The sequence below is a fragment of the Pelobates fuscus genome, chromosome 6 (genome assembly GCF_036172605.1).
Source record: "Pelobates fuscus isolate aPelFus1 chromosome 6, aPelFus1.pri, whole genome shotgun sequence".
Taxonomy (NCBI): Eukaryota; Metazoa; Chordata; class Amphibia; order Anura; family Pelobatidae; genus Pelobates; species Pelobates fuscus.
This window is the reverse complement of record NC_086322.1, coordinates 196,405,143-196,549,321: the sequence shown is the minus strand read 5'-3', so window position 1 is coordinate 196,549,321 and position 144,179 is coordinate 196,405,143.

Genomic DNA, 144,179 nt, shown 5'->3' with positions numbered 1-144,179 from the left:
TCTCTGCTGCTCCATGCCTTAGTTGCTTCTTTGGGGTGCTACAAAGACTAGGCAGTATCATTGGTCAGGGCAACAACTCCACTTCTTTAACTGGTATCTTGCTTCTACCATAAAACCTAGATGGTATGACACTAGTTGTGGTAGAAGAAGCTGCAGAGGCAGTGGAAGCAGCAGCAGATGTCAATGTGGAACAGGTGGACTTTTTTGGAGGGGGATCAGGAAAAAAATCTCTTTGTACATGAGGGATGCTGCTTTTGAATGTAACTCATAGTCCCTACCATGCTGCTCTCTTTGGTTCTCATTGTTTGCTGTTTTGTTACAGGTAAATTGGTAGAGTTGTGGTGGTGGCGGCAACAGGGGAGGTGGTGGCACTAGTAGGGGAGGTGGAAAGAGGTAAGGAAGAGGTAGTAAGACTTTCAGAGGCCCTGGCACTACTGCATATTCTACCTTCTGGAACATTGCTGAAGTTTTATATTTTTTTGGTTTGTTTTTAAATATATATATATATATATATATATATATATATATATAATATATATATATATATATATATATATATATATATATATACACACATATACACACTCAAAAATATATGACTGTGTTGCAAAATGGGTTGATGGCAGCTACCTGGTGGATTTGCTACCAGCTAGCTATGTGCAGTGGTACTACTGTAACTTTATTGCTTGATGAGAATGTCCCAGACTTATCCTCAACTCAAGGTTGATGTGTAAACTGTAAGTATATCACTGTATGACATAGGTGACCTTAATATACAGCAAGTAAAGTACTGTAACCCTGTTTTATTCAACCGTGAATAAAATTTGATGTTGCTATTAGTGATGTACCGAACTGTTCGCTGGTGAATAGTTCCCGGCGAACATAGTGTGTTCGCGTTCGCCACGGCGGGCGAAAACATGCGCGGTTCGATCTGCCCCCTTTTCGTCAGACACATTCCAGCAAATTAGCAGCAGACCCTCCCTTCCAGACCCTCCCACCTCCTGTACAGCATCCATTTTAGATTAATTCTGAAGCTGCATTCTTAGATAGAGGAGGGAAAGTGTAGCTGCTGCTCATTTGATAGGGAAATTGATAGCTAGGCTAGGGTATTCAGTGTCCACTATAGTCCTGAAGGACTCATCTGATCTCTGCTGTAAGGATAGCGCCCCAAAAAGCCCTATTTAGGGCTAGAATATCAGTCTGCTTTTTTTTTTTCCTGTGTAAATAATTGCAGTTGCCTGCCTGCCAGTTTCTGTGTCAGGCTCACAGTGGATACTGTGCCCACTTGCCCAGTGCCACCACTCATATCTGGTGTCACAATAGCTTAAGCTTGCATTTAAAAACATTTTTTTTTTCACTGTAATAGATTGAATAGCAGTTAGTTGTCTGCAAGCGTCTGGGTGTCAGGCCTTCAGCGTGTACTCTGCCACCATCGGCCAGTGTACTTTGCCACTCATATCTGGTGTCTCTATAGCGTGCCTTTAAAAAGAAAAAAAAGTTTTTCACTGTAAGCTAATAGCAGTCAGTGTCCTTAAAGCGGGTGTCAGGCCTTCAGCGTGTACTCTGCCAACCTCTGCAAGTGCACATTGCCACTCATATCTGGTGTCACTATAGCGTGCATTTAAAACCAAAAAACTTTTTCCACTTTTATAAATTGAATAGCAGTTAGTTGTCTTCAAGCGGGTGTCAGGCCTACAGCGTGTACTCTGCCAACCTCTGCCAGTGCACATTGCCACTCATATCTGGTCTCACAGTAGCTTGCACGCATAGTACCACTAATCCCCCCAAAAAAATGACAGGCAGAGGCAGGCCACCCCGCAGGGGCCGTCGTGGTCATTGTGCTGTGATTCCCTTTTGCCCTTTAATAATGCCCAGTTTTCAGACGCCACGTACCCTGAACTTGAAAAGTTCTGAGGACATAGTTGACTGGCTAACATAGGACACCCAATCTTCTACAGCTTCCGCTCGGAACCTTGACGCACCATCCTCCTCCAGCTTAGCTTCGGGCACCTCTCAAGATACCACTCACCCGCCTGCCGCCACCACCAACACTAGCACCACAGCCGCTTCACTTGGTATGTCAAAGGAGTTATTTACACATCTGTTTGAAGAAATGAGTGATGCGCAACCATTATTGCCAGAGGATGTAGATAACAGGGATATGTCTCAGGCAGGCAGCATTACACACATGGACGTACGGTGTGATGATGATGATGATGTTGTACCCGCTGTTGCTTCCTTTGCTGAGTTGTCAGATACAAGTGAAGCAGTTGATGATGACGATGAGTCCATGGATGTCATGTGGGTGCCCGCTCGGCAAGAAGAAGAACAGGGCGAAAGTTCAGATGGGGAGACAGAGAGGAGGAGGAGGAGACGAGTTGGAAGCAGGGGGAGGTCGTCGCAAGGAGCTAGTGGCACAGTCAGACAGCATGCATCGGCACCTGGCGTCAGCCCGACAGCACGCCAATCAACGCATGCTGTGTCCACCACCAGAATGCCGTCATTGCAGAGCTCAGCAGTGTGGCATTTTTTTTGTGTGTCTGCCTCTGACAACAGCGATGCCATTTGCAACCTGTGCCAAAAGAAACTGAGTCGTGGGAAGTCCAACACCCACCTAGGTACAACTGCTTTGCGTAGGCATATGATCGCACATCACAAACGCCTATGGGATCAACACATGAGTACAAGCAGCACACAAACTCAAAGCCGCCATCCTCCCCCTGGTCCAGCATCTTCAGAAACGTCAACCACTGCAGTCCTCCTTGCCCCCTCTCAACCATCCGCCACTCCGTCTATCGCCTTGAGCAGTTCCCGCTCATCTGCCCACAGTCAGTAGTGATGTCGCGAACACGAAATTTTCGGTTCGCGAACGGCGAGCGGGAACTTCCGCAAACATTTTGCGAACCGGCGAACCGAGCGAACCGCCATTGACTTCAATGGGCAGGCGAATTTTAAATCCCACTCTTTCTGGCCACAAAAGTGATGGAAAAGTGATGGAAAAGTCAAGGGGACTAACACCTGGACTGTGGCATGCCGGAGGGGGATCCATGGCAAAACTCCCATGGAAAATTACACAGTTGATGCAGAGTCTGGTTTTAATCCGTAAAGGGCAGAAATCACTTAACATTCCTAAATCACAATGGATATGGATTGACACCTGACATATGACATATTGACACTTTGACATATGGATTGACACCTGTCCTCAGAGACCCTGATACACACTGACACAGAGCAGAATAGGGACTGTTCCCCTGACATAGGGTCACTTGGCAGATATGGATTGACACCTATCCTAAGGATCCCTGATACACACTGACACAGAGCAGAATAGGGACTGTTCCCCCTACATAGGGTCACTTGGCAGATATGGATTGACACCTATCCTAAGGATCCCTGATACACACTGACACAGAGCAGAATAGGGACCGTTCCCCCTAAATAGGGTCACTGGGCAGATATAGATTGACACCTGTCCTCAGAGACCTAATTGTGTAATAATGGTAATACTATTACCTATTATAACCCTATTCTGCTCTGTCTCCTGACAACCTGTTCAGCCACACCAACGGGTTGTGATCTGTGATTAAGTTAAACAGTTGTCCATACAAGTAAGGTTGCAGCTTTTTGAGGGCCCACACCACAACCAGGCACTCATTTTCAATGGCAGTGTATCTACTTCCCTGGGCAAAAGTTTCTGGCTTAGATAAGCCCCGGGTTGCTCGCCGCCATCTGCTCCGACTTGGCTCAGTACTGCTCCCAATCCAAACATAGAAGCGTCTGTATGGACGAGTAAGTGTTTAGTTGGATCAGGAGCAGAAAGTACAGGTGATTTAATGAGCGCCGTCTTGAGCTGTTGGAAGGCCTGTTCACATCTTGTTGAGGTTTTTACGTGTTAGATCCGTGAGAGATCCGTGAGAGGTTTAGCTAGGGTGCTGTAATTAGCTACGAATTTCCTGTAGTACCCTGTGGTACCCAGGAATGCGAGGACCTGGGTTTTAGTGCTGGGGGTTGGCCACTTGGCCTCTTTTTTAGCGGGTTCTGGTTTCTGTAGCAGGCTCCCGACTCTGTGCCCTAAGTATTTAACTTCTACCATTCCTATATGGCACTTACTCGGCTTTAGGGTCAGTCCGGCCTCCCTAATCCGGTCTAGTACGGCTCCTATGTGGGTCAGGTGTTCGGACCAGGAGCAGCTAAAAATGGCTATATCATCCAAGTAGGCACAGGCATACTCCTGAAACCCATCCAGTAGCCGATCTACCATCCTCTGAAAGTTAGCCGGGGCATTCTTCATCCCGAATGGCATGACCTTAAACTGATACAGTCCAAACGGGGTGACAAATGCCGACTTGTGGATGGCATCCTCGGCTAATGGAATTTGCCAGTACCCCTTGAACAGATCTATTGTGGTGAGGTACTGGCCTCTGGCCATTTTGTCTAGGAGCTCGTCTTTCCGGGGCATAGGGTAGGCGTCTGAGGCTGTTTTATCGTTTAGCCTCCGGTAGGCTACACAGAAACGGGTCGTGCCATCCCGTTTCGGTACTAGTACTACCGGGGAGGCCCAGGGGCTGTCAGAGTGTTCTATCATCCCTAACTGCATCATTTCCTCAATTTCTTTCCGCATATTTTCTTTAACTGCTTCGGGTATGCGATAGGCGGTTTGGCGAAGGGCGGTCTGGTCTAGGGTTTCAACTTTGTGAGTGGTTAACGGAGTGTACCCAGGTAGGTTGGAAAACGTGGCCCCCTTGTCCAGGATTAGTCTTTGGACCTGGGTTCGCTCCTGGGGGTCTAACCGTTCTCCTAACTGTACTTCTCCCAGGTCTCTGGACCTCTTGGTCACAAACCTGCTCTACCACCTTATATGGGCCCTGCCAGGAAGCCTGCAGCTTGTCCTTGTGGACAGTGTCAATCCATATCTGCCAAGTGACCCTATGTAGGGGGAACAGTCCCTATTCTGCTCTGTCAGTGTGTATCAGGGTCCCTGAGGACAGGTGTCAATCCATACCTGCCAAGTGACTATGTAGAAGAAACAGTCCCTATTCTGCCTTGTATCAGTGTGTATCAGGGTCTCTGAGGACAGGTGTCAATCCATATCTGCCAAGTGACCCTATGTAGGGAGAACAGTCCCTATTCTGCCCTGTGTCAGTGTGTATCAGGGTCCCTGAGGGCAGGTGTCAATCCATATCTGCCAAGTGACCCTATGTAGGGGGAACAGTCCCTATTCTGCTATGTGTCAGTGTGTATCAGGGTCCCTGAGGACAGGTGTCAATCCAAATCTGCCAAGTGACCCCATGTAGGGGGAACAGTCCCTATTCTGCTCTGTGTCAGTGTGTATCAGGGTCCCTGAGGACAGGTGTCAATCCATATCTGCCAAGTGACCCTATGTAGGGGGAAGAGTCCCTATTCTGCTCTGTGTCAGTGTGTGGCTCAAAGAGCGATCACATGGCCCCCTATAGCTGGCTATGGATCTGCCAGCAGGGGGACTGTCTAAAATATTAGACAGTCCCCCTGCTGGTAGGTAGTGCAAAAAAAATATTAAAATGTTACAAAATAAATTAAATGCCTATATATATATATATATATATATATATATATATATATAATATGTATATATACATATATATATGTAACGTCATACGTAATATATTTTAATATTAATATTAGTATATATATTAGTATTAAAATACACTTAGAATGGGGGGCGTGGCCTGACAGCTCAATCGGACAGTCGCATGTGCTGTTAGCTCCTCCATTAACCGACCCTCCACAGCTAATAATTCGAGCTTATTCAGCCCAAACCAGACAACCACCACCTACAACAGGTACCACTCAAACATGGCAACAAAATCTGCCAAGAAAACTAAGCAGAGGCAATCCCTGCTACAAGTACAAGCGCTGGCAATGCCGCGCCCGCAGGCCCAAGATGGCGCCGACCTGCAACGCTCGCCAGCGGCCTACTCTGATGCCAGCGACCTCACCTCAGCCTCGGAACCGACGATAGCTCCGACTACGGACCTTTCGGTCCACAAAATGCTGCAAGCCATGCAGACCTCGCTACAAGCTGATCTGTCTAAAATGGCGAGAGATATCAGGACCGATATCCAAGCGCTTGGGGATCGAACATCACGCCTAGAAGAAAAAGCAGAGGAAATCATCTCCGCTCACAACACCCTGGCGGATGCCTATGCAGACATGCAAGCACAGCTAGTTCGCCTGACAGAAAAAGTTGCTGATCACGAAGATAGAGACCGGCGCAGCAATATCCGCATCCGAGGCATCTCAGAGGAGGTACTCCCCCAAGACCTCCAAGCCTACGCCATCGGCCTTTTCCAACATCTGGTCCCCGATCTCGCCCAGTCAGACTTCCTCATTGACCGGATCCACAGGCTGCCAAAACCGAAAGCCCTGCCAGCATCAACACCCAGAGATGCAATTGCCAAAATGCACTACTACACAACCAAAGAAAAGATTATGAGAGCATCCAGACAATCACAAAACCTACCGGAGAAATTCAAAGGGGTCCAATTATATACTGACCTTTCTGCATCTACTCTCCTGAAAAGGAAAGAACTCTCCCTGATATCAAGAGCCCTGCGCGAAGCAAATGTGCTCTACAGATGGGGCTTCCCAGCTAGGCTGATTGTCAGACGCAATGGAACTGACAGGCACATCACCAACGAAGAAGACGGCAAAAAGATCCTCGCCGAATGGGACATTGCACTACCGCGCCAATACCCACAGGAAGCGCGCAAAGAGCAACGCAGGCCCCCACAGAAGGTCCAAAACGACTGGAACACAGTCGCTGCAGATAAGTGACACTGTACACTCCCATACCTGTTACCACAATAACGGGCATGATAGCCCAACTTTCTTTCTCTTTTACGAGAACCACCTTTAGTTCCTCCTTTTTACATGTTTTATGTTTAGCAAAATGTTTGTTTAAAGCAAGTACCTACTTAAGATCTATTCTGCAGCGCTCCCAACCGCCTTCTAGGTCTCGCCGTGGTGCCGGGGCTCCGGTTACTATAGCGTCGCTAACGAGGCTATCGCCCACACGTCCAGAGCAATTAGGCTGCGGCCAAAGATCATTATCCCTAGACCCTGTGTATCTAATCGCGACTAGCGATCACCCTACCCCATGATACAAACAAACACAAATAACGAAATAGCATTTGTAAATAATAAAAAATACACTTAGAATGACGTTACATATATAATATGTATATATATATATATATATATATATATTATATATAATAGATCTACATATATTATATATATATACGTATAATTACAATAATAAATAAATAAAAATTAAATAAATAATTGAAACAAAATTTCAAATAAATTATATATTCATATGTAATTTCATTCTAACTGTATTTTGTTATTAATATATATATATATATATATATATATATATATATGAGAAACAGAATACACTTAGAATGACATTATATATATATATATATATATATATATATATATATATATATATATATATATATATATAAAATACAAATAACCGCAAATATATATATATATAGAGATAAATACATATAATTACATAAAAGATTACATTAGTATACACGTAGAATTTATATACCTATAAATGCATATCTATTAAAATTCTACGTGTATATTTAAGTAATTTTTTAACATAATTATGTCATTTGATTAACTAAAATTTGATTGAAATGCCTGTCAACCCAGGGAGAAAGTGCAGAGAATTTCATTCGCAAGCACTATATTTGACCCTGTAACTCTCCAAGACACCATAAAACCTGTATATAGGGGGTACTGTTTTACTCGGGAGACTTCGCTGAACTCAAATATTAGTGTTTAAAACTGGTAAATTGTATTACAACGATGATATTTTAAGTAAAAGTGAAGTTTTTTGCATTTTTTACAAACAAACGGCACTTTTATGGACTATATTATTGTTGTAATATGTTTTACTGTTTTAAAACACTAATATTTGTGTTTAGTGAAATCTCCCGAGAATAACAGTACCCCCCATGTATAGGTTTTATGGTGTTTTGGAAAGTTAGAGAGTCACATATAAGGCTTGCCTTTCATTTTTTTGACATTGAAATTTGCCAGATTAGTTATGTTGCCTTTGAGACCGTATGGTAGCCCAGGAATAAGAATTACCCCCATGATGGCATACCATTTGCAAAAGTAGACAACCCAAGGTATTGCAAATGGGGTATGTCCAGTCTTTCTTAGTAGCCACTTAGTCACAAACACTGGCCAAATATTAGTTTTTTTGCTTTTTTCACACAAAAACAAATATGAACGCTAACTTTGGCCAGTGTTTGTGACCAAGTGACTACTAAAAAAAAGTAAACATACCCCACGTTCAATACCTTGGGTTGTACCAAAGGTGGGGTACATTGACGTTGTGGCAGGCTTATGCAATGTATGATCATATAATGTAACTTAATCCCCATTATTTTTTGCCTAGATAAGGTGTTTTTTTTAAAAAAAAACCTTTTAAAAACTAATAAAATCTGTCAACATTGAAGTTGCTGTTTAGTAGATAGGAGAGTGCGCTGGATCTTGTGTGTTGTTTATTATATATATATATATATATATATATATATATATAAAAATGAAAAATTACAGTCTATGAGTCTAATCTATATTGTATCACTTCACCATTCACCTTACCCTAGTCTCACAAAAGGATCAAGAACCCACTCCCACACAGGCAATGTAATGTTAAAAACAATAATACACTATCTCTCTCCAGTCCACTATCCGCAGGTCTGTCTCTCTCAACAACCAAAATCAAAATGTCTGAACGAATGCTGCTGCTAATGTGTAATGTTTGGAAGTGGGATGTCTTTTTTTTTTTTTTTTTTTTTTTTTTTAAACTTCTCCTTTTTTTAACACTGTATTTCTCAGGTCACTGTTCTCTCAGCCAATAATCATCTTTGTTTTTCTTTATTTTGGTCAAGAGAGACAGTCCCCACACTGTCAGATAAATGATTGATGACTTCCTTTACTGTCTGTCTTAGTCAATTTTGTGTCTAACAAATAAACTAACTAAAACTACTACAAAACCTCAAAACAAAATACTCTATAAACTAGTGATATTTATTTGTTTCCACTGTGTATTTAAATAAATTATAAATCTATAAAAAAAACAGTAACATGATATCTGTTAAAATAAAATGGATTCTCTGTCTGTCCCAGTGTCTCGTCTACATGTTGTAGAATATATGCCTGAATAAAACATGTTCTTTATTCAACTGTGAATACAATTTGATGTTGCAATATGACTTCAACGTGTAAATTATTTTACAAAATGAAATCAGGTAAAAAAAATGTTCATAAATTCAAATAAATAATATTTAGACACGGACAGACAATAATTAATAATTATTTTTATTTTAACAGATATCGTTATGGTTTTTTTAATAGATATAATTTATTTAGTTACACAGTGGAACCACTATCACTAGTTCATAGAGTATTTTGAGGATTTGTAGTGTATAATTAATTATTGGTGGGTATTGGATAACAGGATATTTTGAGAGATTTCCTTGACAAGTTAGTCGTTTTCATGTATCTGTACTGATGGGATGAGGGGCTGCAGTGCATTTATAATTGTGGGAAAAATAATCACATTATTATTTCATTCTCACTCCGTAATATATTCTATATATTTATATACTGTATTCATTGTATTGTATATAAATACATAAATATTGTATATATACTGAGTGAGACTGAGAATGAAATAATATTATTATAGACTTTTTATGTTTATATACAATGTGTTATGTAATGTATCTATCTGCACACAGTGCAGATAGATATGCCATTATTTAGTATCTTACAGGTACTTCTGACCTGTGTTTAGATTTAGTGTGTTTCCCCTCCGTGTTGTGGGGGGTTAATTCTCCTGCAGCACGGAGTCACAACTTGAACCAACAGTTAAAGGGAAACTCCAGTGCCAGAAAAACGATCCGTTTTTCTGGCACTGGAGGGTCCCTCTCCCTCCCACCCCCCAATCCCCGGTTACTGAAGGGGTGAAAACCCCTTCAGTCACTTACCTGGGACAGCGGCGATGTCCCTCGCCGCTGTTTCCACCTCCGCGACGCTCCTCCTTGTGATTACGTCGGCCGGTGGGCGAGACTAATCTCGCCCACCGGCCGAGGAGACCTAATGCGCATGCGCGGAAATGCCGCGCATGCACATTACGTCTCCCCATAGGAAAGCATTGAAAAATCATTTCAATGCTTTCCTAGGGGGTTTTGAGCAACACTGGAGGTCCTCACACAGCGTGAGGACGTCCAGCGACGCTCTAGCACAGGAAACCTGTGCTAGAAACTAGGAAGTGACCTCTAGTGGCTGTCTAGTAGACAGCCACTAGAGGTGGAGTTAGCCCTGCAATGTAATTATTGCAGTTTATGAAAAACTGCAATAATTACACTTGCAGGGTTAAGGGTGATGGGAGTTGGCACCCAGACCACTCCAATGAGCAGAAGTGGTCTGGGTGCCTGGAGTGTCCCTTTAAGCCTCATGGTGCAGGGAAAGCTAGCCTAAAAAAATACCCGGGATCTCCCTGCAATCAAAGACTTGATGGAGTCCTGCTGGTGTAAAGTCTCCCAGTGCAGGGAGACCTAATAGCCGCCAGTGTGGGGAGATTTAACCCATGCAGGGAGACTCTTACAAGCACAGGTTGTCACTTGTGCTTGTAAGTGTGAATAGGTTAAATCTCAGACTGCAGGGAGATCCTGGGGTTTTAATTTCTTCTCCGTGCTGTGGGGGTTAATTTTCCCACAGCATGGAGCCCAATTAAATAAACAAAATGAAATGAAAAGGTAATGCATTCGGCAATTTCCCTTTTGGTTCGTTTCTCTTTTCGTATGCAGCACTTTCGTTTACGTTTCTGTAAGCGAATACGAAAACCCCCACATTTTTGGATGAAAACACGTCCATTTCAAAAACAAATGTACATGTCTAATGAAATTATCTATCCATATCATCAGTATTTCTCATCGTTATACTGCTTGGTGTTTACACAGTTTCCTGCTTGATTTCGTTGGAACCCATTTTCACTTAAATAGTAATATAGCATTCTATTACAATTTCTGCCTGACTGCTTTAAGCCATTTAATGACTTGTTCTGAGAGTGTATTTTTCCATTCTATTTGGACTTGACCTCAAAACGTTCATGTTGTTCTGCTTGCATTTCACAATCATTTGAAGCTTTTAAGTAGGCTGTTTTTACATCCATTTGATGAAGAAGTGAGTCATATTGTGATGTTAGTTGCATTAAAATTTGTACCAATGTAATGTTTGCATTTGGAGAAAAACTCTTTGTAACCAATTCTCTTGATTTGATTATAACTGTATCAACATATCTGACCTTGTACGTTTCAAATTCATCAATTTTGTTCTTTATTGCATACACCCATTCACCCATACCACAAGTTTACCTTCTGGTAAAGTGGTCAAAGTAAATGTGTAATTTACTCTTAGTGAATAAATTTCCTTTTTCATAGCATTGAGCCAGAACCATGAGCTTGTGGTATCCCCAAAGGTTTGGGGCACCTCAAACACCTTGTAACAAAACTCAATGTTTGTAAATACATGTTTATTACTTTTGAAATTAGAATCATAGTCTTCCAAGTGCTGGAGTGGGTCTATGCTTTCTAGTGTAATGTATTCCATGATTATTAATTGTCTGACCATTGTCCTCACTGCTTAAGGTTTGCACTTCAAACATGTGGATCTCTTAAGGTCATTCTGTTTTAGTATGATTTTTTTTGGTACAGGTGCTGTATTGACCTCTCTCTATGGCAATCCTCTAACCATATAATAGGTCACTTTGAGAATGTCTCTAAACAATATCCTTTGTAATACATTTCACAAACAAGTATTTGAGAACTTTGCTGTTGTCTTTATAATATAGATAAGAAGGGCTGTTTATGTTTTGTTATATCCAACAAAGATAGCTCTCTCACATTTTCTGTCATATTCATATGCAATACATATAATCCAAAAATCTAAAATATCAAAGAGGTTAGGCCTTTTTTCCCATTAACCGATAATATGGAGTTTGTACTAGATGGTTGTTAAATCACCTGTTTTGAATCTGAGCAGCAGTCATTACTGAGTATGTTCAACATTGTCTTTTAATTTACTTTTGATCAACAGACATCTTGCCATTTCAACTAGTAATTCCCATTGTCTCTCAGCAGTTCCATTTTGATAGGATGAGTAAGTTGCCAAGATCTCATGTCTTATACCTTGCTTGTTTAGTTGTGATCGAAAACTTGCAGCCACAAACTCAGTACTATTGACAGATATACACTTTATTGTTGGCAATAAACTTTTCAGTGGTATCACTTGTTTTTCAGTATGTATAAAAACACTGCTCCAGAGCAATCATTGTGTTTGTGAAACCATATTTCACTTATGGTTATATACTACTTGCAAAATCAGTGTGCATCAGTTCTAGTGTTGCTGCGGCTCATGCATTGGACTCTGTTTCTACTCTGAACACATTTTCTTTGTGTGAACTTCACAGTTTAGATAAGACATATCAATGTTATTCCTAATCATCATTCTGTAGCTTTGAAATGTCATTGTAATTACAATGACCTAGAATTGTGTGCCAAGTTTGAATATCCTTACATCCATGACAACTATCATCGTTTTGAACAAGCTTATTTAAATAGTAAGGTGTATTGTATGTTTGAATTATAATTGTGGTGCTGTTTTTCTAGATGATCTAATTCCTGCCAAGTTTGAAGTTAACCCATTATTTATTGCTACCTCCACAGTAATAATGTCTAGAGGGTGTGAAGGTATATACAGTGCTTTCTTTAGGGTTGTTAAAACTCAGTTTCCTTTACTGTCAAGTAGGAAAACCTCCACATCACCTCTACTCAGTGCCACACCTGCTGTTTTTTTTCCTCTCTGAAAGCTCCATTAAATGCTTTTCTGGTTTATCAAAATGGGCTTGATGTTTGTATTTATATGGGATGTTCCCCCTCTGTCGACCATTAGATGTTTTAGTATTAACTTACCTAGCTGTCATATATAATTCTAAAACATATCTTTGTTTCCATCTTTGTTTGGTGGGCTACTACAATAGTTACATCACAGTGACTGTTTACCTCTGGGCCCTTATCCACACTGTGCACACATTGGCCACAATTGTAACAAGCAATATTAGTATATATTTGTGAATACAATTAGGTCTGCAGAGTGCATGTAGGGGAAATTGGGTCTGTAGTGTATGTGTAAGGGGGAAATAAGGACTGTAGTGTATATGTGCAGGGGATAGTGTGCTTATGGGCATGAGAGGGGCTGTTGTATTTGTATTGAGGGTGAAAAATGAATTGTACTGTGGGGAATAGGGGCTGTTGTGGGTAGGATAGGTGTGGTGATAGTGACTATAGTAGGGTGGATAAGGGCTATATTGGGGGGATGTAGTGGGAATTAGAGCCTATAGTAAAGGAGATACAGGATGTGGAGTGGGATAGGGGCCGTAGTGAGGGGAGAAGTAGCTATAGGGGAGATATAGGCTGTGGTGGGGTTGATACTAGCTGTAGAGTGGGAGAAAATGTCTATAGTGGTTTGGATAGTGGAAAAAGTGGAAAAGCAGTGGTTGAAGTGGCGGATAAGTCTGATAATGGTAGTATATGGGTTTAAGTTGTGAGGAATACAGGCTGAGTTTGTATTGGGAGAAAAAAAAACTGAAGTTTCTTCTCCCTTTCCTGAGAATTAACTTGGGGAAGAGAGGGGGAAATTCTGATCTCTGGTGGTCCATTAGCATATGTTGCTGTCTGCACCCTCTGCAGTAACAAGCAGCAAGTCTCTGATGCACTAGATCAAGGCCAGTGAGAAACATCTTTAATCTCCTCACTGTAGTGCTGCCCCTCCCCTGCCTGCTGCCCCTGAATTAGCCACCCAGTTTACTATACTTCCCAACTCTGGGGTCCTAAAAATCACAATTTTAGTGGAAGAAAGATAAGGTGGTAGTTCAGTTGGCACCTATACTTTCATTCTCATCAATTTTAATCAGTCAGCTGTTGCCTGTAATTTGTTCCCTTCACTATGCATGTTAAAATGCAAATAATATGAATATATGTCTATGCACTGTTAACATGCACTCTGAGCCATCAAATTGCTCAAATCAGAGGCTTTTCTATGAGAAGTGGAATCAGGAGGGTGTGATCCTTGTCTGCAGGTAGCACGGTCCTCTAGGGTAAACAACAGGCACAGTCCTTTTAATTGCATATACTCCAGGCACTTTATTTGTAAATTCACACAGGAGACAGCAATAAATGAAAACATAAATATAACACATATCCCTATAAACAAAAACCTAGCACGTCTGAGCACTAACTAACATTAAGTTCCCTATCTCTCAGGGGTTAAACTAGAACAAAATTATTGGTTTCACCAACCTAGTGTCTTTGTCAGCTCTCGGCACTCCAGTGCTCCAAGCCAGCCTTGACTGCTTCCCTTTCTGCACTCCCAGTGCTCCAAGCCAGCCTTGACTGATTCCCTTTCTGCACCCCCAGTGCTCCAAGCCAGCCTTGACTGCTTCCCTTTCTGCACTCCCAGTGCTCCAAGCCAGCCTTGACTGCTTCCCTTTCTGCACCCCCAGTGCTCCAAGCCAGCCTTGACTGCTTCCCTTTCTGCACTGCCAGTGCTCCAAGCCAGCCTTGACTGCTTTCCTTTTGCACTCCCAGTGCACAGTCTCCTTGACTCTCTCACTGGAGAGAACAGCCTCTCTCCTACCTGCTTCCTGGGAGGAAGCCAGCAATCCCTCCTTTTACCTGCCTAGCAGGGAGGGGTTTATTCACACTGCAACAGCTGATTATCTGCAGCTGAGCAGTGGGTTGGAGACAGTCCAAAAAACCCTGGCCTGGATCTATGTCTCCCCAAAAAAACACTAAACTGTGGAGTAGAGCATTGGCTCCACCCTTCTCTCCCCCAGGGGTCCATAACTAAACATAGCTTTGTGTTGTGCAACACACAAACTACATATCCTCCCCCTGGGGTTAAATGGCCTCTCTGCCTTCACTTTATCACAAGGGGTATGGAAAAACAGCATCGGGAGATTCACCAGATGCTGGATTTTTATTGTAGTAAAACCTTTTATTTTCAGAGTTTACAGCGCTTTAGGGCATATTTAATCAGAAAGGTGCACCCTCTCAAAAAGAAACCCTTTAAAGCCTCTACTTTGTATTGTTTCTTGTTTCAAACACGTTACACAGACATGATCATAAGGTAGAGCTCAGGTCTATTATTTGAAGAAGTCTTTTTTATGATGACTAAGTATTTGCCACCTATGGTTAGTTTTTCATATCTTTTACTAGTTACAAAGACTCAGGCTCTGCGGTGAGCAAGGCCTTACATATGTTTATTTCATTTTATGCTTTGCATATATTCCATGATAGGCTAAATACATGTTTTGTTTCACTGCAAGTTATGTAGTCATGTACACATGCATTGTGATGCCTGCAAATTATCATCCTAAGGAAAGATTTAAGACTACTGAAAGAAGTCTGATATCTGCCTCTATCAGCACATGGCTATATCACAGACTCAGGAGTATCCATGTTAAAGCACTCTTTCCAGCATATAACATATTTTGCTTTGATATATAATCCATAAAAAGTTTTTCACACCTATACTTTTAACCCCTTAAGGACCAAACTGGAATAAAAGGGGGATCATGACATGTCACACATGGCATGTGTCCTTAAGGGGTTAAAAAAAAAAAAAAAAAACTAAAAACAAGATTGAGCACAAACAATAGTACAAACAGGAAATAAAGGCACATATCCTATACATAACTAACCCACAGAGAAGGGTAAAACAAATTCAGATATGGTTAAAGAGATGACACAGGGAGGGAGCTCACAAATATAACACTAAATATTACATAATTTCAGAATATGAAAGTGATATAGTAATAATACAAATAATACATAGAGCTTCAATAAATAGTTTTTCTGTATAGATTGGTTACAACTATGTTCTCGGAAATCTAAATGCAATACATCCAAAAAATTGATTTTTATTCTATTCCAGGATATTGTTCTCAGTACAATTGTTTAAAATACATCAATTGATAGAATCAAATTTCTACAAATCATTATAAATAATATGTTCTTTAAAAGGTCACGAACATGTTGGCATATGTGGGTGCCACATTAACAGAGAAGTTAAATTAATCTGTAAGAAAAAACTATTTTGAAAAAGAAGTCTCAGGGAACTGACTCCCACAAGCCTGGATGTGTGGGAGAGCTTTTTTCTTCTCGGGGTGGGTTTACAAATTGCTTAGGTCCACATACTTTTTCATAAGAAAAATAATGACCATCCTTCACTGTGGAAAAAGCAATTCCCTGTCTCCCAACTGCACATGTAGAGGTAGCAGGCATACTCATGTTGCAAGATGCAGTAAGGCAGGCAAAACTACTACAATAAAAGCAATTGTAAGTCATTGTCAGTTGAAGCTGATGCAGCACTAGCCTGCCTGTACATTTGCACTTGATTGGTTAATGCTAATGGAAATGATGATGGTGGCACTGCAGGTGACATTGATAGTGATGGTATTGGTAGTGGTGGTGTGGTGATGGTAAAACTGAAAGTGGTTGAGCTACTTGTGCCAATAAGAGATAGCAGAGGCAGCTAGTGTCACAACTGTCTCAGTTGCTTGAGATATGGTTCTATAACAGGTATATATTGCCTTGGAGATAGTAGACAAGATGCAGCTGCAGAATTAAAATACTGGGCACCTGCCTGTTCTCTACAGACTCTCTTCTTCTAATTCCTATGTTTCACCATACTCATAATAGAGTAGCACCTGGGCCAGAGGTAAAAGTGTAATTTCTGCAGTGGTGTGGAAAACAAAATCCTCATCATCCGGTTCATCACTGCCACCACCATCAACAACAGACATTGGGAACACTTTTTGAGCATTCTATGTAAAGTTCTCACTAAAGAGTGGCTCTTATAACCCCCACGAAGTAGAATTTTTGACAGGAGGCTTCATATTTTGCATAATTTCTCTTTACTAGCTCCACAGCACCAAAGAAACACATAGAAAAAAAGAACCAATCACAAGAGAGTAGAATGTACATGAGGTATAATGACCTAATCACGCCCTCTTTCTTTGCTGCTCCATCAAGCAGACAGGTCAGAGTATTACTCTTCTCCATTACTTTGTTTCTATTGCCTCTTTTGAGGTTGTTTCTGTATTATATTTTTATATACTTTGATGTTTGTTCTTGCTGTGCTTCTGTACTATGTGCAGCTGTGTTTTTTCCATGTTATTTATTGTGTTTCTACCTACTTCTTGGTTTCTTCCCTCCTTGCTCTCACTTCTCTGGGTCTTGTGGGGCTTTTGGGTCTTACTGGGGTTGCATGTTAATGTTGAATTAGGCCATTTATATAAGCTGTTTAACCCCTTAAGGACACATGACATGTGTGACATGTCATGATTCCCGTTTATTCCAGAGGTTTGGTCCTTAAGGGGTTAAAGGGATTTCATCCATAACCTTGTATTAACTAATAGAGCATGGATTAGTGCTCTCTGTCAAGACTGTAGCCTGAACTCAAGGGATAAGCCCCATACTGTCTTTTTACTGCACTGTGCTACTGAATGGAGACATGATGTTGCAGCCTCTGTAAATTTCTGGAAAGGATTTCCAGGACACACTACTTAAGGACTTTCTCCCATAACCTTGAATTAACTGTTTGAGCACAGATTAGTGCTCTCTGTCAGGGCCAATGCCAGCACTTAAGGGTTCATGTGTGCTTCACTGTGCTGCTGAGTGGAGGCATGCTGTTGCAGCCTCTGTTTACTGGGTGAGCCCCAGTCTATTTTATTTGGCCACTGTTAAGATTACAACCCTCCAGGGGTTTCTGTGAGCATTGCCTGCTACTATAGCAGTCTGGTCTGTTTGCCCTGCATCCCGAAATTGCCTACTAATTTGTGCCTTCTATAGGAGTATCCCATATCATGATAAATCTACCGGTCTACTTTTTTGGATGAGCCCCAATTCTGTGTCAAACAATTTGTCACCATGGAAGATTCCCTTGCTAACCATGTGGATTTTCAGGTCATGAACGGTGGCTGCATTCATGGAGAAAACACTCTCAAATGTACTGACAGGAGGGCCGGTCCCCTCACAGGTATCAGCCACTACGGCCTGGGATGTCTCCGCTAAGGGGTCCCTCATCATAGAAAGCGCCACTGGATGGTGAAGACACTAGACCTCTATGGTCTAAGGACAAAGCCCCCACCAAACGCAGTACGCTGACTCCGGCACCTGCCCTGACCCCATGGTTAGACCCCTCCTCGTCTGAGGACTGAAACATTATCTGTCCATCATTGAACAAAGGCACGCAGAGGCATCGGGCCTTACGATGACTAGGGTTCAGAATCCACATATGGCTCCGCATTCGTGTACAGGTTTTTCTGGGTGAGCTCTAGGTAGCTGAGGGTGATGGTGCCTCGCACGCTACTGACCAAGAAGGCACGGAAGTGATCCTGGATCCTACTAGTGAATGGCTGTGTAACATACAACATCCAGCACCCACGTTCGAGAGACTGGTCCCCTCTTGAACACCTGGCCAACTTTATGCACCGGCGGCTTTGCAAGCCGCTAGATAAAGATGTCCATAACCACTTGCGGTCGGACTGCCCATGCCATTCCCTCCCACACAGAGTGGCACAGACACCTGTGTTTCATCAGCGGATGATGACCTTCATGGCTCTGGATGGCCGCAACACCGCAAGGGAGTCAGGAGAGGTTTCAGAGACACCCAAGACAAAATGCTAGACTCCATTGACCCCCTCTCAAGGGTAAAATACCTGACAATGCCAGCACCATCTGGGAATGGGCTCATGATATTTGTGAATGGGCTCAGAGATGTTTCAGTTTTGTCAGAAACACCAATGTTTGTTTCTCCTATGAGAAACGCATAGCAGTACTCCTCCGTATTGACGGATAGTTGGCAGATCTGGGCGCCAAAACATTGGGACCCCAGGCACACGGCACACTCTTTCCTCAGGGAGCTTATTTCACACGTTTATGTTCCTGCTTCCCTCATCAAGACCCAAACCTCCATGAGGAAAGTGTTACATGGTGACCTCCCTGGGGGTGTTCTACAGGACTGGTCGACAGTGGGGCCATGCCACCAACCTCGTTGGGCCATCTGACCCCTTGTAAGAAATTATGACCCTCTTACAATGATATTCTTTTAGGGAATCAGTGACATAAGACACAAACACAAGTGTATAATACAATGTATTGTTAATATTGATTTAGGATACTGTTACAGGTTTAAAAAGGATGTACATATTACACATTTTAACCATATCCAGTACATAATCAAAAGATACATAGTAAAAGGGCAATACTTAGACATTTAATTGAAGATCTTCCCCTTGCGCCTTAATATTTGGTAGTCTGGGACAGTCTCTCTCAGTTCACCATGGCTCCACTGTTTGCTGTGCTGTCCTCCCCAAGAGAGGAGCCCAACCTCCTTGCCTGTTGTTTTTTTAAAGACTGATTCTTGCAGCCCTTAACTACATGTCCCAGAATCCATTTTCCCTCCCAAAAGTGGTCTATCCCCAATGGTCCAGGAGAGTACCATCTTTACACAAGTCCTTTTATTTGATATCTTCCCCCAGCTATACTATAATGTTGTGTAAGAAGTGACCAGTTAGGGTTAGTTTTTGGGTAGGTTGGGAGCAGGCCTGGACTTCTGACCCCAGAGACAGGATGGCTTGGGAAAACATATACTTCCATGATTACACCTAGAAATTAATTACCCCAGGTCTCCTGATATCTGATCTCCTGATAACTAGTGTTGTCGCGAACCCGAAAATTTCGGTTCGCGAACGGCGAACGCGAACTTCCGCAAATGTTCGCGAACCGGCGGACTGCGCGAACCGCCATTGACTTCAATGGGCAGGCGAATTTTAAAACCAACAGGGACTCTTTCTGGCCACAACAGTGATGGAAAAGTTGTTTCAAGGGGACTAACACCTGGACTGTGGCATGCCGGAGGGGGATCCATGGCAAAACTCCCATGGAAAATTGCACAGTTGATGCAGAGTCTGCTTTTAATCCATAAAGGGCAGAAATAACCTAACATTGACACCTGTCCTCAAAGCCCTGCCCTGATACACACTGACACAGAGCAGAATATAGACTGTTCCCCGTCCTCAGAGACCATGATACACACTGACACAGAGCAGAATAGAGACTGTTACCCCTACATAGGGTCACTTGGCAGATATGGCGGGGTCGTGGGAGGGGGAGGATGACTTTCACCTCTTCCCCTGTTACATTCCCGTTGTGCTGTGACATCACCCTTATACGCTGTGTAAAGCATACTATTTAATTTGATCAGCATGGCCACTTGAGTTTTTATAGTTTTCACGCTGCTTGTAGTTTATATATGGTTCACAAAAATCAAACAAACGATAAAGTAAACATGTAAGGATTCAGAATATTCTTTCAAACCCTTACACATTGTGTGTACGTATTTTTTGTCTTAAGTTTGTGGCTTTAAAGAGGTTTACGTTGTTTCCATGATGTGCATAACATGTTCTTGTAAATGTTTGTTAAATTTTTCCTGGAATTGTAATTTTTGAATCTGAATAAAGATAGTCAAATCCCTGATACACACTGACACAGAGCAGAATAGGGACTGTTCCCCCTACAGAGGGTCACTTGGCAGATATGGATTGACACCTATCCTAATGATCCCTGATACACACTGACACAGAGCAGAATAGAGACTGTTCCCCTTACATAGGGTCACTTGGCAGATATGGATTGACACCTGTCCTCAAAACCCCTGATACACACTGACACAGAGCAGAATAGGGACTGTTCCTCCTACATAGGGTCACTTGGCAGATATGGATTGACACCTATCCTAATGATCCCTGATACACACTGACACAGAGCAGAATAGAGACTGTTCCCCCTACATAGGGTCACTTGGCAGATATGGATTGACACCTGTCCTCAAAACCCCAGATACACACTGACACAGAGCAGAATAGAGACTGTTCCCTGTCCACAGAGAAGATGATACACACTGACACAGAGCAGAATAGAGACTGTTCACCGTCCACAGAGACCATGATACACACTGACACAGAGCAGAATAGAGACTGTTCCCCGTCCACAGAGACCATGATACACACTGACACAGAGCAGAATAGAGACTGTTCCCTGTCCACAGAGACCATGATACACACTGACACAGACCAGAATAAGGACTGTTACCCCTACATAGGGTCACTTGGCAGGTATGGATTGACACCTGTCCTCAAAGCCCATGATACACACTGGGGGGAGCTACTGTCCTCCCCAACCCCTGCGCGGTGGGTGGGGGCCATAAATCACAATGGGGGGGCCTACTTTCTTCCCCCCCGGCCCCCATCCCTGCGCGGTGGGTGGGGGGCATAAATCACAATGGGACGGACCTACTGATAGGAGTGGAGTATTGTTCATATCAGTTTAATACCTTCCGCGTCTCCTATCAGAGGACATGTATATGGCAGCCATTTTAGGAACCGCACACCTGGGACCCGAGCAAGGTCACCTCTTTCAACAGGCGACATGATTTGGCCCTGTAAAACTATCCTGGATATTCTCTACAATTTCTATGGATATGGCATTGATTTATGTAACAGGGAGATGGAAGAAGATGCTTGGTCGGTCCTCTTACTTGAAATTTGGGGCACTGCGCGGGCAAGCTAATGTGCCACCAGATAGGAGTGGTGAGTTTAGTATTGTTCATATCAGTTTAATACCTTCCGCGTCTCCTATCAGTGGACGTGTAAATGGCAGAGATTTTTAATTGTTGAATCACCTCCCCTTTTTAGGCCAAGGTGGGAAGATGCTTAGACCACTGGTATATTGGTGCCATCTTGGAGGATTTTTTTGGGGCTTGGTTTTTGAAGCCACAGTGCTGCACCAGTGGGCCTAAAAATTAGGCATGTACACATGCCTGAAAAATTTGGTATTGTTGCAGCCGCTGCTGTAGCAGCGGCCAGAAAAATTGATGTTTGTTTCACAGGCAGAAAGTGCCCTAAAACATGGCGGCTTGAACCCTAGTTGGTGGCGGATAAATCACGCAAGTCAAACGTCATTCAGAGCTAAAATACAGCAGCGTGTGGACCATTTTTAGCCCAAGGCAGCTCATCTCATCAGGCCTTTTTTAATCGAATGTATCGCCCAGTGTCAGTCCCTTCGGGATCCATCCCTCATTCATCTTAATAAAGGTGAGGTAATCTAGACTTTTTTGACCTAGGCGACTTCTCTTCTCAGTGACAATACCTCCTGCTGCACTGACGGTCCTTTCTGACAGGACACTTGAAGCGGGGCAGGCCAGAAGTTCTATCGCAAATTGGGATAGCTCAGGCCACAGGTCAAGCCTGCACACCCAGTAGTCAAGGGGTTCATCGCTCCTCAGAGTGTCGATATCTGCAGTTAAGGCGAGGTAGTCTGCTACCTGTCGGTCGAGTCGCTCTCTGAGGGTGGATCCCGAAGGGCTGTGGCGATGCATAGGACTTAAAAAGGTCCGCATGTCCTCCATCAACAACACGTCTTTAAAGCGTCCTGTCCTTGCCGGCGTGGTCGTGGGAGGAGGAGGAGGAGGATGACTTCCACCTCTCCCCCTGTTAGATTCCCGTTGTGCTGTGACATCACCCTTATACGCTGTGTAAAGCATACTTTTTAATTTATTTTGCAAATGCTGCATCCTTTCCGACTTGTTGTAATTCGGTAACATTTCCGCCACTTTCTGCTTATACCGGGGGTCTAGTAGTGTGGACACCCAGTACAGGTCGTTCTCCTTAAGCCTTTTTATACGAGGGTCCCTCAACAGGCAGGACAGCATGAAAGACCCCATTTGCACAAGGTTGGATGCCGAGCTACTCATTTCCCGTTCCTCCTCCTCACTGATGTCATTGAAGGTATGTTCTTCCCCCCAGCCACGTACAACACCACAAGTACCAGATAGGTGACAACGAGCACCCTGGGATGCCTGCTGTGTTTGGTCTTGCTCCTCCTCCTCCTCCTCAAAGCTACAATCCTCCTCTGACTCCTCTTCCTCACAATCCTCTTCCAGCGTTGCCGCAGGTCCAGCAAGCGATGCTGATAAGGCTGTTTCTGGTGGTGATGGTGACCACAACTCTTCCTCTTCCTCTTCATGCTCATCTACAGCCTGATCCAGCACTCTTCGCAGGGCACACTCCAGGAAGAAAACAAATGGTATGCTGTCGCTGATGGTGCCTTCGTTGCGACTGACTAGGTTTGTCACCTCCTCAAAAGGACGCATGAGCCTACAGGCATTGCGCATGAGCGTCCAGTAACGTGGCAAAAAAATTCCCAGCTCCCCAGAGGCTGTCCTAGCACCCCGGTCATACAAATATTCATTAACAGCTTTTTCTTGTTGGAGCAGGCGGTCGAACATTAGGAGTGTTTAATTCCAACGTGTAGGGCTGTCGCAAATCAAGCGCCTCACTGGCATGTTGTTTCGCCGCTGGATATCGGCAAAGTGAGCCATGGCCGTGTAGGAACGCCTGAAATGGCCACACACCTTCCTGGCCTGCTTCAAGACGTCCTGTAAGCCTGTGTACTTATGCACAAAGCGTTGTACGATCAGATTACACACATGTGCCATGCACGGCACATGTGTCAACTTGCCCAACTTCAATGCCGCTATCAAATTTTTTCCGTTGTCACACACCACTTTGCCGATATCCAGTTGCTGCGGAGTCAGACAGTTTTCCACCTGTGCGTTCAGGGCGGACTGGAGTGCTTGTCCGGTGTGACTCTCTGCTTTCAAGCAAGTCAAACCCAAGACGGCGTGACACTGCCGTATCCGGGATGTGGAATAGTACCTGGGGAGCTGGGGGGGGTGCCGTTGATGTGGAGCAAGACGCAGCAGCACAAGAGGACTCAGCCGAGGAGGTTATGGAAGAGGATGGAGTAGGAGGAGTAGAGGAGGTGGCAGCAGGACTGCCTGCAATTCGTGGCGGTGTCACCAACTCCTCTGCAATGCCACGCATTCCTTGCTTGTCAGCCGTCAGCAGGTTTACCCAATGCGCAGTGTAGGTGATATACCTGCCCTGACCATGCTTTGCAGACCAGGTATCAGTGGTCAGATGGACCCTTGCCCCAACACTGTGTGCCAGACATGCCATGACTTCCTTTTGCACATCGAGTACAAGTTGGGGATTGCCTTTTGTGAAAAGAAATTCCGGCCGGGTACCTTCCACTGCGGTGTCCCAATAGCTACAAATTTTTTGAACGCCTCAGACTCAGCCAGATTGTATGGTAAAAGCTGGCGGGCTAATAGTTCGGACAAGCCAGCTGTCAGACGCTGGGCAAGGGGGTGACTTGGTGACATTGGCTTCTTACGCTCAAACATGTTCTTGACAGACACATGACTGTGGGCAGATGAGCGGGAACTGCTCAAGGTGGGAGACGGAGTGGCGGATGGTTGAGAGGGGGCAAGAAGGACAGCAGTGGTTGACGTGGCTGAAGATGCTAGACCAGGAGGAGGATGGCGACTTAGAGTAGGCGTGCTGCTTGTACTCATGTGTAGATCCCATAGGCGTTTGTGATGTGAGATCATGTGCCTACGCAAAGCAATTGTTCCTAGGTGGGTGTTGGACCTCCCACGACTCAGTTTCCTTTGGCACAGGTTGCAAATGGCATCGCTGTTGGAGGCAGACACACACAAAAAATGCCACACTGCTGAGCTCTGCAATGACGGCATTCTGGTGGTGGACACAGCATGCGTTGATTGGCGTGCTGTCGGGCTGACCCCGGGTGCCAATGCATGCTGTCTGACTGTGCCACTAGCTCCTTGCGACGACCCCCCCCCTGCTTCCAACTCGTCTCCTCCTCCACTCTGTCTCCCCATCTGAACTTTCGCCCTGTTCTTCTTCTTGCCGAGCGGGCACCCACGTGACATCCATGGACGCATCGTCATCATCAACCGCTTCGCTTGTATCTGACAACTCAGAAAAGGAAGCAGCAGCGGGTACAACATCATCATCATCACACCGTACCTCCATGTGTTTAATGCTGCCTGCCTGAGACATATCCCTGTCTACATCCTCTAGCAATAATGGTTGCGCATCACTCATTTCTTCAAACGGGTGTGTGAATAACTCCTCTGACATACCAAGTAAAGCGGCTGTGGTGCTAGTTTTGGTGGTGGCGGCAGGCGGGTGAGTGGTATCTTGAGAGGTGCCTGAAGCTAAGCTGGAGGAGGATGGTGCGTCAAGGTTCCGAGCAGAGGCTGTCCAAGATTGGGTGTCCTGTGTTAGCCAGTCAACTATGTCCTCAGAACTTTTCAAGTTCAGGGTACGTGGCTTCTGAAAACTGGGCATTATTCTAGGGCAAAAGGGAATCACAGCACCACGACCATGACGGCCCCTGCAGGGTGGACTGCCTCTGCCTGTCATTTTTTTGGGGATTAGTGGTACTATGCGTGCAAGCTACTGTGAGACCAGATATGATTGGCAATGTGAACTGTAACAGTTCTGCAGAGCACACACTGTAGGCCTGACACACCCGCTTGAAGACAAGTAACTGCTATTCAATCTATAACAGTGAAAAACAAATTTTCTTTGTAAAAGCACGCTATAGAGACACCAGATATGATTGGCAATGTGCACTTGAACAGTTCTGCAGAGCACACACTGTAGGCCTGACACACCCGCTTGAAGACAAGTAACTGCTATTCAATCTATAACAGTGAAAAATAAATTTTGGTTTTAAAAGCACGCTATAGAGACACCAGATATGATTGGTAGTGATGTACCGAACTGTCCACCGGCGAACAGTTCCCGGCGAACTTAGCGTGTTCACGTTCGCCGCGGCGGGCGTACACATGCGCAGTTAGATCCGCCCCCTATTCGTCATCATTGGGAAAACTTTGACCCTGTGCCTCTCGGGCACATTCCAGCCAATCAGCAGCACTCCCTCCCTTCCACACACTCCAACCTCCCTCCCAGCATCCATTTTCGATTCATTCTGAAGCTGCATGCTTAGTGAGAGGAGGGAAAGTTTAGCTGCTGCTGATTAGATAGGGAAATTGATAGCTAGGCTAGGGTATTCAGTGTCCACTACAATCCTGAAGGACTCACCTGATCTCTGCTGTAAGGACAGCACCCCAAAAAGCCCTTTTTAGGGCTATAACACCAGGCTGCTTTTTTTTTTTTTTTTCCTGTGTAATGTAATTGCAGGTGCCTGCCTGCCAGCTTCTGTGTGAGGTTCACATTGGATACTGTGCCTACTTGCCCAGTGCCACCACTCATATCTGTTTTAACAATAGGTTATCTTTACATTTAAAATAAATATTTTTTTTTCACTGTAATAGAAGAGCAGTTGCCTGCCTGCCAGCTTCTGTGTCAGGTTGGATGCCTTGCCCATTTGCACAGTCAGTGCCACCACTCATATCTGTTTTAACAATAGGTTAAGCTTTACATTTAAAATAAATATTTTTTTTTCACTGTAATAGAAGAGCAGTTAGTTGTCTGCAAGCGTCTGGGTGTCAGGCCTACTTCAGCGTGTGCTCTGCAGACCTGTGCCAGCGTGCTTTGACAGTTGCCAATCATATCTGGTGTCTCTTTAGCGTGCTTTTACAAAGAAAAAAGGTTTCTAGTGTAAGCTAATAGCAGCCAGTCAGTGTCCTTCAAGCGGCTCTGTCAGGCCTTCCTTCAGCGTGTGCTCTGCAGAACTGTTCCAGTGCACATTGCCAATCATATCTGGTGTCTCTATAGCGTGCTTTTAAAACCAAAATTTATTTTTCACTGTTATAGATTGAATAGCAGTTACTTGTCTTCAAGCGGCTCTGTCAGGCCTTCCTTCAGCGTGTGCTCTGCAGCACTGTTCCAGTGCACATTGCCAATCATATCTGGTGTCTCTATAGCGTGCTTTTAAAACCAAAATTTATTTTTCACTGTTATAGATTGAATAGCAGTTACTTGTCTTCAAGCGGGTGTGTCAGGCCTACAGTGTGTGCTCTGCAGAACTGTTACAGTTCACATTGCCAATCATATCTGGTCTCACAGTAGCTTGCACGCATAGTACCACTAATCCCCCAAAAAATGACAGGCAGAGGCAGGCCACCCCGCAGGGGTCGTCGTGGTGCTGTGATTCCCTTTTGCCCTAGAATAATGCCCAGTTTTCAGAAGCCACGTACCCTGAACTTGAAAAGTTCTGAGGACATAGTTGACTGGCTAACACAGGACACCCAATCTTGGACAGCCTCCGCTCGGAACCTTGACGCACCATCTTCCTCCAGCTTAGCTTCAGGCACCTCTCAAGATACCACTCACCCGCCTGCCGCCACCACCAAAACTAGCACCACAGCCGCTTTACTTGGTATGTCAGAGGAGTTATTCACACACCCGTTTGAAGAAATGAGTGATGCGCAACCATTATTGCTAGAGGATGTAGATAACAGGGATATGTCTCAGGCAGACAGCATTAAACACATGGAGGTACGGTGTGATGATGATGATGTTGTACCCACTGCTGCTTCCTTTTCTGAGTTGTCAGATACAAGCGAAGCGGTTGATGATGACGATGCGTCCATGGATGTCACGTGGGTGCCCGCTCGGCAAGATGAAGAACAGGGCGAAAGTTCAGATGGGGAGACAGAGAGGAGGAGGAGACGAGTTGGAAGCAGGGGGGGGGTCGTCGCAAGGAGCTAGTGGCACAGTCAGACAGCATGCATCGGCACCCGGGGTCAGCCCGACAGCACGCCAATCAACGCATGCTGTGTCCACCACCAGAATGCCGTCATTGCAGAGCTCAGCAGTGTGGCATTTTTTTTGTGTGTCTGCCTCTGACAACAGCGATGCCATTTGCAACCTGTGCCAAAGGAAACGGAGTCGTGGGAGGTCCAACACCCACCTAGGTACAACTGCTTTGCGTAGGCACATGATCTCACATCACAAACGCCTATGGGATCAACAAATGAGTACAAGCAGCACGCCTACTCAAAGCCGCCATCCTCCTCCTGGTCCAGCATCTTCAGCCACGTCAACCACTGCTGTCCTTCTTGCCCCCTCTCAACCGTCTCCCGCCTTGAGCAGTTCCCGCTCATCTGCCCACAGTCATGTGTCTGTCAAGGACATGTTTGAGCGTAAGAAGCCAATGTCACCAAGTCACCCCCTTGCCCAGCGTCTGACAGCTGGCTTGTCCGAACTATTAGCCCACCAGCTTTTACCATACAATCTGGTTGAGTGAGGCGTTCACAAAAGGCAATCCCCAACTTGTACTCGATTGTGCCAAAGGAAGTCATGGCATGTCTGGCACACAGTGTTGGGGCAAGGGTCCATCTGACCACTGATACCTGGTCTGCAAAGCATGGTCAGGGCAGGTATATCACCTACACTGCGCATTGGGTAAACCTGCTGACGGCTGACAAGCAAGGAATGCGTGGCATTGCAGAGGAGTTGGTGACACCGCCACGAATTGCAGGCAGTCCTGCTGCCACCTCCTCTACTCCTCCTACTCCATCCTCTTCCATAACCTCCTCGGCTGAGTCCTCTTGTGCCGCTGCTTCTTGCTCCACATCAACGGCACCCCCCCAGCTCCCCAGGTACTATTCCACATCCCGGATACGGCAGTGTCACGCCGTCTTGGGTTTGACTTGATTGAAAGCAGAGAGTCACACCGGACAAGCACTCCTGTCCGCCCTGAACGCACAGGTGGAAAAGTGGCTGACTCCGCAGCAACTGGATATCGGCAAAGTGGTGTGTGACAACGGAAAAAATTTGATAGCGGCATTGAAGTTGGGCAAGTTGACACATGTGCCGTGCATGGCACATGTGTGTAATCTGATCGTACAACGCTTTGTGCATAAGTACACAGGCTTACAGGACGTCCTGAAGCAGGCCAGGAAGGTGTGTGGCCATTTCAGGCGTTCCTACACGAACATGGCTCACTTTGCCGATATCCAGCAGCGAAACAACATGCCAGTGAGGCGCTTGATTTGCGACAGCCCTACACGTTGGAATTCAACACTCCTAATGTTCGACCGCCTGCTCCAACAAGAAAAAGCTGTTAATGAATATTTGTATGACCGGGGTGCTAGGACAGCCTCTGGGGAGCTGGGAATTTTTTTGCCACGTTACTGGACGCTCATGCGCAATGCCTGTAGGCTCATGCGTCCTTTTGAGGAGGTGACAAACCTAGTCAGTCGCAACGAAGGCACCATCAGCGACATCATACCATTTGTTTTCTTCCTGGAGCGTGCCCTACGAAGAGTGCTGGATCAGGCTGTAGATGAGCATGAAGAGGAAGAGTTGTGGTCACCATCACCACCAGAAACAGCCTTATCAGCATCGCTTGCTGGACCTGCGGCAACGCTGGAAGAGGATTGTGAGGAAGAGGAGTCAGAGGAGGATTGTAGCTTTGAGGAGGAGGAGGAGGAGCAAGACCAAACACAACAGGCATCCCAGGGTGCTCGTTGTCACCTATCTGGTACTTGTGGTGTTGTACGTGGCTGGGGGGAAGAACATACCTTCAATGACATCAGTGAGGAGGAGGAACGGGAAATGAGTAGCTCGGCATCCAACCTTGTGCAAATGGGGTCTTTCATGCTGTCCTGCCTGTTGAGGGACCCTCGTATAAAAAGGCTGAAGGAGAACGACCTGTACTGGATGTCCATGCTACTAGACCCCCGGTATAAGCAGAAAGTGGCGGAAATGTTACCGAATTACAACAAGTCGGAAAGGATGCAGCATTTGCAAAATAAATTAAAAAGTATGCTTTACACAGCGTATAAGGGTGATGTCACAGCACAACGGGAATCTAACAGGGGGAGAGGTGGAAGTCATCCTCCTCCTCCTCCTCCCACGACCACGCCGGCAAGGACAGGACGCTTTAAAGACGTGTTGTTGATGGAGGACATGCGGACCTTTTTAAGTCCTATGCATCGCCACAGCCCTTCGGGATCCACACTCAGAGAGCGACTCGACCGACAGGTAGCAGACTACCTCGCCTTAACTGCAGATATCGACACTCTGAGGAGCGATGAACCCCTTGACTACTGGGTGTGCAGGCTTGACCTGTGGCCTGAGCTATCCCAATTTGCGATAGAACTTCTGGCCTGCCCCGCTTCAAGTGTCCTGTCAGAAAGGACCTTCAGTGCAGCAGGAGGTATTGTCACTGAGAAGAGAAGTCGCCTAGGTCAAAAAAGTCTAGATTATCTCACCTTTATTAAGATGAATGAGGGATGGATCCCGAAGGGACTGACACTGTTATATACATTCGCTTAAAAAAGGCCTGATGAGATGAGCTTCCTTGGGCTAAAAATGGTCCACACGCTGCTGTATTTTAGCTCTGAATGACGTTTGACTTGCGTGACTTATCCGCCACCAACTAGGGTTCAAGCCGCCATGTTTTAGGGCACTTTCTGCCTGTGAAACTAACATCAATTTTTCTGGCCGCTGCTACAGCAGCGGCTGCAACAATACCAAATTTTTCAGGCATGTGTTCATGCCTAATTTTTAGGCCCACTGGTGCAGCACTGTGGCTTCAAAAACCAAACCAAAAAAAAATCCTCCAAGATGGCACCAATATACCAGTGGTCTAAGCATCTTCCCACCTTGGCCTAAAAGGGTAGGTGATTCAACAATTAAAAATCTCTGCCATTTACACGTCCACTGATAGGAGACGCGGAAGGTATTAAACTGATATGAACAATACTAAACTCACCACTCCTATCTGGTGGCACATTAGCTTGCCCGCGCAGTGCCCCAAATTTCAAGTAAGAGGACCGACCAAGCATCTTCTTCCATCTCCCTGTTACATAAATCAATGCCATATCCATAGAAATTGTAGAGAATATCCAGGATAGTTTTACAGGGCCAAATCATGTCGCCTGTTGAAAGAGGTGACCTTGCTCGGGTCCCAGGTGTGCGGTTCCTAAAATGGCTGCCATATACATGTCCTCTGATAGGAGACGCGGAAGGTATTAAACTGATATGAACAATACTAAACTCACCACTCCTATCTGGTGGCACATTAGCTTGCCCGCGCAGTGCCCCAAATTTCAAGTAAGAGGACCGACCAAGCATCTTCTTCCATCTCCCTGTTACATAAATCAATGCCATATCCATAGAAATTGTAGAGAATATCCAGGATAGTTTTACAGGGCCAAATCATGTCGCCTGTTGAAAGAGGTGACCTTGCTCGGGTCCCAGGTGTGCGGTTCCTAAAATGGCTGCCATATACACGTCCACTGATAGGAGATGCGGAAGGTATTAAACTGATATGAACATTTACTAAACTCACCACTCCGAGTGCTGTTATTTATTTAATTTTTTTGTGGTGAGGCTTTACAGGACAGAGTGCTTCTCCACGGGACATGTTAACTCACGGGCAGCTGGCTCATCAAGGAACCAGAGCAGCTTGAACGAGGTGACCTTGCTCGGGTCCCAGGTGTGCGGTTCCTAAAATGGCTGCCATATACACGTCCACTGATAGGAGACGCGGAAGGTATTAAACTGATATGAACAATACTCCACTCCTATCAGTAGGTCCGTCCCATTGTGATTTATGCCCCCCACCCACCGCGCAGGGATGGGGGCCGGGGGGGAGGAAAGTAGGCCCCCCATTGTGATTTATGGCCCCCACCCACCGCGCAGGGGTGGGGGCCGAGGGGGGGTTGACAGTAGGTCCCCCATTGTGATTTATGGCCCCCACCGCGCAGGGGTTGGGGAGGACAGTAGCTCCCCCCAGTGTGTATCATGGGCTTTGAGGACAGGTGTCAATCCATACCTGCCAAGTGACCCTATGTAGGGGTAACAGTCCCTATTCTGCTCTGTGTCAGTGTGTATCATGGTCTCTGTGGACGGGGAACAGTCTCTATTCTGCTCTGTGTCAGTGTGTATCATGGTCTCTGTGGACAGGGAACAGTCTCTATTCTGCTCTATGTCAGTGTGTATCAGGGGTTTTGAGGACAGGTGTCAATCCATATCTGCCAAGTGACCCTATGTAGGGGTAACAGTCCCTATTCTGCTCTGTGTCAGTGTGTATCATGGTCTCTGTGGACGGTGAACAGTCTCTATTCTGCTCTGTGTCCGTGTGTATCATGGTCTCTGTGGACGGTGAACAGTCTCTATTCTGCTCTGTGTCAGTGTGTATCATGGTCTCTGTGGACAGGGAACAGTCTCTATTCTGCTCTGTGTCAGTGTGTATCAGGGGTTTTGAGGACAGGTGTCAATCCATATCTGCCAAGTGACCCTATGTAGGGGGAACAGTCCCTATTCTGCTCTGTGTCAGTGTGTATCAGGGGTTTTGAGGACAGGTGTCAATCCATATCTGCCAAGTGACCCTATGTAGGGGGAACAGTCCCTATTCTGCTCTGTGTCAGTGTGTATCAGGGGTTTTGAGGACAGTTGTCAATCCATATCTGCCAAGTGACCCTATATAGGGGGAACAGTCCCTATTCTGCTCTGTGTCAGTGTGTATCAGGGGTTTTGAGGACAGGTGTCAATCCATATCTGCCAAGTGACCCTATGTAGGAGGAACAGTCCCTATTCTGCTCTGTGTCAGTGTGTATCAGGGGTTTTGTGGACAGGTGTCAATCCATATCTGCCAAGTGACCCTATGTAGGGGGAACAGTCCCTATTCTGCTCTGTGTCAGTGTGTATCAGGGGTTTTGAGGACAGGTGTCAATCCATATCTGCCAAGTGACCCTATGTAGGAGGAACAGTCCCTATTCTGCTCTGTGTCAGTGTGTATCAGGGGTTTTGAGGACAGGTGTCAATCCATATCTGCCAAGTGACCCTATGTAGGGGGAACAGTCCCTATTCTGCTCTGTGTCAGTGTGTATCAGGGGTTTTGAGGACAGGTGTCAATCCATATCTGCCAAGTGACCCTATGTAGGGGGAACAGTCTCTATTCTGCTCTGTGTCAGTGTGTATCAGGGATCATTAGGATAGGTGTCAATCCATATCTGCCAAGTGACCCTATGTAGGGGGAACAGTCCCTATTCTGCTCTGTCAGTGTGTATCAGGGATTTGACTATCTTTATTCAGATTGAAAAATTACAATTCCAGGAAAAATTTAACAAACATTTACAAGAACATGTTATGCACATCATAGAAACAACGTAAACCTCTTTAAAGCCACAAACTTAAGACAAAAAATACGTACACACAATGTGTAAGGGTTTGAAAGAATATTCTGAATCCTTACACGTTTACTTTATCGTTTGTTTGATTTTTGTGAACCATATATAAACTACAAGCAGCGTGAAAACTATAAAAACTCAAGTGGCCATGCTGATCAAATTAAATAGTATGCTTTACACAGCGTATAAGGGTGATATCACAGCACAACGGGAATCTAACAGGGGAAGAGGTGAAAGTCATCCTCCCCCTCCCACGACCCCGCCATATCTGCCAAGTGACCCTACGTAGGGGTAACAGTCTCTATTCTGCTCTGTGTCAGTGTGTATCATGGTCTCTGAGGACAGGGAACAGTCTCTATTCTGCTCTGTGTCAGTGTGTATCAGGGCAGGGCTTTGAGGACAGGTGTCAATGTTAGGTGATTTCTGCCCTTTATGGATTAAAAGCAGACTCTGCATCAACTGTGCAATTTTCCATGGGAGTTTTGCCATGGATCCCCCTCCGGCATGCCACAGTCCAGGTGATAGTCCCCTTGAAACAACTTTTCCATCACTTTTGTGGCCAGAAAGAGTCCCTGTTGGTTTTAAAATTCGCCTGCCCATTGAAGTCAATGGCGGTTCGCGCGGTTCGCGAACATTTGCGGAAGTTCGCGTTCGCCGTTCGCGAACCGAAAATTTCAGGTTCGCGACAACACTAATGATTGGCAATGTGCACTGGAACAGTTCTGCAGAGCACACGCTGAAGGAAGGACTGACAGAGCCGCTTGAAGGACACTGACTGGCTGCTATTAGCTTACACTAGAGTAGTACTATTCCTATCAGTTTAATCCCTGTTACGTCCCCTATCAGGGGACATGTATATGGCATCGATTTTAGGAACCGGGAGATGGAAAAAGATTCTTGATAAAAAAAATTGTGACTTTATTTGTCATAAACACAAAAATCATATGTTTAGTTATTTAGTTTTGTGTAGATTGGGTGCATATCCTGGCCATCATGTATACAAAAGTCCTGGGGTTAAGGGGTTTGTTGTATAATTCTTCACTCACCACTAACACTTCCAATTGGTATCCTTTTGAGAGAAATCCACTCTGCGTTGTGTATTAATAGTGAATGTAACATCCCTGTGTCACTTCTTCCAAGAACTAACATATATATTTATCCCCTTGTCCAGATAAATATATGGCTAGCACTACTAAGGTATAGAGGTGTCGCGAACATTAAACACGTGTATTGTCTTTGTGAAATTGTAAAACACAGACGAATGAAGCAGCAAACCTAACATATTTCACTGGAGTTAATTACCCTGTTTTATCCCAAGAAACTAGGTTTTAGTCTGTAATCTGTGAGGAAATCTGCTGTTCTGGGCCTAAATTCTTCCCTCAGCTGGGCGATTATCAACTATATTTTTGTACAGGAGGGAATTAATGCCACATACAGCCTAAGCTGCTTTGAAGTAGAAAAGCCTAAACAATTTTACAATGTAATTTCTATTAGTTCATTCATTTGACGATTGAACGAATAGCCTAAGTTCCTGTGTGAATTTCGGACAGTAGCGAATGCCCAAGTTAAACTAAACATTTTGCCATGCTATCTAGTATAGGCAGACAACATGTTCTACAAGGCGGCGCCCAGGATCTATGTCCGGGCAAGAAATCAACAGGTAAAATGGGGGACCTAGCAGCATTTGGAGGTGACTAAGTGGACAATTAGATGTAGTGGAGTCCGGAGGGGGTTATAAAAGAAAACAAAAAACACCTAATGCGGCCATGACAGTGCTGCTTTAATCTCACACTAAACTTAATGATCCAATGATCTCCCAAGCAGGGACATGAATAAAAGACACCTACATCACTTCTGGTCGTTTCCCTCAGTAGCTGTAGTCATAATGTCTGAAAGTATAGATTACTGCTCCTCATTTTTGCCCCTCTATTGGTCAGTTGTCACTTGATCTGTTACAAAATCAATATTTACTGGCTGTCCCCTATCAAACATCTAACATTGATTAACTTATTGCTACCCTTTATTGGAGAGGAGATGTAACCTACATTATTAGTTATACCTCATGGAAAAGTAAGCTGTTTATTTGTCCCACCAAAAAAAAAAAAACAGCCACACAATTTCACCTCCCTTTTTCTTGTGGCAGGGACAGCACTGTGAATCAAGAAACAAACTGTCAAAATGACAGTCAAAGGAACTATCATATTGGTTGTCCTGAAAATTTTTGGGTACTGAAAATCACCTGAGCCGAAAAGTGTCATGAACTAAATTTTAGACCATACTTTTTTTTTTTTCAAAATCCATCAAAGTGGTTTGAAAGAAATAAAATATTTTGTCCAGCAGAAGTTTGGTAAACACTGATAACATCAAATGTCACCATTATATCTCACTCACAATGTTTAATAATGCTAGCTAGTTAGTTGTTGAGCTCTCGTGGTTAATGTGAGTTACTTCCTTTAGTGTGATACAAGATAAATTGCCAGTAGTTCTAAAAATGATTCACTTATTTTAATGCAAAAAGCTAAAATTTCCACCTGGAATAATATTTCTATATGGTTTGTAATAATTCATCATTATTTGAAGCAACTTTTAGCATCCTTACATTACACCAGGAAAGCAAATTCATGATCAGATAAACAAAGTTGCATCCTGGAAGAGGGCCGTTGAAACATCAGGCCTAGAACCTCTTGATCAAACTTTGCAAATTCCCAGTTGTATTCAATGATCAGGCTTCTGAGTGAATATTATCTTAAATAATTTAACTGACATTTCTAACACTATTAAATTATTTATTGATTCCTTTGCCCACAACCCTGTGTATAAACAGGTTAGATTATACATTTATGAAAATAAAGAAAGGCTCACATTTAATAATATTTTTAAAATACAACAAATTACAACAGTATTAAAAAGTAAAACCCACCCTTGTAAATGCAAGTTCAGTAATTGGCTTAAAACTCCAACAGCGTCTTTACTCTGAAAGCCTGAGGATCAACAAAAGAAGAATTTACTACTAAGTTTTTTTGAGGGACAGGGAAGGTTTGCAGTTGAATTGTTTTAATACCAGTATTTGTTTGCAGATAATAATCAACTAAACCACACAAAAAAATTAAAAAAATTAAATGTGAATGTACAAGTGTAAAAAAGAAAATTGAGAAATGTTAAAGAGATGAAAAAGATTACAAACTTGACAATATTAGATGTTGGAATAAGAAAAACAAATCAGACAACTTAGCAAGACATAATACAATTCAGAAAAAAATTAACAGGTTCTTAGACTCTAAGAAAAGCATTTTATGAAAGAAACCCCAGTCTGCATACAAATGAGATTATGAATGAAAATATAATGTCACAATAATTTGGCTACAATTCTGAGCAACCACTAAGCCAAAATATATTTGTTGTCACAAGTTGGGTGGTTTTGAGGACATAGGGTCACTTGGCAGATATGGATTGACACCTGTCCTCAAAACCACCCAACTTGTGACAACAATATGTTTCAGAGATGTTCTCTCTGTAATGGCACAAGATGAGCAATAACCAGCTTGAGATCTGAGCGGGGACCCACCGAAGGGCAGGCTATTTTAACTGCTGCCTGTTCTCAGTATACTCTTGCGACCCATTTTTTTTCTCTCCACAAGTTGCACTGTAATAAAATAAATGGTGAAGCCCAATAACATTTTTCTGAAATTTTGGATGTAGCATTTCCTACTGTACTAGATTTAGAAAAACAATATGAGGAAACTCACCCTTATTAAGTTTTTCCATAAATAAAGTCCATATTTGATATAAGGACTTTTTCGAGATGCAATGTATTTGTGACCAAGGACTTTTCTGGCACTTTTGCCATGCATTCACTCCGCCACTAATTCTTCCCTTCTGTTTTAGTGCATCCATACATATTGTATATTTTAAAATTAGATATAGGGCTTTATGTTGATACCTTATATGTTTATCTAACACAATATTAAATTAGAAGAAAATATAAAAAAACAAATTGTAAAAAATAAAATAAAAACCTAACTCAAAATAGGTCCACAAATTAGTCCTGATAGTTAAAATGCACAGAATGTTTAGGATTTCAATTAATTTTTAGGAGTTAGAAAACAAATACTTTGAGTGAAATACTGTTCTAAAGCCAACACTTTGCAAAGTTTGACATGCTAAAATTACAACTTAAATAGTCATCACAGAATCCAAAACTGCAATACAAAAGTATATATTTGTAGAAAGTAGATGTCAGGCTTCCTGCCTGCTTACCTCCCGCTGGAGCTCTGGGTGCCACGATCTCTGCCTGTATTCTATTTGAGGGTGCAGTGTGTTTAAGTATTCACCTGAATGTACTACCGAATTTGGCGTTTTCCGAACCGAAAGCGAATTTGGTAGACAAATTTGGTGCATAAAAATGACATCAGAGGTCAGATTAAGAGGGTCAAGTACCTTCCACGAATAGTGGTTAATTCCAAATGGAAATTTACTAATCAGATGTAGGTGATGCCTATTTATATTTACCTCTCCCATTCCTTGTTGCCCTGTTGTGTTTTTTTTTATAGCCCAATAGCGCGTTCCTTCTGTTTTGTTGTTTGGTACCTTGACTGGCTTTTGTCTCTCATTTATCCTGCTCTCTAATCCTTGACCTCGGCTTGTTTAATCGTTATTCCTTACCTCTGTAATCCTCTGCCTTGGCTTGTATTCTGACTCTGCTTATTTGTATAAACCGGACATTCTAAGGACCGGTATTACAAATATTCTTGTTTGTGATTCTGTCTGTGTGTTCTGGTTCCCAGATGGTAGATCCCCCAGGCTATGTAATTGAGAACAATGTATACTTTCTCCCCTGATCCTACCCTAAATGCATGTCAGGGTACCTGAGGCCTCTACCTCTAAGGGAGGTAGAGACTTGGTGGTGTATCCGTCCAGGCGAGCTGTTTCCTCCGTTCCTCGCGGTTCATCCAGTCACTTAAACACCGGCCGCGAGGAATCCACGTCCTTTTCTAGCAGGACGCTCAATACGTGACGTCATGACGCTAGCACGAGTTATCTATCACTCAAGTGTCCGATATCCAATCGGTACTTGTCAGAGGCGTGATTTCCATCCAGAGCCAGGGTATTTAAGCTTACTCCTTACTTCAGCTCATTGCCCTGTCGTGGTTCTAGCTTGTCTAGTCACTCAGTGCTCTGGTATTCTAGTTTGCTCTTTTGGTTTTGACTCGGCTCGTTGTACTACCCTGTTTCTCTGTTATCCCTTGACCCGGCTTGTCTCTCGCTTATCTGTCTTCTCGTTCCCTCGACCTCGGCTTGTCTCTGACTATTCTTTACTCTCGGTACGTTAGTCCGGCCATTCTAAGGCCCGGTATACGTACCTTTCCACTCTTTGTACTCTGCGTGTTGGATCCCTGTCCCGATCCTGACAATGCAACCCTTAATCAAAACCCTAATCCAACCTTTAATCCAATCCATAATCCAACCTTTAATATGAAACCTTTTCCTATCATAATCCAACATATTATACGATCCATAATCCAACCCTAATCCTACTTATAATCTGACTGTAATTCAACCCTAATCCAGACCATAATATAACCCATAATCCTACATATGATCCTATTTATAATCATAGTCCTAATCCCAACCCCTAATCCCACCTCTCAAGGGATTCCCTCTGTTGATGTCAGTATGGAAAGATACATGGGCATCCTTGGCACCAGCAGGGATTTAAACCCTGCTGGTACCTTTACTGCATAGATGGTCTATGTGTTCCCTGGGCGTCAAAGTCTTATTACTGGCATGGGCCGTCATGTAGCCCTTAAGTGATTTAAGGGGAACCTGGACTTCTAGTTATTATTGTCTAGTGGTTAATTTAATTTCCCTTGATGAAAGACATTTTATGATCTCAGAATCCTTAGATAACCAGAAGAGTCAGATAACACAAGGATGTCAACTAATGCATTTTTAGAATTTGTTTCAAAACTAGATATGGTACAAAATCAAATAATCTTTTTTATTACTATTTATTTATTATATACTGTTTTTCTTTTATCTTTTTGATTGAAATATTTTATTTTATAAAAAAAATAAAAAGTGAAAAAATAAAGACAATTCAAAGAACATGTAGGTCTTAAATAAGATTAGTTTGGAATATGTCAGTAAGGAGAATCACAAATTGAACAGACACTATTATTATGAATAGTTTATCCTGCACCATAAATCATTATTCTACATATCATAAGCACTTCAGCATCTGAGGTTTGAGGGACTACATATATTCAACTTACACAAATATGTAGATAATAAAATGTTGAAGTAACAAGCCTTTGAGAAGCAAGGCAAGTAGGAAAACACATAGCTTTTGCATAGATTTTCTATAGATTTTATTTGAGGATTGTTGAAGAAAAAACATCTTAAATGAATACTCAATGTTTCTTCATTGTCTCTTTATTGTTTGTTATGTAAAACAAGCCCTGTCAAGGATAAATAGTTGGACCCACTCCTAGACATAACATGACTACGCCATTGCCCTCCCTGTAATTTATAAATCCAAAGTTGGCAAAAATTTATTTTTCTAGGGTAAAAGGGGACTGAGGGGAAATTCCTCATGAAACCAGTCACTCCTAGAGGAGACAGTTGGTAATGACTACTTTTGCAGCTATTATTAACCCCTTAAGGATGGCGGGCATGCTATGCCATCCTTGGAGACCCAGCTCTAAACACCGGCATGAGGCATAGTACGTCCCCGCTGTCCTATGCACTTACCTACTCGTATCCCAGGCAGTCCCCCTGCATCTGATCTGACCCCCCTGGGCCTATAGACCACAACAGGACACTACATAGCAGTTAGACTGTAAGTATAGGCAATTGTGTCAGCTTTGCACTGTGCCAGACAGGACACCAATTATATAAATAAAAGTCACAAAGATCACAGTTCATGTCACTTTTGGATGGATGATGGCCAGAATGACGTGAGTACAGTCTAGTAATAATAGTTCTACTCTTGGATGAAACAGTTAGACCTGAAATTCACATGGATGTGTCAGTTTGAGTGTGTGGTCCCTTACCTTGATGTTAATCCCTAGTCAGCTTAGAGTGAGATGTTGCAGGTGAGTCATTATTGGTAAATGCCTTTGTATTATGACACAGGTATCTGGAATGCTGATTGACTCCTGGCTTTGATGTGGGTATGTCAATAAAGAAATAAGAACTACCAGCATAAGACTTAGATGCAGATGTATAATTATTGGTTGCAGGCATTACAGAAGGGAGCCACACAGCCTCTATCTGTCTCTCTTAGAACATTGCTGTTGTAACTTGCAGCAACACTCTGAACCCCCAGGGCATGATACTTATGGTCTGTACCCTGTGGACAAGTAGACCAAAAAAACAGCACACTGGACTATCAAGCATCAGCATGCCCTCCTCCTTGAAAAGTAACAAGAAGGAGAGAGAGGTATGTTTTGTAATAATTACATAAAATAATAATTACAGCATGTATTTTACACATGATACACACACTATATTCCATATAAGCATACACACTATACCCCTATATATTTTGTATAGCCCTATACACACTACACCTTATGTACACAAACACACTATACCCTTATACACCCCTACACATCCTATAACAGCTCTATATGCACCATACATTCCCTTCACACATACTATACCCTCAAGACACACACTACACTTCTTATAGACACATGCACACTTTATATACATATATATATATATATATATATATACTTGTATTAGAGCACCTATACACATCTTCACTCCGGAGCCCCTATGCACATACTAAAACAGCACACAGTGCAACACTACCCCTTTATACACACACAATACACTACATACACACAAGCCCATCAGCAGATTATAAATACTGTAAATGCAACACCATAGGCAACATAGTCACACATGCACAGCACTCTTTACCAGTTCTGTCTTTTGTCATTTGGTATTCCACTATTTAATACCCCAGAGACCATTCACCAGAACATGCTACACATGCATGCCATTAAATTATCTTGCTCTGCAAAAAACAGACATAGAATATTTTCCCCATCTGAGAGCATGGATACAGTCATTTTGAGGGGCATGCTTTCCATTGGTGATCATTTAACACATCCCGTTCTACGCCCCATCAGTCTTATTGGGCTACTATGCCTTCAACTACATGAGCTGAAATTGTCTCCCAATCTAGCCCTGCCAACCTGTCCATTTTTTTAAACTTTCTGTAGATTATCTACATTCCTACATCAGTGCGGCTGAACCAGATGTATTTAAAGGCATAAAAGCAAATACAGCGAAAAGGACTTGAGAAGTATTTTAAAAACATTTACATGTTGTATACTTACACACATTTTCCTTTATATTAATCATATTTATTTAATAAAAAAAAGAAAGAAAAGGATATTGATACTTTAGAGAGAGTTCAGAGACGGGCTACTAAACTGGTTCATGGATTGCAGGATAAAACGTACAAGGATCTTAACATGTATAGCTTGGAGGAAAGACGAGACAGGGGGGATATGATAGAAACATTTAAATACATAAAGGGAATCAACACAGTAAAGGAGGAGACTATATTTAAAAGAAGAAAAACTACCACAACAAGAGGACATAGTCTTAAATTAGTGGGACAAAGGTTTAAAAATAATATCAGGAAGTATTACTTTACTGAGAGGATAGTGGATGCATGGAATAGCCTTCCAGCTGATGTGGTAGAGGTTAATACAGTAAAGGAGTTTAAGCATGCGTGGGATATGCATAAGGTTATCCTAACTATAAGATAAGGCCAGGGACTAATGAAAGTATGTTTTTAAAAAAAATTGGGCAGACTAGATGGGCTGAATGGTTCTTATCTGCCATCACATTCTATGTTTCTATGTTTTTATGATACAAATAATCACAACATCTAAAGTGTTTATGACTCAATGTATCTCCTGGAAATACATGTAGTGCAGTGGATAGTCACTATTCAAAAATAGAATACCAAATAGCTATAGACAGGTAAATATATATATGGTGACCAAATAATAAATGATAAATTGTTGCCTATTGAGATATGCTCCTATATAATGAAGGTATATAACAGGTCAGAGTATCATGTGCAAGTGTAGTTCAAAATTAGATATAAATGAGCTCTATTAAATCTGGCTCTGAGTAAAAAAGAACCATTACCTGGTTACCGATTTCCTGTTATAAACTGAGAAAATTCTCCTCACAAGGTATATCTCGTATTACCATTAGAGTACAAATGCTCTTACATAAACTAGTGTAACATCTTGTATTGGTATACATCCACCTAAATCCACCTCTAAGTATTACATTTCTATCACTGTAAAGCATTATAAAGCACCATTATGTTGACACTACAGACAAATGCTAATACTATGAAACATGGTAACTTTGGAAACTGTTATGCTGTCCAAAATTAAAGAAATATTAAAACTCTTCAATCTAGATGGAAGCCTTGTCTATACTTATACAGCTAAGTAAAATGTGAGGAGACAGTAGACAATGTTGTCTTGTCCTATATTGTAGTGGGAACCACAGAGAAAAGTCATGTTAAAAATAGTATCACCAACACTGATAAGTGATAATTAGAATTGTGCATTTGGACTTGGCTGAATTGTGATTGAGCCAGATATGGGCCATTCAGCTGTTCTCCGAAGCACATATGGACATATAACTGAGAAAATGACTTGGGTGATGACTGAATCTGTTTAATTCAGAATCTTAAGAAACAGAGAATCTTAAGAACATCACTATTTTCCAGTGTGTAGAAGAGTAAACAAGTGTCCAGGACCATTTTCTTTGCAGAACTCTAAGCACCTTAACATTAGATGTATGATTAAATGGTCCAAATGACCTACCACCCCTGAGGTTAGACCAACTTAGCAAACAAACAACCTCCAAGGATATCATCAAGATGAGGAAAAATTAAATAAATAATAATAATAATAATAATAATAAAAACAAATAAAAAAAAAAAAAAAATATATATATATATATATATATATATATATATATATATATATATATAATTTTAGGTTGAACAAGTAGCTTGGCCTGCAGGAGGTGTCTTCTTTTTCATACCCAGGGCTTAAAGAAGACCATCACAGGACATATATAATCCAATGGTCAAGCATGACACCCTACTAAAACAGCTGGTCTTGTGGATTCCAGAGAGAAAACAAAAAGAGGAAGGCAACTAAAAGTTGGTAAGAAGACAGAAATACTTACAGATACAGAGGTGAGGAAGATAAGAATGCTTTAGAAGTAAACAAATATTAACTTGCAAAGAGCACATCTGGGTCAAGAGTTAACCACTCTTCTTGTAAATGATCAACAGTCCCTGCCTCAATCCCCTACAGCAATCATGCAAGGGTATTTGGAGTCAGAATTAAATAAAATTGAAATATAATTTCTTAGCTGAGACTTTTTATTGTAGATTTTGGATAGGAAACAGAAACCCCTTATTGTTGCAGACCTGCATTATTTGAAAAGTGCCCATTGTTCAATCATTGTTTCATCATGAAGAACTATTGCCCTCTATGTGCCACCCCAGAATTACCATATATTGTATATGCACATTAAAATAGAATTTGAGGTTTAATGTTTTCCTTTTCTTAAAGTGGAGGAGACAAGTACCAAATAGAACTGTAGAGTAATGAATACAAAATTGTTGATGCCCCGATTGACAGTTACCATTGTCACCTCTTAAGTGGTGTATTAGTGCAGAGCTATAATAGCATTGTTTAGTCACATTCCACAGCCAAAGTCTTAAAGTACTTTGTTCTCTATCCATTAACAATGTTTCCTTGGCCATTTTTAAATGCCAGTCATGACATGCCCCCTACTGCTGATACTTATATATAGTGATGTCCCGAACAGTTCGCCGGGAACCGTTCACCGGCGAACATAGCGTGTTCGCGGTCGTGAACACGCGCGATGTTCGGTCCGCCCCCTATTCGTCATCATTGAGTAACTTTGACCCTGTACCTCACAGTCAGCAGACACATTCCAGCCAATCAGCAGCAGACCCTCCCTCCCAGACCCTCCCACCTCCATGACGAATAGGGGGCGGACCGAACATCGTGCGTGTTTGCGACCGCGAACATGCTATGTTCGCCGGCGAACGGTTCCCGGCGAACTGTTCGGGACATCACTACTTATATATTTTTTCAGGTAGTACTGAACAGCAGTATAAAATTTATGTGTTTTCTTAAGCATACCATCACTCCATGTTTCCAATAAGCATCATCCTTAGTTTATTTTTATCATAGTTTTAATAAAGGCAGCAAACTGTGCTTTAGAAGCATGCTGTCTGTCTTTTGCCAAGTACTTACTGTATGTTTAGTGGAAAATTATGTAATTGTCTTTTATTTTCTTTGCATCTGTCACATTTCTAAATTACATTATTTAATAAATGTTCACATAATCTGATAAAATAAGTGCGTTTTGATATTCCCTTGGTAAAGCCATAATTTTATCTGCACAGAAGTTATTTGTATGTTTCATCAATACATTGAATGATGACTATTTCAACGTTTACATATTATGCAATTATATTTTCCATCTCTTTCTAATATTGATAGCCTATCTACTAGACCACATACTAAATAAAATAATCATATTTATATAATAATAAAGAAATAATAGTAATATGTTTTGTTTGTTTTTATACAACAGTGGCCCATTATAATCAGCATGTAAAACGTAGTACATATTAATGCTATAAATGATACATAGAATTTAAATAAATAAATAGACATTTGTTTGATGTCTAAGCTATCTGACTTGCAACCAATGATTATTTGGTTTTATTTCCATGGTTATACACTAAACCTGGAATTGAGGTGAGGAGGGGGGTGGCAATGGAATTGCAAATTTAAAGCTACATTTAATGCTTGAAAAATAATCTCACTACCTTTGCACACAAATTTCTATCTCTTGTACACCTTTTGCTTTAGTAGATGATACTGGATATATAACCAGTAATTTAAAAAAAAAGTCTATAAAAAAATCTTACTATAAAAAAAAGTTACTGTCTCAGTAAGAAATTAAATGGATTTTTACCATTGGCATACTCTATCCTAGATGGCTTAATGTATCCTTTGAGTTAGCTCCTTTTCTGTAGTATTTTAGAACTTACATATTCACTTTTTATAATTTTTAAGTTGTGATGACCATATTTTATCTTTATTCTTTGTTTTTTTATTTTCTACTTTTAATATATTTTTATTTATTTATTTATTTATGTAATTTTCTTACCAGTAGGTAACCACTTCATTTGTATTATTATCATCACCATGTTTAGGCATGCTAGGTTCCTTTATAAAGATTTGTTGGATATTTGTGAATCACCATTTAGTTTACCCACTACTATTAACCCCTTCCCGACGCTAGCCGGAAATTGTCCGTCATGCTTGTCCTACCGTTAAGGACGCATGATGGAAAATTTCCGTAATTTACTAAAGTTAACCCCAGATCGCTGCGATTGCAGGGATAACGCTCCTCGATCTGCCTCGATATCCAAGGCAGACCGGGAGCACCAGATTGCACTGTCCCTGCAGCTGTGATTGCACTGACAGGCTGCCAGAGCGAGCACATGTACTGCAGGGAGTTTTGAACCACCTCTCTGCTCTTCCGTTGCCAGTGTGAAGTGCAGGGATGGATCAGCAGTGACAATATTTTCCCTGTAAAAAAAAAAAAATGTAAGTTAAAGCCCACCCCCACTTTACCCATTTAAAATAAAAATTAACCCATTCCCTGCCAATTGATCACTGACTACAGTGATCAATTTGCAGGGACTACATTTTAGTGTGATCTGATTTTTGTTTCAAACCCTGAGGGTTAACTTTTTTTTTTTTTTTTTTTTAACCCTCCTATTCAAATAATATATTTAGCTAGCTGGGGTGGGTGGAAGTTAATGGGAAAAGGGAAATTGTTGTGTTAGGCTGGCTATGGATTAACGTTAAGAAAAGTAAAAAAAAAAAAAGTTTAAAAAGTTAAAAAACAAAGTTAAAAAAAGTTTTAAGAACATTTAAAAAAAAAGTTTAAAAAATCCCACCCCCGTTCACCCAGTCCCAATAAAAATTAACCCATTCCCTGCCAGTTGATCACTGCCTACAGTGATCAAAATACAGATTACAGAATTCTACTGTGCTCAATTTTCTTTTAACCCCTGAGGGTTAACTTTTTAATTTTTTTTAACCCTCACTGGTAAATTTATTTTATTAATTAATGTAAATATTTTAAAATTATATATTTAGCTAGCTGGGGTGGCTGAAAGTTAGTGGGGAATTAGGAAATTTTGGGTTAGGCTAGCTAGTGGTTAACGTTAAAAACTGTTTTAAAAAAGCTTTAAAAAGTTAAAAAAGAAAGTTGAAAAAAAAGTTTTAATAACGTTTAAAAAGAAGTAAAAAACAAAATCCCACCTCCTTTACCCAGGCCAAATAAAAATGTACCTCTTCCCTGCCAGTTTATCACTGCCTACAGTGATCAAAATACAGATCACAGAATTCTACTGTGCTCAATTTTCTATTAACCCCTGGGGGTTAACTTTTTTTTTTTAACCCTCACTGTTACATTTATTTAACCCCTTAAGGACACATGACATGTGTGACATGTCATGATTCCCTTTTATTCCAGAAGTTTGGTCCTTAAGGGGTTAATTATTTAATTTAAATATTTTAAAATGACATATTTTGCTAGCTGGGGTGGGTGGGAGTTATGGGAATTTGGTGAATTTACTGTTAGTGCTGCTTACCGCTAGTTAGGAGTTAATGGTAAAAAAAAAAGTTTATAAAAATGTTATAAGTGTAAAAAAAGTTTAAAAAAGTAAAAAAATACAATAGAAAATGCTCATTACCACTACACCTGGAACAAACTAGCGAAAAAATTATCCCACGCTAAGGTTCAAAACATGCCTTTTGAAATACCCCATGGTGTATTCTTTAATAAATGGTATGCGTTTGTGGGGTACTTTGAATAACAAACCAGCTAAACTACTCCAAAATGGAACATGAACACACATAAAACTTCAAAATTAGAAACAAACTGAATGGCTGCATCTCAAATGTGCCCTTCAACATCCACATATACCTGGCAAAGGTACATACAGGGTTATTGTTGTACTTAAATGACATAGCTGAGCAATATATTTACAGCCATAGCACACATACGATTTGCAAAATATACTGTGCAAACTCACTTTGTGTGTCAAAAAGGCAGTAACAATGCCTGTTACCATTACTTTTGGTACAAGCTAAGGTTAAAAAAATACCCTGAAATGTCTTCTTTAAGAAAGTGTATGCCTTTATGGGGTAGTTGGAATATATAGCCTGCTAAAATATTTCATCATGGTACATGGATAGAGCGTAAAAATTCAAAGTTCGAAAAAAACTAACCGGAATGGTCTCAAATGTGCCCCTTCAATGTCCACATATACCTGGCAAAGGTATATACGAGGGTATTGCTGTACTCAGACGACATAGCTAAACAACATATGAAGTATTATACAACTGTAGTACACATGAGGTTTGCAAAATATAATGTTCAAACTCACTTTGTGTGTCAAAAGGGCAGAAAAAAATGCTTATTACCTCTACTTTTGGTACAAGCTAGTGGAAAAATGATCCCACACTAAGGTTCAAAATATGCCTTTTGAAATATCCTGGGATGTCTTCTTTAAGAAATGATATGTATTTATGGTGTAGTTGGAATATGCAGCCTGTTAAAATGCTCCAAAGTGGGACACGCAGGAATCAAAACCCTCAATGAAAATTCACAGAGAGTTAAAAACCTGAACTAGTCACATCTCTTTTACAGCACTGAAACTTAACAAAATAGTTTCTAAGTCATACAATGGGCATATTGTTTTACTCAGAAGATGTAACTGAGCATAATTTGGGGGATTTTATGACAGTGGCACATATCAAGTGTAAGAAATACTCAGCAAAAATGCAACATGTATATAAAAATGCAATCCCCCCCCACCACTCACATTGACATAAATTGGTGAAAAAATGGTGACAAGTTAATGCACAATATACACCATATACGATACCCTGGGTGTCTGCTTTATCAAATAGGAGCCCTTTGTGGGGTTATCTGAACAGTAAAATTGCTATAAAAGCCCAAAATGAGACATAGGCCCATAAAATCCATCTATTAAAATTCTAACTATAGAAACTGAAACAGTCTTGTCTCGTATATGGCATTGTAGCTTCACAGAATAGTGCCAAAGACATACAATGGGGGTATCGTTATACTCAGCAGGTGTAGCTGAACACAATAGGGGGTTCTGTGAAGGAACAGCACACACCTGCTTTACGAAATACACATTACAAAAACCTTGTTATATGTGTGTGACGAAAGTAACCTTGTCACTGACTTTTGGAGGGGCCTGCTGGCCCGCCTCTTGCCTCAGGTCTATGGGCCCTGTGTTCTATCATTATGCTATACCCCGTCAGATTTCTATACCCTCGTCACTTCCCGGGGAGGGGAATCAGCTGGATCTTGTGCTGCACATGCGTGCTAGCACTCCTGCTACTCCTCCACAGCCAGGTCCTGGAAGGTAAGTAAAACTAGTTTTACACTTTCATTATAGTTAGTGCATTCACTAAGCTTAGGAGATGGGACATTTATGGTTAATGTTAGGGTTCAAATTAGGGTTAGGATTAGGGACTTGTTCATATTTAGTGATATTTCACAATAGGGGAATATCACTAAATAGTGATTTCTCACACTTTATTTTAACCCTTACCCCAAGGGTTAGGGTAAGAATAGAGAGTGAGAGAGGTTAGAATCACTTACCTAACCCTAATTTGAACCCTCACTTAACCCTAAATGTCACGTGTGCCTAAGCTTAGTGAATGCACTAACTATAATGAAAGTGTAAAACTAGTTTTACTTACCTTCCAGGACCTGGCTGTGGAGTAGTAGCAGGAGTGTTAGCACGCATGTGCAGCACAGGATCCAGCTGATTCCCCTCCCCGGAAGTGACGAGGGTATAGAAATCTGACGGGGTATAGTACAATGATAGAACACATGCAATAAACCTTTCCCAGTGCACTTTAAAAGGCTCTGTTCATGTGAAGTATGTACTTTTGTACTCCATACAGAGAGACCGACTGTTAGCCCTAATTCTCTGGAACTGTTTTGGGCATGGGACCATGTGCACGGTGGGTCAAAACTATGACTTCCAGGAAATTCCTGAACCCCTGAACCGATCTGGATAATTTTATGGATATGTTGTTCACCCAGATCAGGGCTATCTGGGGATATGTATTTTGGGGTACTTATTGGACTTGTAAAAATGTGTGTTTTTTCTGCCATGGGATAATTAAGTTAATGCATTATCTGCCTTAATTATATCACAAGCAGAAGGGAGGGATCATGTACTGTATGTGGGAGTGTAATTCATTGTCACATTGGTTTCATTGGTTTATACACTTTGTATCCCTGTCCCCAACAAGGTCCACCTGGGCGTCACCCTTGTTGAGAAACCTGCATAAAAGGCCAGCTGTGGCTTCCATTAAACAGACTTACTTCACCCTCAATCTAGAGTCTTGTCTCTTATTGGGGTAAACTGCTATATCACTACAAGGGATTGCTATAATCACTATACTCCCTTGGATTTTCTGAGATCTTGTAAGTGCTATTCCTGCTTGACTCTCTGGAGGAAGAGAGGTTCACCCACTGGAGCCTGGATCCTTGTCGTAGGTCCAGGGTGGGTTGGAGACGGCGAGACCCCAACCAAGCTGCGGTGGTTGTGCGGTCTGCAGTGCTTATGTCTGGTGGAGTGCTTGGAGCCCTCAGTGAGCACTAGGAATCAAGACACACATAAATTAAATTATTTTGAATTACTTTTCGTAAGCTGGACATGTTATGCACACACTATTAATGCCAAAATGGCATTCTTTTATAGTTAATGAGAATTTTTTCTATGTGCATGTGAAATTGAATTAAAGCCCTTTTCACCCTCTAAATACGGTATATAATACATGTTGGTGCAATAAATGACAGAGAAGCAACTGCGTTTGAACACAAACAGCAAAAAATGCAAAAATGGCTTGTGTCCTTAAGGGTAACACAAGCTTGTGAAGCTGTGTCCTTAAGGGGTTAACTGAATGATTTATTTTTATCTTTGATGTGTTTGTAGAAGATAGCACATTTCTACTTTTTTATCATCCCCTATTTTTAATTATGATTATTTATTGTTTTGTAGAGAGGTAAAGTTTATATATATATATATATATATATATATATATATATATATATATATATATATATATATATAATATGGGTGGGACCAGACTGATATGCTTCAGATATATTCTCTCTGTAATGGCACAAGATGAGCTAAAACCAGCTTGAGTTCTGAGCGGGGACTCACCAAAGGGCAGGCTATTACAGTTGCTGTCCGTTCTCAGAATACTCTTGAGTAGAGATGTCGCGAACATAAAATTTTCCGTTCGCAAATGGCAAACGCGAATTTCTGCAAATGTTCGCGAACGGGCGAACCGGGCGAACTGCCAAAGACTTCACTAGGCAGGCGAATTTTAAAACCCACAGGGACTCTTTCTGGCCACAATAGTGATGGAAAAGTTATTTCAAGGGGACTAACACCTGGACTGTGGCATGCCGCACGGGGATCCATTGCAAAACTCCCATGGAAAATTACATAGTTGATGCAGAGTCTGGTTTTAATCAATAAAGGGCATAAATCACATAACATTCCTAAATTGTTTGGAATAACGTGCTTTAAAACATCAGGTATGATGTTGTATCAATCAGGTAGTGTAAGGGTTACGCCCGCTTCACAGTGACAGACCAAACTCCCCGTTTAACGCACCGCAAACAACAGCAAACAGTCCATTTGAAAAACTGCAAACTCCCCATTTGCACAAGGTTGGAATACAAGGCTGAATACACTAGCCTAGCTATCGATTTCCCTATTAAATCAGCAGCAGCTACACTGTCCCTCCTCTCACTAAGAATGCAGCTTCCGGGGGGCGGGGCCTAGCTGTCATGGAGGAAAGACGCACTTCGTGTGAACTCCCTCAATATCTCGCTTTAAGCAGCTATCAACAAGCGAATTTCACCCCAGAAGGGGATGACCCAGTAATGTTGCTCCTACCTGACAGACCCGACATGCTTAATAGCGGTCAGCAACTCGACAGAGTCTTACCTCCGCGTGGCAAGTGTGGCCTGGAGCTCACCGGGCGGGAGAGGCGGCCGATCTCCCGATCATGGGATGCCCAGGAGCAGCTACTTCCCGGCAGGAGCTCCGTTAACCCCCCTCGGACCGGTGGGGATCCCGATCCACCCCTGAGAGGCTGTCTGCAGCTAATGGACACACAGAGCACAGCCGCCCAGGCTGACATACTCATCTGCGACTCTCCCAATATGGCAGCAGCCGCGTGTCCTCCTGGTACCAGCAAAGCATGGCAGGATATTGAGTCTAAGCTGGACAGACTCTTTAATCAATTTTGGAAGCAAATAACAAGCAGGAAGCCCCAACAAGCTCCACCACAGCCCCAACAAGCTTTACCACAGCTAAGCGAAGCAGTCCCCATTAAAATCCACCAACGCAAAAGGCGTCGAAGACGGGACCGGAGGCACAAACAGAAATGCAGAGCCTGCCCCCCGTCAAGCACTTGCCTCCACCTTAAGCCACCACAATCCCGCACCGCCGGGACAGATCCGACCACCCGACAAAACAAGCTTCCACCACCTCAAGCCGCGAACCCGGCACTCATCCAGAGACTTGCCTTTGTTGTAACAGGTATCAGGGACTCCCAGAGTCTGCACATGGTGCCCCGAAGGGATCGGATGAGCACAAGCAGTAAACAGCAGCCTGCCAAGCATGTCCCACTATAGCCGATCCTCCACACCATGCCTTTGATCACATGAACTGCTCTCTACACATTAACTAATCGTAAAGTAGCAAGCGTTTAAACATGTCATTATTTCCCCTCCTAAAGAGTTTATTGTTGTAGTTCCTTACATGCCTTTACCTTAACCGTTCATATATTATGTTATACACTAGTCTCATCTCATGGGGCGACTCACACTTGATTTATAACTAGTGGTGGAGCTGCTAATATAAATACACAGTTGATAACGTGCAAGCTACACCCTAAACATGACAGCCATCTTTCACAACAATGTACTGCTATATACTCATACAGTAGCTCCCCCCAGTGTGTATCATGGGCTTTGAGGACAGGTGTCAATCCATACCTGCCAAGTGACCCTATGTAGGGGTAACAGTCCCTATTCTGCTCTGTGTCAGTGTGTATCATGGTCTCTGTGGACGGGGAACAGTCTCTATTCTGCTCTGTGTCAGTGTGTATCATGGTCTCTGTGGACAGGGAACAGTCTCTATTCTGCTCTGTGTCAGTGTGTATCGGGGGTTTTGAGGACAGGTGTCAATCCATATCTGCCAAGTGACCCTATGTAGGGGTAACAGTCCCTATTCTGCTCTGTGTCAGTGTGTATCATGTTCTCTGTGGACAGGGAACAGTCTCTATTCTGCTCTGTGTCAGTGTGTATCAGGGGTTTTGAGGACAGGTGTCAATCCATATCTGCCAAGTGACCCTATGTAGGGGTAACAGTCCCTATTCTGTTCTGTGTCAGTGTGTATCATGGTCTCTGTGGACGGTGAACAGTCTCTATACTGCTCTGTGTCAGTGTGTATCATGGTCTCTGTGGACAGGGAACAGTCTCTATTCTGCTCTATGTCAGTGTGTATCAGGGGTTTTGAGGACAGGTGTCAATCCATATCTGCCAAGTGACCCTATGTAGGGGTAACAGTCCCTATTCTGCTCTGTGTCAGTGTGTATCATGGTCTCTGTGGACGGTGAACAGTCTCTATTCTGCTCTGTGTCCGTGTGTATCATGGTCTCTGTGGACGGTGAACAGTCTCTATTCTGCTCTGTGTCAGTGTGTATCATGGTCTCTGTGGACAGGGAACAGTCTCTATTCTGCTCTGTGTCAGTGTGTATCAGGGGTTTTGAGGACAGGTGTCAATCCATATCTGCCAAGTGACCCTATGTAGGGGGAACAGTCCCTATTCTGCTCTGTGTCAGTGTGTATCAGGGGTTTTGAGGACAGGTGTCAATCCATATCTGCCAAGTGACCCTATGTAGGGGGAACAGTCCCTATTCTGCTCTGTGTCAGTGTGTATCAGGGGTTTTGAGGACAGTTGTCAATCCATATCTGCCAAGTGACCCTATATAGGGGGAACAGTCCCTATTCTGCTCTGTGTCAGTGTGTATCAGGGGTTTTGAGGACAGGTGTCAATCCATATCTGCCAAGTGACCCTATGTAGGAGGAACAGTCCCTATTCTGCTCTGTGTCAGTGTGTATCAGGGGTTTTGTGGACAGGTGTCAATCCATATCTGCCAAGTGACCCTATGTAGGGGGAACAGTCCCTATTCTGCTCTGTGTCAGTGTGTATCAGGGGTTTTGAGGACAGGTGTCAATCCATATCTGCCAAGTGACCCTATGTAGGAGGAACAGTCCCTATTCTGCTCTGTGTCAGTGTGTATCAGGGGTTTTGAGGACAGGTGTCAATCCATATCTGCCAAGTGACCCTATGTAGGGGGAACAGTCCCTATTCTGCTCTGTGTCAGTGTGTATCAGGGGTTTTGAGGACAGGTGTCAATCCATATCTGCCAAGTGACCCTATGTAGGGGGAACAGTCTCTATTCTGCTCTGTGTCAGTGTGTATCAGGGATCATTAGGATAGGTGTCAATCCATATCTGCCAAGTGACCCTATGTAGGGGGAACAGTCCCTATTCTGCTCTGTCAGTGTGTATCAGGGATTTGACTATCTTTATTCAGATTGAAAAATTACAATTCCAGGAAAAATTTAACAAACATTTACAAGAACATGTTATGCACATCATAGAAACAACGTAAACCTCTTTAAAGCCACAAACTTAAGACAAAAAATACGTACACACAATGTGTAAGGGTTTGAAAGAATATTCTGAATCCTTACACGTTTACTTTATCGTTTGTTTGATTTTTGTGAACCATATATAAACTACAAGCAGCGTGAAAACTATAAAAACTCAAGTGGCCATGCTGATCAAATTAAATAGTATGCTTTACACAGCGTATAAGGGTGATATCACAGCACAACGGGAATCTAACAGGGGAAGAGGTGAAAGTCATCCTCCCCCTCCCACGACCCATATCTGCCAAGTGACCCTACGTAGGGGTAACAGTCTCTATTCTGCTCTGTGTCAGTGTGTATCATGGTCTCTGAGGACAGGGAACAGTCTCTATTCTGCTCTGTGTCAGTGTGTATCAGGGCAGGGCTTTGAGGACAGGTGTCAATGTTAGGTGATTTCTGCCCTTTATGGATTAAAAGCAGACTCTGCATCAACTGTGCAATTTTCCATGGGAGTTTTGCCATGGATCCCCCTCCGGCATGCCACAGTCCAGGTGATAGTCCCCTTGAAACAACTTTTCCATCACTTTTGTGGCCAGAAAGAGTCCCTGTTGGTTTTAAAATTCGCCTGCCCATTGAAGTCAATGGCGGTTCGCGCGGTTCGCGAACATTTGCGGAAGTTCGCGTTCGCCGTTCGCGAACCGAAAATTTCAGGTTCGCGACAACACTAATGATTGGCAATGTGCACTGGAACAGTTCTGCAGAGCACACGCTGAAGGAAGGACTGACAGAGCCGCTTGAAGGACACTGACTGGCTGCTATTAGCTTACACTAGAGTAGTACTATTCCTATCAGTTTAATCCCTGTTACGTCCCCTATCAGGGGACATGTATATGGCATCGATTTTAGGAACCGGGAGATGGAAAAAGATTCTTGATAAAAAAAATTGTGACTTTATTTGTCATAAACACAAAAATCATATGTTTAGTTATTTAGTTTTGTGTAGATTGGGTGCATATCCTGGCCATCATGTATACAAAAGTCCTGGGGTTAAGGGGTTTGTTGTATAATTCTTCACTCACCACTAACACTTCCAATTGGTATCCTTTTGAGAGAAATCCACTCTGCGTTGTGTATTAATAGTGAATGTAACATCCCTGTGTCACTTCTTCCAAGAACTAACATATATATTTATCCCCTTGTCCAGATAAATATATGGCTAGCACTACTAAGGTATAGAGGTGTCGCGAACATTAAACACGTGTATTGTCTTTGTGAAATTGTAAAACACAGACGAATGAAGCAGCAAACCTAACATATTTCACTGGAGTTAATTACCCTGTTTTATCCCAAGAAACTAGGTTTTAGTCTGTAATCTGTGAGGAAATCTGCTGTTCTGGGCCTAAATCCTTCCCTCAGCTGGGCGATTATCAACTATATTTTTGTACAGGAGGGAATTAATGCCACATACAGCCTAAGCTGCTTTGAAGTAGAAAAGCCTAAACAATTTTACAATGTAATTTCTATTAGTTCATTCATTTGACGATTGAACGAATAGCCTAAGTTCCTGTGTGAATTTCGGACAGTAGCGAATGCCCAAGTTAAACTAAACATTTTGCCATGCTATCTAGTATAGGCAGACAACATGTTCTACAAGGCGGCGCCCAGGATCTATGTCCGGGCAAGAAATCAACAGGTAAAATGGGGGACCTAGCAGCATTTGGAGGTGACTAAGTGGACAATTAGATGTAGTGGAGGGGGTTATAAAAGAAAACAAAAAACACCTAATGCGGCCATGACAGTGCTGCTTTAATCTCACACTAAACTTAATGATCCAATGATCTCCCAAGCAGGGACATGAATAAAAGACACCTACATCACTTCTGGTCGTTTCCCTCAGTAGCTGTAGTCATAATGTCTGAAAGTATAGATTACTGCTCCTCATTTTTGCCCCTCTATTGGTCAGTTGTCACTTGATCTGTTACAAAATCAATATTTACTGGCTGTCCCCTATCAAACATCTAACATTGATTAACTTATTGCTACCCTTTATTGGAGAGGAGATGTAACCTACATTATTAGTTATACCTCATGGAAAAGTAAGCTGTTTATTTGTCCCACCAAAAAAAAAAAAACAGCCACACAATTTCACCTCCCTTTTTCTTGTGGCAGGGACAGCACTGTGAATCAAGAAACAAACTGTCAAAATGACAGTCAAAGGAACTATCATATTGGTTGTCCTGAAAATTTTTGGGTACTGAAAATCACCTGAGCCGAAAAGTGTCATGAACTAAATTTTAGACCATACTTTTTTTTTTTTCAAAATCCATCAAAGTGGTTTGAAAGAAATAAAATATTTTGTCCAGCAGAAGTTTGGTAAACACTGATAACATCAAATGTCACCATTATATCTCACTCACAATGTTTAATAATGCTAGCTAGTTAGTTGTTGAGCTCTCGTGGTTAATGTGAGTTACTTCCTTTAGTGTGATACAAGATAAATTGCCAGTAGTTCTAAAAATGATTCACTTATTTTAATGCAAAAAGCTAAAATTTCCACCTGGAATAATATTTCTATATGGTTTGTAATAATTCATCATTATTTGAAGCAACTTTTAGCATCCTTACATTACACCAGGAAAGCAAATTCATGATCAGATAAACAAAGTTGCATCCTGGAAGAGGGCCGTTGAAACATCAGGCCTAGAACCTCTTGATCAAACTTTGCAAATTCCCAGTTGTATTCAATGATCAGGCTTCTGAGTGAATATTATCTTAAATAATTTAACTGACATTTCTAACACTATTAAATTATTTATTGATTCCTTTGCCCACAACCCTGTGTATAAACAGGTTAGATTATACATTTATGAAAATAAAGAAAGGCTCACATTTAATAATATTTTTAAAATACAACAAATTACAACAGTATTAAAAAGTAAAACCCACCCTTGTAAATGCAAGTTCAGTAATTGGCTTAAAACTCCAACAGCGTCTTTACTCTGAAAGCCTGAGGATCAACAAAAGAAGAATTTACTACTAAGTTTTTTTGAGGGACAGGGAAGGTTTGCAGTTGAATTGTTTTAATACCAGTATTTGTTTGCAGATAATAATCAACTAAACCACACAAAAAAATTAAAAAAATTAAATGTGAATGTACAAGTGTAAAAAAGAAAATTGAGAAATGTTAAAGAGATGAAAAAGATTACAAACTTGACAATATTAGATGTTGGAATAAGAAAAACAAATCAGACAACTTAGCAAGACATAATACAATTCAGAAAAAAATTAACAGGTTCTTAGACTCTAAGAAAAGCATTTTATGAAAGAAACCCCAGTCTGCATACAAATGAGATTATGAATGAAAATATAATGTCACAATAATTTGGCTACAATTCTGAGCAACCACTAAGCCAAAATATATTTGTTGTCACAAGTTGGGTGGTTTTGAGGACATAGGGTCACTTGGCAGATATGGATTGACACCTGTCCTCAAAACCACCCAACTTGTGACAACAATATGTTTCAGAGATGTTCTCTCTGTAATGGCACAAGATGAGCAATAACCAGCTTGAGATCTGAGCGGGGACCCACCGAAGGGCAGGCTATTTTAACTGCTGCCTGTTCTCAGTATACTCTTGCGACCCATTTTTTTTCTCTCCACAAGTTGCACTGTAATAAAATAAATGGTGAAGCCCAATAACATTTTTCTGAAATTTTGGATGTAGCATTTCCTACTGTACTAGATTTAGAAAAACAATATGAGGAAACTCACCCTTATTAAGTTTTTCCATAAATAAAGTCCATATTTGATATAAGGACTTTTTCGAGATGCAATGTATTTGTGACCAAGGACTTTTCTGGCACTTTTGCCATGCATTCACTCCGCCACTAATTCTTCCCTTCTGTTTTAGTGCATCCATACATATTGTATATTTTAAAATTAGATATAGGGCTTTATGTTGATACCTTATATGTTTATCTAACACAATATTAAATTAGAAGAAAATATAAAAAAACAAATTGTAAAAAATAAAATAAAAACCTAACTCAAAATAGGTCCACAAATTAGTCCTGATAGTTAAAATGCACAGAATGTTTAGGATTTCAATTAATTTTTAGGAGTTAGAAAACAAATACTTTGAGTGAAATACTGTTCTAAAGCCAACACTTTGCAAAGTTTGACATGCTAAAATTACAACTTAAATAGTCATCACAGAATCCAAAACTGCAATACAAAAGTATATATTTGTAGAAAGTAGATGTCAGGCTTCCTGCCTGCTTACCTCCCGCTGGAGCTCTGGGTGCCACGATCTCTGCCTGTATTCTATTTGAGGGTGCAGTGTGTTTAAGTATTCACCTGAATGTACTACCGAATTTGGCGTTTTCCGAACCGAAAGCGAATTTGGTAGACAAATTTGGTGCATAAAAATGACATCAGAGGTCAGATTAAGAGGGTCAAGTACCTTCCACGAATAGTGGTTAATTCCAAATGGAAATTTACTAATCAGATGTAGGTGATGCCTATTTATATTTACCTCTCCCATTCCTTGTTGCCCTGTTGTGTTTTTTTTTATAGCCCAATAGCGCGTTCCTTCTGTTTTGTTGTTTGGTACCTTGACTGGCTTTTGTCTCTCATTTATCCTGCTCTCTAATCCTTGACCTCGGCTTGTTTAATCGTTATTCCTTACCTCTGTAATCCTCTGCCTTGGCTTGTATTCTGACTCTGCTTATTTGTATAAACCGGACATTCTAAGGACCGGTATTACAAATATTCTTGTTTGTGATTCTGTCTGTGTGTTCTGGTTCCCAGATGGTAGATCCCCCAGGCTATGTAATTGAGAACAATGTATACTTTCTCCCCTGATCCTACCCTAAATGCATGTCAGGGTACCTGAGGCCTCTACCTCTAAGGGAGGTAGAGACTTGGTGGTGTATCCGTCCAGGCGAGCTGTTTCCTCCGTTCCTCGCGGTTCATCCAGTCACTTAAACACCGGCCGCGAGGAATCCACGTCCTTTTCTAGCAGGACGCTCAATACGTGACGTCATGACGCTAGCACGAGTTATCTATCACTCAAGTGTCCGATATCCAATCGGTACTTGTCAGAGGCGTGATTTCCATCCAGAGCCAGGGTATTTAAGCTTACTCCTTACTTCAGCTCATTGCCCTGTCGTGGTTCTAGCTTGTCTAGTCACTCAGTGCTCTGGTATTCTAGTTTGCTCTTTTGGTTTTGACTCGGCTCGTTGTACTACCCTGTTTCTCTGTTATCCCTTGACCCGGCTTGTCTCTCGCTTATCTGTCTTCTCGTTCCCTCGACCTCGGCTTGTCTCTGACTATTCTTTACTCTCGGTACGTTAGTCCGGCCATTCTAAGGCCCGGTATACGTACCTTTCCACTCTTTGTACTCTGCGTGTTGGATCCCTGTCCCGATCCTGACAATGCAACCCTTAATCAAAACCCTAATCCAACCTTTAATCCAATCCATAATCCAACCTTTAATATGAAACCTTTTCCTATCATAATCCAACATATTATACGATCCATAATCCAACCCTAATCCTACTTATAATCTGACTGTAATTCAACCCTAATCCAGACCATAATATAACCCATAATCCTACATATGATCCTATTTATAATCATAGTCCTAATCCCAACCCCTAATCCCACCTCTCAAGGGATTCCCTCTGTTGATGTCAGTATGGAAAGATACATGGGCATCCTTGGCACCAGCAGGGATTTAAACCCTGCTGGTACCTTTACTGCATAGATGGTCTATGTGTTCCCTGGGCGTCAAAGTCTTATTACTGGCATGGGCCGTCATGTAGCCCTTAAGTGATTTAAGGGGAACCTGGACTTCTAGTTATTATTGTCTAGTGGTTAATTTAATTTCCCTTGATGAAAGACATTTTATGATCTCAGAATCCTTAGATAACCAGAAGAGTCAGATAACACAAGGATGTCAACTAATGCATTTTTAGAATTTGTTTCAAAACTAGATATGGTACAAAATCAAATAATCTTTTTTATTACTATTTATTTATTATATACTGTTTTTCTTTTATCTTTTTGATTGAAATATTTTATTTTATAAAAAAAATAAAAAGTGAAAAAATAAAGACAATTCAAAGAACATGTAGGTCTTAAATAAGATTAGTTTGGAATATGTCAGTAAGGAGAATCACAAATTGAACAGACACTATTATTATGAATAGTTTATCCTGCACCATAAATCATTATTCTACATATCATAAGCACTTCAGCATCTGAGGTTTGAGGGACTACATATATTCAACTTACACAAATATGTAGATAATAAAATGTTGAAGTAACAAGCCTTTGAGAAGCAAGGCAAGTAGGAAAACACATAGCTTTTGCATAGATTTTCTATAGATTTTATTTGAGGATTGTTGAAGAAAAAACATCTTAAATGAATACTCAATGTTTCTTCATTGTCTCTTTATTGTTTGTTATGTAAAACAAGCCCTGTCAAGGATAAATAGTTGGACCCACTCCTAGACATAACATGACTACGCCATTGCCCTCCCTGTAATTTATAAATCCAAAGTTGGCAAAAATTTATTTTTCTAGGGTAAAAGGGGACTGAGGGGAAATTCCTCATGAAACCAGTCACTCCTAGTGGAGACAGTTGGTAATGACTACTTTTGCAGCTATTATTAACCCCTTAAGGATGGCGGGCATGCTATGCCATCCTTGGAGACCCAGCTCTAAACACCGGCATGAGGCATAGTACGTCCCCGCTGTCCTATGCACTTACCTACTCGTATCCCAGGCAGTCCCCCTGCATCTGATCTGACCCCCCTGGGCCTATAGACCACAACAGGACACTACATAGCAGTTAGACTGTAAGTATAGGCAATTGTGTCAGCTTTGCACTGTGCCAGACAGGACACCAATTATATAAATAAAAGTCACAAAGATCACAGTTCATGTCACTTTTGGATGGATGATGGCCAGAATGACGTGAGTACAGTCTAGTAATAATAGTTCTACTCTTGGATGAAACAGTTAGACCTGAAATTCACATGGATGTGTCAGTTTGAGTGTGTGGTCCCTTACCTTGATGTTAATCCCTAGTCAGCTTAGAGTGAGATGTTGCAGGTGAGTCATTATTGGTAAATGCCTTTGTATTATGACACAGGTATCTGGAATGCTGATTGACTCCTGGCTTTGATGTGGGTATGTCAATAAAGAAATAAGAACTACCAGCATAAGACTTAGATGCAGATGTATAATTATTGGTTGCAGGCATTACAGAAGGGAGCCACACAGCCTCTATCTGTCTCTCTTAGAACATTGCTGTTGTAACTTGCAGCAACACTCTGAACCCCCAGGGCATGATACTTATGGTCTGTACCCTGTGGACAAGTAGACCAAAAAAACAGCACACTGGACTATCAAGCATCAGCATGCCCTCCTCCTTGAAAAGTAACAAGAAGGAGAGAGAGGTATGTTTTGTAATAATTACATAAAATAATAATTACAGCATGTATTTTACACATGATACACACACTATATTCCATATAAGCATACACACTATACCCCTATATATTTTGTATAGCCCTATACACACTACACCTTATGTACACAAACACACTATACCCTTATACACCCCTACACATCCTATAACAGCTCTATATGCACCATACATTCCCTTCACACATACTATACCCTCAAGACACACACTACACTTCTTATAGACACATGCACACTTTATATACATATATATATATATATATATATACTTGTATTAGAGCACCTATACACATCTTCACTCCGGAGCCCCTATGCACATACTAAAACAGCACACAGTGCAACACTACCCCTTTATACACACACAATACACTACATACACACAAGCCCATCAGCAGATTATAAATACTGTAAATGCAACACCATAGGCAACATAGTCACACATGCACAGCACTCTTTACCAGTTCTGTCTTTTGTCATTTGGTATTCCACTATTTAATACCCCAGAGACCATTCACCAGAACATGCTACACATGCATGCCATTAAATTATCTTGCTCTGCAAAAAACAGACATAGAATATTTTCCCCATCTGAGAGCATGGATACAGTCATTTTGAGGGGCATGCTTTCCATTGGTGATCATTTAACACATCCCGTTCTACGCCCCATCAGTCTTATTGGGCTACTATGCCTTCAACTACATGAGCTGAAATTGTCTCCCAATCTAGCCCTGCCAACCTGTCCATTTTTTTAAACTTTCTGTAGATTATCTACATTCCTACATCAGTGCGGCTGAACCAGATGTATTTAAAGGCATAAAAGCAAATACAGCGAAAAGGACTTGAGAAGTATTTTAAAAACATTTACATGTTGTATACTTACACACATTTTCCTTTATATTAATCATATTTATTTAATAAAAAAAAGAAAGAAAAGGATATTGATACTTTAGAGAGAGTTCAGAGACGGGCTACTAAACTGGTTCATGGATTGCAGGATAAAACGTACAAGGATCTTAACATGTATAGCTTGGAGGAAAGACGAGACAGGGGGGATATGATAGAAACATTTAAATACATAAAGGGAATCAACACAGTAAAGGAGGAGACTATATTTAAAAGAAGAAAAACTACCACAACAAGAGGACATAGTCTTAAATTAGTGGGACAAAGGTTTAAAAATAATATCAGGAAGTATTACTTTACTGAGAGGATAGTGGATGCATGGAATAGCCTTCCAGCTGATGTGGTAGAGGTTAATACAGTAAAGGAGTTTAAGCATGCGTGGGATATGCATAAGGTTATCCTAACTATAAGATAAGGCCAGGGACTAATGAAAGTATGTTTTTAAAAAAAATTGGGCAGACTAGATGGGCTGAATGGTTCTTATCTGCCATCACATTCTATGTTTCTATGTTTTTATGATACAAATAATCACAACATCTAAAGTGTTTATGACTCAATGTATCTCCTGGAAATACATGTAGTGCAGTGGATAGTCACTATTCAAAAATAGAATACCAAATAGCTATAGACAGGTAAATATATATATGGTGACCAAATAATAAATGATAAATTGTTGCCTATTGAGATATGCTCCTATATAATGAAGGTATATAACAGGTCAGAGTATCATGTGCAAGTGTAGTTCAAAATTAGATATAAATGAGCTCTATTAAATCTGGCTCTGAGTAAAAAAGAACCATTACCTGGTTACCGATTTCCTGTTATAAACTGAGAAAATTCTCCTCACAAGGTATATCTCGTATTACCATTAGAGTACAAATGCTCTTACATAAACTAGTGTAACATCTTGTATTGGTATACATCCACCTAAATCCACCTCTAAGTATTACATTTCTATCACTGTAAAGCATTATAAAGCACCATTATGTTGACACTACAGACAAATGCTAATACTATGAAACATGGTAACTTTGGAAACTGTTATGCTGTCCAAAATTAAAGAAATATTAAAACTCTTCAATCTAGATGGAAGCCTTGTCTATACTTATACAGCTAAGTAAAATGTGAGGAGACAGTAGACAATGTTGTCTTGTCCTATATTGTAGTGGGAACCACAGAGAAAAGTCATGTTAAAAATAGTATCACCAACACTGATAAGTGATAATTAGAATTGTGCATTTGGACTTGGCTGAATTGTGATTGAGCCAGATATGGGCCATTCAGCTGTTCTCCGAAGCACATATGGACATATAACTGAGAAAATGACTTGGGTGATGACTGAATCTGTTTAATTCAGAATCTTAAGAAACAGAGAATCTTAAGAACATCACTATTTTCCAGTGTGTAGAAGAGTAAACAAGTGTCCAGGACCATTTTCTTTGCAGAACTCTAAGCACCTTAACATTAGATGTATGATTAAATGGTCCAAATGACCTACCACCCCTGAGGTTAGACCAACTTAGCAAACAAACAACCTCCAAGAATATCATCAAGATGAGGAAAAATTAAATAAATAATAATAATAATAATAATAATAAAAAAAAATAATAAAAAAAAAAAAATATATATATATATATATATATATATATATATATAATTTTAGGTTGAACAAGTAGCTTGGCCTGCAGGAGGTGTCTTCTTTTTCATACCCAGGGCTTAAAGAAGACCATCACAGGACATATATAATCCAATGGTCAAGCATGACACCCTACTAAAACAGCTGGTCTTGTGGATTCCAGAGAGAAAACAAAAAGAGGAAGGCAACTAAAAGTTGGTAAGAAGACAGAAATACTTACAGATACAGAGGTGAGGAAGATAAGAATGCTTTAGAAGTAAACAAATATTAACTTGCAAAGAGCACATCTGGGTCAAGAGTTAACCACTCTTCTTGTAAATGATCAACAGTCCCTGCCTCAATCCCCTACAGCAATCATGCAAGGGTATTTGGAGTCAGAATTAAATAAAATTGAAATATAATTTCTTAGCTGAGACTTTTTATTGTAGATTTTGGATAGGAAACAGAAACCCCTTATTGTTGCAGACCTGCATTATTTGAAAAGTGCCCATTGTTCAATCATTGTTTCATCATGAAGAACTATTGCCCTCTATGTGCCACCCCAGAATTACCATATATTGTATATGCACATTAAAATAGAATTTGAGGTTTAATGTTTTCCTTTTCTTAAAGTGGAGGAGACAAGTACCAAATAGAACTGTAGAGTAATGAATACAAAATTGTTGATGCCCCGATTGACAGTTACCATTGTCACCTCTTAAGTGGTGTATTAGTGCAGAGCTATAATAGCATTGTTTAGTCACATTCCACAGCCAAAGTCTTAAAGTACTTTGTTCTCTATCCATTAACAATGTTTCCTTGGCCATTTTTAAATGCCAGTCATGACATGCCCCCTACTGCTGATACTTATATATAGTGATGTCCCGAACAGTTCGCCGGGAACCGTTCACCGGCGAACATAGCGTGTTCGCGGTCGTGAACACGCGCGATGTTCGGTCCGCCCCCTATTCGTCATCATTGAGTAACTTTGACCCTGTACCTCACAGTCAGCAGACACATTCCAGCCAATCAGCAGCAGACCCTCCCTCCCAGACCCTCCCACCTCCATGACGAATAGGGGGCGGACCGAACATCGTGCGTGTTTGCGACCGCGAACATGCTATGTTCGCCGGCGAACGGTTCCCGGCGAACTGTTCGGGACATCACTACTTATATATTTTTTCAGGTAGTACTGAACAGCAGTATAAAATTTATGTGTTTTCTTAAGCATACCATCACTCCATGTTTCCAATAAGCATCATCCTTAGTTTATTTTTATCATAGTTTTAATAAAGGCAGCAAACTGTGCTTTAGAAGCATGCTGTCTGTCTTTTGCCAAGTACTTACTGTATGTTTAGTGGAAAATTATGTAATTGTCTTTTATTTTCTTTGCATCTGTCACATTTCTAAATTACATTATTTAATAAATGTTCACATAATCTGATAAAATAAGTGCGTTTTGATATTCCCTTGGTAAAGCCATAATTTTATCTGCACAGAAGTTATTTGTATGTTTCATCAATACATTGAATGATGACTATTTCAACGTTTACATATTATGCAATTATATTTTCCATCTCTTTCTAATATTGATAGCCTATCTACTAGACCACATACTAAATAAAATAATCATATTTATATAATAATAAAGAAATAATAGTAATATGTTTTGTTTGTTTTTATACAACAGTGGCCCATTATAATCAGCATGTAAAACGTAGTACATATTAATGCTATAAATGATACATAGAATTTAAATAAATAAATAGACATTTGTTTGATGTCTAAGCTATCTGACTTGCAACCAATGATTATTTGGTTTTATTTCCATGGTTATACACTAAACCTGGAATTGAGGTGAGGAGGGGGGTGGCAATGGAATTGCAAATTTAAAGCTACATTTAATGCTTGAAAAATAATCTCACTACCTTTGCACACAAATTTCTATCTCTTGTACACCTTTTGCTTTAGTAGATGATACTGGATATATAACCAGTAATTTAAAAAAAAAGTCTATAAAAAAATCTTACTATAAAAAAAAGTTACTGTCTCAGTAAGAAATTAAATGGATTTTTACCATTGGCATACTCTATCCTAGATGGCTTAATGTATCCTTTGAGTTAGCTCCTTTTCTGTAGTATTTTAGAACTTACATATTCACTTTTTATAATTTTTAAGTTGTGATGACCATATTTTATCTTTATTCTTTGTTTTTTTATTTTCTACTTTTAATATATTTTTATTTATTTATTTATTTATGTAATTTTCTTACCAGTAGGTAACCACTTCATTTGTATTATTATCATCACCATGTTTAGGCATGCTAGGTTCCTTTATAAAGATTTGTTGGATATTTGTGAATCACCATTTAGTTTACCCACTACTATTAACCCCTTCCCGACGCTAGCCGGAAATTGTCCGTCATGCTTGTCCTACCGTTAAGGACGCATGATGGAAAATTTCCGTAATTTACTAAAGTTAACCCCAGATCGCTGCGATTGCAGGGATAACGCTCCTCGATCTGCCTCGATATCCAAGGCAGACCGGGAGCACCAGATTGCACTGTCCCTGCAGCTGTGATTGCACTGACAGGCTGCCAGAGCGAGCACATGTACTGCAGGGAGTTTTGAACCACCTCTCTGCTCTTCCGTTGCCAGTGTGAAGTGCAGGGATGGATCAGCAGTGACAATATTTTCCCTGTAAAAAAAAAAAAATGTAAGTTAAAGCCCACCCCCACTTTACCCATTTAAAATAAAAATTAACCCATTCCCTGCCAATTGATCACTGACTACAGTGATCAATTTGCAGGGACTACATTTTAGTGTGATCTGATTTTTGTTTCAAACCCTGAGGGTTAACTTTTTTTTTTTTTTTTTTTTAACCCTCCTATTCAAATAATATATTTAGCTAGCTGGGGTGGGTGGAAGTTAATGGGAAAAGGGAAATTGTTGTGTTAGGCTGGCTATGGATTAACGTTAAGAAAAGTAAAAAAAAAAAAAGTTTAAAAAGTTAAAAAACAAAGTTAAAAAAAGTTTTAAGAACATTTAAAAAAAAAGTTTAAAAAATCCCACCCCCGTTCACCCAGTCCCAATAAAAATTAACCCATTCCCTGCCAGTTGATCACTGCCTACAGTGATCAAAATACAGATTACAGAATTCTACTGTGCTCAATTTTCTTTTAACCCCTGAGGGTTAACTTTTTAATTTTTTTTAACCCTCACTGGTAAATTTATTTTATTAATTAATGTAAATATTTTAAAATTATATATTTAGCTAGCTGGGGTGGCTGAAAGTTAGTGGGGAATTAGGAAATTTTGGGTTAGGCTAGCTAGTGGTTAACGTTAAAAACTGTTTTAAAAAAGCTTTAAAAAGTTAAAAAAGAAAGTTGAAAAAAAAGTTTTAATAACGTTTAAAAAGAAGTAAAAAACAAAATCCCACCTCCTTTACCCAGGCCAAATAAAAATGTACCTCTTCCCTGCCAGTTTATCACTGCCTACAGTGATCAAAATACAGATCACAGAATTCTACTGTGCTCAATTTTCTATTAACCCCTGGGGGTTAACTTTTTTTTTTTAACCCTCACTGTTACATTTATTTAACCCCTTAAGGACACATGACATGTGTGACATGTCATGATTCCCTTTTATTCCAGAAGTTTGGTCCTTAAGGGGTTAATTATTTAATTTAAATATTTTAAAATGACATATTTTGCTAGCTGGGGTGGGTGGGAGTTATGGGAATTTGGTGAATTTACTGTTAGTGCTGCTTACCGCTAGTTAGGAGTTAATGGTAAAAAAAAAAAGTTTATAAAAATGTTATAAGTGTAAAAAAAGTTTAAAAAAGTAAAAAAATACAATAGAAAATGCTCATTACCACTACACCTGGAACAAACTAGCGAAAAAATTATCCCACGCTAAGGTTCAAAACATGCCTTTTGAAATACCCCATGGTGTATTCTTTAATAAATGGTATGCGTTTGTGGGGTACTTTGAATAACAAACCAGCTAAACTACTCCAAAATGGAACATGAACACACATAAAACTTCAAAATTAGAAACAAACTGAATGGCTGCATCTCAAATGTGCCCTTCAACATCCACATATACCTGGCAAAGGTACATACAGGGTTATTGTTGTACTTAAATGACATAGCTGAGCAATATATTTACAGCCATAGCACACATACGATTTGCAAAATATACTGTGCAAACTCACTTTGTGTGTCAAAAAGGCAGTAACAATGCCTGTTACCATTACTTTTGGTACAAGCTAAGGTTAAAAAAATACCCTGAAATGTCTTCTTTAAGAAAGTGTATGCCTTTATGGGGTAGTTGGAATATATAGCCTGCTAAAATATTTCATCATGGTACATGGATAGAGCGTAAAAATTCAAAGTTCGAAAAAAACTAACCGGAATGGTCTCAAATGTGCCCCTTCAATGTCCACATATACCTGGCAAAGGTATATACGAGGGTATTGCTGTACTCAGACGACATAGCTAAACAACATATGAAGTATTATACAACTGTAGTACACATGAGGTTTGCAAAATATAATGTTCAAACTCACTTTGTGTGTCAAAAGGGCAGAAAAAAATGCTTATTACCTCTACTTTTGGTACAAGCTAGTGGAAAAATGATCCCACACTAAGGTTCAAAATATGCCTTTTGAAATATCCTGGGATGTCTTCTTTAAGAAATGATATGTATTTATGGTGTAGTTGGAATATGCAGCCTGTTAAAATGCTCCAAAGTGGGACACGCAGGAATCAAAACCCTCAATGAAAATTCACAGAGAGTTAAAAACCTGAACTAGTCACATCTCTTTTACAGCACTGAAACTTAACAAAATAGTTTCTAAGTCATACAATGGGCATATTGTTTTACTCAGAAGATGTAACTGAGCATAATTTGGGGGATTTTATGACAGTGGCACATATCAAGTGTAAGAAATACTCAGCAAAAATGCAACATGTATATAAAAATGCAATCCCCCCCCACCACTCACATTGACATAAATTGGTGAAAAAATGGTGACAAGTTAATGCACAATATACACCATATACGATACCCTGGGTGTCTGCTTTATCAAATAGGAGCCCTTTGTGGGGTTATCTGAACAGTAAAATTGCTATAAAAGCCCAAAATGAGACATAGGCCCATAAAATCCATCTATTAAAATTCTAACTATAGAAACTGAAACAGTCTTGTCTCGTATATGGCATTGTAGCTTCACAGAATAGTGCCAAAGACATACAATGGGGGTATCGTTATACTCAGCAGGTGTAGCTGAACACAATAGGGGGTTCTGTGAAGGAACAGCACACACCTGCTTTACGAAATACACATTACAAAAACCTTGTTATATGTGTGTGACGAAAGTAACCTTGTCACTGACTTTTGGAGGGGCCTGCTGGCCCGCCTCTTGCCTCAGGTCTATGGGCCCTGTGTTCTATCATTATGCTATACCCCGTCAGATTTCTATACCCTCGTCACTTCCCGGGGAGGGGAATCAGCTGGATCTTGTGCTGCACATGCGTGCTAGCACTCCTGCTACTCCTCCACAGCCAGGTCCTGGAAGGTAAGTAAAACTAGTTTTACACTTTCATTATAGTTAGTGCATTCACTAAGCTTAGGAGATGGGACATTTATGGTTAATGTTAGGGTTCAAATTAGGGTTAGGATTAGGGACTTGTTCATATTTAGTGATATTTCACAATAGGGGAATATCACTAAATAGTGATTTCTCACACTTTATTTTAACCCTTACCCCAAGGGTTAGGGTAAGAATAGAGAGTGAGAGAGGTTAGAATCACTTACCTAACCCTAATTTGAACCCTCACTTAACCCTAAATGTCACGTGTGCCTAAGCTTAGTGAATGCACTAACTATAATGAAAGTGTAAAACTAGTTTTACTTACCTTCCAGGACCTGGCTGTGGAGTAGTAGCAGGAGTGTTAGCACGCATGTGCAGCACAGGATCCAGCTGATTCCCCTCCCCGGAAGTGACGAGGGTATAGAAATCTGACGGGGTATAGTACAATGATAGAACACATGCAATAAACCTTTCCCAGTGCACTTTAAAAGGCTCTGTTCATGTGAAGTATGTACTTTTGTACTCCATACAGAGAGACCGACTGTTAGCCCTAATTCTCTGGAACTGTTTTGGGCATGGGACCATGTGCACGGTGGGTCAAAACTATGACTTCCAGGAAATTCCTGAACCCCTGAACCGATCTGGATAATTTTATGGATATGTTGTTCACCCAGATCAGGGCTATCTGGGGATATGTATTTTGGGGTACTTATTGGACTTGTAAAAATGTGTGTTTTTTCTGCCTGGGGATAATTAAGTTAATGCATTATCTGCCTTAATTATATCACAAGCAGAAGGGAGGGATCATGTACTGTATGTGGGAGTGTAATTCATTGTCACATTGGTTTCATTGGTTTATACACTTTGTATCCCTGTCCCCAACAAGGTCCACCTGGGCGTCACCCTTGTTGAGAAACCTGCATAAAAGGCCAGCTGTGGCTTCCATTAAACAGACTTACTTCACCCTCAATCTAGAGTCTTGTCTCTTATTGGGGTAAACTGCTATATCACTACAAGGGATTGCTATAATCACTATACTCCCTTGGATTTTCTGAGATCTTGTAAGTGCTATTCCTGCTTGACTCTCTGGAGGAAGAGAGGTTCACCCACTGGAGCCTGGATCCTTGTCGTAGGTCCAGGGTGGGTTGGAGACGGCGAGACCCCAACCAAGCTGCGGTGGTTGTGCGGTCTGCAGTGCTTATGTCTGGTGGAGTGCTTGGAGCCCTCAGTGAGCACTAGGAATCAAGACACACATAAATTAAATTATTTTGAATTACTTTTCGTAAGCTGGACATGTTATGCACACACTATTAATGCCAAAATGGCATTCTTTTATAGTTAATGAGAATTTTTTCTATGTGCATGTGAAATTGAATTAAAGCCCTTTTCACCCTCTAAATACGGTATATAATACATGTTGGTGCAATAAATGACAGAGAAGCAACTGCGTTTGAACACAAACAGCAAAAAATGCAAAAATGGCTTGTGTCCTTAAGGGTAACACAAGCTTGTGAAGCTGTGTCCTTAAGGGGTTAACTGAATGATTTATTTTTATCTTTGATGTGTTTGTAGAAGATAGCACATTTCTACTTTTTTATCATCCCCTATTTTTAATTATGATTATTTATTGTTTTGTAGAGAGGTAAAGTTTATATATATATATATATATATATATATATATATATATATATATATATATATATATATATATATATATATATATATATATATATATATATATATAATATGGGTGGGACCAGACTGATATGCTTCAGATATATTCTCTCTGTAATGGCACAAGATGAGCTAAAACCAGCTTGAGTTCTGAGCGGGGACTCACCAAAGGGCAGGCTATTACAGTTGCTGTCCGTTCTCAGAATACTCTTGAGTAGAGATGTCGCGAACATAAAATTTTCCGTTCGCAAATGGCAAACGCGAATTTCTGCAAATGTTCGCGAACGGGCGAACCGGGCGAACTGCCAAAGACTTCACTAGGCAGGCGAATTTTAAAACCCACAGGGACTCTTTCTGGCCACAATAGTGATGGAAAAGTTATTTCAAGGGGACTAACACCTGGACTGTGGCATGCCGCACGGGGATCCATTGCAAAACTCCCATGGAAAATTACATAGTTGATGCAGAGTCTGGTTTTAATCAATAAAGGGCATAAATCACATAACATTCCTAAATTGTTTGGAATAACGTGCTTTAAAACATCAGGTATGATGTTGTATCAATCAGGTAGTGTAAGGGTTACGCCCGCTTCACAGTGACAGACCAAACTCCCCGTTTAACGCACCGCAAACAACAGCAAACAGTCCATTTGAAAAACCGCAAACTCCCCATTTGCACAAGGTTGGAATACAAGGCTGAATACACTAGCCTAGCTATCGATTTCCCTATTAAATCAGCAGCAGCTACACTGTCCCTCCTCTCACTAAGAATGCAGCTTCCGGGGGGCGGGGCCTAGCTGTCATGGAGGAAAGACGCACTTCGTGTGAACTCCCTCAATATCTCGCTTTAAGCAGCTATCAACAAGCGAATTTCACCCCAGAAGGGGATGACCCAGTAATGTTGCTCCTACCTGACAGACCCGACATGCTTAATAGCGGTCAGCAACTCGACAGAGTCTTACCTCCGCGTGGCAAGTGTGGCCTGGAGCTCACCGGGCGGGAGAGGCGGCCGATCTCCCGATCATGGGATGCCCAGGAGCAGCTACTTCCCGGCAGGAGCTCCGTTAACCCCCCTCGGACCGGTGGGGATCCCGATCCACCCCTGAGAGGCTGTCTGCAGCTAATGGACACACAGAGCACAGCCGCCCAGGCTGACATACTCATCTGCGACTCTCCCAATATGGCAGCAGCCGCGTGTCCTCCTGGTACCAGCAAAGCATGGCAGGATATTGAGTCTAAGCTGGACAGACTCTTTAATCAATTTTGGAAGCAAATAACAAGCAGGAAGCCCCAACAAGCTCCACCACAGCCCCAACAAGCTCCACCACAGCTAAGCGAAGCAGTCCCCATTAAAATCCACCAACGCAAAAGGCGTCGAAGACGGGACCGGAGGCACAAACAGAAATGCAGAGCCTGCCCCCCGTCAAGCACTTGCCTCCACCTTAAGCCACCACAATCCCGCACCGCCGGGACAGATCCGACCACCCGACAAAACAAGCTTCCACCACCTCAAGCCGCGAACCCGGCACTCATCCAGAGACTTGCCTTTGTTGTAACAGGTATCAGGGACTCCCAGAGTCTGCACATGGTGCCCCGAAGGGATCGGATGAGCACAAGCAGTAAACAGCAGCCTGCCAAGCATGTCCCACTATAGCCGATCCTCCACACCATGCCTTTGATCACATGAACTGCTCTCTACACATTAACTAATCGTAAAGTAGCAAGCGTTTAAACATGTCATTATTTCCCCTCCTAAAGAGTTTATTGTTGTAGTTCCTTACATGCCTTTACCTTAACCGTTCATATATTATGTTATACACTAGTCTCATCTCATGGGGCGACTCACACTTGATTTATAACTAGTGGTGGAGCTGCTAATATAAATACACAGTTGATAACGTGCAAGCTACACCCTAAACATGACAGCCATCTTTCACAACAATGTACTGCTATATACTCATACCCTCAGTGCAACCATGATATACGCACGTTCAGCCTAGCATGCTCAAATATAACACACTTCTGTCTAAAAAAATAAATAAATAAAATAAAAAAGAATGCAGCTTCCGAATGAATCTAAAATGGATGCTGTCCAGGAGGTGGGAGGGTCTGGGAGGGAGGGTCTGCTGCTGATTGGCTGGAATGTGTCTGCTGACTGTGAGGTACAGGGTCAAAGTTTACTCAATGATGACGAATAGGGGGCGGACTGAATATCGCATATGTTTGCCATCCGTGGCGAACAAGAACAAGCTATGTTTGCCAGGAACTATTCGCCAGCGAACCGTTCGGGCCATCTCTACTCATGAGACCCCTTGTTTATATATACACTAAACAAATTTATAAACACAACACTTTTGTTTTTGCCCCCATTTTTAATGAGCTGAACTTGAGCTGAAGCTGAAGATGAGCTGAAGATCTAAGACTTTTTTTATGTACACAAAAGGCCTATTTCTCTCAAATATTGTTCACAAACCTGTCTAAATCTGTGTTAGTGAGCACTTCTCCTTTGCCGAGATAATCCATCCACCTCATAGGTGTAACGATACCTTACCTTTCCCCGCCAGACCCGCGCAGCGTTGTGTCCTCTTCTCACACTTCCAGGAAGCAGCTCAGTCTTTCTGACTCCAGCCGCTCGCAACACGCCCACTTTTATGACGCATGCACGCCGACGTCAGCAAAATAGTGCCGCTAAAATTCAAACGTGGCTACGCTCCCAGACCTTTGGGGGGCGTGGTTTTAAAGCAAAATATACCACACTATAAAAAGGCACCCATGGCATTTGTTAGGCGCCCTAGTGTGGTTCTTGTTTGAGTCCTCTAACGCTCTTAATATTCTGATTGATTTTTTGGTATCTGACTCTTAGCTTCCCTTCTGACTATTCTGTTCTCTCATTTCCCATTATTTTGGCTTGGGTTATCATGTGCCCATCTTCTGTACCTTGACCTCTGGCTATTCCTTTGACTACTCTCAGACGCAAGTCCGGCCACTCTAAGGTCCGGTATACGTTTTCCTCTGGGTTTCACTCTGTGTGAAGGGGTCACTGTCATGACAACAGGTGTGGCCTATCAAGATGCTAATTAGACAGCATGATTATTGCACAGGTATGCCTTTGGCTGGCCACAATAAAAGGCCACTCTAAAATGTGCAGTTTTATCACACAGCACAATGCCACAGATGTTGCAAGTTTTGAGGGAGCATGCAATTTGCATGCTGGCTGCAGGAAGCTGTTGCTTGTGAATTGAATGTTAATTTCTCTATCATAAGCCATCTCCAAAGGCGTTTTAGAGAATTTGGCAGTACATCCAACCAGCCTCACAGCCGCAGACCACATGTAACCACACCAGCACAGGACCTCCACATCCGGAATCTTCACCTCCAAGATCGTCTGAGACCAGCCCGGACAGCTGCTGCAACAATCGATTTGCATAACCAAAGAATTTCTGCACAAACTGCCTCAGGGAAGCTCATCTGCATGCTCCTCTTTCCCATCGGGGTCTCGACCTGACTGCAGTTTGTCATCGTAACTGACTTGAGTGGGCAAATGCTCACATTCGATGGCATCTGGCACTTTGGAGAGTTGTTCTCTTCACAGATGAATCTCGGTTTTCACTATACAGGGCATATGGCAGACAGCGTGTATGGCGTTGTGTGGGTGATCGGTTTGCTGATGTCAACAATGTGGATCGAGTGGCCCATGGTGGCAGTGGGGTTGTGGTATGAGCAGGAGTATTTTGGACAACAAACACAGGTGCATTTTATTGATGGCATTTTGAATGCATAGGGATACCGTGATAAGATCCTGAGTCCCATTGTTGTGCCATTCATCCACGACCATCACCTCATGTTGCAGTATCATAATGCATGGCCCCATGTTGCAAGGATCTGTACACAATACCTGGAAGCTGAAAACATCCCATTTCTTGCATGGCCAGTATTCTCACCGGACATGTCACCCATTGAGCATGTTTGGGGTGCTCTGGATCGGCGTATACAACAGCGTGTTCCAGGTCCTGCCAATATCCAGCAACTTCGCACAGCCATTGAAGAGGAGTGGATCAACATTCCACAGGCCACAATCAACAGCCTGATCAACTCTATGCGAAGGAGATGTGTTGCACTGCGTGAGGAAAACTGCGGTCACACCAGATACTGACTGGTTTTTGCACTCTCTCCCCCCCCCCCCCCCCCCCCTCGGACCCCACCAATACTGTAAAATAGCACATTTTACAGTGGCCTTTTTTTTTTTTTTAAGGCACACCTGTGCAATAATCATGCTGTCTAATCAGCATCTTGATATGCCACACATGTGAGGAGGATGGATTATCTCGGCAAAGGAGAAGTGCCCACTAACACAGATTTAAACAGATTTGTGAATAATATTTGAGAGAAATAGGCCTTTTGTGTACATAAAAAAATCTTAGATTTTTTAGTTCAGTTTATGAAAAATGGGGGCAAAAACAAAAGTGCTGCGTTTATAATTTTGTTCAGTATATATTCAGGTTTAGATAATGTTTTTACAAATGTACGATCTACCTCTAGAATTAAATGGTATATTTTATATTAATTTCAAGAATTTTTACATGAAAGTAATTTGTTCATTAAATTTGTAGCAAGATGTATAATGTTTTGATAGGAAACAATGTTTTTAAGCATCACAGTGTTTTAGCCTATAACTATGGTAAAAGTTGTAACAAAAGGCAAACCATTGATAAAGCTCAGCAGAGTCAAAACGTGTCTGGTTGCTGGTTACCAGCGCTAATGGAAGCAGTCAGGATGGAGAGTGTGAGGAGGAGACAAATGGAACACTCCTGGCACAGGACATCAACAAACTGCTACTACAGCAATAGGAGATTAAAACATTATTATATGTAAGCATAATTTTATGGCAGGACAGGAGGCTTCATATTTGCTTTACCTTCTTTACTGAAACCTCCAGCAGCAAAGAAACAGTTAACAGAACTTTTCAAAACAACCAATCAAAACAAAGCAACAGTAGTATAAAACCCCTAAGCAGGCTCTTCGACATCCTCTTTCTTTGCTGCTGCCTCCAGGTGAGCACTCACCAACTCGGAGTTGTCTCTGCTCTGGGTTGTTTTTTATCCTACATGCTGCAATTTATTTAAACAGTCTATTTAATCAGTCTATTTACTAGGTTTGTTTAGGCAGTGTAAATTGCTGGATTTATTTAGGCAGGTTTCTTGCTGGATTTGTTTTAACAATTTGTCTGCTGTGTTTATCTAGGCTGTCTATTGCTGGGTTTAGCTAGGCAGTTTATTCTGTGTTATTTCCTATACCACTTCATGCTATGTAGCTGCTGTATCACTTGTTAACATCTGTTGCTGTATTTAGGCTATTTATTTGATATATTCTGGTTACTGCTCATTGATTTATTGTTATTCTGGGTTACTTTATGCAGTTTTTCTCACTCTGCTGTATGGGGAATGGGTGTCCCTGCTTTGATGCTTTGGCTCTGCCTGTAATCTCTTTCCCCTCCCTGGGTTCCCCTGCTGGGCTCTGTCGCCCATACCCTTTCTCCCTTATTCCCCACCTGCTCCCTGCGGCCCCTGGCCGCTTGCTGAGCAGCTTTTTCAACCGTGGCAGTGCCGCGTGATCACCACACGGTAGGCTGCGCTCGTTTTTAGCGGCCGCGGTGGCCATTTTGTTGGAGCTGCAGCGGCCATTTTGTTGGAGCCGCATGGGCTCCGTGCATTGCGAACAGCCCGGTCTCACCCACCGAGCTGCCCTGCTGGCCATGTGGCCAGCCTCCCCTCTATCAGGGGAGATAGCCCAGTTTTTCAGCTATCCCCCTATTTACTATGCCTGTCTCACATGCTGCATATGTAACAGATCCTGGATAGCAGGATCTGTCCCAGGCACTCTCAAAGCTCACAACTGCAGCTTACTATGATGTCTGATGCTTCCTACACTAATGCTCCGGCAATGTCCTGTTATTATCATACCGAGGGGAAACCCCTCCTACAGTCTGCACTGCTGGACCTGCAGCATCCGGGTATACCCGTAAAAGAGGGTACCCCTCCCACTGATTGAGCTACTGTTCTTACGGTGCCCTGCTATACGCAGATACTGAGGGTGACCCCCTCCTGTGGACTATTCTGCTGGACCTACAGGGTCCCGTTATAACCATAATGAGGGTGACCCCCTCTCGCTGACTGCACTACTGGGTGTACAGACCTCTATGATGCCACACTGAGGGTGACCCCCTCTTACCTACAGCACTGCTGGATCTGCAATGCCCTGTTATGGTTATATGAGGGTGACCCCCTCCTGCCGTCTGCACTGCTGGACCGGCAATGTCTGGTTACTTTATTATACGGCTAACCACTACGGCACTACTGTACCTACAGTGTCCGATTATGTTCAGACTGAGGGTGACTCCCTCCCCTTCTGGCCTATATTGCATGGTATGCTTGTGCTTGTTGGGTGACCCCCTCTTGCACGCTGGTGACCCCCAGCTGGCCGCACCAGGTATCACTCCGACAGTGTGACCTATATGGCAGTTATGCAATCACGACTGAGGGACAAATCTCCCATACCCAGAAGGTCACTTGGCCTGTCCTCATGCTGCCCCGCTGACCCCACTGCCAGAAACCATCGGTACCTTACAGGGGACACTCCACCGGCCACCCTAGACGCTGCACCAAGAACCCCTGGTACGCGTTGGCTAACGGATGGATTCATCAAGAAGATCAGTCTTCATGACGGAGTCCGGAAAAGACCCCGCAAACACCTGATACAGGGTTTGCACTCTATCTGGGACTATCCACTGGATGTCGATGACACGCGGACACAGATGTTTCCTCGGGACAAATGGCTCGTTACAGCTTGGAAAGCAGAGAAGACTAAATTCCCTTTGGGAATGGACCGATATGACTTATAGGTATCGCCTAGTTGTTTTCTACCCCTGAGAACCACAAAATGGCCCCTGTCCAAACTGGACATCAAACTGATGGATTTGGCATCCAAGTGCTGGGTCTGCTCTCCGGAGTTACCCTCACGTACAAATTGAGCTGACACGTCTCTATTCATAGGGTTCCCCTTAACTAGCCCCAGAGGTCTCTCGGACCGTGCCCAGACTCAGGATCAAGGTTGCGGAACCTTGGACCGTTCCATGAGCGATACGCATGACCAAAGAGGCATCCATTCTGACTCATTCCGAAGTTGCCATGCTGGGCGAAGGGTGTGGTGGAGTGAACTCCCGCCCCATACCCACGCTACATGCTCCCAATGCACATGTCACCTGTGGACACTTCGAGACGGAGGGCACTCATCCCCCCCCTGAGAGCTGCTCGGCGTGGACGATTGGTTCTCTCCCTCAACTAAACATGAGAGAAACCCGCATGGATTTCACCATCAACATGGACATATTGAATCTGACTCACTCCCAGGCAACCCAGTTTCTGGTCTTTCATAGAATATTCGGTCCAGGCGGTGATTCGCCTCTTGTGGACCAAGATGTCCGACTTCAAGAAAAATACCGGGCATATGCTCTGCAACCCGCGGGTCACACTTAGGGGCCCAACCCGGTCGATTGACCGGTTGTTATTCACCATCGAGGCCATACCTCCAGGATCCGGTACTATCAGCCGCTCCAACATGATGCTTTCTCGGGTCTTCGGCCTGGTACGACCGAATCATGTGACCTCAGACGAAGCTCATCTAAAACTTAATTGATGACTCCGACATAGGGGGACCTGGCCTACCTATGAGTTTCAGACCCCAACCAACTTCGTCCTGGACTCTGGAGTCCGGAGGAGGGACCTCTTCACGCCAACTGCTTTCCCAAGGGAAGTAGTACTGCTCACTACCTTCCGGCGTGGACTTATCACCGGTTGCCCACTACGGACTGCAGTCGGATCTCACGTAGGATCGCTATCTTTAGCGTCTGGACAAGTATTCGTCATTTGGGACAGAATGTCTGCGGGACGAGACACTCATGTGGCGGACGGCTTCACCCGACCATGGAGAGACCCCAATGATTGGTTGCCTCACCCTCCGGAGTCTTGAGTACTGGCATGATTAAATTCAGTGTGAACCGCCATACAGAGCGGTTCTCCAGCTGGCTGCCGAACCCTCAGCGAGGCGAGGGACGCGTTTTCCAAGCTTGGTCTCCTTCGGGGCGTACGCATCCCGTTTACCTCCAGGATACTTGGTCTTTGGTTCAGACCCAATTCCTGGGAGTGTTGTTTCGCCTGGCCACACCACTTCAGAGGAGTCCTCCGTGCTTTCCCCTTTTTCCTGGAGTTTGCCATTGGAAGACAATCTACGATTCCCTGTCTCTTAATGTCCTGTGTGGGTTCCACAGGGGTAGCCTGCCACGACTGGTGTCTGGAGAGATGTTTGGGTCCCTATGGCTGACCTTATTATGGCTGTCCCCATTGTCTGGCTGAGTTGCCCTCTCAGGGTAGGATCGTATGGGGCCATTCACGTCCTATGTCAGCTAGTGGACAACTCATGTGCGTTTTCTCAAGATTCTGGCATTGGTAAGGATCTCTTGGTCTGCAGTCTACCAAGAGGAGTATACCTTACGGGAGCCCTATCTCTCGCTATTCCTCAATTCTAGTGGTATCGTTTGTTCTGCATTTCCTTGAGGAACGACCTGATGATAAGGACTTGCCTGGTGCCACTTTTTCTGCTTACGGTTTTCCCCAGTACATCTTGTATTTCATGGCGTTCTTACGTCATGGTATCGATGTAGTGTCTTCTTCCTTCTTGCCGTTCAGTACATCGGCTTCTGCTCCACACATATTTCATTTCTATTCGTCCTCTGTGTTGTACCCCTATTCTCCGGATAGGCCACAGTTCTGACAGGTTGTACACGACCATGTAGATCCAGGATCTGGCTCTTTCGTCCGTCTACTCATGGACAGCTGTTGATTTCTGCGTACGGCCGTTTTGGACTGTTTCTGCATCTTCGCTCGCCCGTTGGATTTGGTGGATCCTCTCATTGGCTGACCTTGAGAGTTTCTCTGGGACACTTTTTGGTTCGGGGTGCTGTCACCTCAACAACTTTGGAAGCCGTTGGGTCCCTTCTGCATTTTCTCTACACCGCTGCTTGGTTTAGGGAATGGGTTTTTCCATTCTCCTTTTATTTCAGTCCTCTATCTCATATTGCTTCTGGTTCTACTATTTGGGCATTAAAATTGCAAATATGAAGCCTCCTGTCCTGCCATAAAATTAGGGATTATTCTAGCCTCGGTGAGGGAATAATCTAAATTTTATTAAAGACAGGAGGTGAATATTTCCCCCCCTTTTTTACGTTCCCTCCCTGGATTTGGGTCTTATTCTATTATAATTAATTGGGGATATCGTTATGTTTTGTGAATGCATGGTTTTACATAATAAAGGTTATTTCTATTATTCAGTGATGATTGTCTGTGTGCATTTTATTCATCATGTTTGTGTTGTAATTGTGTTTCGTCAATGCCTTTTAGTTTAGATCTTCGTAAGATCTGTAGACTTTGTTTATTCATCAGGTATTATGATGTGCAAGTGAAACTGTATGGATATGACATCTTGCCTTGACAGTTTACTTTCACAATGTTTTTCTTTTTCTTGCAGTGTAATCTGTTTTCTCTCTGGGCTTGATGATTGTTTCTCTGGATGTGTCTGCTACAAGGTGGATTTGTTGGTTTCCTTGCTCTCCTGCTCGACCTCCTCAAAGAAAGAGGAAGTGGAAGAGCCTGCTTAGGGGTTTTATACTACTGTTGCTTTGTTTTGATTGGTTGTTTTGAAAAGTTCTGTTAACTGTTTCTTTGCTGCTGGAGGTTTCAGTAAAGAAGGTAAAGCAAATATTCGCCTCCTGTCTTTAATAAAATTTAGATTATTGCCTCACCGAGGCTAGAATAATCCCTAATTTGCATTCAATAAAACGTGTAAATTGTGATTCAAAACATGTGGGGTTCTTTTCTTTGATGCACACTTTGGGATTGTGGGGAACGGATCTTTTGGCAAACAGCCTGCTGTAAAGAACACATTCTCACTTGATGTATAAAATCATCTTCATAAGATCACAAGGGAAATTTTAGCAAAGAAACTATTCATTACAAGAGGCAGCACTTTTCATGTACTTTACCAAAGATGAATATTCCTGAGATTAGATTAAGAGTGACTTTTAGAAGCTGGGCTGAGATTTTCCATTGTTGCTGAGTTTTTTTTATATAATTTTATGAATTAATTTATATTAATTTATATATCATTCATTGTATATGAAACTCTTCTAATGACATGAATCTTAACATTGTGAGCTAAATATATAATTCGTAGATTCTCTCTCTCTCTCTCTCTCTCTCTCTCTATATATATATATATATATATATATATGTGTGTTGGAAGGCCATTTGGCCTGAATTTGTGGGAGGAGTTATGATCCTATATAAACCCTACACCCCCTACTTACCTTTGTTGTGCAAGCTGTTTGTTGGTCAGACGAATAGACTGTTCAAGGTCAGCATTTGCATGAGATCCACTTCCAGGTCATACAAGACACCATTTTGGTTTCACTTTTGCTCAATGAGGTCTCTTACTCCAAGCTGTGTCCAGGAATCCTGCAGCAGGGCTTTCCGTTAATCCAGTGGCCTTCTCTCCGGTCAGCATCGCATTTGGTGTCTCAGGGACTCTCAAACCGTAAGTTGACCCACCTGTTGCGCCAGGATTAGTTCCCACGGCGTTCAGCACAGCATGGGTCCTCACTTTACGGTTTACTTTCATTTTGCACGGTTATTTCGTTACCTTATACTCACCTAGCTGTTCATGTAAAATCTGTTGTTTAAAAGCCGTTTTGGTTAAAATCTGTTGGGTTAAAAATCTGTTCGGTTAAAACTACAAACGAAATACAATTTTCAGCCTACACACTGACCCCTACTGTTTTTTTCGTGTACTACAGGCTTCTCAGACATTATTGCATTTCACGTACAAACCAACGAACCACTGCATTTTCGCCTACACACTGACCCCTACAGGTCATTCGGTGTACTACAGGCATCTCAGACGTTATTGCATTTCATGTACAAACCAACGAACCACTGCATTTTTGCCTACACACTGACCCCTACCGGTCATTCAGTGTACTACAGGCTTCTTAGATATTATTGCATTTCATGTACAAACCAACAAACCACTGCATTTCCACCTACACACTGACCCCTGCTGTTTACTTTCCTTTTGCACGGTTATTTCGTTACCTTATACTCACCTAGCTGTTCATGTAAAATCTGTTGTTTAAAAGCCGTTTTGGTTAAAATCTGTTGGGTTAAAAATCTGTTCGGTTAAAACTACAAACGAAATACAATTTTCAGCCTACACACTGACCCCTACTGTTTTTTTGGTGTACTACAGGCTTCTCAGACATTATTGCATTTCATGTACAAATCAACGAACCACTGCATTTGCGCCTACACACTGACCCTTACCGGTCATTCGGTGTACTACAGGCTTCTCAGACATTATTGCATTTATCAGTCTTCAAGAAGCGGTATCCCGGTACCCTGTATTACTGTATCAAGTAGGTTTACCAGTTCTATTTTTCCCTCGAGGCCTCATTCACCTCCCAAAGTGGGTTCTAAACTTCCAACAGGCCAGTTCTGAGATTCCTCACAGCGTTTAAAAACATCAATCACACAAACCTACACCACCTTGCTACTACTTATACTTTTCTTCAAACAGAGCTCCAAGAAGATGTATCCTGCATTCCGGTAACAGGTAAGAAGGTTTACCATTTTACGTTTTCCCTTGAGGCATCATTGAGCCTCCACGGCCTCATACAACCCCCCCTTTCCAAAGTGGGCTCTGCACTTCAAAACGTACCTGGGCTAAGATTTCTCACAAAATGTCAACAACAATATCTTAATCATAATCCACCATATTACTACTATATTTATCGGTACATGTTTTGTCATTTATTTCTACATATCATTAATTAGACACCAAGTCCTACGCCATCAACAACCTACAGTCTACCTGGTTCCCTGCATTGCAGTATCAGGTATTGGTAATCTTACTCACTACGATTACGTTTCTCCTTAAGGCCTCACTTTGCCTTCATATCATTCAAAAAATTCACATTTATGGGAACCCAGGGGCTTGTCTCTAATTTACGGACCAACGTTCAGGTCGGTCAGCTTCCCCACGTTCATATGTTACAGTATCTCTGATACACACCTTCTCATACGTTCTACATTTTGACACTCATTATATTGGTGGCACGCCTCAGGCCCACTAGCATCTTTTTCCCACTAAGGTTTCTTGGACCGGGCCTGTTCCCTGCAGAAGCAAGAATATATTGTAATCTTCTGGCACATTGCCCAAATAAAGAGGACAAACACTCAAGGTTAAGTATCTACATACGTTATATCACACCGTTCTAAGAGACAAGCCCCATTAGGCTAGAGAACTGGCATTGAGGGTTAGGCGCTGGCCTTAGCTATCCTAAGTAATACTATGGTCCCGTGAGGTCTACACTCCACCTCAACATGGATGTTCAGCCCCACGACCAAATCATAGTTAGCCACCTCGCTCGCCCTTCTTTAGGGCTACAGTTACGGCTTCCCATGTCACGGCCACACGTTTTGAATCTCTTACGGTCACCGAGAGGCCGACATCCTGCCACCACGTTCAAGTGGCCACAAAATCCCCTTGGCCCAAATCATAGGTAGAGCCTCTCTCCGCCACTTGGCACTAGCAGGGCCTCACCTGTCACTTGGTACTAGGTAAATTCTTCGCTTCGGCACTAGCTAGCAGGCCAGTTCTCCGAAGGTCTCATCCATACCTCTAACACACATTACTTATCCAATCATTATTTCTTTTTCAAAATGTCACAAGTACGCATTCCCGATCGGTCTGCTGTTGGACGAAATACCCAGCACACTAGTCTGGCCAGGATCTCCATAGGAATACCTCACCCCTTCTACCCTCAGTTACCTGGGATTCTGGTACATTCTAAAAAAAAAAGAAAATATCAGCAGAACTCTGACACAGGGGTATCCTCTCCCCAGCCACTGCCAGTAAGGCAGAACTAAACTGGCTCACAACGGCTCAGCCAAATGTTCCCAGGCCCGGTTCTAGTTCACAAGGGCCGTCAGCTTACTCCTCAGATTCCAATCAGGAGACCCTAGTCGCTATCCTGGCCAACCTCCAAATGATTAACAGGCTGATAAATGGAATCGGCTATACCCACACTAGGTGTCTCATTAAGCCCGGCAGGCGCTCACCTGGCAATCTCGGTCATACAGTCTGGCTTACCCCTCATTTCCCTCCCCGTCCCCCACCACCCACTATCACTACTCCATACGTCTCACCGACCCACCCTGTTCCAATTTCCATGGAGAAAGTAATTCTCGATGGAAAGGACGTTAAACTAACATCACTACTTAACTTCACAAGACTCCCTACAGTACAAAGTTTATATCCTTGGCGACATTTCAGTACTCCAAAGAGTGACACCCACAACTTAACAAAGCTTTCCATTCCTCTGTTTATCATTACCTTTCGCATAGAGACAGCTACTTCCACTTCTCACCACCCCTTCACCCCACGCACTAGTCAGGGAGGCGGCCAGAGGGACAAGCTGGGCTGACCACTTCATTTCTGGAGAAGGCTCGGGTGCTCTATGACTTTAATACTGGGGTATGCTATTTCACTACATGCAGGGTTTTGCACATCTGCTCCAGAACCTACACCTAGTCCACATACGCAGCCCATCTGTCACCTAGGATATGCCCAACTAAGGTTAACTTTGTTATCCTAATATACTATCTGCATTTACACCCAGCTAGGCATCTGGTAGATTCTGGTGCCGGGTTTCTCACAGGGGTTAACACGGGCCTTTTCGCCATTCCCACAGGTACACTCGTAGGCCCTAACCTATTATCTGCACCCATTGACCCTCTTACGGTGGACCACCTTCTGTCCACAGCAGTCATACGCTGGGTTCACGATCGCCTCCTTACGGTCTTCACACTTCTCATCTTGGCGTACCATTCCCATCGATGTAGAAATTCACTATACCCTATAATACGTCTGATCATAGACCTCTTCCGCACAGCACTCTACATCCATTCCCAGCATCAAACTCCCTCATTCCCGCTATGGAGTTCTCACTGCACTACGCAAATCAATCATGCCATACAAGCTATCACTTAACAAGTAGTAAGGCTTGTAAGACTTGTCCAACGCCTTTAATCTACTATCTATTCACCCTTCACCATGGCACCTGGCCTACGTTCGGGCGGCCATCCTCGCTAACCATTTTGTGGCTATTTTCATAGGCTGAATTGGCTGGCAGCAACCTATCAGTTCTTATTAGTCTGCTTTTACATTCCTGGTGTCCAAAACATAGCCGCTGAAGCTCTTTCACGCCCAGTTTAAGGTCTCCCTACGACCTACTACATACCATCCAGGATACAACCTTTTCATGAGATAATCTTGGACTTAGCACACAGTTACACCTCATACAGATACGCACCCTTCACGCAGTTTCATGACTACTCTTTCACTCACGCCAGGGCTTTGTATATTGCTCCATGTCACAAGTAGAGTTTGCTTGATTCAAGACTTTTTAAAACTATTGTACTTTTTGCCTTTTCCTCTAAACCTACATATCAAGCATCTTATTTTTTTTTTGATTAATCAAGTTTTTATTGATAGGAAAACATGAGGAATGGCGAGCTCGCAGGCCCCCAACAAATAGTCAATGAAATATTGCAATAGAGTAACAATGTTACATATAGCATGGGTACATATAAATTCAAGGGAGTTTTTATTCTTTGCTTCGTTACTTAACCAATAACATTATGTAATTAGTTCCTTTTCTATAGGGTGGTATTGAAAAGGTCTTAGTTTCAGTATGTCTTGGGACTAAGAGCGTCCGAGTAGTGCTAGAACAAAATGGGTGTAGTAACGTCCGTAGATATGCTACAAGTGTGGTTCCATGTTTGGAGCATGTCCATAACTGTCGTTTGCGAGTGTATGTCGCATAGGTCGATATAAAGAAAAAGGTGATCTAACTAGAGATCGTATGTATGAGTGAGTAATGTCAGGGTGTTATCAGGTGTATCATGTAGGGACAGGGAGAGTGGTGGGAAGTGGTCCATGTATGCCTAAATTGTAGTGCAATCAGTATCCCCCCATCTTGGTTCATACCATCCTGTAGTGGTCCCGTCCATAGGACAGTTGTGTCATCCCCCATGGAATGGGCATAGATGTTTGGTCGTATGGAGCCTACGTCTTTGCCTATTTTGGCAGTGGCTATCTGAGCCGGGTAAGGTAGTTGTTTGATGTTCTAACTAAAATTCATGTGGCCGTGTTGTAGCATGACAGGAGTAATGGATGGGGACCATTGCCAGGTATCTTGCCTGTTTCGGTGTAATTGTGGAGCCTGCGTGTTCCATGGTTCTCCGCGAGGGGGGGGTGTAGTGGTTTGGTATGTGTGTAAGTTGTAGTGTCTCAGGGCTGCTGCACACATCCGAGGCCCGATCGGTAGTGCCACTCCACGAGTGTGGTGTGGGTTCCGTGGTAATGTTTGTGAGGTGTACCCCCGTTGTGGTCTCCAAGGGGATGCGGTCGTCGCTCCTAGATGTCTTCCCTTAGCTATGGTTGCGTGAAGTTTAGAGTTGTTACTGTAGGGGATGGAGGTTTATGCAGCTGTCTAGTCGGTGGTTATGTGTTCATCTCTCGACCGTCGTGTTGGTCATATGTGGAGTGTTAGGGTCACCGTCTGAAAGTGCGGATGTCAGGTAGCAGTCATGGATGTAATGTGTGTCTCATGGGAGCTGTTGGCATTGTACAGACCCATCCTCCTCCCTGACCTCCCTTAAGGCCTTGCTCAATAGGCATACCACGGTGACCAGGCCTCAGCAAATTGTGACTCCCTGCCCGTCATCTCCGCCCGTAGAGCCTCGGCTGTCCTGATGTCCTCAACTCGGTGGATCCATTCCTCTCGTGTGGGGATGTCTGTTTTCTTCCAGTATACCGGTATGAGTGATTTTGCCGCGTTGAGTAGGTGACGCATGATAGATTTCTTGTAGGTGGACAACGGTTGTGAGGAGATATGTAATAAAGCTAGTTCTTCCGACCATTCAAGGTCGACTCCCAGGATCAGTTGAACATCGGCTTTGATTCGATCCCAGTAGGGAACAATATGTTTACAATCCCACCATATGTGCTGCATGGTTCCCCTTTCCTCCTGGCATCTCCAGCATGTTGGTGGTGTAGCGTGGAAGATCCTATGTATTAACACCGGTGTGCGGTACCACATGGAAAGTAGTTTATAATTCACCTCTTGGTAGTGGGAACTAGAGGAAAAAGCTCCTCTAGTTCCCACTACCAAGAGGTGAATTATAAACTACTTTGTTGCCATATCAAGGCCTTGTCCCATTGTGCCGGGGTAAAGGTTGTGTCCATGGCTTGTTCCCAGTGTCTTTTAAAGATGTTGTTTTCCGAGTCAGGATTGGTCAGTAGGTTTTGGTAGATATTCGAAATAGCGTTCCCTAATGAGGTGCCATGGGAGCAGAGTCTTTCAAACCATGTTAGTTCTCTTTGGAGTTTATCTTTGTGCAGAAGTGAATCATAGTAATGCTTTAGTTGCATGTAGCGAAAGACCGCCATATGGGAGCGTGGTCGTGAGTCCAGTAGTGTGTCCAGGGTCTTCAGAGCGCCGCCCCGCGTGACTTTATAGATTGGGATGTAGTCCGTCTCGCCCAGGAAGGACCAGGCATTTGATGGTAATCCCCCACCTATGTCGGGATTATGTGCGATCGGTAGTAAGGGACTGGGAGTCGGGGAGATTTGCGTTATTTCCCTGATGTTCTCCCAAGTGATGAGTGTTTGTGTAACTGGGTCACCGTCTTCTCTTCTGTTGGCTCTCGTCACTCGTCTTCTCCAGACCGTCGCCTTCAGGTTCGCGTCTTCACCCTCCCGGTCCAGGAGGACCCATTGTTTGGTCGTCTCTGTGTCATGCCACTCTAGTATCCTCTGTAGCGTTGCTGCCTGGTGGTATTTTTTGAAGTCGGGCAAGGCTAAGCCCCCCCTGTGTCTAGGCATGCACAGTATGTCGTGGCGTATCCTGGATCTTTTCCCCCCTCCATACGTATTTAATGACCGCCGATTTCAGGGTTGCGAAGAATTTTGCTGGTAGGGCCATTGGTATAGTCTGGAACAGATATAGGGCCCTCAGGAGAATATTCATTTTAAGGACTGCTATTCTGCCGTGCCACGTGATGTGTGGGTAGGACCATCTTTTTAAGTCGGATTCAATGCTCAGCAGCAGTGTCGCGAAATTGCGTAGATATATGTCCTGGTGGTTCGAGGTGATCCATATGCCAAGGTATTTCATTGCCCCTGTACACCACCGGAATGGGAAGAGTGAGCCGAGGGCTGTATACTCTGCTGTGGGCATGGTGATGTTTAGTGCTTCGCATTTCGCCAGGTTGAGCTTGAATCCCGAGATCCGGCCGAATCTGTCCATCTCCGAGAGTATACATGGCAACGTGATCCGAGGTTGGGAGACGAAGAACAAAAGGTCGTCCGCGTATGCGGCCACCTTATGCTCCGTGTCTTGCCAGGCGTAGCCATGGATGTCTGGACAATCCCGAATCGCTTGTAGAAGTGGTTCCAGGGAAAGTGCAAACCGGAGTGGCGACAGGAGGCAGCCCTGTCTGGTTCCGTTCGCGATACCGAAGCTTGTAGTCAGTGCTCCGTTGACTCGCACCGTCGCTCTCGGCTTACTGTATAGGGCAGTAATCCACGCCATGGTCCTCTGTCCAATACCTAGGAACCGAAGTGTATGAAACATGTAGTCCCAGTTGACCCGGTCAAATGCCTTCTCGGCGTCTGTGGACAGTAGTAGGAGCTGTTTCCGAAATTTCTGTGCATGATGTTGAATGGAGAATAGACGTAATGTGCTGTCTCGCGCTTCCCGACCTGGGATGAACCCTGTTTGGTCTACGTGAACCAGGCTCGGTAGCGTCCTTTGAAGTCTAGTTGCTAATACTTTTGTTAGGAGTTTCGTATCCACATTTAGTAGAGAAATCGGGCGATAACTGCCGCATTGTTCCGGGTCTTTACCGGGTTTGAGCAGGACTGTGATTGTTGCCGTAAGGGATTCCGTGCCAAAGCTGCCTCCTTCCGCGACTTTGTTGACAGTTTTCGTTCGCCACGGTAGGAGCATCGCAGCGAAGTGTTTATAATACCCCGCGGAGAACCCATCCGGTCCTGGTGCCCATCCGGTTTTCGTGCCTTTCAACGCTGCTGCCAAGTCTTCTATGGTGATCGGTTCATCAAGCATAGCCGCTGCCTCCAGGTTCATTCGTTTTCGTACATTATTTTCCAGGTATGTCCTTATGTGTAGTGATGTTTCCCTTCTGCGTGCCGGACTCTCCGGTGGGCGAAGGTTATAGAGAGAATTGTAGTATTCCCGAAATTCACCTGCTATATCTTCTGGGTAGGGAGATGTTCTGCCCGTTGTTAGGCGCAGCTTTCTCACTTGGGTGTGGGGTGTGTCTCCTTTCAAGAGGCGGGCGAGAAACTTCCCACCTTTGTTTGCATGGGTGTAGAAAAATGTTTTCGACCTTTGGAGCGAGCGGTGGTGTCGTTGTGTGAGTAGAGCCTGTAAAGTTCGCCTGGCGTCCATCAGTGCACTGTAAGTCGCGGATATCTGGAAGCGTTTGTGTTGTGTTTCAAGGCGTGCTATGGATTTGTACGCGTCTGCCATCGCGTTAGTTAGGTATTTCCGTTTGCGCGTTGCTATGCCGATAAGGGTACCACGAATCAGACTCTTGTGTGCTTCCCACACCGTTACCGGGGACATTTCGTCCATTCCATTCTCAGCAAAATAAGTTTCCAATGCCTGTGAGATCTCCCCTCTCACCCCACTGTCTTGGAGCAGGGATTCATTCAGGCGCCATGTCCAAGTTGCCGGTTTAAATAGCGGGGATTCCAACTCTACCCGGACAGAGCCATGATGTCGTTCGCAGACGGGAGAGTCCTTCTTGTTTGACGAATACGTAGTCTATTCGGGAGTATCGGTTGTGTATCACCGAGTAATGCGTATAGTCCTTGACGGAAGGATGAATCGTCCTCCAACAGTCCACCAACATCAACTTGTCCAGAGATTTGCGAATGGACCTGATGCGGGATTGGGATAGGCAGCTGTGGCCAGTAGATGAATCCATAAGTGGGTCTAGGGGGGTGTTGAAGTCCCCCCCCACTATCAATGCCCCTTCCGAGAATCCGTGCAGCTTGTCTAGCGTCCCGCGTAGTAAATGCGCTTGATTCGAGTTGGGAGCATATATGGTCGCAAGGGTGTACAGTCTGTCGGCTATTGTACCTTTCAGGAAGAGGTAACGTCCCTGGTCATCGGTCATTCTTTCCAGCTCCTGGAAGCCTAAGTTCGCGGAAAGTAGGATTGCTACCCCCGCTCGACGGGCCGTCGGGTGGTTATTGCAGTAGCTCACTGGATAGTGAGGGCTCCGAAGTTTGAGAGCTGCATTCTCCTTGAAGTGCGTCTCCTGTAGCATTGCTATCGATGTGTGTTTCTGTCGCAGGATTCGTAGTAGATGAGAGCGGCGTTCAGGAATATTTAGAACCCTGCAATTGATGGTCATGACGGACAGGGGTGCACGACTGTATGCCATAGTGCCTTCCGTGGCCGTTCTTTTCGGTCCTCAGTTGGAGCGTCCGAGTGAGGTAGGTGGCCGGGAGGGCAATGCCAACCAGTGGGGTCTGATATATGTCTATGAGGTATACTGTCCTATGTGTCTGAGTTAGTTCTATGTATAATTAGGGAATCCAGTATCCCGTGGACCTTTTGTTATGTCTGGTCCTCGAGGAGATGTCTCCTCTCCTTATCCTTGCCGGGTCGGTATGTGTACAGCAGCCGTGAGGTGTAGTATGGGTGAGAGTGAATATGTGTGAATGTGTGCGGGGAAGTATGTGTAGGGTGTCGGTAGTGAGGGCACGTGGGTGAGGTAAAATGGAGTAAAATAAGGGCTGGCCAGAAGGGCCTTTCCTTAGGGGAATGTCCCCAGCGGGGGGAAAGAAGGGTAGCACCCCGCAATCTCCTAAAAGAGGAGTCACTTGCGCCGCAGCAGGAGTGGCCAGGTGTTCCCCCGATACCTGATCGGTGGGGAACAAGCCTGTGGCTCCTCTGAGGGTTTTGCGCCAGTGAGAGTGTAGAGCAGTGGTCGGATCCCAAACCAGGATTGGTGTGGTCTGAGTAATGTGTGTGTGTCAGGTTCCAGTCCAGGCCGCTCCAGCCAGTACCCTGCCCTAGTGCGTTCAGTCGTGGGAGGAATAATCATGCGGGGGATCAAACAGTATTATAACATGTTAAACTTTGTGGGTATATGCAGTGACAATATTAGTAACAACAACAACAACAACCTGTAGTACCATTTATCCACCACCTTTGTAGGTGCCTCCCTCCGAAAAGTCCACCCAGCTCCGTAGTCCCGGGGCTAACCCCCATAGCTTTTGCCCCGTTATCCCATCCTCCGCCCTGCGCCAATAGTGAGTGTAACCCCCTGTCTGCACAGGTGTTTAAGGTGTAGTTAACTGTGAAGTGCGATCATGCTAACCCCGTCCCATATTTTGTGCGTCCTGTACGGGACCCTGCGTGGGTGGATCCCATGTGCCCTCCCCGTGTCTCCCGCTGAAAGCCTATTACTCTCTGTAATACCTATGGCGATAACCCAGTTTTTAGCACCAACTAGCCCCTGAATCTCTGTTTACTACCCAACTATCCAACCCTCCTCCCGATACGGTGTTCCCATTCAGAGGACATGAGAGGCATATTAGCAGTAATGGGTACAATAAACAATTAAAGAGATAGGAGAGCAAAACATGTGCATGATATAACGATATTTGTGGGTACTTAGCAGATGAGGGCAGTCTCTGGGCTCAGTTGTTGAAAATGTCGTACAGTTCTGTTACATCAACGGTGTTGGAAGCTGTTCTTTGCGTGGCAGTGTCTCATGTGTAAAGGGGGGGGCAGTAGTAGTAGTAGCTGCCGCACCGGAACCAGGTAGTCCAGGAACCCCCCTCACCATCTCACCCCACCCCATCTAGGGTACCCCCATAGACCCCTGAGAACGCTTCTGGAGGAAGGGTCAGGGTTTCGTGGATTGGAGATAGACATAGCGGGGCCATCAGCGTATAGTGCGGGAGGTAATCGGTGCCAGATATGTTCACAGTCCTGGAGATTCAACATTTCCCCAATTAAGCTGGTGCCACTGGGGGTTACATACGGCGGGGTTGGGGTAGTCTAGTCCCTGTTATCGGTGCCAGTCCATACTCGTGCAGTGACAATGTAAGAGCGTCAGCGAGGCCTGCATTTCCGGGCAAGCGATTCTTGTGGTGTTGTGGATTAAGGGTCGCCCTAGGGTGTGCGGGGCGGTAACAGTCCAGCGGGACAGCACTATCGGTTAATGGTTGTTACTCATGTCCTCCTCTTGCCTCTTGGCGGCGGCGGGGTGGGCCCGGCGGGGACCGTCCCCTGCGTCGGCGTGGTGCTCGTTGTGGTCCCGGGCCCGCTTCCAGCGGACCCAGTACCCAGTCTGGTATGGTCACAGGTGGTAGGCCCAGATCCTCCAGGAACTTGGGGACCTCTTCCGGCCAGCGAATTGCCACCCACCGTTCTGGTGTCTTGCCATGAGGGCAAACGGGAAGCCCCATTTGTATGCAATGTTGCGGTCTCTAAGGAGTGTGGTGATAGGCCGTAGCGCCCTTCTAGCCTCCAAGGTCACTGGGGACAGATCGTTAAACAAGGATATATGAGCCCCCTTGTATTCCCATGTGTGTTGGGATCTGGCCGCTTTCATGATGGTGTCTTTTACGGCAAATGAGTGCAGGCAGCAGATTATGTCCCTTGGACCTTCTTCTACGGAGCGAGGTCTGAGTGCCCTGTGCGCCCTGTCATACCTTATCTCCATGGTGTTGTTATCAGGCAGTATCAGGTGGAACAGGGCTGTCAGTTCGGATTCAATCTCTTCCTCTCCTTCTGCTTCTGGCATACCGCGCACCCGAATGTTGCAGCGGCGCCCGCGGTTGTCCAGATCCTCTACTGTTCTTCGGAGTTGTAGGATTAGGCTGCCCTGCCGGGCCACGGCTGTGTCTGTTGAGGCCAATCTAGTATTCTGGGCCTCATGGGAGCGCTCTAGGTCTTGCACGCGGATACCTTGCACCGTCACCTCTGCTCGGATGCTGGCTATTTCAGCTCTTAGGGCCTCTTGAATAGTCGTGGTGTGCATCAGCAGGTCTGCCTTGGTGACCATGGTGGCTGCGAGGGCGCGGATTTCGTCCATGACCCCATCCAGTGTGGAGGGAGACAGAACTTCGGGTGTGGAGGAGGCGGACGCCATTTTGAGGCCTCTAGCCTGTCCGCGTGTGTCCGCCGGCGTTTGGACAAATTCATGCTTGGGATCCCCTGGGGGTCTTTGGAGGGTCACCCCTTCGATTCCTTCCCATCAGATGCAGTTTGTAGCTGATTAATAGGGCTATGTGGGGACCGGTGGAGCGGAGCTCGTAGCTTAAGCGTCCATCCCGGTCGGCATCCAAGCCACGCCCCCCAGCATCTTATTTATACCTCCTATACTGTCACTCCGTTTTACGTATCCAAGGTCAGCCACACACTATCAGTACTAAGTCATTACTTAACGTCTAAACATTCCATTAAGGTAAGTTACATCATGGCTTCCTTCGCTGGTCTCTCTTTTTCGCAGAAGCGCTGCATCAGCGGTTCCAAGCTCTTACAACCCAGTCCACATCACTAGGTGATGGGGCCACAGGTAATCCTCAGCTTAGTTACATATATACCTCAATCAGAGTAAAAGCTCCTTACTAGCTTTCAGTACACAAGCTGTATAATCTTGCAATAAAGTGTGTTTTCTTTGAATCCTCTTTTTGCCCTCTTTTACAGGCCTACTCGTACGTTGGATTCGGCACACCTCAACCAACTTTGCTTCTCCTTCTACATTCCATTACATATTAGATAAATTCCGAGCACAAGTTGGAAGGCCATTTGGCCTGAATTTGTGGGAGGAGTTATGATCCTATATAAACCCTACGCCCGCTACTTACCTTTGTTGTGCAAGCTGTTTGTCCCCACCCACCTACACCCATCTATATTACCAATTCACCTTTGTGGGCCCTCTTTTACAGGCCTACTCGTAGCACAATTCATAATATTATTGTATTACTTATCTCTTTGGTGTTTTTAACCCAAACACCTTGAACGTTGAACTTGGAATAATATGGGGTTTATTTACTAAACACAGAATTGTGATTTAAATGATGTAAACATGATACAAAAGCCAAGCTCTGACTATATTGAAGAGGTTTTCCAAATTAGCACTTTACACAAATTTTGCAATTTTCTCATTCTATATTAATAAACCTCTGTATTTATCATCTCTGCACAGGTATTGCTGCTCAACAAAGGGAATGGTAGCTATAGACTGACAGCTGGCATAGCATGCTGTCAGCAATCTTTTCTTTAAGTAACTATAACTGAGGGTTTGCTGATGCAGTTCCATGATAGTTACCTCTAGATTTAATGATAATAACTTGGCTACATAAATTAATAAAACATGATATGTTTTGAATTTCATCAAGTAGCTTGAATAATATTTCAAAGGGTGATAAAAATATGTTTTAGCCCTTTGCAAAAATGCAAATTGAACCATATAATTATACAGGTAGCTAGTTGAGTGAGATGACAATATAAAAATGCAATGTCTGCTTTTTAAGCATTTGCATTGCATATTGGCCCTAGAATATGTGGGTTTGTGCATGTACTGTACACTGCTGATATGCTGCTTACCAAATACATTTTAATGTTAAAATGAAACTTTATGTCCAGAAACACGCATATTTTAACGTATAGAATTAATTGTTAAAAAGATGCATTTACTAAAATTTGCACAAATATTGTTTAAGCCCTTAAAATGTAACTCTCATCCTTTTCTATCCAGTGCCTACTTCCTTATTAACCCCTAAGGACGGAGCCAATTGTACACGTTGTACAAAACAAAACATAAACTGAACCTGGAAGTTGACTATATGTTTGTACAACCAAAATCCACCTTTTTCATATTAAGTGTACCCACACTTATTATATATAATTTTGTTCAGGAGAAAGAGGGCTTACATTTCATATCAAATAGTTATAAATGAAACATAATTGAATATGAATAAAATCTAAAAATAACATGAGAAATTAAGAAATGTTATATTTCAAGTTCTGCATGGCATTTTAACTGTAAATGTCATAATACTGTTGGATTTCACTGAAATAAAATACACATATTTGTATTCAGAAATGTCTCACAAGTACAAAAGTACCCCCAATGAACAGGTTTTAAATGTTTTTGGAAACTTACAGTGGTCAAATGTAGGGCTTTCCCATTTTCCATGTTTGCATATTGAAATTGCAAGAATGGTTTGCTGGGCCTATGTTGTGTTTGAGACTGTATGGTAGCCTAGGAATGAAAATTAACCCCATCATGGTGTACCATTTGTAAATGTAGACAACCCACATATATAATATGTTTATATTAGTTTTTTTTTTGCATTTTTCACAAATAAACTGCCATTTCACTGATGATATTATCAGTATAATACATTTGACTGCTCTAAATCACTTAGATTTGTTTAGAGTAATGTATCACAAGTACAACAGTACCCCTCAAGTACAGGTTTTATGGTAATTTGGAAAGTTACAGTGTCAAACATAAGCTTTGTCAATTTCTGTTTTTGTAAATTGCTATTTGCCAGATTGGCTATGTTGCTTTTAAGATGGTATAGCAGCACATAATCAAATAAAAGGTTTTACTGTTTTGAAACACTCATATTTGTGTTCAGAGAAGTCTCCTGAGTATAACAATAACCCCCATGTAAAGGTTTTATGGTGTTTTGGAAAGTTACAGAGTCAATAAAGGGATTGCCCAATTCAGTTTGCCAGATCGGTTTGCTGGGTCTCTGTTGCCTTTTGAGACCATATGAAAGCCCAGGAATGTGAATTAACCTCATCATGGCACACCATTTTCAAATGTAGACAACCCAGATTATTTAAAATGGGGTATTTCCAGTCTTTTGTAGTAGCTACTTAGTCACAAACATTGGCCACATTTAGCATTTTTATTTGTTCTTTGCATTTTTTTTAAACAAAAACTGCACTTTTACTGGTGATATCATCTTCGTGATAAGTTTTACTTTTTAAAACACTCATATTTGTGTTCAGCGAAGTCTACTGAGTACATCAATACCCCCCATGTAAAGGTTTTATGGTGTTTTGGAAAGTTAAAGGGTTAAATATAGGGCTTGCCAATTAAATTCTCTGGACTGTCTTCCTGGCTTGTCAGGCAGGTCCCTCAAATTAGAATTAATACAATCAAATAATTATGTAAACTTAATAGGTAAATATATATGTAGAATATATATATATATATATATATATATATATATATATATATATATATATATATATATACTTGGAATTTACTAGGTTATGGAATGTATAAGACTGTGCATTGTTGGTAGAGGTGTGCCAAAACCAACAAACAAGTAGGCCTGTAATAAAAGAGGGCCTACAAAGGTGATAATGTAATAATTGATGGGTGCAGGTGGGTGGGGTCAATCAGCTTGAACGGCAGAGGTGAGTAGGGGCTGAGAGTTTAAGTAGTGGACATAACCCCTCCCACAAATTCAGGCCTTTTAACTTGTGCTCGGAATTTAATAGGTTATGGAATGTACAAGAAGATGCATAGTTGGTAGAGGTGTGTCAAAACCAATGAAAGAGTATGTCTGTAATAAAAGAGGGCAAAATGGAGGATGCATAAAAAACACACTTTATTGCTTGTTATAATGCTAGACATCTAAATGCTTGTTTTAGTTCTTTCTCCGGTCATGGTATATAAGTATTGTAAATTGAAGATTTCCAGCGGCCCAGTCTCTTGATGATGTGGACTGGTATGTTAGAGCTAGATGCTGATGATGCTGAGCCTATACGGAAGGAGTGACTGGAGAAGGAAGCAGGGTTGTAGCCTAACCTTAACAGTAGAGTTCTGACATGAGACGTGAACTTAGCTGTGGTGAGAGGGTATCCTTGGAGTAGTAGTAGTGGGGTGTCAGGTGAGTGCGTGTGGTGAGATTTGAGGAAAGTGTAAATTACTTTAACTGGGCACCAGGCATGCCCGGTAGGGAAGAGAGGAATGGTAGTGGGATAATTGTCGTTTGTTTTGATTGAAAGTAATGACGTAGTGTTTATTGGCTTTCTTTAGGTGAGAAAGCTTTAGACTTAAAGTGGTATCTAACTGGCGTACATCAGTAAGCTCCCTAGGTCTGAGAAAGCCATAGAAAGTGATAAAAATGGCAGCTTTGATAAGTGAGATTGTCTGAGAATCGAAAGGGGATTTGTCTAGGAGGTCGCTGAGTAGTCTAAAGATACACATCGATTGGCAGTCTGCTAGTTGCAGGGGGGGACTGTGACTTTATGAATACCTTTAAGGATATTCTTAATTGGGTATGATGCTAGAAAAGGTGTGTGATTTGGAAAGTTGGTGAGAACGTGCTGCTGTACCCCAGTGAGATAAAGCTTAATGGTGTTGTGAGATAATTTGAGGTGTAAGTGTCAGAATAGAGAGATCTCCTTGTAAGTGAAACTTGGCGGATAACTTGTGGAAAATGGTCATAAGTTGTAATGGTGTTGGGTGAGAGTGCGTGGTTCGTGAGTCCTTGAGCATGACGTAGTAGATCAGTCAGTCCATTAGTAACTCGTGAAATGGTGGTATCCTGGATGGTAGTTGGTGGGCAGTAGGGAGTACCTGGAAGAACACCTGAAAATGAGAGTGGGAAAGAGTGTCAGCAGCTGTGTTACGAATACCAGGAATGTGTTCGCAGACAAGGTGAAACTGAACAGTTGCTGCTAGCCAAGTCAGCTTGCTTACCAACCTCATGATGGTTAAAGAGGAGGACCACCCCTTGTTTATGATTTTGCAGGCTGCTGAATTGTCAGAACAGCATTTTACTGCCTTGCCGGTCCAATGTATGAGCAGCCGCCTCAATGGGGTAAATCTCAAACAAGGAAGAAGTTTCTCTAAAGGCCAGCAAGGTATCTCAGTGGGCCAGTTATCCCTAAACCAGTGGTTGCCGAATATAGCGGCACACCCGGTGTGTGCTGCTGCATCTGTGTAAATTGTAGGAGATTGATCGGATAGCGGGGGAACAGGGAGACTCCATTCCACTCGGACAAGAAGTTCCTCCACATGAGCAAATCTGCCCTGGCCAGATCGTTTAAGGTAATTGTGCAGGAGTCTGGCACCCCATGTAGTAGACACAGTAGCCTAGGGACGAATGATCTGCCCTGTGGAATGATCAGCATAGCAAAGTTAAGGGACCCCAAAAAAGACCAAATAAAAAGCCATAATAACCGACGCACTTTAAAAAAAAAAACTAAAAAAAACCTTTTTTTATTTGGTCTTTTTTGGGGCTGAAAAAAGATTTTAGAAGAAAGAAAACATCAAATGGTAAGTTTTATTTTATTTATTAACAGGTTTAGCTAATGGTCCCCCCTCACTATTTTTAGGGTGAGGGGGGTTAGGTAAGGGTATATTCTTTTGGGAGGGGGGTGACTAGGGGTTTGGGGACCCCTAGTCACCTGGAGAGGGGGGGTTATTTTTTTATTTAGGGCCCCCACCCGCCTCTCAGGGGTGGGGACCAGGGGGGAGGACATTAGGATCCCCCTTAATTAGAATTTAGGGCCCCCACCCACTGCTCAGGGGTGGGGGCCAGAGGGGAGGACATTAGGTCCCCCCCTCATTAGTTTTTAGGGCCACCACATTAGGTCCCCCCCAATTAGTTTTTAGGGCCCCCACCCACCACTCAGGGGTGGGGGCCAGGTGGGAGGACATTAGGTCCCCCCCTCATTCTAATTTAGGGCCCCCACCCACCGCTTATGGATGGGGGCTAGGGGGAGGACATTAGGTCCCCCCTAATTAGTATTTAGGGCCCCCACCCATCGCTCAGGGGTGGCAGCCCGGGGGGGACATTAGGTCCCCCCTCATTCTAATTTAGGGCCCCCACCCACTGCTCAGGGGTGGAGGCCAGAGGGGAGGACATTAGGTCCCCCCCCTCATTAGTTTTTAGGGCCACCACATTAGGTCCCCCCCCAATTAGTTTTTAGGGCCCCCACCCACCACTCAGGGGTGGGGGCCAGGTGGGAGGACATTAGGTCCCCCCCTCATTCTAATTTAGGGCCCCCACCCACCGCTTATGGATGGGGGCTAGGGGGAGGACATTAGGTCCCCCCTAATTAGTATTTAGGGCCCCCACCCATCGCTCAGGGGTGGCAGCCCGGGGGGGACATTAGGTCCCCCCTCATTCTAATTTAGGGCCCCCACCCACTGCTCAGGGGTGGAGGCCAGGGGGGAGGACATTAGGTCCCCCCCTCATTCTAATTTATGGCACCCATCCACCGCTTAGGAGTGGGGGCCGGGGGGAGGACAATAGATCCTCCCCCATTATTTTACTTTAGGGCCCCCACCCGCCACTCAGGGGTGGGGGCCGAGGGGGGGGAAACCCTTTTTTTTTTATTTTTATTTTTTTTAACAGTAAGCAGCCACTGGCTTCTCACTGTTTAATAGACATGTCCCTACTCACGGTATAGCAAGTAGGGGCATAATTTACTAAAACTAAGTAATTTTTACTTAGTATTAGTAAATTTGGCTGAAAGACCAATTTAGGTCTTTCAGCCTTTTGGTAGATAACTCCCTAATACCGTGGGAATTAGGGAGTTATCTACCAAATGGCTGCAAGAGAAGTTCTGAAATTCCAAAGTCCCGAAGTTCCGAAGTGTTGAATTGCCGAGGTCCAAAAGTTCTGAAATTGCCTAAGTGCCGAAGTCCCAAATTTCGGAATGCCAAACCGAACCGAAAATTTTTCCCATGCACATGCCTTATATATTTTATAAAATTCTTTCATTATTTTATAATATATTATACATATATAATATATGTATAATATATTGATTTGATTATTTTCTAAAAAACTTTTTTTACTTTTAGCAGCCTGGGGGTCTGTCTGACAGCTCAGACAGTCCCCCTGCAGGCAGCTCCTTTGACTCCTATTGCTGGCCGTAGCTGCTGCAGGGGGACTGCTGGGCTCTTGGGCACTCCCCTCCAACCAGGATCACCGGTCCAGGTAAGTTTCTGGCTTCAGGATAGCGGGAGGACAGCTGGGCGTACTTTGCCACCCTCCGGCGTTTAAAGCCACCCTTTCAAGGATGGCATAGTACATCCGCCCTCCTTAAGGGGTTAATTCTGGTCATGTTTCAAACATCAATCATAAGCTTAGAGGAAAAAACTTCAGTGCAATGTTTATTACATATGTATGATTTTATTTCGATTTAGTCAGATAGGGAGGGAGGTCAGGGAGGGCAGGCTGGTAAGAGGACATGGGTGGCAAAGAGGAAGGGCCAAGACAGGATTGGCAGTGTGGTACCAAATTCACATTAGACAGCATGGAACTCTTGTTTTAGGCTGGGTAATGACTCCTCCATAATGGGGCAAAAGGTGGAATTATACAAGAACACACTGTGTGCTGGCACTCAATTACGCAAGGTGCAGGTATTCGAGGCTTAACCCCACAATAACCTCCTAATCATGATCATAAACAAATATGAATACCGCACTCAAAAAGATATTTGGGCAATAAAACTTATTGCTAATCACGCTATTAATTCAAAATATTTATTGTGTAAGTTTTAGATAAATTCATGAAGGTAATAGTATATCCTCATAGTGACACTCATTTCAAACTATTTACATATATATACACACACACAGGACCCTCCCTCATCTGTAATAAAGTTCATAATATATACACATCAATGTACAATAGGTAATGATCCAAAAAAATAGAAAAAACACTGAGAAAAAAATGTAGAAAATAAAAAAAGGGAAAAAATGAAAAAATAGAAAAAATCTGAAAAGTAGAAAAAAGTAATAATAATAAAACGAAAAAATGATGAAAAATCAAAAAAAATTAGATTTTTCATCATTTTTTCGTTTTATTATTATTACTTTTTTCTACTTTTCAGATTTTTTCTATTTTTTCATTTTTTCATTTTTTCCCTTTTTTTATTTTTTACATTTTTTTCTCAGTGTTTTTTCTATTTTTTGGATCATTACCTATTGTACATTGATGTGTATATATTATGAACTTTATTACAGACGAGGGAGGGTCCTGTTTGTGTATATATATGTAAATAGTTTGAAATGAGTGTCACTATGAGGATATACTATTACCTTCAAGAATTTATCTAAAACTTACACAATAAATATTTTGAATTAATAGCGTGATTAGCAATAAGTTTTATTGCCCAAATATCTTTTTGAGTGCGGTATTCATATTTGTTTACAAAAGGTGGAATTACACCTCTGGCAGCAGAAGGACTATTCATGTTTGTGCTGTTTCATAGCAAAATGGTGCATATATAGACTCCAGGCAATATGTTTTCATTTTCCCTCTGATCTCACAGCACCGTGTGTTTACTTTTTAAGTTCTCATCTCCAAATTTGCTAATTGAATTTAAATCACACATACTGTATAAGGCTCCTACAGGCTATTAACAAAGCAGACTATATGAAACTCTAAATAAAGCACACTGTGCAATGGGAAAAGCTAAACAAATTAGACAGTTTTTCAGGAGTAATTAAGCTTGATTATCTAAAATACATACATGTTTAAAACACTAGAGATTTCTTAGTGCCATCAAAAGGAATGAAAGCACATTTAAAGAGGCTGGTGTACACGTTATTACATATACAGTATTATCAGTGCATAATGGGTTATGTACGAAGAGCTATTATTGGACATAGTTCAATAGATCATTTAGTTTGATTGTTCCACTTAATAACGTTTAATAACGTTATAACACTTAATAACGTTTTACCAGAATTATTTTACCTGTAGACTTATAATGCTCAATTAATTGCATAGGGAATGGTATCCTGAATGTTTTCATGCAACAACACATTGACCTTTCTGAGTTCAAATATATGTTTATAGGATGTATAACTACTACACAACACATAGATGAAAAATGTCAATAGTTTCCTAAATAATATTGACTAAATAAAGTATGTGTGAATAGACAGACAGTGAATTACAGCAGGTGAAATAATGTCTGCAAGCACAAAAGTTGTCACACTAGATTCGTTACCTTAACATTAAGGTTATCTTTCAAAAAATGTCAAAATACTGCCTGAAACTATGGGTCTGTCTGACAGTTTTTATGAAATGTTATGTCTCTTGGGTAGGCAATGAAAGAGTGGTTAATTGGAAATTCAACATACCTAAATTTATCATTGTTTAAAATGTCAATAGTCAACTCACTTTTAAAAAGTAACAATCAACTTTAAGGAAAAAAAAATGTTGAGCTACAGTAGATATGCTATTGAATTTTTAATATTGATGTACCGAACTATTCGCCAGCGAATAGTTCCTGGCGAACATAGCGTGTTCGCGTTGGCCGCGGCGGGCGAACACATGCGCGGTTCGATCTGCCCCCTATTCGTCATCATTGAGCAAACTTTGACCCTGTGCCTCACGGTCAGCAGACACATTCCAGAAAATTAGCAGCAGACCCTCCCTTCCAGACCCTCCCACCTCCTGTACAGCATCCATTTTAGATTCATTCTGAAGCTGCATTCTTAGATAGAGGAGGGAACGTGTAGCTGCTGCTCATTTGATAAATAAATTGATAGCTAGGCTAGGGTATTCAGTGTCCACTACAGTCCTGAAGGACTCATCTGATCTCTGCTGTAAGGACAGCACCCCAAAAAGCCCTTTTTAGGGCTAGAACATCAGTCTGCTTTTTTTTTAATTTATTTTTTCTGTGTAATGTAATTGCAGTTGCCTGCCTGCCAGCTTCTGTGTGAGGCTCACAGTGGATACTGTGCCCACTTGCCCAGTGCCACCACTCAGATCTGGTGTCACAATAGCTTAAGCTTGCATTTAAAAACAAAACATTTTTTTTCACTGTAATAGATTGAATAGCAGTTAGTTGTCTGCAAGCGTCTGGGTGTCAGGCCTTCAGCGTGTACTCTGCCAACCTCTGCCAGTCCACTTTGCCACTCATATCAGGCGTGACAATAGCATTCCTTTAAAAAGAAAAAAAGTTTTTCACTTTAAGCTAATAGCAGTCAGTGTCCTTCAGGCTGGTGTGTCAGGCCTTCAGCGTGTACTCTGCCAACCTCTGCCAGTCCACTTTGCCACTCATATCAGGTGTGACAATAGCGTGCCTTTAAAAAGAAAAAAAGTTTTTCCACTGTAATAGATTGAATAGCAGTTAGTTGTCTGCCAGCTTCTGTGTCAGGCTCACAGTGGATACTGTGCCCACTTGCCCAGTGTCGCCACTCATATCTGGTGTCACAATAGCTTAAGCTTGACATTTAAAAACAAAAACACTTTTTTCACTGTAAGCTAATAGCAGTCAGTGTCCTTAAAGCGGGTGTCAGGCCTTCAGCGTGTACTCTGCCAACCTCTGCAAGTGCACATTGCCACTCATATCAGGTGTGACAATAGCGTGCTTTTAAAAAGAAAAAAAGTTTTTCCACTGTAATAGATTGAATAGCAGTTAGTTGTCTGCCAGCTTCTGTGTCAGGCTCACAGTGGATACTGTGCCCACTTGCCCAGTGTCACCACTCATATCTGGTGTCACAATAGCTTAAGCTTGACATTTAAAAACAAAAACACTTTTTTCACTGTTATAGATTGAATAGCAGTTAGTTGTCTTCAAGCGGGTGTGTCAGGCCTACAGCGTGTACTCTGCCAACCTCTGCCACTGCACAGTGCCACTCATATCTGGTCTTTCAGTAGCTTGCACGCATAGTACCACTAATCCAAAAAAAAATTACAGGCAGAGGCAGGCCACCCCGCAAGGGCCATCGTAGTCGTGGTGCTGTGATTCCCTTTGGCCCTAGAATAATGCCCAGTTTTCAGAGGCCACGTACCCTGAACTTGAAAAGTTCTGAGGACATAGTTGACTGGCTAACACGGGACACCCAATCTTCTACAGCTTCCGCTCGGAACCTTGACGCACCATCCTCCTCCAGCTTAGCTTCGGGCACCTCTCAAGATACCACTCACCCGCCTGCCGCCACCACCAACACTAGCACCACAGTCGCTTCACTTGGTATGTCAGAGGAGTTATTCACACATCCGTTTGAAGAAATTAGTGATGCGCAACCATTATTGCCAGAGGATGTAGATAACAGGGATATGTCTCAGGCAGGCAGCATTACACACATAGACGTACGGTGTGATGATGATGATGTTGTACCCGCTGCTGCTTCCTTTGCTGAGTTGTCAGATACAAGTGACGAGGTTGATGATGATACGTCCCTGGATGTCACGTGGGTGCCCGCTCGGCAAGAAGAAGAACAGGACGAAAGTTCAGATGGGGAGACAGAGAGGAGGAGGAGGAGATGAGTTGGAAGCAGGGGGAGGTCGTCGCAAGGAGCTAGTGGCACAGTCAGACAGCATGCATCGGCACCCGGGGTCAGCCCGACAGCACGCCAATCAACGCATGCTGTGTCCACCACCAGAATTCCGTCATTGCAGAGCTCAGCAGTGTGGCATTTTTTTTGTGTGTCTGCCTCTGACAACAGCGATGCCATTTGCAATCTGTGCCAAAAGAAACTGAGCCTTATCAGCATCGCTTGCTGGACCTGTGGCAACGCAAAGAAGAGGATTGTGAGGAAGAGGATTCAGAGGAGGAATGTGGCTTTGAGGAGGAGGAGGAAGACCAACCACAACAGGCATCCCAGGGTGCTCGTTGTCACCTATCGGGTACCCGTGGTGTTGTATGTGGCTGGGGGGAAGAACATACCTTCATTGACCTCACTGAGGAGGAGGAACGGGAAATGACTAGCTCGGCATCCAACCTTGTGCAAATGGGGTCTTTCATGCTGTCGTGCCTGTTGAGGGACCCTCGTATAAAAAGGCTGAAGGAGAACGACCTGTACTGGGTGTCCACGCTACTAGACCCCCAATATAAGCAGAAAGTGGCAGAAATGTTACCGAATTACAACCAGTCGGAAAGGATGCAGCATTTGCTAAATAAATTAAAAAGTATGCTTTACAAAGCGTATAAGGGTGATGTAACAGCACAACGGGAATCTAACAGGGGGAGAGGTGACAGTAATCCTCCTCCCACGACAACGCCGGCAAGGACAGGACGCTTTACAGACGTGTTGTTGATGGAGGACATGCAGAGCTTTTTAAGTCCTACGCATCGCCACAGCCCTTCGGGATCCACCCTCAGAACGACTCAACCGACAGGTAGCAGACTACCTCGCCTTAACTGCAGATATCCCAATTTGCGATAGAACTTCTGGCCTGCCCCGCTTCAAGTGTCCTGTCAGAAAGGACCTTCAGTGCAGCAGGAGGTATTGTCACTGAGAAGAGAAGTCACCTAGGTCAAAAAAGTCTAGATTACCTCACCTTTATTAAGATGAATGAGGGATGGGTCAGTCCCGAAGGGACTGACACTGGGTGATACATTCGACTAAAAAAGGCCTGATGAGATGAGCTGCCTTGGGCTAAAAATGGTCCACACGCTGCTGTATTTTAGCTCTGAATGCCGGTTGACTTGCGTGACTTATCCGCCACCAACTAGGGTTCAAGTCGCAATGTTTTAGGGCACTTTCTGCCTGGGAAACAAACATAAATTTTTCTGGCCGCTGCTACAGCAGCGGCTGCAACAATACCTATTTTTTCAGGCATGTGTACATGCCTAATTTTTTGGCCCTCTGGTGCTGCACTGTGGCTTCAAAAAACAAACCAAAAAAAGGCACATAACAGGGATTAAACTGATAGGAGTGGTGTGTTAAGACCAAGATGCTTGGTCGGTCCTCCTACTTCATATTTGTGGCACTGCGCGTGCAATCTAATGTGCCACCAGATAGGAGTGGTGTGTTAAGTAGTACTATTCCTATCTGGTGGCACATTAGATTGCACGCGCAGTGCCACAAATTTGAAGTAGGAGGACCGACCAAGCATCTTTTTCCATCTCCCGGTTCCTAAAATCGATGCCATATACACATGCCCTGATAGGGTGCCAGCTCGTTATTCTCTTGGGTGCCAGCTCGTTATTCTCTTTTTCACTTCACTAGGGACACTTTACTGCACTATGGGCACTTAGACCCACTCTTTGTCTTGCACACTGTTATTCCTAGCCAGCATCTGTGATGGGAAATCAGGCTGTCATCTAAATGTTTAGATTGAGCTTTAGCTTAGAACACCCTTGAAGGTGTTTATGGAGATTAGAGCTAGTTTAGAGGATTCTTCTTAGAGAAAGGGTGGATGTGTGTCTGTTATACAGTTAACTTTATATCACCTTATTGACACTTTATCACTCCGGTCTCCATACTCTCTGCCTATACCCATCTATTTAGAGGGAATTTCCTTGCCCCTGCCAATATTATATAATAGGTAATAGTATTTCCATTATTACACAATTAGGTCTCTGAGGACAGGTGTCAATCCATATCTGCCAAGTGACCCTATGTAGGGGGAACAATCCCTATTCTGCTCTGTGTCAGTGTGTATCAGGGATCCTTAGGACAGGTGTCAATCCATATCTGCTAAGTGACCCTATGTAGGGGGAACAGTCTCTATTCTGCTCTGTCAGTGTGTATCAGGGATCCTTAGGATACGTGTCAATCCATATCTGCCAAGTGACCCTATGTAGGGGGAACAGTCCCTATTCTGCTCTGTCAGTGTGTATCAGTGATCCTTAGGACAGGTGTCAATCCATATCTGCCAAGTGACCCTATGTAGGAGGAACAGTCCCTATTCTGCTCTGTGTCAGTGTGTATCAGGAATCCTTAGGATAGGTGTCAATCCATATCTGCCAAGTGACCCTATGTAGGGGGAACAGTCCCTATTCTGCTCTGTGTCAGTGTGTATCAGGGTCTCTGAGGACAGGTGTCAATCCATATGTCAAGGTGTCAGGTGTCAATCCATATCCATTGTGATTTAGGAATGTTAGGTGATGTCTGCCCTTTATGGATTAAAACCAGACTCTGCATCAACTGTGTAATTTTCCATGGGAGTTTTGCCATGGATCCCCCTCCGGCATGCCACAGTCCAGGTGTTAGTCCCCTTGAAACAACTTTTCCATCACTTTTGTGGCCAGAAAGAGTCACTGTGGGTTTTTAATACGCCTGCCCATTGAAGTCAATGGCAGTTCGCCCGGTTCGCCGGTTCGTGAACGTTTGCTGATGTTCCCATTCGCGAACCAAAATATTTGTGTTCGCGACATCACTAATTTGTAATAGCATTTTAATATTTTAAATTCTTCACAATTTTAAGGTCTATGATTTAAGGGGCTGAATTTTAGGTCACATGAAAATGATTTGTGATTAAAATGATTTATTTATCAAAATAGCTAATACATTCACTATAGACATAAATCCTTCTCTCTTTGGATACAAATAATTAAATAACACATATTCATTAAGGTGAATAATATATATTAGCACATCCTGCTACATAATCAAGTATGATGAAATGTCTTCTTCACTAGAGGTGCCTGGAGAGGTCTTAAGTCACTTGAAAGGTAACCATTTTCTTTCCATTTTGTATAGCCTTAGATCTAGATGATGTCATAGCTACACTACCTAACTTAGGCAAACAACATTTATCCACATTTTTCCCATTGATATAGGTTGATTTTTACTCCTATCCACTCTTTGTAAGATATGTGTAATGGAGCACCCTGTACCCCTGGCTTGGTACCTAGTTTCCTAGCTGGAACACGGGACAAACCTCAGTACTCTTGCCCATAGTTGCCGTGGCTTGACTGGGGTCCTGGAACCGCTCCCTCCTGGAGCCGAATGGGGAATTTGCTCTAGACACCCCCAGGCACTGGGCAACACTCAGTCCTGTGAGCTCTAGTCCTTACAAGGACTTTCCCCATTGAATCCTCTACACTGGAACATTGATTAAAGAGTAGCCCTTTCCCCTCCCATTAACCAGATGACACATAGTTCTGGGAGTACAAGCTGGAATACCTTTAATCTGGCCAGATTGCCTGCTTTTATACAGTTTCACATACAGTTGAGCACGCCCTTGACAGTCCCACAGAAAACAGTATAATCCCTAACCTATGCCTGGTAGATAATTCAGTCAGGAACTATACAAAACTCAATTATATCCAGGAACAAAAAACATTTCACAAACACCCTACAACTACCTTAAAAATACATTAAAAAAACCCCACAAATGTTACATTCCCTGATAGCCCCAATCTAGATGACCAACATATCCAAAAATCACCCAAATCGGTTCAGGGGTTCAGGAATTTCTTGGAAGTCTTAATTTGACCGACCGCACACGAGGCTACTGCCCAAAATAGTTCCACAAGATCAGGACTAGCGGTTGGTCTAGTTCGGTAGTTTAAAAACAAATAAACTACCAAACATAGTCAATATTCTTACCCTGGAATGTTTTCACTATACAGTGTCTTCCTAAGTTTTATCAAATCGAACACATGCAATCATGGAAGTCCAGCGGTGTTCGGGAGTTTCAGTGTCCGAAAATAGTTTCATTAACTCAACGACCTGTCTGTGTTTATGCGAGCAAGATTTGCAGCCACCATGTGGTCATCCATAGGAAATGCAGCCACCCAGATGAACACTTAAAACACTGCGGTGGAAATTGCTACAAAGTAGCAATTAGGCTTAACAAACTTGCAGGTAGTCCTGTTCGTGCGGCTGTTCGGTTCCCGAACCATACAATCCAAATACACGAACAGAGACTTTTACATAACATTTTACAGGGTCCATAGTCTGTGGGCAGGAGGCTGGCAAGCAGGCTCCTCTTAGAGCTTGTGACAAACTCACTTGGAAAGGTGAGTTTGTTACAATATGAAATAAAAATGTGATAATATATTATGTTTGCCTTTTTTGTTTTTTGTATGTGTATTTTTATTACAGATTTGGAGCTTTTATAAGATTGATGAACGAAATATTGAGGGCTAAATAAAATCCTATTTTGTTGGAATGCAAAGCAGTGCAGTATCGGACTCAATATGGCTGCTGGAATGGTAGAAGAACTGGATGATAGATCGAAACATGACGTGATGACGTGATGGCACTTTATACGGACGTAGCCTTCATACTGGATAGACCAGAACGACGTTTGGAACACATCTCGCCCCCGGTAAGTTAGGAATTTATGCACAAATCAATAATTATCCCCCTATTAAGGGAGTTCATGATCAAGCAGGATTAGTCCATCAGATATAGAAACGTATTTTTCACCCAGCTGAGGAATTACCGGCAGAATGCGTCTGGACATTGCCATATAAGTGTTTATATGTATTTTTTTTGTATTTGGATTTTAGACCTAAAAGTAATAAATAGTATTTTTGTCAGGATTACAAGTTGATCCAGCATGCAGTACTGTGTCACACCTAGGACTATGGATAACGTATAACCTGACCTTAGAATGGCTGGACTTAACGTCTCCAAGAATAGTCAAAATACTAGCCGAGGTCAGGGACAAAGAATCAGACACAAAGATGAGGGAAAGCCAAAAGTCAAGGATACCAGATATCAGGGAAGTCAATTCAAAGTCAAAGTCAAATACCATAAAATCAAGATCAGGAACACACTCTTGGATAACCATACACATGAAACCACGACAGGGCACTGAGTAAGAGGAGAAATGGGCCTAAATACCCCTCCTGTGGATCTGATTGGCTGTAACCGGCCTTTGACCCCAAAGGCAATTACCAGGTTTCCATTTGCATGATTGCTGCTCAGCACAAACCCTCCAGTGGCACAATTTTTCCTGTAAGGACAGTAATGTTGCTTGGCACAACTTTTCCTGTCACGACAGTAAATGCCATTAACCACATTTTTATGTGCACTTTATTTCCTGCTATTCTAAAGAAGGAATGTGCTCCTCAACTACACAATATACTAAGATTTGAGCCTAATATTTGACTCTTGGTTTGTGAGTATTTATTTTACAATTTTAAATTAACATTGTGTGTACTACAATATTGCACCATACCAAGAGGACCTAAATAAAAGAAGAGGAGGATCACCTTAACGGACCCTAAGGCTGATGTTACTTGAGCTAGGTTTATAGCTCATGAATATGTGAGTGTTTCCTTGACACAATATTTTAATCTTATAATATTATATCTTATTTTAATGCGTGGTCTTGCACTATTGTGTATATTGTATATATAATTTTTCTTAAAGGTATATGACCCTGAGACAAAGATCAGAGTGTGACTCTCTAAGGTATATAAGACATCTTTGGATTGGCACCACTCATAATTTTTATCAATTTCCTATTAATATATTAGGTTTACACAGTTTGGTATATTTAAATTTTGTGTTGTGTGTATTTGAAAAGATAACACATCAGCTTATAGGATATATTAAGCATACGTACGTTAATAACTAGCGCTGGTACAGTACAGGTTTTATTGTATTTAAAAAGAATGAAGTGGCTTTGACAAGAGTCAAATAGTGATGGCTAGATGGTTCATAGCATTTCTAAATAGAAAAAGTTTGTGGGTATTCCTGGTATGCAGTGGATAGTACCTACCAAAAGTGATGCAAGTAAAGACAATTGGTGAACTGGCATCACGGTCATGGGCACCCAAGGATCATTGCTGCACTTGGAGAGCAAAAGGGAATATAGTGAAGCTTCACATATGGAGAAAAGAAGAAATACACTTACAGTGTTTGGAGCTGTAGGCCAGTTCTTGCTGTAATGCATGGGTGGTACAATCCCCACCGGTGGATACAGGCCTGAAATCATGTCCGAATGGAGTATGGTTCGGATATGTACTATAGACAGAATAGAGACACTAATATAGTATGTCAGATTTCCAAGCTAGTTTATAAACTTTATATAAGTGCACACTCACATTTAATGGATCCGTATGATGTCTCTTTCCATAAGGCCTGGAATGGAATTATCACATTCTTTGATGTGTAGTCTTCTCTATCAGATGTGAATGTGTTAAAATCCTCACCGTGGTGTAAAACAGAAAATAAAACAGTGCACACTGTGATCTACTCATTTGGTTGAGAACAAAAATGGTTTTGCTCAAATGTGGTATATTCCCCACTTAAGAAAATGATGTCCCACGATCAAGGTAACAGGAAGATGTAGTGGTAGCAGTGACATATAAACTTTTTTAATAAAGTAGCACTAAAAATTATAAAATAACACACAATGCATTTTAACTGACAAATAGGCATTTATATTTGTCCTCCCCAGATCCTCTTTGTGTCTCTTTGTCCCTCTAGTATCCGAGTGTGTATTTTTTCCCCTTCCACTGCCCCTCTGTGTCTCTTCCTCCCCCAGCACCAAGGTGCGTCTCTCTTCTCTTCCCATCCCGCTGTGTCTATTTGTCCACCCAGCCCTTCTGTGTCTCTTTGTCCACCCAACCCTTATGTGTGCTTCACCTGCCAGCCTTCTGTGTGCCTCTCCTCAAACTCCCTGTGTGTATCTCTCCCCCCATCACGCTATGTGCTTCTCCCAGAAGGCCCTCATTGTGAGTATCCCTCCAACATTTATGGGTCTCTTTGCCCCCCCAACCACTTTGTGTCTCTTTGTCCCCCCAGAGATTCTGTGCACCTCTCTTCCCCAGTCCTCTGTGTGACTCTCCCCTCCAGCCCTCTGTGTACCTTCTCCTCCTCAGCCCTATGTGTGCCTCTCCTCCTCATTCCCCTGTGTGTCTCTTTCTCCCCAGCAGCCCTTTGTGTGACTCTCTCACCTCTAGCCCTCTGTGTGCCTCCCCCCTAGTTTTTCTTTAATTTTGATACATAATACATGAGTTCTATATTAAATGTGGTTTAGATAATGCCCTAAGTGTCAGAAAATAAAACTGTGTGCCTAAATTAGAGAAATTACTTTTTTACTGAGACAAAACTAAAATGTATTATTGACTCTTATCCATAAGACAAAATCAATTTTCATCTATAGGCACCCACACAACTTAAGCCCATTGAAGTAGCATGGGTGCAATGTCCCATTCCCGTGTTCCTGCAAAGTTAATTATTGCAGTTTCTGAGAAACTGTAATAATTTACTTTGCAGGGTTAAGACTGCCTCTAGTGGCTGTCAATCAGACTAGACTTTTGGTCACCTAACTGACACTGGACATCCTCAACCTTTGCATGAGGACATCCAGTGTCAGTTAAATCCCCATAGGAAAGCAATGAAGCAATGCTTTCCTATGGAGAGGGCCTAATGTGTTCACTGCACATGCACATCAGCCACCCCCCATCCTCCCCTGTCGGGTGACATAGGAAGAGTCAGAGCACTAACCCAGTGCCGAGGGGCAAATGGCATTAGGAATACACTTTTTTATTACTTAAGTTATAGTATTCCTTTAAGTAGTCAACTGCATGTGTAATTCCTTGTACACTTTTTTTTTTTTAGAAAAAAAGATACAAGCTCAAGATGTAAGATACAAAATCCTACTCTTTAGCTCAAAGATGGTTTAAGTAGGTAATAGGTAATATGGGATAATCCAAATACAGACATCACAAATTGAAACCACTAAAGAAGGAAGACCTACCCCCCCACAACTGAAACTGGATCTGACCACTAGAATTACCACCAATTTTGAATCATGCTTGTTGGTAATAGAAAAAGTTTGAATGGACTTTTTTTTTCATATGGGGAATGATCTAAATTTTTCAGAATATTTGTCTTCTATTATGAATTAAAATGGCAAATATGTTTTTTTTTTTTATTATGCTTCAGCATTTACAGAATTACATAGTGATATAGGATGAGAAAAATACAAATTTTTCAAGAGGAAGTGTCTACAATGAGTATGAGTATCATGTGTTTGCACATGCACAGATACAAGTAAATGTTTTTATGTAATGCTTCAGCTGTCACATTAGATTAAAAAATGTTGAAACCTTGCAGGGCAGGTTTATACACGAAACACATTTTATAGAGGTTGATTTATAGTTCTAAATAATATTGTCTGATTTATTTTGATTAAACCTCAATGTTATGTGGGGATAATATAGTTCTTAGATTTTTTTTTTGTCCGCGTACATTACCAGCTGAAATATTTGCAATTGTTTACGTTTCTATCTTATTTTGTGAACATTTTTTCTTCTTTGATAAGGTATGGGGAGTTTAGCAATTGCAATTTCTGAGGATGGATTATTCTCTAATTAGGACTAAAAGATTTATGAGTATTATTTTTGGAATTACAGATGGTAGAAAGAAGCTGAGTATAACGTTTTCAAGAAGAAGTGTGACACAATACATTTTACAAACTTATCTAATATGAGCAAAGGGAAGAACAGTGAAGTTTTTAACATCCCACAGCGAACAATGACACACACACACAAAAAATAAAAATAAATTGTTTATTAATTTTACTGCTGCTTATTAATTCTTGTTTTATTTCTCTATTGTTCACTTTGCAATTGATCTGTGAATAAAATAATTTAGTAACTGTGCCCTAGCCATAAATCCCCCCCCCCCCCCCACACCCCACAATATTAAGTCCAGGAGTGCACCTTTATTTAGATTGATACATATATATATATATATATATATATATATATATACACACATACACACACATACTCACTCTCTCTCTCTCTCTCTCTCTCTCACTCAATTCTCAGATCTTCCTGGGAGCCTTTGGGTTTTGAATAGTAGACTCAGACTCTCATTCAGATAAGTGTGGGCAGATAATAGCAAAAAGAGTAAAGATGATCAGGACTGAATTAAATGAAGGATTTCAAGTGCCAGAAAGCAAAATAGAAGAGGCAGTTAACAGCAACAAGTACCTGGGGATACCACAATCATGATGGAACCATGAGGAAAAGGCAATGAGGACTGAAACATTCAAATACTGGCAACACAGTCAGACAGATGATTAAGTCCCAGTTCAATGGCGTGAACAAAGCCCACTTTATCAACACATACAGTCTGCAAGTTAGGATGTGCCTAACATGGCCATAACACGGTAATGATCTGGATACCATAAATACCTGGAAACTATTCACAATGAATAGAGGATTTCACCTGAAATCCAGCACCCAGGGACTGTACACCTGCAAGAAGGAATAGCTTGTTGCTTTATGGGTTTCAATTTTATTGTCCTGGATTAAACACAGAGCATCCACAAGTACATTGAGAACATAACTCCCAAAGCTGAAATGCTGTGGAATGCCTGAGACAACAACAGAAAGAGGACTAAGGCAGCTTTGAAGACACTAAAGTGCCATTATTCTGCTATTTATATTCCTCTTGTGGCTACATGTTTTCTTTTCTGTCTTCTATTTTTACTTTATTTATGTAATGACATGAAGGGGTGCTGCCCTGAAACAACACTGTCCCTTTAAATGTGTATATATATATATATATCAGAGAACCAAAAGACAAAACAAAAACTATATATATATATATATATATATATATATATATATATATATATACACACACACAATGCCACAAAATATATACAATAAATCAGGATAAGTACGAATAGTGCAGGCAACGTATACTGGAACAGTCCTTTGGTATAAGGGCAAGATTGTGCAGTTACCACGATTAGTAGGTAGGGCACAGATCCAGAGTCACAAGACTAATATACCGACACCAGGAAGCAAGGTCAGAAGCAGAATAAATGAACAAGGCTGCAGGGTCAGGATCACTGGTAATAAAGCAGAGAACACGGAACCAGAACACAGGATCGGAGGGCACAGGAACGAAGGACCAGAAGGACACAGTAACGCAAGATCAGGAGGACACAGGAACGAAGACCAGGAGGCGCAGGACACTGGACCAAGGAACAGTATGCAGGATCCAGGAGCCAGAATCACAGGGGACCAGGAACCGGGGAAACCGGAGACAAGAGACAATGATCTGGCAAGGAGTGAGGGGAGAAACCAAACTATATAGGTGTTAAACAAGGACCAGGTGAAGTGCTTAACGGAAAGAAATTAGAAACAGTGCCAAACAGAAACAGTGGTGAGTGTGAGTACTGCACGAGGGCATATTAACTAAGAAGTGTCGTGACACTTTACAGTTATAAAACTCAATTTTCTGTACATGCAAATCCACCCTAGCAATATTCTCTATTTTCACTAAAAACTACCCACTCTTCTCTCCCAGGCTCTTCCAGGGGAAGCCAGATAGTGGCAAAGTGCGCTTCGGGATGGTTGGTTTATTACTTGGGCCGATGCTGCAGCATACACTTTATTTTGAAGATTGCCACAAGATACTTATTTACTCTATTTGACCAATAAATAGTTTTTATACCTTCATACATTTTTTCACTTATGTTTGCTTTTCGTATTTAATCTACCTTCCATTCCACTATAGTTTAAGAGTGGGTTTGGTAACCAGCTCAGTTCTATAAAAAAAATGTTATCGCAGTTGCTAGGAGTGAAGGGGGATTTGTTTTTTTTTTAAAGGCACGGCATGAGCAGCATTTAATTCCTTCCCTTTTTCTTTTCATCCCATTTCCACTTTTTCTTCACTCTAGACATTGGACTTGACAGTTATGTAGGACATTTAGCAGATAAGCTGTAACCTACTCCTTATTATCTGTATAATATTTGTCTCTGCTCCACTTGCTACTAAGTATTTCGATAGTAGTTACATTTGTAGATAGTAGCTACATTTGTATGTTTTTTTTTGTTTTCTAACATTATAAGGGAAGGAAGTTACTAAATAACCAATATCTAAGCTTCAAATTCACAGAGGTTCTGACATTGGATTTATTACTTTACAAAGATATTTTTTGTCTTGATTAAGATTATTTGTTTACTCCATTTTTATCTATTTAATAGATTTTAATAGTGTTATTATTGGGTTGCCTTCTTGTATGAAGGGTTAGTTAAGAGTAATCTTTGCTCTTTTTTCCCCTTCATACTCATTTTCAGTTTTTTTTTTTATTATTATTATTATTATTACTTTATTTCATATTTTTTGGTAATTCTATTTAATTAGGGGTTACTCCCCACCCTGTATTTAGCAACCTGACACACTCTCCCTTCATGAACCAACTTACATTAATTATAATAGAATGAAAAGCTGAATATGAGAACACTTGCAATGTTATTTTGTCTGACTGAGACTTTGCATACAGGCCATTTAGACTGTAAAACTGGAAAGTGGTCTCACTATTTAGCAATGTCTTAATTCTGCAATTGTGGCACAAAACGCTGAATGCGTCACATAAAATCTGGTGTCAGTGGGCAAACAGTGGAAAATTGTTATTATTATAGCATGTATGACTTTATCATATCCCTGCTTATTTTTTCTTATGTTTTCTACACCCATTCAAGGGGGACATCAATCTAATCATATATTGTCCTATTACTAGGAATGCCAGAGAAGTGCATTAGGCATGACTGACAGATTTATGCATGTGTAATCTGAAGTTTTCTTTACCTTGGAACATCCTGACAGGGGGAGAAGAGAGGGAGTCTGATCAGTATGATTTTTGCATAGCCAGTGTTGGGGTTTCTTTTTTCTGCTGCTGCAAATTATGTCCTATTTCTGTTGTTAGTGGACTGGTCTGAAACTGAAAACCTTTTCTGGAAAGATAAGCAAAAGAAAGGTCTTTTCAAATTCTTGTCAGAATATGGAGCCCTAGCATGATAATTATGTGTCTTATACATTAATGTTGTTCATATTCAACCTCTGAGTGATTCTTACATTTGCACTAATTCATTATAGACTGTTTAAATGTCAAAGAAAAAAGTGTTTGGCCTCTATTATCTCTATCAAGCATTACTGACTGCTACATAATTGACTGCAATTGTGCATGACATGAGAACAAGTGTTGATTTAATTAGAATATGTTGGCATAGATTGTATGCTATAAATTTATTTTTGGCCATTGTATATCTAAGCATCTTACCAAAAAAATGAAGTAGGATTCATGTCACGATTCAAACTCCAAATATTTTTCCATTTGTTTATTAGTGTTTTTATGGTAGAAAATATTCTGTAATGTACATTTATGGAGTTATTCACTAAAGTCCAAATAAACCCTGTAGAAAATGAGTCTAAACCATTTGTCTGAAAATTGGGCCATGTGGACTGCAAAATCTAGACTTGTTTTGCTATTCAACAATGTCCAGATTTTGCAATTCAGACCATGAACAGGTTTGATCTATGTCTGGGATTTAGCAGAACCGAACACCACCATACAGCTAAAATCCAGACACAAATGCTGCCAGTGGGAGTAGTATTTAAAATGTATTTTTTGCTAGCATAAAAGCAGGTGAGTGACAAATTGCAAATGTGCATCATGTCAGATGCATTCGGTTTTTAATTTTGTTGCTTAGTAAATATTCTGAATCCTATACTTTCTGAAAGATTTGGATGAAAAAGCTAAGATTTTGATTCAGACACCAAATGTATCCACCAGATTGCTGCAGATTCGCACAGGAAACTGAATTCAGTATTTGACTCTGGTAAATATGAGTACTATCATTGCAGTCTGAATTTGGTCATTTATACTAGATTTTGTCCACCAATAACAAAATCTGGTCTTTAATGGTCATTAATGGATAACCCCTGTTGACGATGATGATTTATTTTTAAACTACTGGTGTTCGATTGCATTCAGAGCATATGGGGAAGCATGGGAAGCATGCCACAAATCGAGTGATACCGGATATATTGGCATGCTTCTCTTCAGGATGCGCTGACAGAGCAAATGTTGACTCTGCCACATTCAATAAATAGAGGCCTTGGATGCCTTGGATGACTACCAGAATCCTGAAGACAAGGGTGCTGTTTGGGGATGTTCTGATATCATTTAAAAAGTGTATGACTACGGAGATGGCAGCTATCCTGGGAGAAGTTAGGTCTGTGGAGGAAGACCTAAACTCTGTAAAGATACAGCAAGAGTCAGCCTCCTCATCTGTTATACACCTGGAGGCCACACAGGTCCATAATGAAGTCAATTTGGTTTCTCTGGAGGATTGGAGCAGGTAGAAACGTTTTCGGATGAAAGTTATACTGAAATTAGTGGATGACGGAGAACTGCCCCAATATATTTGACAAGCCAAGGTTAGGCATCCAAAATAACATAAAGACTGTCATACAGAGTAGAGATGTCGCAAACGTAAATTTTCCGTTCGCGAATTTCCGCAAATGTTAGCGAACGGGCGAACCAGGCGAACCGCCATAGACTTCAATAGGCAGGCGAATTTTAAAACCCACAGGGACTCTTTCTGGCCACAATAGTGATGGAAAAGTTGTTTCAAGGGGACAAACACCTGGACTGTGGCATGCCGGAGGGGGATCCATGGCAAAACTCCCATGGAAAATTACATAGTTGATGCAGAGTCTGGTTTTAATCCATAAAGGTAATAAATCACCTAACATTCCTAAATTGTTTGGAATAACATGCTTTAAAACATTAGGTATGATGTTGTATCGATCAGGTAGTGTAAGGGTTACGCCCGCTTCACGGTGACAGACCAAACTCCCCATTTAACGCACCGCACACAACCGCAAACAGTCCATTTGCACAACCGCAAACTCCCCATTTGCACAAGGTTGGATACCAAGCTAGGCATGTCCCGTTCCTTGTCCTCACTGATGTCATTGAAGGTCTCTTCCTCCACCCAGCCATGTACAACACCAAGGGTCCCCGAAAGGTGACAACAAGCCCCCTGGGACGCCTGCTGTGTTTGGTCTTCCACCTCCTCAAAGCCACCTTCCTCCTCTGACTCCTCTTCTTCAGACTCCTCTCTCAGCGTTGCCTCTCTCTGCATTATTATAAGGTGTGTTAAGTAGTACTATTCTTATCAGTTTAATCCCTGTTACGTCCCCTATCAGGGGATGTGTATATGGCATTGATTTTAGGAACCTGGAGATGGAAAAAGATGCTTGGGCGGTCCTCCTACTTCAAATTTGGGGCACTGCGCGTGCAATCTGATGTGCCACCAGATAGGAGTGGTGTGTTAAGTAGTACTATTCTTATAAGTTTAATCCCTGTTATGTCCCCCTCATCAGGCCTTTTTTAGTTGAATGTATCGTCCACTGTCAGTCCCTTCGGGATCCATCCCTCATTCATCATAATAAAGGTGAGGTAATCTAGACTTTTTTGACCTAGGCAACTCAGAAAAGGAAGCAGCAGCGGGTACAACATCATCATCATCACACCGTACGTCCATGTGTGTAATGCTGCCTGACTGAGACATATCCCTGTTATCTACATCCTCTGGCAATAATGGTTGCGCATCACTCATTTCTTCCAACTGATGTGTAAATAAAGCGGCTGTGGTGCTAGTGTTGGTGGTGGCGGCAGGCGGGCGAGTGGTAACTTGAGAGGTGCCCGAAGCTAAGCTGGAGGAGGATGGTGCGTCAAGGTTCTGAGCGGAAGCTGTAGAAGATTGGGTGTCCTGTGTTAGCCAGTCAACTATGTCCTCAGAACTTTTTGAGTTCAGGGTACGTGGCCTCTAAACACTGGGCATTATTCTAGGGCCAAAGGGAATCACAGCACCACGACCACGACGGCCCCTGCGTTGTGGCCTGCCTCTGCCTGTCATTTTTTTTTCGATTAGTGGTACTATGTGTGCAAGCTACTGTGACAACAGATATGTGACAACAGATAGTGGCACTGTGCAATGGCAGAAGTTGGCAGAGTAGACGCTGTAGGCCTGACACACTCGCTTGCAGACAACTAACTGCTATTCAATCTATTACAGTCAAAATTGTATTTTTTTTTAAAATGTACACTACTGTTACACCAGATGAGTTGCACTGGTGTGACACTGTGCCCTGGCAGGCCCTGAAACGCACACGTGTGAAGGAAACTGACTGCTATTATTTTACATTCAAATTTCTAGTTTTTTTTTTAATGTACACTACTGTTACACCAGATATAAGTTGCATTGGTGTGACACTGTGCCCTGGCAGGCCCTGAAATGCACACGTGTGAAGGAAACTGACTGCTATTATATTACAGTCAAAAAAGTTTTGTTTTTGTTTTTTTAAATGCAAGCTATTGAGACACCAGATATGAGTGGTGGCACTGGGCAAGTGGGCACAGTATACGCTATGAGCCTGACACACACACTGGCAGGCAGGCAACTGCAATTAGATTACACAGGAGAAAAAAAAAAGCAGACTGATGTTCTAGCCCTAAAAAGGGCTTTTTGGGGTGCTGTCCTTACAGCAGAGATCAGATGAGTCCTTCAGGACTGTAGTTGACACTAAATACACTAGCCTAGCTATCAATTTCCCTATTAAATCATCAGCAGCTACACTGTCCCTTCCTCTCACTAAGAATGCAGCTTCCGGGGGGCGGGGCCTAGCTGTCATGGAGGAAAGACGCACTTCGTGTGAGCTCCCTCAATATCTCACTTTAAGCAGCTATCAACAAGCAAATTTCACCCCAGAAGGGGATGACCCAGCAATGTTGCTCCTACCTGACCAACCCGACATGCTTAATAGCGGTCAGCAACTAGACAGAGTCTTACTTACCTCCGCATGGCAAGTGTGGCCTGCTGCTCACCGGGCGGGAGAGGCAGTCGATCTCCCGATCCTGGATGCCCAGGAGCAGCTACTTCCCGGCAGGAGCTCCGTTACCCCCCCTCGGACCGGTGGGGGTTATCCCGGTCCGCCCCTGAGAGGCTGTCTGGAGCTAATGGGTGCACAGAGCACAGTCGCCCAGGCTGACATACTCATCTGTGACTCTCCCAATATGGCGGCAGCCGCGTGTCCTCCTGGTACTAGCAAAGCATGGCAGGATATTGAGTCTAAGCTGGACAGACTCTTTAATCAATTTTGGAAGCAAATAACAAGCAGGAAGCCCCAACAAGCTCCACCACAGCTAAGCGAAGCAGTCCCCATTAAAATCCACCAACGCAAAAGGCGTCGAAGACGGGACCGGAGGCACAAACAGAAATGCAGAGCCTGCCCCACGTCAAGCACTCGCCTCCACCTTAAGCCACCACAATCCCGCACCGGACGTGAATCACCACCGGGACAGATCCGACCACCCGACAAAACAAGCTTCCACCACCTCAAGCCGCAAACCCGGCACTCAGCCAGAGACTTGCCTTTGTTGTTCCAGGTATCAGGGACTCCCAGGGTCTGCACCTGGTGCCCAGAAGGGATCGGATGAGCACAAGCGGTTAACAGCAGCCTGCCAAGCATGTCCCACTATAGCCGATCCTCCACACCATGCCTTTGATCACATGAACTGCTCTCTGCACATTAACTAATCATAAAGTAGCAAGCATTTAAACATGTCATTATTTCACCTCCTAAAGAGTTTATTGTCGTAGTTCCTTACATGACTTTATCTTAACCGTGCATGTATTATGTTATTCACTAGTCTCATCTCATGGGGTGACTCACACTTGATTTATAACTAGTGGTGGAGCTGCTGATATAAATACACAGGTGATAACATGCAAGCTACACCCTAAACATGACAGCCATCTTTCACAACAATGTACTGCTATATACTCATACCCTCAATGCAACTAGCCATGATATACGCACGTTCAGCCTAGCATGCTCAAATAGAACACACTTCTGTCCAAAAAAAAAAAATTATGCAGCTTCCGAATTAATCTAAAATGGATGCTGTCCAGGAGGTGGGAAGGTCTGGGAGGGAGGGTCTGCTGCTGATTGGCTGGAATGTGTCTGCTGACTGTGAATTACAGGGTCAAAGTTTACTCAATGATGACGAATAGGGGGCGGACCGAACATTGCATATGTTCGCCATCCGTGGCGAACGCGAACAAGCTATATTCGCCAGGAACTATTTGCCAGCGAACTATTCGGGACATCTCTAATACAGAGTGTTCAAAATTAATAGTTTAACTCTGTACGGTACACTTATATTCAGACATGCATATGCCAGGTAGAGACAGGTAGTAAGGGCAAATAATATGTGGACACTCTCCTAACTCCTCTTTTGTATCAGACACAACACTTTTTCTGGGGTGACTTTTTCTGGGCTGTTGGGGAGGAATCTACTAGGGAAGTGTCTTTCACAGAGTCTCTGGATATCTTCAGACTGCAATGGCGAGGGATTAGTTGGTTGGCAAAATATGTTGGACAGAAACTTCAGGGTGAACTCGAAAAAAGTGAATTGTTCTTTTTTTATACCAGGCTTTTGTTTTACAGTGGACCAGATATGGCTGAATATACTGAATATACTGATCAGCCAAATCTACTCCCCATATGCTTTTTGAATTCAACAATGCATCTTGGCTTCTCAATGTGTTCGTTGCTTATGTTGAGTGGCACTGTGCTCTCATCATCAAGTGTGGACAATGTGTACATGTATTTCCTATCCATGTACCTAAGGACCTGCACCTCATGCTGCAAATCAGTTATTGTGCCTTTGTAGCTTTTGCCAGCAGTCAGCTTTTGGGGGAATCCTTTCCGGTTATTCTGCATTGTGCAAATTCATAAATAAAATAAAATACAATTTCATTTCTTTTTTTCTTAAAAAGGAACATATCCGTAAGTAGTGGGAAGTCATAAATCAAAGAACTCAACAAATTCTGTAATTTTTCTTTTGTGGTTAACAGATACTTCCACTTCCACCATGTATCCAATAATGAGCCTCTCTCTGCTCCCCAACAACAGCATAAGGATGAATACTGAGAATGGATACCACATAGTTTAGTCAAGACCAGGTAACCTCTATGTAAGATATTTTATAGTGAGCTTCTATCAAACACATATAGTTGATGTTTTTCCTAAGAATGATGCCCTATGGCCAATTGTCTTGAGTATATCTAGCATGTAGATCTTGTTCTCATTTTTTCCAGGAGGGTTCTTTTTTTCCTGAGGTACAACAAGATATAAGAACCTAAATGATCTAGACATCAATTTATTTTTATTATGCCCTTTTAAATAGCCTCTATATAATGATTCTCAATAAACCTTCTATTTCTCAGAAAGTTCTTTACTCTTAGATAACTGAATATTTCCTAGGCTGGAAAACCGAATTTAGCTTGTAACTGTGGAAATGGAAGAATAAGGTCATCATTAATCAGACAGGAATCATCCATTATGCTGTTTAAAAGGTTCCATATTACCAATATCAGACTTCTCTATCTCCAACCAAATAGGTCTTGATGAGGATTGATCATACCATGTCAGGAGATGGTCCAATTTACCAGTGTTATATAATGCTAAAATAACAGGAAAACCTGTTCCCCCTTCTTTGGGTGTTTTTTAACCCCTTAAGGACACATGACATGTCATGATTCCCTTTTATTCCAGAAGTTTGGTCCCTAAGGGGTTAAACAGCGCTAATTAAGAGCCTAGGTCTCCTCATTTCCTTACATATTTGGAAACTACCTTTTGATCTATTAATAACATTTTATAATTCTCATCTAAGGGGATGTTTCTAAAAAGATAACCTGACTTTTGGATTATAAAAGAGTTGACCACATTCAGTCTTTAAAGCCAAGATATGTCTAGCCCCTTCCATTTGGTAAGGGAATTTCTTATATCTCTTAACAGATCAATATAATTAATGTGGACCATTTAATTAAGATCTAACATCAATTTTATTTCCAGATAATCAATTCTAGTAGCTTTCCAATCCAAATTAAAACATGTTTCTAATCTACATAAATCAACCTCTGGAGTATGTTTTAATAGAATCTGATTCTTATTTATATTAACATTACAACCTGACAATTTAACAAACTCATGAAACAGTCTAAAAAATTCTGGTATTGCATCTATGGGGTCTATTAGGGACAGGAACACGTCATCTGCATATAATGCAACCTTGTTATCAATTGTATTAAACTTTATTCCTTTTAACTCATTTGACTGCCTAATTAATTCTGCCAATGGTTCAATTTACAATATATAATGTATGGGAGCCAAAGGTCATCTCTGCCTAGTTCAGTTATTTACACTGAACCAATCCAATTAAAAAATAAAACCAGAAGGGACAATATAAAGAGCCACTAAATGGTCCCCAAATGTTGACAGCCTCCAAAAACCACCTCCATATACCTCTAATCTACATGGTCGAAAGTCTTTTCGGCAACGATGGCCATATGAGCTCTACTAGTTCCTTGTAGATTAACTTTGTAAATCAGATGTATTATTTTTCTTATGTTATCTGACATGCTCCCAATAAACCCACATTAGTCCTTATGCAACACAGCCAGAATAGCATGTTTAAGCCTCTCAGCCAGAAATTTTAAATAGATCTTGACATCTTAATATATCATAGAGATAGGTCTCTAGTTGGTTACTGAGTATTTTCCCAGTTTGAGAATCAGTACTATGGAAACCTGCAAGAATAAAACATAATTTTGTTTTGCCTGATATAATTAAAAGTTCTCACCAAAAAAGGGGAAACAATTATACTTAGTTTTTGATTAAATAAGACCAAAAATCCACCTGGACCTGGCTCTTTACCTACTTTCAATCCTTTGGTAGTTTCTTTAATTACTAATAAGGTAAATGGTCTATTAAGAAGATCAAAGTTGGCATCTGAAATTCTTGGAAGGTTAAGCTTTCTCAGGAATTGTTGAAGCACCTCCATGCGAACATTGTTATGATCCAAGTTGTATAATGCCCAATAATAGTCTCTAAATGCATGACCAATTTGTGATGGAGTGAAAACTTTCCTATTGCCTACTAAAATGTTCTTCCCTATATGAGATCTATTTTTACTCTTGAGTTTGTTGAAGTTTTACCATTCTATCATTAGAATGGAACCATTTCTGCCTCAATGTTAAAATAGTCACACATTTGCATGTACACCATAATGGGATATCCATCACATCTCCCTTATCGTTATTCGAAAAAAAAAAATTGGACTTGCATAATCAGATCTTGCATAATATCTTTAGATTTCAACAAAATATAATTCAGGTTCCACCTGTGTCTCACTTTATATTCAGAATTGTTTTAAATTTCAAAAAATATAGGGGCATGATCCAACCAAGTTATTGATCCAATCTTTGCATTAAGTTATTTGCAATAGACAAAAAAAATTAATGATACGGGTATATGTTTTGTGAACATTGGAGCAAAACAAACAGTTCCTTTCCACAGGATGCTGAACTCTCCAAAAATCAAATAGTAGTAGTGATTATTGAGAGCAGGAGCCTAACTTCATTCTATCACTGTTCTTATCTGTGTTATCATCAATGGTGCAATTAAAGTCTCCTCCGATAATCCGATTACCTGCTGGTAAGTCACTAATTTTCTTTATAATTTTCTTTAGAAATCTACAGGGGGATTGATGTGCATCCTGCATTCTTCTCTTTGTGTATAGGTTCAAATGTTACTTTATCTGAAATAACAATGGTAACTACCACTTTTTTGTGTTCCAACTAAACTTGAACTATGTATTGGAAAAAATGTCTGAAATTTTAATAGTTTGCTTGCCGGCTCTGCCCAATGTGTTTCCTGTACTATCCTCACATCTATTTTATGTGCATTTTTGTGGGGTGTTCAGGCTCTTCACATTCATGGACATTATTTTAAGTGACATCCTGCCAACTCCAACCCCCTGCTATCTGACCCCTTCAAGCCCATCTTCAATTATAATGATGAATCAACCATTTTCACCAAGCTAGCATTCACAATCATCCTCAGTGCTCCTCTAGGCACTGATACACCATTCTTCCCTCCGTTAGATAAAATAATGGTAGAACAACTTTATTAGAATATGCAACAATCAGAAAAATGAGAATGAGAGACAGTACATATGCACATTAAAAAGTCATGAGGCTGTGGAGCATGATTAGGGTTAAACACTGTGGGTTTGGATTTAAAAAGGTACATATAAACCAACCATTTCCCAGAAGGAGCAATTAACCAGGGTCTTAAACAGGGCCTGATACCACAATGAGCCAGACAAAAGGCCTCAAAATGGATTTTAAACACTCCTATTCTCAATTTTATAATCATTGCATATTCTAATAACTTCTGCCAACTTGCATATTCTAATAAAGTTGTTCTACCATTATTTTATCTATTGGAGGAATCTTTGGGCGCATATGCTCTTTTTAAGTCTATCTATTTTGTAATCTCTCATGAATACCAGAGCAAACCTAATGATGCTCTCATATTCAATCGTGCTGCCAACGCAGGATCAAGAACCAGGTGGATAGAGGAAAATGAATTCAGACTATATCAGTAAATTGCCTTATTTATGAGAATAAATGATAAATCTAACGATGCTGGATTATCTCCATTAACCAACCCAAAATGCAAGGAGAAAAAAAAGACTATTAACATATATTTGATTATATTCTAAATATATTATGCAATTTCTCATGTATCTACTTAAATAAACACTACTGTCCCAATTTCAATACATTTGTATTATCTAATCTCAATGTAATAATAAAGCGTTAGGTGTCTAATTAATCATAAAATGGATAAATAATCAATTATTTATAAAGTCAAAAAGGTATCCTATAATTCACAGAGTGTGTAAATGTGCTATTATTCACAAAGTGCAAAAAAGTGACCTATTAATCAATACAGTAATAGTGCAGTAGATGTCTGATTAATCAGAAAGTGCATAGAATAACCTATTATTCACATAATGCAAAAGGTATCCTATATTTCACAAACTGCATAAATGTGCTATTATTAAAAAAAGGGCAAAAAATGACCTATTAATCACTAAGTAAATAAGTCGTGAACATCTGGTAATGTTGTTCATAAATGTAATGCACATATGACTAAAATAATTATTACATAAAAAACAACCCCTCATTATAACCTTCTCTATGAACCTTACCGTATATTTCAAGTTATGATATATTTAGTTATATTCTCCATACAATATAGGTATTCTACATCTATTTATGTCATATATAAGGTAGTACTGCCCGTATATCAGTATATATCTACTGCCTAATATCAATATAAATCTGAAGTGCCAAGAATTATTTGTTATTCATAAGGTGCAGACAGGCCAGACTGGGGATACAAAGCAGCCCTGGAAAAAATCTATGTCAGCCCCATAAGTCATTGCACCATCTGTTGTCACATGTAATATGTAAGGCTATGCCTTGCCACCCTAGATGATTCAGTAATATATATATCCTGATGAAAGTTTGCAAGACAAACTGAAACGTAGATTTGTTTTTTTATTTTTGGACATTAAAAGTTAAGTATTACTTGGGAGGCGTGTCCTGACCGGAGAGCCGAGCAGTCGCATGTACTAGCAGCTCCGTTCCCGATCAACCTCAGAAGAGCCATTAAGCTGGAAAAAGCTTAAAATAAATAGCTAAAAAGCAGAGATGTCGCAACAAAAAGGAAAGAGGAACACTGACAGGTCGGAGAAAGCAAGTTTCTTCACATCCAGAGCCAGCCAGCAGAAAAATGTACAAACGCAAGAGCAGGCCCAAGATGGCGACGATGACAACGTGGAACAAGAGGAACAAACGGCAAATCAAACACCCGTCTTAACACAGGACTCAATGAAAGCACTGCTGGAAGAGATGTCAAATAAAATACTCACCAAACTGGATTCAGCCATGAAAGATATACATAAAGATCTACGAGAGCTGGGCACAAGAACATCGCAACTCGAAGACAAAATGGCGGATTATGAAACGGCCCATAACACCATGGCAGACACAATGGACGGCCTACTCGCCAGAATAGAAGAGCAGGATGTCAAAATTGCGGACATGGAGGACAGGGCCCGCAGAAACAACCTGAGAGTACGGGGTGTTGCAGAAACGGTAAACACACCGGACCTTATGGCCTACATCACAGGGCTTCTAAAACACCTCCTACCTGACTGGCCCCAGGAGATGCTCCTGATTGATAGAATCCACAGAACGGCGAAACCTGGCTTTCTACCGCCGGACACTCCACGAGATGTGCTGCTCCGCATGCATTATTTTCACGCTAAGGATGCAGCACTCAACGCTAATAGAACGAAAAAATCAACGCCGGAGGAGTACAAGAACATTGCCATATATGCGGACATTTCCACCCATACACTGAAACGACGGAGGGAGTTCAGAGACATTACTCAAGCACTGAGAAACAGCCATCTCCCATATCGATGGGGATACCCAACAAAGCTCCTAATCACCAAGAAAGGGAAGACGACGGTAGTAAAATCACCGGAGGAGGGGATCACCCTTCTCAGATCCTGGGATATCACACTACCGGACCCCACAACCGAACGAAGGCACATCACTAGACTTTCCCCGGACTGGCAGAAATCGAAAAAGCGCCAAAACTGACCACAAGCTGAACACACGCCACATGGAGACAACCCTTGACTGATCGGGCTAAAACCTGGAGAAGGCCAAGAGTGGGTAAAGTAATAAAATGGCATAGTGACTAACGAAGGACTGATACACTGGCACCCTTTATTCAAAAGACTATTGCAGATAGAGATGTTATGGGAAAGACCGTTATACACTGTTATTTATTACTGCTTGCTAACACGAATAAGGGGGTGATATTAATGTGGGAAGGGGTCATTATAGACGGGAAAGAACCCGCGGTACAATAGATAAACCCAGGCCCTCCTAGGGGACCGCACATATAACGATGATCTCCATGACAGGTTCAATGTATGTATGTACTAAATGCCGACACCAATCACTACTTACCAAGGTCCATAACAAATGACTGAGGTTAGAGGACGGAGAAGAAGTCGGACGGAAGCTTAGCTTCAACCCCAAGGCACGAAGATGCAGTGCCTAGCCACACTAATGGCAATGTTTAATGTTGTATATATCTATGTTAGAGTTGTTAAGTTTTATTTTTTATTTCCCTATTTGGTTTATTCATATACCGCTACACAAGGTCATTGTAACAATAATCACGAAGCAGCAGAGGCTACACGGGGACGCCCAACGCAGGTATCTCTGACACTAGCAGAGTCAAAACTTAGTAGAATTACGGGACTGGCACGACCGGACCATAGGAGCTCACACCTCCAAGCCCAACAGACACCTTCACTCGGCTCTAAAAGCTGGGAAGGAGTGCAGGGTGTCGCAAACATAGAACTGACAGTACACCACACAGCAAAACACCACAGGAAACCACCGTGAAGATCTGTACTTATAATGTGCGGGGGCTAAACAACCCCACGAAAAGACACCTACTTAATAGAGAGATTAAATCACTAGATGTCGATATACTGTGCCTACAAGAGACACATTTTAGGCATAACGATCACCCACAGATCTTGACAGTACAGTTCCCACACCAATACCACTCAACGTCACCACACAAATCAAAAGGTACTTCCATACTTATAAGCAAAAACATTAACTTCATACCACACACCCAGGAAGTGGACAAAGGAGGCAGATATGTCATAGTAAACGGAACGATAAACGATATGCCATATACTTTAGTGAGCGTATATGCGCCTAACACTAACCAGGGAAACTTTCTGCGCAGCGTACTAAATAAACTAAACAAGCTCAAAAAAGGCATTATGGTGATCTGCGGGGATTTCAACCACATACTAGACCCTAAATTAGACACCACGTTACCACAACACCGCCACCGGCATCGCCCGTTAGCAAGACAATGCAAAAGTCTGCAAAAAATCCTACACGAACACCATCTCTACGACTCGTGGAGAATCACACACCCGGAGACCAAGCAATTTACACATTTTTCTGCCGTCCACAATTCCTATTCTAGAATAGATGGGTTCCTAATATCAGGCTCGCATTTAGACCAAATACAAGCTTGTGATATACAACAGATCACTTGGTCAGATCATGCACCAGTAACTTTAGACATGAAAAACACGTATGATTTTAAACACCGTAGCCCATGGAAGCTAAACAACACATTGCTAAAGGACAGGAACTTTAATAAAGATCTCCAAAATGATATAAACGCGTACTTTGCGACTAACGACAATGGAGAGGTGACACCAGCGACCTTATGGCAAGCACACAAGTCAGTGATTAGGGGCCTACTGATAAGAAGAGCTGCGCACATTAAAAAAATCACCCAAACAAAACTTAGTGCATGGAAAAAGGAATTATATGATCTCAACTCCCAAAACAAATTACATCCACTAGCAGACCTTAAACAAAAAATAATGACAGTATCCAAACTAATACACCAACAGGCTCTAGAACAAACTCAGTCACACTTGGTGAAACTAAAAATAAATCATTATATGCAGGGAAATAAAGCGAGCAAACTACTAGCGTCCCACCTCAAAAAGAAACAAGCTAACCAGAAAATAGCATACCTCCTAGACGCCAAAGGCAAAAAAGTTACCAAACCCAAAGACATAAGCGATGTATTCGCCAAATACTACCATAACCTATACAACTTGAAAGAAGATGATAACACTGTCCAACCTACAGAAACGGGCATCCAAGATTACCTGACACAGATAACTCTACCGGAACTCACAGCACAACAAAAAGCAGACTTAACTAAACCAATAGACGCCCAAGAAATCAGATCGGTTATTCAAACATTGCCCATAGGCAAATCACCTGGACCAGATGGTCTGACGAACCTGTACTACAGAACGTTTAGCGAAACACTGGCACCCCACTTAGCTTCGACTTTTAACTATGCAACAGCCACAAAATCACTCCCACGAGCCATGTCGCTGGCCCATATAGTCACACTGCCGAAACCCAATAAACCCGCTACAGTCCCACAAAACTTTAGACCCATCTCATTGCTAAACACTGATGCGAAAATTTTCGCGAAACTTTATGCAACAAGACTAGGGAAGATCATACCACATCTCATACACCGGGATCAAGTGGGATTTGTAAAGGGAAGACAGGGATCTGATAGCACGAGGAAAATACTAAACCTGCTGCACAAACTTCAGACACAGGGACAAGGAGGCCTCTTTGTATCCTTAGATGCGGAGAAGGCCTTCGATAGGCTGCATTGGGGATTCCTCAAGGCAACTTTAACTAAATTTGGGATACCACAAGAATTCACAGCAGTGGTGGAATCACTGTACAGCGCACCTACAGCACAGGTCCTGAACTCAGGCTTCACGTCAGAGCCCTTTCACCTAACAAATGGCACACGACAAGGATGCCCCCTGTCACCACTGCTTTACATCCTGGCCCTTGAACCATTAGCCAGCAAAATCAGAGAGAATATGAATATACATGGCATACAGATAAGAAATACAGAATACAAGGCAGGTCTGTTTGCGGACGACGTCATTCTGACGCTCACGCAACCACTCATCTCACTCCCCAATCTTCTCAAAGAAATCAAACAATATGGGGACCACTCTTACTACAAGCTTAACCTCACTAAAACACAAGCTATGGGGATAGGGTTATCTGCTAAAATACTGACCCAACTTAAGGAAGGATTTCAGTTTGATTGGAGGGAGGATTATCTCACTTTTCTAGGTCTAAAAATCCCCAAACACCCTGCGAAATTGCTAGAGCTAAACTATGGTAGACTACTGCGGGAGATGGGGGACACAATGAACAGCTGGGAAGGCAAATTTTTGTCGTGGATAGGTAGAATGGGGGCCATAAAAATGATGCTACTACCCAAGTTCCAATACTTATTGCGCACTCTACAAATTTTCCTCCCAAACTCGTACCTCAATAAATTACAACAAATAATCACGAGATTTGTATGGGCAAACAAAAAACCCCGAATAGCCACAAAACTCTTATGCAAACCACTGAAACATGGAGGCCTCGGCCTCCCGCATGTGCACCTGTACTATAAAGCCGCCTTAATATCAACAGCCTTGCAGACACACGAAATGAGCGAAAAAGGGGAAAGACCACAATGGGAAGAGATAGAATCTGCCGAGGGAGGTCTTAAAGGCTTAAAATACCTGTTCTGGGTACCACACAACTTAAGACCAAAACCACTACAAGTTTTGCCGACAACAGCGCTACTGCTGAAAGTATGGGATTCATCACTAAGGAACTTGGGACATGATAAAAAATGGGCATTACAGACACCAATGCAGAGTCTGGCTATAGCCAACCCCACTATAAACATTCGCCCATGGGTACAAGCCGGATGCACGAGAGTGGGCCACCTAGTAAGTAGGGGCACAGTCAAACACTTTCCTGACTTGCAACAAGAATACACCCTGCCAAGTAGCACCATATTCTCGTACCTCCAGATAAAATCCCTACTAGGGGACAATACTAGCAAAACCTCCTCCCATTCCCTAAAGATACTAGATAAAATAAGTGAAACAGGCAATATGCCGAAAAAAATTTTTTCTACGCTTTATGCAACATTAAGTGACAGCACACCAAACGACGCACTCGATAATCTCAAAGAGGACTGGCACAGAGACATACACAAACGATTTACAGATGACCAATGGCAAAAAGCTTTTACAGCACACAAAGGAAGGTCAAGATGCTCCTCACACGTGGAGCTGATGAGAAAAATCCAGTATCGGTGGTACCTGGTACCAACCAAACTAGCTAAAATCTACCCAAACACAACAAACCTATGCTGGAGATGCAGGGAAGAGGTGGGAAACATGTACCACATTTGGTGGACATGTCCAAAGATAACAGGATACTGGGAGAAGGTGGGGGGGATTATTAATGACGCCTTACACACGAACATAGCACTAAAACCCGAGAATGGTCTGCTCTTCATGATCCCGGATGAGCTCCACAAAGCACACAAGACACTTCTATTTCACATACTAATAGCGGCAAACACGTTGATAGCACGAGCATGGAAGCAGACCACCTGTCCTAACTCAACAGAGCTCCTATCTCAGATTGATCTAAATCTAACATACGAAACTAAACTCACGACCACATACTCTACCCCGACTCACCTTCTGGAGGCCAGACAAGAGTGGGATTTGTTTATACAAGGTGGGAACAAAGAGACCCAATCTCTTAACACACGAACACTAACGGCTAAGTAAGACACTATAAGATGAGAGGAATGATTGACAACACAAAGGTATCATGAACCCCCAAACGAGCCTTAAATAACAATAAGGGCAAGGGCTACTTCTATACTAAAGACTAGCAAACACGCAGACTGTCAGCACACAGATGCTCATACCCTTCCTATAGTAATATGTTTTCTTTTGGTAATGTGTTGTTTTTTCCCATTCTAAAATTGAGGAAGAGAAGGCCACACGGCCAACGAAGCCAGCTTGTGTCAAACAGTTTCAAAGTACATTGTTAAAAGAATATGGATTAATATGTCACCTACAATGAAAGAGACTCTACTGTAAACGGTTTATGTTTTTCTGTTTTTCTGTATTATTTTTCCCTGTTAACATGAAGTGCAATATATGAAAAATCTGAGGTTCTGCTGAACCTAACAACACTTTCCCCATCACCCCCCCCTTTTTTCCTTTCTGTACCCCTGTTTATGCTCTATATTAACTGTGAAAAAATTTCAATAAAGAATAAATTGAAAAAAAAAAAAAAAAAGTTAAGTATTACTTAAGTCCTTAAGTTTATTTTTCTAATATAAAATATTGGTCCTTTCAAAGTAAAACGTTTAATTATACAGTTAGAATACTCACATGCAAACACAGACAATCTCACTGACATCCACAAGCTCATTAAAACACAGCCTCATAGACAAACAATCTCACTGATGTATATAAGTACACTGACACACACAGTAAAGCTTATTGGTATACACACAAACGTAGTACAAACAAACTCTGACACGAACAAGCATTCTACAGACAAGCTTACTGTCAAACACACGCTCACTACAGAAAAGCTCACTTATACACACATGCTTCCTACAGACAAGCTCACTGACACACACATGCTCTCTACAGAAATGTTTGTAATAAACATGGTCTAAATATTCTGAGGTCACCCTTTATTTTTTTTCTGCAAATGAGTCATTGGCACAATGCCACACCTACACTGGAACAGATATGATGATATGCTTCTAAAACCTTGCTTTATAGGTATCTGGTTATATATGTAGTGGAGAACCTCAGGCTTTATCAAACTGTTCCAAAACAATCTGACAGAATTCATTAGCGGTATGCACCAATTTGTAGAGCTATAACCAATGACACACATACACAAAAGAGCTCACTCACTAGCAGGCACACACAAACATACACACACACACGTTCACTCACTAGCAGGCACACACACAAAAAGCTCACTCACTAGCAGACACACAAACACACAAGCTCACTCACTAGCAGGCACACACACACATGCAAGTAAGCTCACTCACTATCAGACGCACACACACACACACACACACACACACATAGCTTAATGTAGTGGTTCTGGTGTCTATAGCCTGTCCCTGCAGAATTTTCAATGTAAAAGCCTGCAGGGACATGGCAGGGACAGGCATTTTAGTGAAAAGGCAGTGCTTACATGCTTCCTAGAGACACCTCTAGTGACAGTCACTCAGACAGTCACTAGAGGTGTTTCCTGTGTGCAGCACCTACATTCAGCACCTCCACGCTCTGCATGGAGGTGCTGAACGTTCCCCATAGAGATACATTGATTCAATGCATCTCTGTGATGAGATGCTGATTGGTGTAGCATTTTGCAGCCAATCCTATGGCAAAACATTGGAATGGCTGAGATCATCAAGATTGATGATCTCAGCCATAGAGGCAGGACCAGTCGAGAGGAGCACAGTGTGGGGAAAATAAAGGTGAGTAAAAACACTATTCTCTTGCCAATGGAAGGGGTCTGGTAACCTAAACACAACGGGCCAGAGGATAGTGCAGGTGGTCGGCATGCTGGATGATAGTGCAGGGCGGGCCGCTGATGGTGCAAATAGGGAGCAGTGCTGTCTCTGCTCTGCTCCCCATCAGATGGGGGCCGGAATATGATGTCATATTCCGGTCCCAGCTCATTAAGTAGCAAGGGCGGGGGAGCAGAGCAGAGACAGCACAGTCTCCGTCCGGCCATCAGCACAACAGCTGTCTGTCCCAGGTGCTGCGGCCTACCATGAAATTTCCCTGTCCGGCCCTGGGTGCAGAGAGTGTCCAACTTTTCACAAAGTGCAACTAGTATCCTATTTTTCAATAAGTGCAAACTGTATCCTATTAGTCAAAAATTCATAAAATATCTTATTAATCTCTAAATAATTAACCTTATTATGTAATATATCTGATATCAATATCATTATAAAGTGTTAAAAATATCCTAATAATTACTGAGTGCAAAATGTATCCTATTAATCAAATATGTCAGAAATGTCCTGTAAATCACAAAGTATGAAAAACATTTTTGTTAATCGCTAAGGGAGTATTATTATTATTATTATTATTATTATTATTATATTTTTTTTCAGAAGAAACAGGACTTTCATTCCACATAAAATATTTATATATGAAGGGATTTAATATTTTAATTAAAAAAATAATTTAGTTTTGGATGTCATTTTAGAAGAAGATTTTAGAAGAAAGAAAACATCGAATGGAAAGTAGTTTTTTTCAAATTTTTTACAGGTTCTTAAAGGTCCCCCCCTCATTATTTTTAGGGTGAGGGGGGTAGGTAGGGGGATATTTTTTTTTGGGGGGGGGGAGGGGTTTACTAGGGTCCACCCCATTTGTATTTAGGGCCCCCACCCGCCGCTCAGGGGTGGGGGCCAGGGGGGAGGACATTAGGTCCCCCCCCTTTATTTGTATTTAGGGCCCCCACCCACCGCTCAGGGCTGGGGGCTGGGGGGGGACAGTAGGTCCCTCCCTTATTGTTTTTTTTAGGGCCCCTATCCACCGCTCAGGGGCCGGGATGGCCGGGGGGACAGTAGGTCCCCCCTTATTGTTTTTTTTAGGGCCCCCACCCACCGCACAGGGGTGGGGGCCGGAGAGGGGGAGGACAGTAGGTCCCCCCTCATTATCTTTATGGCCCCCACCCGCCGCCCAGGGTTGGGGGCCGGGGGGGAGAACAGTAGGTTCCCCCCCCTCATTATCATTATGGCCCCCACCTGCTGCCCAGGGGTGGGGGCTGGGGGGTAGGACAGTAGGTCCCCCCCATTATCATTATGGCCCCCACCCACCGCCCAGGGGTGGGGGCCGGAGAGAGCTAGGACAGTAGGTTCCCCCCTCATTATCTTTATGGGCCCCACCCGCCACCCAGGGTTGGGGGCCGGGGGGGGTGGACAGTAGGTTCCCACCCCTCATTATCATTATGGCCCCCACCCGCCGCCCAGGTGTGGGGGACGGAGAGGGGAGGACAGTAGGTCCCCCCCTCCTTATCTTTATGGCCCCCACCCGCTGCCCAGGGGATGGGGCCGGAGAGGGGGAGGACAGTAGGTCCCCCCCTCATTATCTTTATGGCCCCCACCCGCCGCCCAGGGGTGGGGGCCGGGGGGAGGACAGTAGGTCCCCCCGCTCATAATCATTATGGCCCCCACCCGCCGCACAGGGGTGGGGGCCTGGGGGGGAGGACAGTAGGTCCCCCCTCATTATCTTTATGGCCCCCACCCACCACACAGGGGTGGGGGCCTGGGGGCAGGACAGTAGGTCCCCCCCCTCATTATCTTTATGGCTCCCACCCGCCGCCCAGGGGTGGGGGCTGGGGGGTGGAAGGAGTGTAGGTCTCTCCCCCCCCCCTTCAATCACTATTGTGGCCAGAAAGAGTCCCTGTGGCTTTTAAAATTTGCCTGCCTATTGAAGTCTATGGCGGTTCGCCCGGTTCGCGAACATTTGCAGATTTTATGTTCGCGACATCACTAGTGTTTAGTAATATCTCAGTGTATGGTACGCCCTGTATTGTTAAGGGGTTAATGGTATATATTTTATTGTTTTTTGTTTTTGTTTATAGTATATCATGCAAACAGCCTAATTCACCTTACACAGAAAGAGACAATGCCTCTGAGACACCAATACCGCCCTGCAAGTTTGTCATGATAGCTATTATTGTATCCATAAATATCAGAGGGCTTAAAGAGAATAGGCATCTTGTCCTGGCTGACATAAAAAGAATGGGAATATGACTTCTACTTGGAATAGGAGACACCCACTAGGTCATTTTTAGCCCCTATGAAGGGGCTGTGAATGGCTATGCAAGCCATTATGAAGGGGAATGGCTATAGGTGTGACAATACTATTAGCTACACATGTACCATTTACCCTGGAGGAACAGGAACCTTACCCACAGAGCAGATTTCTCCTTCTTAACTGGAAGATAGGATCCCAAGACTATATTTTAAAAAATATTTATGCCCCAAATACTAATCAAGTTTTTTTTTTAAAAATGCTTATTTCACAAAGGGAATCATAATCTGTGGGGGCAATTTCAACATCAGTTTAGACTATACTACAATCTACGAGGCAACAGGACCATGAATTCCCCTATATCTGCCCAAAGGAAAATGTGTCTGAATTATCTCCATTATAGCCAACTAGTAGACTGTTGGAGAGTGAAAAAAGCCTACTACAAAAGACCCATTTAATGGACCATTATTCTAGATTAGACACCATATTTATTAATCACAGTGTCTTTCATCTGGTGCATCAATCGAAAATTGTCTCTATAACTTTGAGCAATTATGCTCCAATGTTTACCAGCATAATACTCCCAAATATTCTACATAAAACATTGGAAACTTAATGACAATAATTTTGACACACCAGCTATTAAGTTACAGGTTCAAGAAGCAATAATGACTTTTTTTTATTTAAATGACAACCTTCCATCTGCCACATCTGCCACATTACCTTTAAACACTTGGGAAGCACATAAATGTGTCCTAAGGTTTTTTTTGTTTTTTTTACCCAACTGGAATCCACAATAAAAAAAAAAAGGGAACAAATTTAACACCTTTCATGTATAACATTAAGAAGCTAGGAACACAACACAAAACTGATCAGACTTCAGAACTGAACTTTTCATTTACTTGACCACAAAGCAAAATGGACCATATTACTGACTAAACACTCATTTTATGCACATGGCAACATAAATGGCAAATTACCAGCTTTGGCCCTCAAACAAAGAATGCACAATTCTTATAAATCTAAATCTAAATCTAAAGACAAGCAGGTTAAATAACACCATTTTACTGCTCATGTATAGCCAACACATACAAACACTATTGGTTCTACTTACAACCTTCCCACAACAAAAGGCTCTGAGGACCATAGACACAAATATCCTCTGCCATAAGGGATAATCTGGATAGGCAGTTTACCATACAAGAACTTCAGGATGTGGCAAAAGTCTAGGCCCTGATGGCTACACTAATAAGAACTATAACGTTTTTCTTCCCCAATTGATCGCATCTATGCTCCAAACATTAATTAGATATATTTACAACCCTCTTTTAGCCCCTCAGCTTTAGAAGCCTTCTTACCTCTAATTCCAAAACCCAACAAAGACCATACAGTGTGTGGAAATTATATACAGATATCACTGGTAAATAATTAATGATATAACAAAATGTTCTCATATGTGAGCTGCTAGATTGAAACCACTGTTGGAAAGACTAGTCCACCTCGATCAAGCAGGATTTTCCCCACACTGAGATGTGAAAGAAAATATAACAAATATGATCAGTATTAAACATAAGGCTGTTGTTCAAAACATTTTGATGCTTCTCATAATTATTGACGCAAAGAAGGATTTTGACAAGGTGGACTGGTCACTGTTTTTTTTGACACATTACGTATAATGGAATGTAGACCCCAGTGGGTTGGGCTGGCATGACTTATGGCATTATTTGTCTTTCCACAAGCCTGAGTCAGGGTGAATGGCACCTTTTATGATCCCATATATTTTAAATAATACAGGGCAGCGGTGCCCCTTGTCACCCCTACTTTTTATTATCGCATTAGAATCACTTCTTAACACAATTAGGGAAAAATCAGGTATCACATGAATAACAGAACAATCTGCCTATTTTAAAACATTAGTATACACTGATGATTTGCTCTTCTCAATCCCTAACCCATCTCTTTCACTACTAGGTTTGATGTCTGACATTTCAACAACTTTCTAACTTCAGCATCAATTTTGATAAAAGTTAAATATTTCCTACTTCTGTACCAGAGAAACATATAAACCCATTCAAATTGGCAACCACTGATATTAAATCTCTTGGATTTAATCCCACCCCTAAATTGATGGATCTTTTTGGTATAATTCCTCACCACTCCTACAAACCCTATCCTGAGACTTAACAAAATGGAACATACCACAGTTCTCGTGGCTAGGTCAAGTCAATATAATTAAACTTAATTTGAATGGTGTGCAAGGCATAATACAAAACACTGGAAGACTTTATAACAGAAATGGGTCAGACTCCCTTTAAGTTCTCTGCCTTGGCAACAGGGCCTAATATTCATATACTGTGCCAAATTGAATCCCATTCTGACTCCACTACTCCAGCAATGTAAATAATTTACTCTCTTACACTAAATTGAAGGATCACTATAGTGTCAGGAAAACAACTTGTTTTCCTTTCACTATATAACCCTTAGGTCCCCCCCACCCACGGGACCCCCCCCCCCCCCCCCCACTGGGCTGAAGGGGTTAAAACGTTTTCAGCCACTTACCTTTATCCAGTGCCAAGCTCCCTCGGCGCGGGTGACCTCTCCTCCCCGTTTACATCTGAAGGGTTAAAACATGGGGGACCTGGCAACCAGACCACTTTATTGAGCTGAAGTAGTCTGGGTGACTATAGTGTCCCTTTAATAATTACACTAAATGTCAATGTGTGAAGATTGACATTTACCAGCACCTGCTCAACTCTCCTATACAGCTCTGAAGCATACACTTGTTGAGGGAAAACCTAAGCCTTTGACTTCAGGCCAGACCATAATCCAACCTTCTTAAATATCACTCTCAGATATTATCCTGTCATTCTCTAAATTTGAAATCTGGTGTTCTCAACAAACCATTCGTATGAAATCTCTATAACTCATATACTCTTGTCTACGGGAGAGCTTGTCATCCTCTTTATCTCCCTTTACTACTTCATGGTTGGAAGAGCTCTCGTGTCAATTTTCCCAAGTGGATTGGACAAAAATATTTTACTTCACACAGGAACCGAATTAATATATCTATGATTGAAACAAATTAATAACAAATTTTTCCAAACATACATAATCTTGTTGGAGATACCAGGGAAAAAGGAGAACATATTACAATATATGGTGGTGATGTAATCTCATTATAGGTCAGCAATTTGTTTACATTTTCATCCACATGTCCCCTAAAGCAAGAATTAAATATACACACTCCCTTGTGTTTCATATAATTAATGCTGCTAAAGAAGCTGGTTCCTAAATATTGCATAAATAACATCATCCCTTCTGCAATTAATGTATTTCCAGGGTAGAAAGAATCAGATCTATGGAAGAAATTAGATACTATATAACTGCACATAACACAAGATACTCACAAACTTCACATACATGCGTCATGCATCTTGAGGGATTGTGTTCTAACTTTGACATCACATAGGGTACATTTGTGGATAATTTTTTACTGTTTTCTATAACATTGTGAGCATTGTCATCTTTCAACATTATTTTCTATCGAGTTGGTGAATGCCTATTAAAGGGACACTCCAGGCACCCAGACCACTTCTGCCCATTGGAGTGATCTGGGTGCCAACTCCCACTACCCTTAACCCTGCAACTGTAATTATTGCAGTTTTTAATGCTTTCCTATGGAGAGCTCTAATGTGCGTGCACGGTATTGCCGCGCATGCGCATTAGGTCTCCCCACCTGGGGGCGAGATCAGGCTCCCCCGCCGGCTGACGTGATGAAGGGGAGGGACATCGTCGCTGCCTTTGGTAAGTGACTGAATGGGTTTTCACCCCTTAAGCAACCGGGGATGGGAGGTGGGAGGGAGAGGGGACCTGCAGTGCCAAGTCCCTTTAACTTGGCATCAACAAAACAAAAATTGTTACTGCATATTTAAGTATTATACTCTGTGGTTATGTTGTTATTATTTTGTTATTTTGTTTTAGTTTATGTTCTAATCTCTATAGCACCAACACCGTCACTAATGTCTACATAGATAACCACTGCTTAATCACTTTTTAAGATCCGAAATGCATGCAAATGGTTGCCCCTTCAGCTATCACTTGAAACAATTACTACTATTTACAGTAACTTGTATAGAGTGTTGTCATCCTATTATTGAAAAATCAATAAACACACACACACAAAAAAAAAAACAGGGACTTTAAAATGAAAGTGTGTGGGTTTTCACAGATGAGGAGAAACACTTTGGTAATATAACTCCAGGTTCATCCTATCATGAATTTCATTGTGACTTAATGTCACATAGTCTTTGAAGATGTACTCTTTGATTATTATAATCTTCTTATATTGGTTACTTGTTTGGGTTGTGATTTTACTAAAACGTTCTTTGCCAAATGCTCACTCATTAAAAACACCTCAATCATGATGGAATCTTCTTGTCACACTCTCACTCAAACACCCCCACAGCTTAAGTTGCTAATAACACTGAAAAAATTGAAAGGAAAAAGGGAGTGGGCATTAGAGGACCCATTCACTTATGCATTAAACTTCTACACACTGTGTAGATGCAATTTAAATAGCACAGGTAGTCGTACAAAAGCACACTGTGAATCAAATATGCTGTCTCTTTCTAGAAAGAAAATCACAAATGTTGAAGAGTCCAACTGTTCCTGCCTAATTTGCCTCTGTTGACTATTGGCACTAATCTTAAACATTACCTCCGTCTCTTCTTAAGTGTGGCTGTTCTAGTATTTGAGGCAGTACAACAGGCAATTGGAGGTGGCAACAATGTAGAATGAAATACAAAATACAGATGATACAAATGTCTCTATTGGATAAAGCAATTCCAAAGCAGATACAGGTAGACTTGGAGATAGTGAAGAAGATGCAGGAGGCGAGTGCACACTGGCTTCAGGAGAAAATACTGGGTTGCCGCATGGTCTTTCTATAATATTCTCTTATAATTTATCTGGCTTATTATATTCAGTCTGCAGTGTTATTGGGAATGTAATTATCATCACCAGATTCATCACTGCTACCACCACAGACATTGGTTATACTTTGGTACTATGCTCTAGCCCTTCATTAAACCCTTCTTTAAAAAATTGTTTTGTACAGCCTCAACAGAGTTTACTTGTCTGCTTTCTTCCTTAGTTGCCTCTTTGTGGACATGGTGGTGGTGGTAGTGGCACTGATGGTGGATTTGTCATGGCCGAGAGAGTTTTTCAGTCTCTCAGAGACCTTGGCACTAATGCCAAGGGTGTGTTGGGAAACACAACCCCTTTCTCTATCCTCCCTCAATAGATATTAGTACTTAACATTAATAATGTTCGGTTCTTATTTCAATGAATTTGGGTTTTGATTAAGTGTGTATTGCGCTATCCTATCACAACTTTTTTTCAGTAAAAATAGTTGTCTATGTTACAAAATGATTGGTGTTTGTTGGATTTACTACTGTAACTTGTTTTGTTTGACTTTAAGAAGCACTACACTACCCACAGCACATGCAGTTGTAGAGCATACACTGAACTGAACATATTACCATTCACATTAAATGGATCAAGAAAAATATGTAAGTTTTTCAAACAGCTTGCAGATAGGTGTCAGATTTTTGCATTATCATTGATCAATTTGCCACTGTCTTTTTTTTTTAATTCTTTATTTTTGCAGTGCAGAATAGGTATAGGTTTGCCCATAATGCCATGCCAAGGACATTTTAAGTATCCGCATTATTGTTTTCAATTGGGCACTGTCTTGTTAAGTGTTTCTGATTTTGACCCAACTTGTGCTCGACTGCTTGCCCTGACTTTGGCTTGTCCAACTACCTACTTTCACTATTCCATCTTTTGGTTTCCTGACTTTGGCTAGTCTTAGTAGAGAAGGTAGAGCTGACCTGTGTAGTATGGAAAATGTTTGGGTTAAACCATTCATTAACAGTTTAACCCATGAAGTTAAGCTGGGTTTAGGTACATTCTGACACTATGACAACTTCATTCGGATAACATTTTTATGGTGCCAAGAGTGTTCCTTTAATCCCAAAAGATTTACAATGAAGAAATCTGACACGGAAATGTAACAGGGTTAATCACTAAAGTGAGAATTCAAAGTGAATTTAAGGTGAAAGTTGTCAAACTGGAAACATGGGAGAATGTTACAGATATTTTGGCCTTAAATTGAATTTTACTTTAAATGTACTTTAAATTTTTACTTTTGTGGATAAACCGCAATCGTTCTTTTACATTTTTAATGTGTTTCTCTTAAATTCCATTTCAATTTAGACAGTCTCATCATGCACTAGAAGATTTAATTTTAAGCAATTTTCTGTTATTGTGTTTTTAAAACCATATCACCGTGGCAACAAACTAGAAGCAGATAAAACATTTGTAGAGACATATTCATTTGTTTATTTATTAATTTATTTCACATGTCAAACAAGGGTTATCACAATACCTAAAATAAAAATAATTTATGCAATTTACAATTACTTTAGAAATAGGATAGAATAAAACTAAATTAAGGGGCAGTAGACAACTCCAGAGTAGTGTTTCTCTTTAGTGGAAAAGAACACACTTCAAACACTATCCATGGTGTAATTCTGTGGTGTTTTTCAGTTTTAGTTATATGAAGTTCCTGTCATTTTGCTGATCAAGTCTTTTTTGTAGGTGTATATGAGCTTATACACATACAAAGTTTCCTTAATTAGTAATTTGTGCCTGGCAGAAAACATATCTTATTTTGTTTTAAAATGATTTTAAAAGTAAGAAAATAGTAAATATATGTCTAAAAAGGAAATGGAGCTTGTGATGAGCTCTTACAAGTTGATGTATTTATTCTATCACGTTGATATATTACT